The following is a 144,179-nucleotide window of genomic DNA, read 5'->3' on the forward strand; positions in this document are numbered from 1 at the left end:
TTAATTAACAAAATATACTTCATTTTTGTGTTTTAATTGCTATTTGCATTGATTTGTTGCTATTTAAAAAAAAAAAATTCAAAATAAGCCATGCAATTTTTTTTATCACGATTCCAAGATTCCTATTAAAATAAAGAGTTAAAACCTACAAAAGACAAAAATATATCTCATACCCTACCATCATTATATATAAATGTAAAGCAAAGTTGCATAATAAATATAGGGTACTTAGTGAACTATTTTTGATCAAAAAAAGTACACAAGCCGTCCCACCAGCGGGAAGGTGACCCTAAATTGGGACGGTACCTATACTGTCTATATTAAAAACCTTACTGTATATCAAAGTTGAAGTAATGCATATAAAAGGGTAGACAAATAGGACCGGGTCCCAACTCCAGACCACCTAGGCCCGTGGTAAGCTACATATATACTAATCAGCTCAACAAAGGGGATGCCACACCCTTAAATTGCACAGAATGCAAACAAGACAAAAAACCAAGCAATGTGAACTGAGGTCTAAGATGGTAGACATGCAAGAAATAGGAGCATGTTCACACTAGCAAAAAGAAGCAAAACCTACAAAAGACAAAAATATATCTCATACCCTACCATCATTATATATAAATGTAAAGCAAAGTTGCATAATAAATATAGGGTACTTAGTGAACTATTTTTGATCAAAAAAATAAAGAGTTGCATTATCAGAAAACAGTACAAAAAATTGAATTCACATTAACAAATGTATTTCTTTCGCATAGAAAGGGAAACAATGGAACATGCTGCATTTTTCAAAAAAGCCACAGTCACAAAAAATTACAAGATAACTGAAGATACCATCCCAAAAAAAATACAGTGCTTGTTTTGCATTTCATGTTTTCCTATTGTCCCATTATCTGTCTGCAGTAACAATGAAACAAATATATATAAGCAAAATTCTAGCCTTTAAAAAGATAGGATATGAAGCACCCTTGTAGGGCTTAATTTCTCTTTTTATGTATATGAGATTATTTTTATTGTCAAATCCCTATCTTTTACAATAGCTCATGAGATGAAATAGGTAGAGAAGCTTAGGCAACAACCAGTTGAGTTGCACTTGTGAATGCGGCATAAGTTGAAACATACATTTATAGTTAAACATATTTATTCATGTATGGATAAAATAAGATTTTATAAGAGATAAAACATTAGGTTCACGAGTGTCAGTTTCCAGCTTGTAGCATGAATAAAACATTATGAGCATCTGTTACATTTGGCATTGTGTTTTGTAAATTCATTAACATCGTTACTAGGTCATACGCAAAAACTGTGTCACATTAAATTCTTAGAAATAAAATATAATCCCAAGAGCCCAAGTTCTCCAAACGACGCGTTTCAGACCTTACATCTGTTCCTATTCATGTCATACTAATGTAACGTCCAAAACATGTCGGCTTTGTGGAGTTTTAATCATTTTAGAGTAAAGCTGAATTTTTATTGACAACTCCCAAGATACTGGACTTTTGTGTAACTACAGCAATATAATATGAAAACTAATGTAAGTAGAAAAGTTTCTAAGTGTAAAGTTGCAAACCAGTGGGAAGTCCATTAGTCTCCGCTAAATTTATCGCAGTCAGGTCAATGTATCACATGACCATGAACGGCAAAGAAAATTCTCAGCATCTTATTTAATGCAAAACCCAATGGAGAACACTCTGTGTGAGGCAAATTACCAGACACAATTTGTTGATTCTTTTATCTTTCGTCATCACTAAGTATAAATTAACAAATCACTATAGGACTGCAACATTGCTGCGGTGGATAATGAAAAATGGAGCTAATTGCAGACTGCTCTTCATTTGTGCTTGATGAAAGGTTTTAATTTACATCTAAGCCTATACATATAATTGGTTAATGATCTTTTTTTATAAGCTACAGACATGTTTATTTATTAGCAATCCAAAATGTAGGGCTCGACTGAACCATAAGCAACATATTAGTGTCATTGAAGAGGAGAACATAGCAAAGTCATAATTACCTTAATGTGCACTTGTTCCTGTCTTCATTAGATGTAAATTAAATAGTGAATTCCAACTGAAGTGTGATATATTGTTTCATTTTTGAAGATGAAGTGAGGTGTGCCATTGTATTAGATGAAACATCAAACATCATTTTCAGGCAAGATGAAGCTTACTGAATACAACAGACCTTTAGAAAGTTTTATTTATGCCAGCTCATATGACATCATCAATTTAAGTATAAAAAAAATTGTCTCACATCAAGATGTCACATCCGTGTAAAATTATGTGGACTGCAAAGTTCCAGACACAAAAAAAACAGAAGGTAAGTGTTTGATTTCTTAATGGATCACTAAAGAGCAGGACTTCATATTAGAAGATCCCAGTCTTGCGATCACATTGTTATGGAAAATGTGAGGGGATTATGGTAGACTTTGTTAAAGCTTTCATGCACAATTTTTAAATTACCATCAATATACAAACAAGTAGGATAATTTTTAATATAAATTGGGATAGGAGAAGAATTTACTAATATGCCATATACAGTATTTTTCGGACTATAAGACGCACCGGACCATAAGAAGCACCCCAAATTTTGGGGTGGAAAATAGGAAAAAAATATTTTTTATAAGATGGGGGTCCATCTTATAGTCTGAATAGGTACGGTATCTTACCCTGGGGACAGTGGAGAGAGGGTAACAGATGGCAGGGTCCTTCAGCGGGGAGTTGCAGTGGAGCAGGATTGCAGGGCCCTCCGTTCCCTCCCTCAGGAACCCAGCGGTTGTAGCAGAAAACGTGAGATGCTGTGGAGCTTATGCCTGGCTGGGGCACTTAGCCTGGCTGGGGCTGGGGCCTGTGTCGGGGCCCTTAGCCTGGCTGGTACCTGTGTCGGGCTGGGGTCTGGCCGGGTTCCTGTGCAGGGTTGAGGGCCGTTGCCGTTAGCCTGGCTGGTTCCTGTGCCGGGCCGGGAGGCCTGTGCAGGGCCCGAGGGCCTGTGCAAGGCTGGGGGGCCTGTGCTGGGCCTATGCAGGGCTGGGGGGCCTGTGCTGGGCCTGTGCAGAGCCTGTGCAGGGCTGGGGGGCCTGTGCATGGCTAAGGGGCCTTTGCAGGGCTAAGGTGCCTGTGCAGGGCTGGGGGCCTGTGAAGGGCCTGTGCAGGGCTGGGGGGTCTGTTCCAAGCAGGGCTAAGGACCTGTGCCGGGCCTATGCAGGACTAAGGGGTCTGTGCCGGGCCCGTGCAGGGCTAGGGGGTCTGTTCCGGGCCTGTGCAGGGCTGGGGGGCTGTGCCGGGCCTGTTCAGAGCTGGGGGGCATATGCCGGGCCAGTACAGGGCTAAGGGATCTGTGCCGGACCTGTGCAGGACTGAGGGACCTGTGCCGGGTCTGTGCAGGGCTGGGGGACCTGTGCCGGGTCTGTGCAGGGCTGGGGGACCTGTGCCGGGTCTGTGCAGGACTGGGGGACCTGTGCCGGGCCGTCAGCGTCATAGGGCGGTGAAGCAGAGTGGCCTGCACGGCTTTCCGGTGTCCGTGGCCATCTTCCTAAAGCTGTGATCTACAGTAAAAAGGCCGCCGGAGCTACGGGTCTGCGCATGCGCCGGCTCGGGCGGCCATTTTCTTGTAGATCGCGGCCTCAGTAAGACACCGGCACACTGGAAACTCTGCTTCACCGCCCGACGCAGCCGACAGCCCGACACCGGCCCCAGCCGCATTGCCTCACTGCCGCTGCCGCCGGCACCTCGTTCCCAAAGGAGGGAGGGCACCCCGGCTCCACCACCACCGCAAGTATCCATAACGTTCGGACCATAAGACGCGCCCCCCATTCCCCCCCCCAATTTTGGGGGAAGAAAAATGCGCCTTATGGTCCAAAAAATACGGTACATAGCAACATTTGAAAACCAAATTGTGGGGCATTTTAAGCTCTTAAACCATTTTATATAAAAACATTGTTTTTTTTAAAGCAAATTAGCATAAATTATGAAAATTCTGCAGTTTAGTTTATGGGACAGCCCAGAAGTCAGGACTGCATGGCACTATGTATAGTCTTAGATAACATAACATCATTATGGCAGGATTTATTCGACATGACATGAATCTTGTCACTCCTTCTTCTTCTCTTGCCAAATCCTAGGGAAGCTCTGTGTCTATAAATAGTCATTAACATGATTAATATGCAGCCCTCCACTTTTTTTTAGGGTATTTTCACAAGTTTCGAATTGATAATTGATGAGGAAAATTTTTGCAGCAATGTCACGAATATGGGCAGGGAAATCCACAGCAGCAAATCCACACCAAATTTTGGTGCAGATTTTGGCATAGATTTAGCTGTTGATTTTCCTTCTAGTGTTGCTCCTTTGCTTTGACGTCTGCTGATCTCTTACAACCTGCAACTCAGGTTTCTCATCAATCGTAGCATGAGTGGTGAAATAAGTGATTGGCTGCAGTGGTCACATATTGTAGATAGTATGTCACACTTGCAGCCCTGCCAACAAGGAACTCTGAGGGCAGAGGGGGACAATGGAGAGCCACTACTAGAGCAGCAGGGGCTTCAAAGGGTAAAAATGTTTATTTTGCTATTTTTAAGCATTACCTGCCTGTGGTCAACCTGTTTAAACTTTCTTTATGAAGCTGTAATGCAGCATCTTTTGTAATTCTCTCATATACTGTAATTGATTCCATGTTACTAATAAATAGCATGCTTTCTTGTTGAATTTTGGATGTCTACTTCAAGTTTGTGGGTCATGCTTGTGATATCTTCTCTCAGTTGCTGCCATTCAGATGTCACCGTTAGTTAGAAACCTGGAAATGTCCTACAAGCAGAAGAAAGCCAGGGTCAAACAATTCTACCTTGAGATAAATTGGATTGCAACTTACCAATGTTTCTGCTCTGTATAATTCAGAGCTTGTAATGAAAAGTAACATTTGATGCACATATAGCTTTCTCATAAATCTGGCAATCTGCATACATTGAAATCTTGAAGTTTAAAAGCTGAAGGTGGATTGTCTAAGAACATGACAAAAGAAGAAAATATAACATACATAAAACTATAGCTTTCGTGATGACATGACTTTTTGAACTTTTTGAAAAGTTACAGAATAAAATATATAATAAATCTGTGAGCTCTAGACAGTGAAATATCTCCAGCAGCTTATTATAAAAAAAAATGTTGCGGCTTAGGTCTTACTGTGAAAACAAAGATAAAATGACATTTTTCAGTAGAAATATGTAATGAGAAAAGTTTTTGAAAATTGAAGGTTATACGATGTGGCTTACATAAAAAATGACACCATGCTAATATGAACATTTTTATGTTTATTGTATTTTCTCAGGTATATTCTTCTGTTCTTTTAGTCACATATTCACTGCATCTTTAGTTTAAAATGCACATTAATTACAGTAATTCTAATGAGGGCCATCTAGGAGACCGTTGGACGTGTGCATAAACATTATATTTTAAAAATAAAAGTATATACACTTTCACAGTCCTGACAATACATTCTTAGTATATCTTCAATCTCCTTTCGTTTTTCATTTAAAAGGTAACATAGATCCATTAGTAAATATGTGACAGGGAACCTGTCACCTCCATAAATGTTTTTTTCCTGTAGATAAAGGGGTAATCTGCAGATAAGTTGTGTTTAATTCCTGCTAGCCACCTTACTGGAGAAAAAGCGACAGAAATTAAAATTAAGTTATATTCTCCTTGCAACTACTCGCTTCCTGTCATTGGGGCAGTGCAGGGAGTGATACCGTCACCACTCACTATACTGTGATGAACAGTCAGCTCTGCAGTATATGTGTGCAATGTGTGTGCAATCAAAGTGCCAGGGGTGATTACTGTATAGTGAGTGCTGACTGCAAGAAGTAGCTGCAGGGAGAAAAAAACATTTTATCCCTGTAGCTGCTGGAGCAGTAACCAGCTAGACAGGACTTAAATACCACTATACCTTACCACTATATCTGTAGGTGAATTACCACTATATCTGATTACCACTATATCTGCAGGTGATTAGAGATTGGAGATTAGATTATCAGATTCGATTAGAGATTAGATTAGAGCTTAGATTGCTACAATATCTGCAGGTGAATAGTGTTTCTGGAGGTGACAGATTTAAGATTGAAATTAAATTCCAATTAATAATTCAGCCTTTGCAAGAATTTTCGTATACCAGTGCATTGCACTTATAGTACTTTTACCTTGTAAAAAGACATACTAAGGCGAGGTTCACATCATATTTAGCCACATTAAGAACATACACTTGGATAACATCCTGACTTATAAGTCAGGTCCATCGCCCATCTGTTTATGGCATCCATTAGTATGTCATTACCTTTGTATTGAAAAGCGCTTTTGACCACAATTTTTAACGGGACAGTTTGTAACTTTTTTATATTCAGAAATAGGTTTTAAAAGGTAATTTACATTCAGTATAAGGGTACAACACTTTTCAAACATGTGCAATATATATTAAACTACAGTGTATACATTAAACAGTCAGCATTGGATATATGCTTAGAAAAATCCACTGTAAGACATAGAACAGATATTAAAATTACATTTCTTGCTTATATGCAATAAAGAGAACCTTAACAAAAATAAAACTTTAGCATTATAGGGTCATGTGTGGTTTTAATACTGTCACTTGAGTAAATTACCGTAATACCTTGTATAAATCAGTTAGTGTGGTCTGCATTTCTTGGTAAAATTGAAGGGATTGTTCAGGCTGAAATAAAAATTGTGCAGTCACTCTATGATTGCAGACTTTCAAATTGTGATAGTCTGTGATACGCACACTGTTTTTTTCCCCCAGTATTTCCCATGAAGGTGGGCGGTCACTTATGCAATATGCAGACTTGCGATCAAGTGCCAACTAGTCTCATCCAGCTTCTCTCAAGAGAAGAGAATTGAGAGAAGTGCAGAAATTGTGCAGCATGTGACCTCAAGTAAGCAAATTACAGGTATGCCTTGTCATGGCCGATGGGCTCTCATGAATTGGCCAATTTATACGCTAAGTACCTTCATTTTATAAATATATTCTATAGAAGTAATGCAGTTTCTAGTATTCAATTTTTGCATACAGTACAGACCAAAAGTTTGGACACACCTTCTCATTTAAAGATTTTTCTGTATTTTCATAACTATGAAAATTGTACATTCACACTGAAGGCATCAAAAGTATGAATTAACACATGTGGAATCATATACTTAACAAAAAAGTGTGAAACAACTGAAAATATGTCTTATATTCTAGGTTCTTCAAAGTAGCAACCTTTTGCTTTGATGACTGCTTTGCACACTCTTGGCATTCTCTTGATGACCCCTGTTACATACACACACAGCTATGCTAGATACTCACGTACAGCTCTGCTACATACCCAGACTCAATTATGTTACATGTACACAATTCTCTACTATACACAAACACAACAACTACAAAGACTCACACAGCTCAGCTTTGCATTCACCTTCAGCTCAGCTACATTATCAAAATACATACACAGATCAACTACAACACAAAACTCTACTACAACACACACACAGCTCAACCACAACATACTCACAAACACACACTATACTGTATACAACTGTATATTACCATGGTTTGAAGTTCCTTCCAGGTATGTAAAAAGTCCATCAGCATCTCAGAATGAGCAACATTCCTTCTTGCTAAAAGGTACTCCTTATAGTCCGAAAATTATGGCATATTATTTAGAGTATGTATAGACTGTCATGGCTAAAAATGTGTTGACACCCTTGAAATTGTTCCAGAAAATGAAGTATTTCTCCCAGAAAATTATTGCAATTACACATGGTTTTGTTATACACATTTATTTCCTTTGTGTGTATTGGAACAACACAAAAAAACTGAGAAAAAAAGGCAAATTGGACATAATTTCACATAAAACCCCAATAATGGGACAGACAAAATTGTTGGCACCCTTCCAAAAATGTGGGTAAACAACTTTGTTTCAAACATCTGATGCTCGTTCAAACTCACCTTTGGCAAGTAACAGATGAGGGCCATATGAAAATCACAACTGAAACCAGATAAAAAGGGGAGAAGTTGACTCAATCTTTGCATTGTGTGTCTGTGTGTGCCACACTAAGCATAGAGAACAGAAAGAGAAGAAGAGAACTGTCTGAGGACTTAAGAACCAAAAATGTTGAAAAATATCAACAATCTCAAGGTTCCAAGTCCGTCTCCAGAGATCTTGATGTTTCTTAATCCACAGTGCGCAACATAATCAATAAGTTTACATCCCATGGCACTGTAGATAATATTTATGGACTTAGACAGTAGAGAAGAATTGATTAAAGGTTGCAATGCAGGATAGTCTGGATGGTGGATAAGCAGCCCCAATCAAGTTCCAAAGAAATTCAAGCTGTCCTGCAGGCTCAGGGTGCATTAGTGTCATTGCAAACTATTCATCGACATTTGAATGAAATGAAACGCTATGGCAGTAGACATAGGAGAAGGGATGGGAGGACCAGTGGATGTTTGGGTCCATCGGGTTGGGACGACCTTCAGTTCAGGTACCAGAACGGCACCTGAACTCAATCCTGAATCCGGAGCCCATTCAAATGAATGAATGAGGGGCCCGAACATCTGGCGCTTCCCACACTATCATCGGTGTGACAGAGTGGGAAACACTGGCTCTGATCAGCGGTAACCTAACTAACGTTACGCCAGTCACAGCGCAGCGGGTCCCACGCTGTTGCACAGAGGACAGCGTGTGAGCCAGCAGCTGTGACTGGTGGTGAAAAGGTTATCGCCTGTCAGGCATCGGCTGATGAGTATGTAGCGCCCCGAGGGTTCGGTCGCTACAGAGGTATTGCACCTCACCCAGAGGTGTGATATCCCACTCCCGGGTAAGGATGGTGTGTGGACCAGGACTCAGGTAGCTGCACACATTTCACTCCTCATTCAGTAGGGGGACAGCTTGATGGTGCTCCCATTAATATAAATGCAGTCAAAAGTGACCTTGTTCCCTATCTGGAGTGGGGAGGGGTGGAACCTAGTGATGTGGGAACAGATAGGGGCTGGTTTCTGGGCATAGGTAGGAGCCCATTGGTTGCAGGTCACCTGGGCTCATACACAGAGAGGGAGGTATAAAAGGTGGCACCATCTTAGAACAGTGTTCAGTCGTTCAGAGAAGAAGTGCAGTCTGTGAGGAGAGGTGACGGGGGACAGAGGCTCTGCAGGAGCTCTGCTCCAGGGCCAGGCCTAGAGTAGAGGCCGGGGCCCAAGAGAAGAGAGAACAGAAAGGAAAGTAAGAAGGAACAGAACACCAAGAGAGGCCCAGAGACACGAAGGCAGAAGGAACCCTAAGGACCCAGGAGATTGCGGGTGACGGGTTGGCAGAACAGGGTACCGGATCCCAAGTTGGTGGAGGTGACTAATCCTTAACCAAGAACCGGTGGTCATGATCATTTACTGGTGCGACCCCTCACTACACCTACTAGGAAGGCACACCACATAGGGTCAGGGAAGTGGGCACCCAGCCCTCCCAGGAGAAGACCCGAGGCAGCTGGACAGGAGTAGTGTCACTGGTGGGGCACAGCTGATGAAAGGATAGAAGGGAGTCCTGTGCCACACTCCGGAATACCTGGGGGTTGATCGAGCCCCCTGCCTGGTGGACGCAGCACGGCTCAAGCGGTCCTACCTGTGCACAAGTGACCTGGATGAGAACTGTGAGTAAAGAACCTGAACTTCAACACCTTGTCTCTGTGATTTCTCACCGCGTCAGCACTACTAGTACTGGGACGCCCCGCACCACAACCACCATCATCACTCTACACTGCCCTGAGGCTAAACTCCTCCCGTGGAGAGTTATACTACACTCTGCTGCCCTCACAGCATCAGCCTCAGAGGTCTGCTCAGCAGCGGCGGGTCTTATTGACCGCAATCCACGGGTGGCGTAGTCGGACTTTGCATTATACTGATACAGAGACTGCCACAACTTTGGTCTGACCACCCTGAGCCACGGGACCGGGTCGCCACTACTACTCCCAGCATTGCCCTGAAGTCCGGTCCCGGGTGCCCCACGGCCCAGAGGGCACGTCAGCTTTTTGGCGTAGTCGGCAGGATTGTGACCAACCCGCCACAAACGGGTATTGCGCGCCTGAAGAGAAAGAGACTGTTTTATTGAAAATTTGATTGTGTTGAAAGTGGCGCCTGCCCCAGCAGAACGGACGCCATTATGTGCGCGCCAAAAGACAACAGGAAGCCACCTCCCATCGTGGGCCAGGTCCCAGAATGGCGCCAAAGAAGGAGCACGCCCCCACCAGCCATGAGTGCGGCTGTGGAGATGTCAATCAAAGTGGGGGGGCTGCCCCTGAAGGTGATTGTCAGCAGATGGCCCCGAGACCACCCCCAATGGGGGCGGACAGAGAAGAAAACTGTGGGGCAGGGTGCGGTCTGAATCAGTCTGGACAGACCGCACCCAGGAATGGAAGGAGCACTGAACACTACTAGCACCTTGGCCCGTAGCCTGTTGCAGGCTGAACTGCCATGCAGCTTAACAGAATTGCTGGCACAGCTCCCCAGGGACCCGGAGTGTGCGCGAGCTGCGCTGGAGGATTTGGACCGGAGGATGGTCCGGGCGCAGTGGGATGTGTGTTGCCGGGTGGAAGTAGGAGTTGGCCCGGCAGCCTGTAACCCACCAGCAGGAGGCGTCACCAGGGCCGAGCAGCACGCCTGCCTCTGAGGGCGGTGAAGGTGGACCGGTGGCCGAGGACAACGCCGCGGAGGAGGCCACAAAGACCGAGGCAGGTAACGGGGACATCTTCATCCCAAGCCCTGAGGCCGCAAGCCTGCCCCCACCTCCCGTTGCGGGACCCGAAGCCCCGGGAACCGTACCTGCCACCGCGCCTCCGCTACTCCCAGCTAGGCCTCAGGCGGCAAGAGCCGCGGCTACGCCCCGCCCCGCGCCGTGCCCTTTAACCTCGGGCGCGGTCGAAAGACAGACGTCACAGGCCTGGTCGCAAGGCCTAGTGCACCCGGGCGCCACTGCCTCACCTGCGCCCCCTTCCTTGACTGCACCACTCTGGGGCACGATTGGAAGACCACCGGCCTGGTCGCGAGGCCGAGTGCCCCCGGGCGCTGCTCCCCAACCGGGGCCCCCTGCCATACTACCCCTTGGCGCGGATCTGTTCGCCCAGCACACCGGCCCGGATGGACTGCCCCTGGTATAGCCGGCCGACCTGATCAGCAGCCGCCCATGGAGAGACCAGCCCCCGCGTGAACCCCTGATAACGGCTCCGGAGCCCAGAAAAATAACCCATCCCCCACTGGAGGACGCCTAGTTCGAGTGGGACCCCACTGGAGAAAACCTGATGGGGTTCACCCAGGAAACCCGGGTGGACGCAGCCCGTCGACTGGAGTCCTGCCGCCAGCAGTTGGCGACATTTGAGAGGGAGCGGCGGGAGCGGCGTATCAGGGAGGAGCAGCTCCAAGCACGGAGTGCGGAGAAAAAGAGGAGAGCCCGACAGGACCCCCAAGCCGCCCGCGGTCCCCGAGCCACCGGGACCATGGTGAAATTTCAGATGGAGCACGGCTGGGGCTTCATCAGAGATCCTGAGACCACAGACGACGTCTTTGTGACCCGAAGGGACGTTGAGAGCCACCTGCCAGAGGGACATCGAGGACGAGATCTGTACCCTGGTGACGTGGTCACCTACACCCGGCACAAGGGCGCAAAGGGATTGCACGCCCTCCGCGTCCACCGGCTCACAGAGGAGGAGCTGCAATGCCACTACGGAGAGAGACAAGAGGGTCCGGGCGGGCCTGAAGATTACCCAGAGGAACAAGGCGCATACGGAGGACACCGTCAGTAGTAAGGAGGAGAAAATGTGCCTATGTAAATAGTTACCCGTCAGGGTATAAGAACTGTTTAAGGGACTCTTCGCGCATAGAGTGTGGACCCCGTTGGGACTGATAGAGAACTGGTGTTGACTGTTTGAAAGTTGCCCCCTATATCCCTTATCTGGCTGGGGACTGAGAACAGCCATCCCCCTCCCCAACTGGCCGAGGACTGAGAGCGGCCGCACCTGTATATAGTTGCGCTTTTTAAAGCGCCCCCTACTGGTTTTATAAAAGAACTGCAACGTCTACCTCAAAAGAAGTTGTTGCACCCTTCAGAAGAAAAAGGAACACCTGGTCGCAAGTTGCACTGCGGCCAGTACACAAGAATATGTTTTACTTGAAAATGTTTGAAAAGTTTTATATGCTGATAGATAATAATGTAAAAGTTTTGTATAGTGTTTTATAAAAGAGTTCCGGAGGCATTGGCCAAATGTTTTGTGAAGGTGTAACCAGGGAGGAAAGTGTTTTCCCATAAAGGGACTTTACCTGACAACAGTGGTAAAAATGTTTTTGCATGTCTGGTACAATTAATTGTTTTTACTCTGTTCCAGCCCGAGGACGTGCTGTGCTATACCAGGGGGGAATGTAGCGCCCCGAGGGTTCGGTCGCTACAGAGGTATTGCACCTCACCCAGAGGTGTGATATCCCACTCCCGGGTAAGGATGGTGTGTGGACCAGGACTCAGGTAGCTGCACACATTTCACTCCTCATTCAGGGGGGGGACAGCTCGATGGTGCTCCCATTAATATAAATGCAGGCACGAGTGACCTTGTTCCCTGCCTGGAGTGGGGAGGGGGGGAACCTAGTGATGTGGGAGCAGATAGGGGCTGGTTTCTGGGCATAGGTAGGAGCCCATTGGTTGCAGGTCACCTGGGCTCATACACAGAGAGGGAGGTATAAAAGGTGGCACCATCTTAGAACAGTGTTCAGTCGTTCAGAGAAGAAGTGCAGTCTGTGAGGAGAGGTGACGGGGGGCAGAGGCTCTGCAGGAGCTCTGCTCCAGGGCCAGGCCTAGAGTAGAGGCCAGGGCTCGAGAGAAGAGAGGAGAACAGAAAGGAAAGTAAGAAGGAACAGAACACCAAGAGAGGCCCAGAGACACGAAGGCAGAAGGAACCCTAAGGACCCAGTAGATTGCGGGTGACGGGTTGGCAGAACAGGGTACCGGATCCCAAGTTGGTGGAGGTGACTAATCCTTAACCAAGAACCGGTGGTCATGATCATTTACTGGTGCGACCCCTCACTACACCTACTAGGAAGGCACACCACATAGGGTCAGGGAAGTGGGCACCCAGCCCTCCCAGGAGAAGACCCGAGGCTGCTGGACAAGAGTAGTGTCACTGGTGGGGCACGGCTGACGAAAGGATAGAAGTGAGTCCTGTGCCACACTCCGGAATTACCTGGGGGTTGATCGAGCCCCCTGCCTGGTGGACGCAGCACGGCTCAGGCGGTCCTACCTGTGCACAAGTGACCTGGATGAGAACTGTGAGTAAAGAACCTGAACTTCAACACCTTGTCTCTGTGCTTTCTCACCGCGTCAGCACTACTAGTACTGGGACGCCCCGCATCATCACTCTACACTGCCCTGAGGCTAAACTCCTCCCGTGGGGAGTTATACTACACTCTGCTGCCCTCACAACATCAGCCTCAGAGGTCTGCTCAGCAGCGGCGGTTCTTATTGACCGCAATCCACGGGTGGCGTAGTCGGACTTTGCATTATACTGATAAAGAGACTGCCACAACCTTAGTCTGACCACCCTGAGCTACGGGACCGGGTCACCACTACTACTCCCAGCATTGCCCTGAAGTCCGGTCCCGGGTGCCCCACGGCCCAGGGGGCGCGTCAAGTACTACTCTCATCAACTCATCAACATACAACTGGTCTCGCTGATAGCAGAGAGTATTCACCAGCCGGCAGTTGCGCATAGTAATAAAGATGTCAGTGAGATATATAATTAGTGAAGTGCATGTGTAGCTTACTGTACATATATTTAGCTAATAAATAAAAGACAAAAATGGCTTGGGATCCTCCTTATTTTTAATACCCAGCTGAGGGAAAGCAGACAGCTTGGGACTGGTGTTATTATTCTGGGAAGGGGGCAATAAACATGGAGCTTCTCAGGCTATTAATATTTGCTCACAGCTGTCTGTGTAGCCATTACTGGTAATTAAAAGGGGGGACCCCCCCAAAAAATGCAATGGGGTCCCGCTATTTTTAATACCCAGCAAAGGCTAAACAAACAGCTGTGCACTGATCTTGATAGGCTGAGAAGGGGCCATGGATATTGGTCCCCTCCCAGACTAATAACATCACCCCTCAGCCACCCTAGAAATGGTGCATCCATTAGATGTGCCAATTCTGGCACTTAGCCTTGGCACTTCCCACTTGCCCTGGTGCATTGGCAAGTGGGGTAATGGTTTTGAGGTTGATCTCATCTATTTTATGCCTGCTGACATCAAGCCCAGGGTTTAGTAATGAAGAGGCGTCTATAAAACACCCCCATTACTAACCCCGTAGTCAAAAGTAAAAAAGAAACACAAATAAAAAGGTTCTTTAATTGAACAAAACGCTCCATAACAAATCCCCTCTTTTTTCCCATTTATTAACATAAAAATAAAAAATCTAAGTAATCCTCACCTGTCCGCTGTTAATCATCTATGCTGATGTCCCACGATGAACACCAACTCTGCTACATATTGTTGCATTGCTGAGCAGTGACATCAGTAGTGTGATGGCTCAACAAGACAGCCAGATGACACTGAGCTGAGCGTGAGAACGTAGCTTTGTGTGACTGGCGGTAACCTTAATGAGGTCACCGCCGGTCACATGCAGCCACGTTCTCACGCTCCGCTCAGTGTCATCTGGTTTCCAGGCTGAGCAGTAACATTACTTATGTCACTGCTCAGCAATGCAACCAGATGTAGCAGAGTTGGGGATCCTTGTGGGACATCAGTATTATGGAATAATGGCGGACAGGTGACAATTATTTAGATTTTTTATTTTAATGTTAATAAATGGGAAAAAGAGGGGATTTGTAGTGGAGTGTTTTATTAAATTAAATTACTTTTTTTCTTTGCATGTCTTTATTAATTTTCACTATGGAGTTAGTAATGGGGGTGTCTGATAGACACCTATCCATTACTAACCCCTGGGCTTGATGTCAGCTGACATTTAAAAACAGGTGTCAACCGCAAAATATTACCCCACTTGCCAACACAACAGGGAAAGTGGGAAGAGCCAGGCAAAGAGCTAGAATTGGCCTATCTTATGGATGCACCTTTTCTGGGGTGGCTGCGGGCTGCTTTTGTTAGGCTGGTGACAGCAAAATTTCTATGGGCCTTCCCAGCCTGAGAATACCAGCCCCTAGCTATCTGCTTTAGCTTGGCTGGTAATCAAAATTGGGGGGCGGGCCACGCCATATTTGTAAATTATTTATATTTAAATAATATAAAAAAACGGCTTGGGGACCCCTCTATTTTCGATAACCAGCCGCAGCTGTCGGCTTTACCTCTGCTTGTTATCAAAAATAGAGGAGACCCTACATATTTTTTTTTATTTAGTTTTATTTGTTACAAAGTGCCCAGCCAATCACAGCCATGCCAATACTGGACATGGCTGTGAAGGGGTCGAAAGTGCCCACACAGGAAAAGCTTGTTGATTGGCTATGCTGCAGTGTTTCATCAAGCTTCATTTGAGCTGCTGAACCCGAACAGTAACACGGACTTCCGGGAGAAATCCATGTTCGGGGTCCATGTACGGACACTATCTATAGTCCCATCCCCTGATAATGCCGTATCTGCGGTGAAACATGTGGGGGGGGGACGTGTGCTTCATTAATACTACCCTATTTGCATAACGGAGTTGACACCCCGAGGTGCCACCAAATAATATTTAGGCTATCGCCATATACTATAATATAATTATTCAGGCATTATAGGGACAGTATGTTTTATGGTTAAGGTTCATTACCCTGCTATTTTAATTAATAATAAAAGTTTATTTTTAGGGTTTGTTAGTGAGTGTTTCTGTTGGGGCAACCCAAATTGGAATGTATTTGTATATATATATCCCTCCCAAGCCCTCACAAGGTCCCCACAATTTGCACTTTAATACTGTTGATCACAGATCAATAAATTCACAGTCACACTGAGTGACTATGTAGGTACAGCACCTCACTATCAATCGAATCTTTGGATTATTATTCACAAACTGAGACTTCCACTCTTATTTTCAATGTGCTTCAACGCTGCAATAGTACACCACAATCAGATTAGGCCTCTTTCTATATCTATTTGTAATTAGCTGTGCATTCTGATTTCCTAGCCCTGGGCTGTTAAATTCTAGAATGGCGCTCCTTGGCTAGCTCTCATCTTTTATAGTCTCCGATGATTGACTGCACTAGACCATGTAATGTAATAGCTGCAAAATATTATGGGGAAGCCATGGCCATGCCTAACTTTATTAGACTGCTGTCGTCTGCAGTGTTTGAAATGGTGGCGGACAATTTTTTATTGCAAGCCTCACAAATTGAATTTCAAAGTGTTAGAATTCATGGGAACAACATTGAGAAAAGTTGACTTGAATGTCGATGCTCTTTCAGTTCATCTGCTCATCTCTGTCTCCTATGTTTATTTACTATTGATCTCTTCTGTACCTTCTATATTTCCCATATAATAATCTTTATTTTTATATATACATTACAGGTGCTGTCCCCTCGGGGCTCACAATCTAGATTCCCTATCAGTATGTCTTCGGAGTGTGGGAGGAAACCGGAGAACCCAGAGGAAACCCACGCAAACACAGGGAGAACATACAAACTCCTTGCAGATGTTGTCCTTGGTGGGATTTCAACCCAGGACCCCAGCGCTGCAAGGCTGCAGTGCTAACCACTGCGCCACCGTGCCACCCATTAGTTGTATTTGTGCTTCTAGGATCTACTTTTTTTCATATAAGATAGTATTTGGCTATATGTTGTACTTATTTTTGTGGGTAGTTAAAATCTACCTTTATATTTTCTTTGTCTATTTAAGCCATTTTTTTTGTTGCAGAGGGGAGGGGGGATATTTGTCTGATGTTGTGACCACCTCATCCTACTGAGTAACCCGAGATCTCAGTGTTATTTGCATAGCAGCGTACTGGCTAGAGCTTTCACGATGGAGAGACTACATTACTCAATGCAGGCTCTGAATAAAATTCATACAAGATCATGTGACCACATTGGAATGCTCTTAAACAGGGCATATTTATTATATAAAGTACCACTGGTGAATTAAGTATTGAACACTGTCATTCTTCTGGATTCGATCCCTTGAGTTTGTGTTCTGCGGACTGCTTCTTTTTCTGCTGCACCATGGGAGACATGTCTTTTTTTGGAGTTTTGGGTTCTATTATTCTGGCTGCAGTCTGTCTAGCTTAACACACATGTTTTCATTACTCTGCCTATCACCTGTTGGGTGCAGCTTTATTCTGTTCCCCTGCTGGTGTTTCCTGCTGGTGATAGATTCTTTTAGATGATCTGACATTCTATTGATATTTGCAGCGAGAATGTGTATTTCCAGCTAAGGGTTTTTGCCTTGCTGTTTCTTTGCTATACCATGCACCTATCTTTTGTTTATCTTTAGGAAGTAAGCAGTATATTTGTTGAGAGCACTTTCTTTATTCTTTGTTTGGTATTTCGTTATTTATTTTATTCACTCTGAGATCTTTCCTTTGTTCAGCACACTTCTCTTGTAGGTAATTCACACTCTGCTCTGCCCTCTGGTTCTTTAGGTGAAACATGAAGCAACTCGCTGGCCTTTTAGGCAGTTAGGTCCGAGTTGCCATCTCCTAGTCTGTGGTTAGGATTATCTCTGCACCCGCAAGCACCACTAGGGACTGTGAGTTCCGGATACGTAGTCTGTACAGGAATCGGCATGGTCAGTTGCAGTTTTATGTGTATAACCTATTTTACCAAGTGAGTTTCTACACAGTCATACCAAACACGTCACCAATTTTCTACGTTAATATATTTCTAAAGGTACTATTGACATGAAATTCACAGCAGATGTCGGTAACAACCCATCCAATCCACACAAAGAAATGAAAGCATAGATGTCCATAAATTAAGTTATGTGTAATAATGAGAAATGACACAGGGAAAAAGTATTGAACACGCTAACTGAAATTTATTTAATAGTTCGCACAAAAAGCCTTTGTTGGTGATGACTAGTGTTGAGCGAATTTGTTCGGCATTTCAAATTCGGGTTCGTGTTCGGGATTCCGGCTTGTTCGCGCAAAAAAATCGGCTCCGCCCATGAACATCCCTGATTTTCCACACTGTCACGCAGATGTTATCTGCGTTACAGCGTGACAAATCCGGGATGTTTGTGGGCGGAGATGATTTTTGTCGCGAACAAGCCGGAACCCCGAACACGTACCCGAACCCGAATTTGAAATGCCAAACAAATTCGCTCAACACTAGTGATGACAGCTTCAAGATGCCTCCTGTATGGAGAAACTAGTGACATGCATTGCTCAGGTGTGATTTTGGCCCATTCTTCCACACACTCTTCAAATCCTATAGGTTCCGTGGGCTCCTTCTATGAACTCTAAGCTTTAGTTTATTCCATACATTTTCTATTGGATTCAGGTCAGGTGATTAGCTAGGCCATTCTAGCAGCTTTATTTTCTTTCTCTGAAACCAATTGAGAGTTTCCTCGGCTGTGTGTTGGGGATAACTGTCTTGCTGAAATGTCCTCCCTCGTTTCATCTTTATCATCTTCATCATCCTGGTAAATGGCAGCAGATTTTATCAAGAATGTTACGGTAGATTTGTCCACTCATCCTTCCTTAAATTAAATGAAGTTTGCCAGTGCCGTATGCTGAAAAACAGCCCCACACCTTGATGTTACCACCTCCAAACTTTACTATTGTAAGGCTATGTGCCCACGATGCAGAAATGCTCCAGATTTTTCCTGAACGTTTCTGCATCTCCCCTGGCAGAAAAAACGCATGCGGATTGTACATGCAGATTGTACATGCATTTTTCCTGCCAGGGACATGCGGAAGTGAAGCGTTCTTCACATGCATTTCCGCATGCGGGTTGACAAGCTCTTTCCAAGCGATTTTAGCATCACTTGGAAAGTGCTTGACAACTTGGTCACACTATATAAATCCATGCAAACGGCATGGATTTATATAGTGTGACCGAAAGAATGATAAAAAAATAAATATATACTTACCTTCCGATGGCCCCCGCAGTCTTGCTTCCCTCCGTCCTGGCTGCCGGCAGATCGCGGTACACTGAAGGACCTGCCGACGTCAGCATCACGTGACCCGTCACATGACTATGACGTCAGCGCAGGTCCTTCAGTCCATCGCGATCTGCCGGCATGGGAGGACGAGCGCACCGGGGGCCGCCAGAAGGTAAATATAACATATATTTTTTATTTTATTCTTTTTTTTACAGGTACTATGGTACCCGGGTCTGGATGAGAATCTCCTCTCCTCCACACCCGGGTACCATCCGCACATTGGAACGCATGGAATGCGCATCTACATATACAGCGATGCGGAATCCATGCGTTCCAATGCAAGTCAATGGCGGCGAAAACGCAACGCTTCCGCAAATTAATTGGTAGTGCTGTGTTTTTTTCTGCAATGATAATCCGCAGCGGAAATTTCCGCAGCATGTGCACAGTACATGCGGATTATCATTGTGGAACATGGCAGACCTTCTAGCATGTGTTTTTTAAGCATTTCTGCAGCGTTTTTGCCCCTATGGAAACGCTTAAAAAACGCATCATGGGCACACAGCCTTGTAGTGCAGAGTGATATGCAATGACTTTTGGCCTCCAAACATAGTGTGTATTTTGGCATGCAAAGAGTTAAATTTTGGTCTCATCTGGCCAGACTATATTCTTCCAGTATTTCACAGGCTTGTCTATATGTTGTTGAGCAAACTTTAAACGCGCTTGAACATGCTTTGTTCAGTAATGGAGTCTTGTGTGGTGAGCGCACATATAGGCCATGGAGGTTGATTGAATTTCTCATAGTTTTCTTTAAAACAATTGTACCTGTAGCTCTCCACTGGTGATCCTTAGCTCTTGGACAACTTTTCTGAAAATTATTTTCACTACTCTGTCTGAAATTTTGCGTGGAGCACCTGGTCATGGCTGGTTTATGATGAAATTATGTTCTTTCCACTTCCAAATTATGGCCCCAACATTGCTCACTGGAACTTTCAGTAGTTTAGAAATTCTTCTTTAACCAATCAGTATGTTTTGTAACAATAAGGTTGCAAAGGTCTTGAGATAGCTTACTCGTTTTATCGATCATGAGATGTTTCTTTTGTAGCACCTTGGTAATCAGACAACTTTTTATAGGCCAACAGTTGAACCATATGACATTTATTTTCACTAAATTGCAGGATTGCTTTCTAATTACTAATAGATTTCAGCTGGTGATATTACTTTATGTGGCTTCTTGAACCTCTCTTTCTTCATGTGTTTGTTCAAAATTTTTTCCCTGTATCATTTCTCATAATTACACATAACTTAATTTATGGACATGTATGGTTTGATTTATTTGTCTATTTGGATTGGATGGGTTGTTACTAACATTTGGTGAGAATTTCATGTCAATAGCACCTGTATATGTATATACAGTATGTATATATATATAGATATATAATATCCCTTTGAGTACATTTAATTTAAATATGTTCCCTAGGACTGAGCAACCATAGGTTAATACACAGAGGCTAAGAAGTGGAGTGGTAAGTTACTAATATACTGTACAGCGGGTGAAATAAGTATTGAACACATCACCAATTTTCTAAGTAAATATTTTCTTGAACCTCTCTTTCTTCATGTGTTCAATATTTTTTCCCTGTATCATTTCTCATAATTACACATAACTTAATTTATGGACATGTATGGTTTGATTTATTTGTCTATTTGGATTGGATGGGTTGTTACTAACATTTGGTGAGAATTTCAAGTCAATAGCACCTTTCAAAATATATTTACTTAGAAAATTGGTAACGTGTTCAATACTTATTTCACCCGCTGTACAGTATATTAGTAACTTACCACTCCATTAAATTAAATGTACTCAAAGGGATATTATATATATAAATATATATATACATATATACATATACAGTACAGACCAAAAGTTTGAACACACCTTCTCATTTAAAGATTTTTCTGTATTTTCATGACTATGAAAATTGTACATTCACACTGAAGGCATCAAAACTATGAATTAACACATGTGGAATTATATACTTAACAAAAAAGTGTGAAACAACTGAAAATATGTCTTATATTGTAGGTTCTTCAAAGTAGCCACCTTTTGCTTTGATGACTGCTTTGCACAGTCTTGGCATTCTCTTGATGCGCTTCAAGAGGTAGTCACCGGAAATGGTTTTCACTTCACAGGTGTGCCCTGTCAGGTTTAGTAAGTGGGATTTCTTGCCTTATAAATGGGGTTGGGACCATCAGTTGTGTTGTGCAGAAGTCAGGTGATTACACAGCTGATAGTCCTACTGAATAGACTGTTAGAATATGTATTATGGCAAGAAAAAAGCAGTTAAGTAAAGAAAAATGAGTGGCCATCATTACTTTAAGAAATGAAGGTCAGTCAGTCCGAAAAATTGGGCAAACTTTTAAAGTGCCCCCAAGTGCAGTTGCAAAAACCATCAAGTGCTACAAAGAAACTGGCTCACATGACGACCGCCCCAGGAAAGGAAGACCAAGAGTCACCTCTGCTTCTGAGGATAAGTTTATCCGAGTCACCAGCCTCAGAAATCGCAGGTTAACAGCAGCTCAGATTAGAGACCAGGTCAATGCCACACAGAGTTCTAGAAGCAGACACATCTCTACAACAACTGTTAAGAGGAGACTTTGTGCAGCAGGCCTTCATGGTAAAATAGCTGCTAGGAAACCACTGCTAAGGACAGGCAACAAGCAGAAGAGACTTGTTTGGGCTAAAGAACACAAGGAATGGACATTATACAAGTGGAAATCTGTGCTTTGGTCTGATGAGTCCAAATTTGAGATCTTTGGTTCCAACCACCGTGTCTTTGTGCGACACAGAAAAGGTGAACGGATGGACTCTACATGCCTGGTTCCCACCGTGAAGCATGGAGGAGGAGGTGTGATGGTGTGGGGGTGCTTTGCTGGTGACACTGTTGGGGATTTATTCAAAACTGAAGGCATACTGAACCAACATGGCTACCACAGCATCTTGCAGCGGCATGCTATTCCATTCGGTTTGCATTTAGTTGGACCATCATTTATTTTTCAACAGGACAATGACCCCAAACACACCTCCAGGCTGTGTTCGGGCTATTTGACCAAAAAGGAGAGTGATGGGGTGCTACGCCAGATGACCTGGCCTCCACAATCACCAGATCTGAACCCAATCGAGATGGTTTGGGGTGAGCTGGACTGCAGAGTGAAGGCAAAAGGGCCAACAAGTGCTAAGCATCTCTGGGAACTCCTTCAAAATTGTTGGAAGACCATTTCCGGTGACTACCTCTTGAAGCTCATCAAGAGAATGCTAAGAGTGTGCAAAGCAGTCATCAAAGCAAAAGGTGGCTACTTTGAAGAACCTAGAATATAAGACATATTTTCAGTTGTTTCACACTTTTTTGTTAAGTATATAATTCCACATGTGTTAATTCATAGTTTTGATGCCTTCAGTGTGAATGTACAATTTTTATAGTCATGAAAATACAGAAAAATCTATAAATGAGAAGGTGTGTCCAAACTTTTGGTCTGTACTGTGTGTGTATATATATATATATATATATATATATATATATATATATATATATATATATATATATATTACACCCCCAAAATTGGTGATAGAAAGGAATGAATGAACTCAAGGGGACCAAATAGTTGACATTGTATTGGAAATTAACCAAGTATTGGCACCTAACAAGTAAATTTTCATTAAGTTCAAATGGCTTTTATCAGATAGCAACTCATACAAAGAGGAGAAGAGCATCCCCCAGTGAAAACACCTACATGGACTTAACTAAAGTTCTCATTAGCTGCCAAATACTTTGTTAATGTTTCCGCAACAGAGAGGAGATCTAGAACAATATAAAATGTTTTATTCTGCTTTGCAGCCATTATTGTATCATGTGTTTAGTTCAACTTGTAACATTTAGTGAAAGGTCCTCTTTAAATAAATACTATCAGACATTGACCCTAAAAACCTGATTTAAAGAATAGTTTTTTTATGAAGGCACATTCTCTTTAGCAAACAAATTATACTGTACTGTATTTCCATTTAGTTTCACAGCAGTATTTCAATTCTCAGTAATCCACTTTACCAAGGTCTCAGCCAACTAAAATGCTGTACAGAATTCTGCAAAATCCAAGGATTTAGAAGAAAATCTTGGAATACCGTGCAGAAGCGATTTGTCACATCAAAGGGAAATGTAAAATATGCCATTGTTGTTTTTAAGAAAATAATGCGTTTGAAGCTTTCTTTTTGTTAATGGTATAAGCAAGAGAATAAAGAAAAGATGAAACATAGAGTATAATATTAAAAGGCATTTTGTTTTACCACTAACAATCTTTTTCATGTAAGGGAGGGCAAATTTATTGTTTTTATCCAGCTATATTATGAGTAAATATAATATAATTCACTTTGACTATACCCTGGAGCTTGCAAAATAATTCAACCCTTCTTTGGCATTTTTCGTGTTTTGCTGCTTCACAACCTGGTATTTTTTGACGATTTGCATCAGTTTATGTAAACAACTGTGAACATTTGGTTTTCTTTTTATTGTGAAGCAAACTACAAATAGGACAAAATTACTGAAAACTTCAGTGTGCAGAACTATTGACCCCCCCCTAAAGTCAGTAATTTGTAGAGCCTCTATTTGCGTCAATTACAGCTGCAAGTCACTTTGTATAAGTCTCTATGAGCTTTCCACATCTTGCCTCTGGGATTTTGCCCATTCCTCAAGGCAAAACTGCTCCAGCTCCTTCAAGCTGGATGGCTTCCTCTGGTGAACAGCAATCTTCAAGTCTGACCACAGATTTTCAAGTGGATTAAGGTCTGGGCTTTGACCAGGCTACTCCAAAACATTTACATGTTTCCTTTTAAACCTCTCGAGTGTTACATTAGCAGTATGCTTTGGGTCATTGTCTTGTTGGATGGTGAACCTCCATCCCAGTTTCAAATCACTGACAGACTGAAACAAGCTTTGCTCAGGAATATCCCTGTATTTCGCACCATCCATCTTCCCCTCGACTCAGATCATTTTTCCTGTCCCTGCTGCTGAAAAACATCCCCACAGCCTGTTGCTGCCATCACTATGTTGTAATATGGGGATGATGTTCTTGAGGTGATGAGCTGTGTTGGTTTGGCGCCAGACATAGCGTTTACCTTGGTGGCCAAAAAGTTAAATTTTGGTCTCATCTGACCACAGCACCATCCTCCATAGATTTGGGGAGTCTCCAACATGTCTTTTGCCAAACTCAAAATGAGCCTTACAATTTTTGTGTGTAAGTGAAGGCTTTTTTCTGTCCACTCTTACATAAAGGCTACCTTTATGGAGTGTACAGCTTATTGTGGTTGTATGTACAGATACTTGTCTCTGCTTGAGAACTCTGCAGCTCCTTAAGGGTTACCTTTGGTCTCTATGCTGCCTCTCTGATTAATGCCCTCTGTGAATGGGCTGATAGTTTTGGTGGGTGGCCCTCTCTTGGCAAGTTTGTTGTGGTACCATGTTCTTTCCATTGGATGATAATGGATTTGATGGTGCTCCGGGGATCATCTGAGATTGGGATATTTTTTTGTAACCCAACCTTGACTTGTACTTCTCAACAACTTTTTCCCTGACTTGCTTGGAGATCTCTTGTCAGGTGTAATAAGCAGTTGGTCTGGATCTGGCTGTAGAAGGTCACTGTGCTTTGCATTACAGACGCCTTCTTAATCCTTCTTCCTTTTGGACCCCTATGGCGACCTCACTCCTGCTGCTGATTGACACACCCTTGCCTGGGAGTTAAAAACACTCAGTTTGCTTCAGGGAATCGCTGGTGATACTTCTTTCTACATTTGTGCAGACTTGGATCACTAGCAGTCGGCTAACTTCTTCTCTGGTGCCCTTGGAGGACAGTTGGCATTTCTCCTCTGGTGTCTGCTCAAGCTAAGTTTATTCCCTTTGTTTATCTACCTTGTTGTCTTTAGTTTGTAGTGGGGCCTGACCAGTGCTCACTCCTCCCCCTCCCTATCTAGGGCCAAGCTCTAGGGACATGCAGGGCTTAGGTTCCTACTTGGTGATAGGTGTGGAACCTATATAGGGACGGTAGGGTAGGCAGGGTGATATTAGATCTGCCTAGAGGTCTCCACTTCCCCTTTCCCTAGTATATGGGCTTCCTCCTCCTCTTCGCTTCATGTTGCACTTAATCTTTCCCACACCTTGTGTGACATTATTGTAGCACCCTGAGGATTCGGCTGCTACAGGGGTATTGCACCTCAACCCAGAGGTGTGATATTCCACTCCCGGGTAAGGATGGAGTGTGGAACTGAGCTCAGAAAGCTGCATGCACTACACACATCCCATTTCCGAGGAGCAGACCAACGGTACTCCCACTTAGAAATGTGCAGGTACGACCGAGTCTGTTCCTGGCTGGAGTGGGAGGGGGGTGGTACATCCCAGTAGTGTAGGGGCAGATAGGGGGAGCAGCCTGGGTAAAGATAGGAGCTCATTGGGTGCTGGTCACCTGAGCTCACACATAGAGGGAGTATTTAAGGTGGGCACCATCTAAGATCAGGGTCAGTCAGTCAGCCAGTCTTTGCAGAGAAGTCAGAGGAAGAGGAGCAGAGCAGCCCCAGAGCAAGAGTGAGAGAGGAGAGAAAGAAAGACCCAGAGGGGGAGACAGAAGGAACTCTGAGAACCCAAGTACAACCCTAGGGTGAAGAGTTGGCAATAGGGTACCGGATCCCAAACTGGTGGGGGCTAAAGCATACCTCAGCCAGAGACCGGAGGCCGTGGGCAGGATCTGCCACGGCCACCCACCACATCCACCCTGAAGGCAAACCACGTGTAGGGTCAGGGAACCCAAGGCCAAGGGTCTCCTAACAGAAGGCCCGAGGGAGCTAGACCTAGGTGGATCCCTGGTGGGGACGGCCAGAAGAAAGGACAAGAAGGAGGGCTCAGGGACACGCTCCGGACTTGCTTGGGGGTTGGCTGAATCCAGGACCTGGTGGACGCAGCACGGCTCGGGTGGTCACTCAAGGCCGGAGTGACCGGAATATCTGCAGTAAGTAAACACCCTGAACTGCACAACCCGACTCTGTCTTTAATTATCATCTACGCTGCACCACCACAACCCCCATCCTCTGCACCTGACCCCCTGAGGCCATACCCCTCCCGTTGGGGGTTATACTATCTAAAGCTGCACCAACACCATCAGCCTCAGCGGACCCTGCTGCAGCGGCGGCCGTAGTGACCGCAATCCAACGGGTGGCGTAGTCGACATAACGAACTTTGTAACATCTGTAGGACTGCCACATACTCTGAGCTTGACACCCTGGGCACGGACCGGGTCACAGCCACTCGGAGACTACAACCCCCATCTGATCCGGCTCCGGGTATTCCCCTAAAGAATATGGCCCAGGGGGCGCGTCAACTTTGGCGTAGTCGGCAGGATTACGTGCCCACAACAACCGGGTACTGCGTGCCTGAAGAAAAGAACGAGTTTACCTCAAAAAGAAGTCTCCTGCCGGTTCCGGAGGGTCCCCACCATCGGACTCCATCACAGGTTGATTCCCGCCGGTTGTCCGCCATTAACAGCTTTTTCCCGCCATCTGCAGAGTTTCCCGCCACTGGGAGACGATTCCCGCCATTTCCAAAGGTTTCCCGCCTTGTCAGAGCGGACGCCATTATGGGCGTGCCAGAGGGTGGCAAGAGGCCACCTCCCATCGTGGGCCAGGATCGAAAATGGCGCCAAAAGTGGAAACCGCCCCCACCAACAGAGACTGTGATGCTAGAGGTGTCTGTCAGCATGAAAGAACTGCCCCTGGAGCTGACAATCACCAAGTGGCCCCGGGACCGCCCTCGAAGGGGGAGGACTGAGAAGAAGAGAGCAAAGATGGGTGTCGCCTGGAGCAGTCTGGAGAGAGCGCACCCGGAGACAAGAAGCCTGGAGCAGAGTCCAGAAAGAGCCTACCCGGAGATGGAGGGAGAGCCAGGCAGCACCGACCCAGTGGTCAGGAGCCTGATGCGGGCCGCCACTCCAGGCAGCACCGACCCAGCGGTCAGGAGCCTGTTGCCGGTCGCCATTCCAGAAGGCCTGCTGGAGACAACGGAAGGAGAGCAGAGCAGCACCGACCCGTTGGTCAGGAGCCTGCTAGAAGCAACGACCCCACTAGGCTTAGTGGAGGTCCTGGCACAGCTCCCCCGAGATCGGGAGTGTGCACAGACTGCGCTGGAGGGCCTCGCACGGAGGATGGCCCGGGTGCAGCGAGAGACGTTGGCGGAGTGGAGCCGTGAGATGGCCCAGCAGACAAGAACCCGTCAGCGGAGCACGCCACCCGAGACGAGGAGACAGACCGCCTCTGAGGATGGCGCAGGAGGACTGAAGGCCGGAGACGGCGCCGAGAAGGGAGCCGAACGAAAGGAGGCAGGTAAAGGGGACGTCTCTACCCCAAACCGGGAAACCGCGTACCTGCCCCAGCTCCCCGTCGCAGAGCCCGAAGTATCCCCTGCCGTGCCCGTCGCTGCAACGTCACCGCCGCAGACTAGGCCTCAAACGGGAGCCGCGACCCCTGTGACGTCATACGCCTCGACCCCGAGCGTGACCAAGCAGGAAGTACCACCAGCCTGGTCGCAAGGCCTAGTACCCCCGGGCGCCGCAATACCAACAGCGCCCCCTACCTCCGCGGAGCCACCGGCCTGGTCGCAGGGCCAAGTAGCCCAGGGCGCCGCCGTCCTTACGGTGCCCTTCACTTTCCAGGTGCCCCAGGCCTGGCCGCAAGGCCTGGGCAACCCGGGCGCCACCACCACCGCGCCCATAAAACCAAGAGTGCCGCATCTAGGAGAAGATCTGTTCGCCCAACATACGTGCCCGGATGGGCAGCCCTTTATATGGCCACCGGAGTTTCACCATCCCCGACTCCGGAAAGAGAGACCCCTAGACGAACCCCTGATCCCGGCTCCAAAGCCCATAAAGAGGATCTCGCCCCCGCTAGAAGAGACCCAGTTTGAGTGGGACCCCACCGGAGAAGATCTCATGGGGTTCACTCAGGAGACTCGGGCAGCTGCAGCGGAGCGTGCAGAGTGCTGCCGGCAACAGCTCGAGGTCTTCGAGAGGGAGCGGAGAGAGAGGCGGGTCCGGGAACAACAAGCCCAAATAAAGAGCGCGGAGGAGAAGAGCCGGGCCAGGAGGAGTCCCCGTGCAGCTCATGGTCCCCCTTCCACCGGGACTGTGATAAAGTTTAATATGCAGCACGGGTGGGGCTTCATCCGAGATCACCGCACCCCAGGCGACGTCTTCGTGACAAGAAGAGACGTTGAGTCCCACCTACCGGAGGGACACAGAGGACGTGACCTGTATATAGGGGACGAGGTCACCTTCACCCGGCACAAGTGTGCCAAAGGACCCTACGCCCTCAATGTGCATCGCCTGACGGAGGAGGAGCTGCGGTGTGAAGAGGAGCAAGAGGACCCGGACGGGTCTGAAGCTAAAGTGAATCACAAAGAAAGAGCAGGAGGACGTCGTCGTTGAGTACAGCAGAGTAGAAGCTGTATATAGTTGCCCGTCGGGGCACAGTGAACTGTTGCTATTATAGTCCCCGTTGGGACCAGCGAACTGAACTGTTAACCCGTGTGTCCCTTAACCCCACTGACCGAGGACTGAGAGCGGTCATCCCTTTCCTAATACCTGGCCGAGGACTGAGAGCGGCCATATCCCTTTGTATATAGTTGCGCTTCCTAAAGCGCCCCCTACCGGTTTTATAGGAAAGCATTTTCTTTAAGAGACTGTAGCACTTTACCCGGTCACAAGCTGCACCGTGACCGGAGGTACCAGAAACAAGAAAGTTTTTATGAAAAGTTTTATATGATGTTTTATTATGTTGTTTATGGAAAAAAATTGTATGTTTTGGATGTTGTTTATATCTTACAGCCCGAGGACGTGCTGTGATTTACCAGGGGGGAATGAGCACCCTGAGGATTCGGCTGCTACAGGGGTATTGCACCTCAACCCAGAGGTGTGATATTCCACTCCCGGGTAAGGATGGAGTGTGGAACTGAGCTCCGAAAGCTGCATGCACTACACACATCCCATTTCCGAGGAGCAGACCAACGGTACTCCCACTTAGAAATGTGCAGGTACGACCGAGTCTGTTCCTGGCTGGAGTGGGAGGGGGGTGGTACATCCCAGTAGTGTAGGGGCAGATAGGGGGAGCAGCCTGGGTAAAGATAGGAGCTCATTGGGTGCTGGTCACCTGAGCTCACACATAGAGGGAGTATTTAAGGTGGGCACCATCTAAGATCAGGGTCAGTCAGTCAGCCAGTCTTTGCAGAGAAGTCAGAGGAAGAGGAGCAGAGCAGCCCCAGAGCAAGAGTGAGAGAGGAGAGAAAGAAAGACCCAGAGGGGGAGACAGAAGGAACTCTGAGAACCCAAGTACAACCCTAGGGTGAAGAGTTGGCAATAGGGTACCGGATCCCAAACTGGTGGGGGCTAAAGCATACCTCAGCCAGAGACCGGAGGCCGTGGGCAGGATCTGCCACGGCCACCCACCACATCCACCCTGAAGGCAAACCACGTGTAGGGTCAGGGAACCCAAGGCCAAGGGTCTCCTAACAGAAGGCCCGAGGGAGCTGGACCTAGGTGGATCCCTGGTGGGGACGGCCAGAAGAAAGGACAAGAAGGAGGGCTCAGGGACACGCTCCGGACTTGCTTGGGGGTTGGCTGAATCCAGGACCTGGTGGACGCAGCACGGCTCGGGTGGTCACTCAAGGCCGGAGTGACCGGAATATCTGCAGTAAGTAAACACCCTGAACTGCACAACCCGACTCTGTCTTTAATTATCATCTACGCTGCACCACCACAACCCCCATCCTCTGCACCTGACCCCCTGAGGCCATACCCCTCCCGTTGGGGGTTATACTATCTAAAGCTGCACCAACACCATCAGCCTCAGCGGACCCTGCTGCAGCGGCGGCCGTAGTGACCGCAATCCAACGGGTGGCGTAGTCGACATAACGAACTTTGTAACATCTGTAGGACTGCCACATACTCTGAGCTTGACACCCTGGGCACGGACCGGGTCACAGCCACTCGGAGACTACAACCCCCATCTGATCCGGCTCCGGGTATTCCCCTAAAGAATATGGCCCAGGGGGCGCGTCATTATCACCGGCCGTGCATAAATAGGATAAAAAAAACCTGACACATGGTTTTATTTGTGTGTGGGTTTTTTTCGGGTGTGGTTTTCTTTTTCTTTTCTCCTTTGGTTCATGGATCCTTTTGCAGAGCAGGCAGAGCAGCTGCGCAGGCTGTCTCTGGAGGTGACTGACCTCTGCTATGAGGTTCAGCAGCAGCAACAGCAGCTGCAGGTCCCTAATTTTGGGGTCTCTGCGGGTAGGCCGGTCCAACTTGAACCCAAGGTTGCCCTCGCAGACAGATTTTCAGGAGGTAGGGACAAGTTTTTTTGTTCAAGGAAGCTTGCAAACTGTATTTTTAACTTCGTCCTTTCTCCTCTGGAAATGAGGAGCAGCGAGTGGGGATTGTGATCTCACTACTGCAAGGAGATCCTCAATCCTGGGCTTTCTCTTTGACACAGGGTTCGATTTGTCTCCAGTCTGTGGAGGGTTTTTTCGGGGCTCTAGCCCTCATCTATGATGATCCTGACCAAATCTCTTTGGCTGAGTCCAGGATGCATTGCCTTCAGCAGGGGATTCGGTCAGAAGAGACATATAGCTCCGAATTCAGCAGATGGGCAACTGATACAAAATAGAATGACCCGGATCTCAGAGGCCAATTTTGTCAGAGCCTTACTGAAAGGTTGAAAGATGCTTTGGCAGTGCATGAAACCCCAGACTCCTTGGAGGCTGCCATGTCTTTAGCCATACGTGTTGATAGATACCTTTGGGATAGGTGGGTGAGACCACCTTCTCCAGAGCCCTCTTTCAGGGTAATGCCCCTTTCTGTGTTTGTTGACAGTGGAGCTGGAGTCAGCATGGTTGATGCTGAGTTTGTGAGAACTCATGGTCTTACTTGCATTACTTTAGCTAAGCCCATTTCCATCTTCGCCATTGGCTCAGCAACACTTGCACAGAAAGATCTAACTCAGATTGTACATAATGTAAGACTGAGGGTGGGGTCGGTTCATTGTGAGATAATCCTTTGCTATATCCTGGACGGTCTTCCTACTCCAATTGTGCTGGGTCTGCCCTGCTAGATAAAACATAATCCTATAGTGGATTAGCAATCCATAGAAATCATTGAGTGGGGAGATTACTGCCATGAGATCTGTTTAAATATTTCCCTTGCTACTGTCTCTACACAGACCTTACCTGCATTTTTGTGTCTGGTTTTGAGGATGTTTTTTCTGAGATGGGGTATCAGGATTTGCCTCCTCATCATGGATATGACTGTCCTATTAACCTGACCCCCGGAGCTAAACTACCAAAGCCCAGACTGTATAATCTTTCTGGCCATGAGAGACAATCCATGAAGGATTTCATTGCGGAAAGTCTGGAGAAAGGATATATCAGACCCTCATCTTTGCTCGTGGTGGCAGGATTGTTCTTCGTGAAGAAAAAAGATGGCAGTCTACGTCCCTGTTTAGATTTCTGGGAATTAAATCAAATTACCATCCGAGATCCATACCCTCTTCCTCTGATTCCAGATTTGTTTAGCCAGGTTGTAGGAGCTAAGGTGTTTTCCAAGTTGGATTTAAGGGGAGCCTACAATCTGGTTAGAATCAGAGAGGGGGATGAATAGAAAAAAGCGTTCAATACCCCTGAAGGGTATTTAGAGACCCTGGTTATGCCTTTCGGTTTTACCAATGCACCTGCGGTGTTCCAATATTTCATTTATGATGTTTTCCGTCATTTGGTGGGCTGGTTTGTGGTGGTCTATCTGGATAATATTTTGGTTACTCACCTGATTTTGAGACACATCGGGGGCATGTTAAACAGGTGCTTCAGATATTAAAGGATAACAAACTATATACCAAACTAGAAAAGTGAGTTTTCGCAGTCCAGGAAGTACAGTTTTTGGGGTACCTGTTGTCATCTTCGGGTTTTCGGATGGATCCGGAGAAGATCTGTGCTATCCTTGATTGGGACCATCCCGGGAACCTGAAGGCTCTACAGTGTTTTCTGGGCTTTACTATTTTTTACCGGAGATTCATCCAAAATTATTCTGCAATTGTGAAACCCCTCACTGACATGACAAGGAAGGGGTCTGATCTTTCTAAATGGACAGATGCCGCCCTGCGGGCTTTTTCCTCCCTAAAGAGCTGTTTTGCCACTGCATCTATACTCAGTCAACCCGATGTTTCCCAATCCTTTATTGTGGAAGTTGATGCATCGGAGGTGTGGGTGTCCTTTCTCCCTTGGTATGGGTTCAGGTGCACAGCTTGCAGAGCAGTTCCACTGTCTGTCTCTGGAGGTGAATAACCTCCGCTGTGAGGTTCAGCAGTAGCAGCATCAGTGGTTACAGGTCGCCAATGTGGGGGTCTCTGCAGGTAGGCCTGTCCAGCCTGAACCCAAGGTTGCCCTCCCACACCGATTTTCAAGAGGTAGGGATAAGTTTTTTTGTATTTAAGGAGGCATGCAAACTGTATTTAAAACTTCGTCCTTACTCCTCTGGAAATGAGGAGCAACTGGTTGGTATTGTGATCTCTCTATTGCAGGGAGATCCTCAGTCGTGGGCGTTTTCCTTACCACAGGACTCAGTTTGTCTCTAATCTGTGGAAGGGTTTTTTGGGGCCCTGGCCCTCATCAATGATGACCCTGATAGAGTCGCCTTGGGACATCTTGTTGGGACCTGTCCTTCAATTCCTAAACAAACGGAGACTCGATTAACTCTTTGTAGTCTGGAGTTGGATAAACAAGTGTTTCATTTTTTACCAACCTGCAGTTTCTGCTTTGTCCTGTCAGCAGAGGTGGTGCTAGAGAGCAAAACTGAGAAAATTTCTGTGTTTGTTGACAGCGGAGCCGGAGTCAGCATGGTTGATGCTAAGTTTGTGAAGACTCATGGTCTTGGTTGCTGTGCTTTAGCTGAACCTATTTCCATCTTTGCCATCAACTTGGCGCCACTTGCACAGAAAGCATTTACTCAAATTTTACATAATGTAAAACTGAGGGTTGGGTCAGTTCATTGTGAAATAATCCTTTGCTATGTCCTGGACAATCTTCCCACACCTAATGTTTTTGGTATACATTGGCTTGTTAAACATAATCCGTTGGTGGACTGGCAAGCCGGAGAGATTATTGAATGGGGAGATTACTGCCATGAGAACTGTTTAAATATTTCCCTTGCTACTGTCTCTATGGAAATATTACCTGCTTTTCTGTCTGGTTTTGAGGACGTGTTTTCTGAGAGGGGTGTCAGGATTTGCCTCCTCATCGTGCATATGACTGTCCTATTAACCTGACCCCCGGAGCTAAACTACCAAAGTCCAGATTGTATAATCTTTCAGGCCATGAGAGACAAGCCATGAAGGATTTCATTGCGGAAAGTCTGGAGAAAGGATATATCAGACCCTCATCTTCGCTCGTCACATCAGGGTTGTTCTTCGTGAAGAAAAAAGATGTCAGTCTACGTCCCTGTTTAGATTTCTGGGAATTAAATCAAATTACCATCCGAGATCCATACCCTCTTCCTCTGATTCCAGATTTGTTCAGCCAGGTTGTAGGAGCTAAGGTGATCTCCAAGTTGGATTTAAGGGGAGTCTACAATCTGGTTAGAATCAAAGATGGGGATGAATGGAAAAAGAGTTCAATACCCCTGAAGGGCATTTAGAGAGTCTTTCGGTTTGACCAATGCACCTGCAGTGTTCCAACATTTCAATAATGATGTTTTCCATCACTTGGTGGGTAGGTGTGTGGTGGTCTATTTGGATAATATTTTGGTTTACTCACCTGATTTTGAGACACATCAGGGGCATGTTAAGCAGGTGCTCTAGATATTAAAGGATAAAAAACTATATGCCGAACTAGAAAAGTGTGTTTTCGCAGTCCAGGAGGTACAGTTTTTGGGGTACCTGTTTTCATCTTCGGGTTTTCAGATGAATCCGGAGAAGATCCGTGCTGTCCTTGATCAGGACCGTCTCGGGAACCTGAAGACTCTACAGCATTTTCTGGGCTTTACTAATTTTTACCAGAAATTCATCCAAAATTATTCTGTAATTGTGATACCCCTCACTGACATGACAATGAAGGGGTCTGATCTTTCTAAATGATCGGATGCTGCCTTGCAGGCTTTTTCCTCCCTAAAGAGCTGTTTTGCCATTGCAACTATGCTCAGTCAACCCGATGTTTCCCAATCCTTTATTGTGGAAGTTGATGCGTCGGAAGTGTGGGTGTCAGAAGTGACAGACAGTTGCCCTGCAGTGGGTCTCAGGAGATCTCTATGTTTGGCATTACAGACATCTTAGAGGCTGTCTCTAGGACCAAGTTGCTACCTTCCTCTGGCTAATTAACACCCTGGCCTGGGTGTATAAATAGCTGCTGTGTTCCAGAGGGATGTGCCGGCGATATTCATTACTCATTGTGAAGGCTTTAGCAAGAGCAGTACTTCTATCTCTCTGGAGCTTGAGGATGTGTGTGCATTTTTCTGGAGTCATCTAAAGCTAAGCAATAGCTTAGTCCTCCCTTGTTGTCTTTAGTGTTCAGTGGGGATCGACTAGTGCTCATCTCCTCCCTTCCCGTAGCCATACGCCAGGGAAAGGCAGGTTGAGGCACGCGTGCGGCGATTAGTGAATAGCCAAAATAGGTTGTTAGGGGAGACAGGGTGACAATAAACCAGCCTAGGAGGTCTCCACTCCCCCCCTTCCCTTGATTCTGGGCTCCCTTTCCCCTCTTCCCTTTGTGTTTCTCTAAGTCTTACCCACACCTTGCATGACAGTGGGTTGGTGCTGTGTTGTCTCAGTGTCCGTCCATGCGCTTTCTTTTCTAAGATATTATCTTCGGCTGAGAGAAATCATAACGTGAGTAATACGGAACTTTTGGCGATTAAATTGGTGTTTGAAGAATGACGACATTGGTTGGAGGGGGCTGTCCATCCTATTACTGTTATCACAGACCATGACAACCTGTCATATCTTAAATTGGCTAAACATCTCAATCCTAGGCAAGCTAGATGGTCCTTGTTTTTTACAAGGTTCAATTTTGCTGTCACTTTCCGTCCAGGGGTCAAAAACGTCAAGGCTGATGCTTTGTCCCGGAGCTTCCCTGGTGGTGGTGACCATGAGAATCCTGCCACAATTTTTCAGAAGGGGGTAGTCATTTCTGCATTGTACCCTGAACTGGCGGGTGAGGTGTTGGAGGCTCAGGGGGATGCCCCTACCTCCTGCCTTTCAGGAAGGTTATTTGTACCATCTAATCTGTGCCATAAAGTAATTAGGGAACACCACAACTCTGTGTTTGCTGGTATTTCAGGTGTAAAGCAACTGCGGACCTCCTTTCTCATCGTTTTTGGTGGCCAGGTTTGCATTGGAATGTGATTGAATACGTATCTGTTTGTAGCATTTGCACGCGTTCTAAAGTATTGCATACCCGTCCGTCTGGTACTCTTCTTCCACTAGCTATTCCTAGCAGGACATGGATACACTTGTTCATGGATTTTATTACTGACCTACCGGTATATGCAGGCAAAACTGTGGTTTTGGTGGTTGTAGATAGGTTAAGTAAAATAGTTCACTTTGTCGCATTTCTGGCACTTCCGAATGCCAAGACTCTTTCTCAGGTGTTTATAAGTGAGATTGTGAAGCTTCACGGGGTTCCCTCCGATGTGGTGTCAGATCGGGGGACCAGTTTGTTTCCAAGTTCTGGAAAGCGTTCTTTTCTCGACTGGGGGCGCAACTGTGATTTTCCTCTGCCATCCATCCTCAGTTGAATGGGCAGACCGAGCGCATTAACCATTCTTTGGTGCATACTGTTTCCATCCACAGTTTGGTACTTTTAGTAGGGGAGGGACTTCGGGAGTTCCTGAGGAGAAACGTTTGTCTTCGTCGCTCTCCTTGGTGTGGCGGGGGGTTCTGAGTAATTTGAAGATCATGGCAGACAGGTACAAATGTATGGCTGACAGGAGACGCTTGCCAAGTCGGGACCTGAGTGTGAATGACTTTGTGTGGTTGTCTACCAGGAATATCAAGTTGAAGGTTCCTTCCTGGAAGCTGGGACCTAGATTTATTGGTCCCTATAAAATAACTGCCGTCATTAACCCAGCAGCGTTTTGTCTTGAGCTACCTCAGGCTCTTAAGATCTACAATGTCTTTAACAGGTCTCTGCTCAACAAATATGTAGAACCTCTTGAGTCCTCTCCCCTACCACCGCCCCCAATCGTGGTTGATGGTAATTTGGAGTTTCAGATTTTGAGGATTGTAGATTAACGTCTCCAGCGTCGTTCCCTACAGTACTTGGTGCACTGGAAGAGTTATGGTCCAGAGGAGAGGATGTGGGTTTCAGCATCAGAGGGGAATGCCCCTAGGTTGGTTCATGCATTCCACACCTCTTATCCTGGGAAACCTGGTCTTGAGTGTCCATAGGCCATTCGTAGAAAGGGGGTACTGTCACGGGTGTGTCAGGTGTAATACACAGTCGCTCTGGATCTGGCTGTAGAAGGTCACTGCGCTTGGTATTACAGACGCCTTCTTAATCCTTCTTCCTTTTGGACCCAGCAGCGACCTCACTCCTGCTGCTGATTGACACACCCTTGCCTGGGAGTTAAAAACACTCAGTTTGCTCCAGGGAGTCGCCAGTGATGCTTCTTTCTACATTTGTGCAGACTTGGATCACTAGCAGTCGGCTAGCCTCTTCTCTGGTGCCCTTGGAGGGCAGTTGGCATTTCTCCTCTGGTGTATGCTCAAGCTAAGTTTATCCCCTTTGTTTGTCTACCTTGTTGTCTTTAGTTTGTAGTGTGGCCTGACCAGTGCTCACCCCTCCCCCTCCCTATCTAGGGTCAAGCTCTAGGAACATCCAGGGATTATTGTCCCGCTCGGCGATAGGTGTGGAACCTATATAGGGACGGTAGGGTAGGCAGAGTGATATTAGATCTGCCTGAGGGTCTCCACTCACTCTTTCCCTAGTGTTTGGGCTTCCTCCCCCTTTTCCCTTCATGTTGCACTTAGTCTTTCCCACACCTTGCGTGACACCTCCTTTGTCTTCGTGATGTTGTTTAGTTAGGGGTGCCTCTTGCATAATGGTGTTGCAGTCTCTGTGACCTTTCATAAAAGGTGTGTAGATACTGATAGAGCATGTGACACTGAGATTGCACACAGGGGGACTTCCATTTACTAAGCATGTGACTTATACTGATGAGCAAAAGGGTAACAATGTTTTAAACTCGTGACTTTCAGGCTCCATATCTCAGCATCCACTACTGCTTTGAACATCATCATTTTATAGACGATCATCTTGGCTATCTCATACATAAATTTGTCTTGTAATTATTTAGCATATGATTAGTTATGCCAATTCTTGTGATGTTACTGCATTGTTACTGTTTTACGCCTATACTGTAAATCCAAATTTTAGTTTTTATAATTTTGCTAGTATTTTTTAAATCCACCTTTAGCTTTCAACACTGCCTGAAACCTTCTGGGCATGCTCTCAGATTCAAGTATGTCTCAACCGAAATCTGATTCCAGGTTTTTTCTATAGGTTCCCAAAGTTGGTGCATACTGGTCGACTCACTTGGGTATGTATACAGCTTTTTCTTCAACTCTACCCACAAGTGTTCAATTGTGTTGAGGACTGGGGACTGTGGGGGTCAATCCAGCACCTCTACTTCATTGTCACTGAACCATTTCTTTGCCAATCTTGATGTATACTTCAGGTTGTTGTCCTGATAGAACATAATGTCGTCCTTTCCATACCCATAGTACTTGAGTGTACAAAGTAACTCATCCTGTAGGATGCTCACATCTGACTCACCAATGAAACCACCATCGATCCTTTGGCTGTCAAACAACTCCACATCATCAGGCTTCCTCCACCGAACTTGACAGTTCCTTCAATTTCTCAATCCATTAGCCCCTTTTTCCCCTTGTTTCTTCCAGACCCATATGCACCCAACAGAGCATAGCCTATTGACTTTCGTCTCATCGCTCCTAATCACTTGTTTCCAATCTTCCACTATCAACTTTTCATACTTTTTTTTGCAAACTAGAGCTGACGCTTCTTATGACTATATTGAAGTTAAGGCTTCGTTTTTTCAGGCCACCATTCCAGACTTGTGCAACACAAGTGCTTGCATGGACATCGGCAATCTCAGTATTACGAAGCATATGAGCCACCTCCACTGCCTTGTTTGTCGCGCCAGAACTGATAGACCTTGTAATGAGCCGGCTTGTGGACTCCAATATTTTGCCTGGATGTTCACCTCTTGGCTTTTGAATCGATTGACAGACTTAATTTTGTACTCTTCCAACTGTCATGGCACTTACATGATGCAGTTTGGCAATTTTCTTGGCCGAGAGTTCACTATTTATGAGCTGGAAGATGCTGATTCTCTTTTCTTAGGAAATCCTCTTTATGGCTGTTCCTCAATTCAAATCAGTGACCTTAAGCTTGGAAATCTACCTACTAATACACTGAGCTATTAGGGAGTATGAGAACTGGTTGAAATTTGTAATGTTCAGGAAAAAAAAGATTTTTTCACCACTTGGAGCAAAACAGTAATAATACAGTGATATGACTAGAATCTGTAGAACTAATCTTATGCAAAATAGTTGCAAGTCAAATTTATATATGAGATAGCCAAGATGATTGTCTATAAAATGATGGTGGTTCATGGTCGAAGCAGAAGTGGATGGTGAGATATGGAGCCTGAAAGTCACAGGTTCAAAACATTGTTACCCTTTTGCTCATCAGTATAAATATCAGGTGAAAAAAATCACAATACTTAAACATAGCTCAGCTGACTCACCCTATAGGTCACAGGAATATCTATATAACAAAACCGCCTCATTCAAAGTCCTAATTAGCCACATGTCAGAACAAAAGGCAAGTGTGCAATGTGATTTCGCACATGTACTGTGAAGACTGAATTCACCGGCGCCATCTTGGAAAAGGCAGCAATCCCGTTCCCATACTGGATAAGTGGAAAGAAAAAGTAATGTGTATTGATCGTACCATCTTATTAGACTGTAAACCTCATAAAAAAGAATTGTGACGTATTACTTTTATCTCAACTTATGGTGAAGAAAGCAATGAAATTGCCAAAATTATAAGATGGCATTGGCCAATGCTAGGCAGTTGTTTGCTTGATTTGTTGAGTTTAAACCCCCACTCCTCTTATGTCATATAGAAAAACTAAAAATCATTGTAATAGATTAGTTCATTCTGATATTGGCTCTTTAAAGGCACAAACTCAATCTACTCTTACAGGCAAACCACATAAGGTTTTCCCTGTTTGAGCTGTGTCAATTGTAGTAATATGATTAAAGGTAATAATGAGTTTAAACATCCAGTTACTCAAGACACTTTTTTATAAATTATTTTTTGATCTGCGATTCTGAGTACGTCAGCTACTTATTACAGCGCCTATGTAAATTTTGGTATGTAGGTGAGACCACCGGGGATTTTAAGATCAGGATAAGTCATCACCGTTATTTTATTCATAAAAACCGCCTTGATATGCCTGTTTCTAAACATTTTTTTGAACATACTGAAAGACAGTTGAGGTTTCGTATAATTGACCATATACCTCCCCTTAGAAGAGGTAGTGATAGAGTTAAAATGCTCAAAAAGAGAGAATTGATGTGGATTTCGAAATTGAATACTTTGAGACCTAATAGCCTCAATGTGGAATATAAAATTCATTGTATCCTATAATGAGGTGTTTGCTTGCCCCTATCCCTCTAGTGTTCCTTCTTGGGAGTGCTGCTGTGTATTTTAAGTGGTTATTAATTCTCTTTTCTAGAAATATTTATTGTACATTAGACATCACATATTACTCTGATGACTCACCTTAACAAGGAACTTTATTCTTTGAAGATTTACAGCCTGCTCAGTAAAATATTCTATGCAATATGTTTTACCTATGGCCGCATCACCCTGAACATGCCTAATCTTGGAAGCTAAGCAGGGCTGGGCCTGGTTAATATTTGGATGGGAGACTGCTGTTGAATACCAGGTGCTTTTTTATTTGGATGTCTATTACTATTTCCACTTTTGGATGTTAGAATTGAACCCTTTATGCTCAGTTTGTCTAGGTAATTTATTTATTATTTATTCATTTTAGTCGCTTGTATAGGGCCATTAATTCCACATCGCTTTACATACATTATCACCACTGTCCCCATTGGGGCTCATAATCTAGATACCCTATCAGTATATCTTTGGAGTGTGGCAGGAAACTGGAGAACCCAGAGGAAACCCACGCAAACACAGGGAGAACATACAAATTCCTTGCAGATGTTGTCCTTGGTTGAAGTTGACCCCAGTGCTGCAAGGCTGTAGTGCAATTTGTACCCTTTATAGATTGTGAGTGGAGTGCTGTGTCTTTAATTAGATCCAGCCCTCCTCACATATACTTTTATCTCAGTTGTACCAATCCCAGCTACTGGGAGTTTCCCTGGAATTCTCTTGGGTTATTCCTATATTTGCATTGCAGCTTGGGATCTTTCCTACCTATCTATAAAGTGGTACTGTTCTTGCCAGTACATTTGCCCTTTAGCAAGATGACATTTTCAACATCATCTAATGTGCAGCAGTGCATCTGGCTTCCTTCACACACTGTGACGTCATTTCACATCCTTTTCATGCTATTGAATGAGTGTGGACATGTGCACAGTGCTCACTAACCTTTTACAAGATGGTGCTGGTGACTTCAATCATCACTGTGCTTGTGCGAAATCACATTGTACACCTGCCTTTTGTTCTGACATGTGCAGTGGGCTAATTAGGATGTAGAATACAGCGTTTTTATTGTATAGATGTTCCTGTGACCTATAGGGTGAGTCATCTGAGCTATATTTAGTTATTGTGATTTTTTTCACCTGGTATTTACCTGCATAATTAAGCACTATTCCACTTTTTCTGTACACTGTGATACTGCAAAACCTTCACTTACAGGTATTTTTAATTACTGTATATGCACATGGTCATATATTTGAATATGGTATATTCACCTTGTATATGTATTTTTATGTACTTTTTATAACATTGTATAATCATCTTCCTAATCACTTTGCCTTTAAATATATGGCATTTGTATCCTATCACTGTTTGAGAAAGGTTCATACCTCAGAACCGAAACGTTGCCACTGCCACTATGAGATAATAAACCACCATTGTTGTTTTTTTGCTATATTGCTTGGTGTGCTTCCTCCATTCGTTACTTCTTATCTAGATAGATAGTAGTGATGAGCGAGCACTAAAATGCTTGGGTACTCGTTGCTCAGGTCGAGCAAATCGTAATGCTTGGGTGCTCGACCCCAGCAACAAGCCCAATGTAAATCAATGGGAAACTTGAGTATTTCTCCGGCGGCCCCTCCCGGAGGTCACCAGGAAAAAAGACAATAAACAAAATCAGGAAGCGTAGACACATGTCTGGGTGTGAAGACAGAGGTGCTTGGGAATAGACCTCCCAAAAAAAGCCACTGAATTTGAGTTTGCTTGCTCTAATCTGTTGGTGTTGAGAAGTCTGGCCCAATCCAGCCATTGTTCATTTTAATAAGAGTTATCCTGTCAGCATTTTCAGTTGACAGGCGGATGCGCCTATCAGTTATAATGCCCCTGGCCTCACTAAAAACCCACTCTGACAAAACGCTAGCAGCAGGGCAGGCCAGGACCTCTAAGGCGTAGAGAGCCAGTTCATGCCACATGTCCAGCTTGCATACCCAATAGTTATAAGGTACAGAGGAATCACGGAGGACATTGGTACGGTCGGTCGGCAAGGTACTTCTTCAGTATATTCTAAAACTTTTTCCTCCTTGTTAGAGTACCCCACACATCAGGGCCTGTGCGCTGGGAGGGTCTGAGAAAGCTGTCCCACACCTTTGACAGTGTTCCCCTGCCTCTGCTGCATTGTATTTGTGTCTCCCTCGCCTGTACTCCTTGGTTGCCCAACGAACTGTGACCTCTGCCGCCAGCGTTTTCAGATGGGAATTTTTTTAATAATTTTGCAACAAGGGTCTTTTGGTACTGTAACATTTTAGTAGACCTCTCCTCCGAGGGAAGGAAAGATAGAAAGTTCTCCTTGTAGCATGCATCTAAAAGTGTCACCAACCAGTAATGACTGTCACCCAAAATTTGGTAAACACGAGGGTCACGAGAAAGGCAGCGTAACATAAACTCAGCCATGTGTGCCAGACTGCTAACAGGCAAGACTTCCATGTCATCATCAAGAGGGCGACTGACCATCCTCTCCTACTCATCCTCCTCCACCTCGCTCTTCCTCTCCTCAGACCATCCACGCTGAACAGACGGTATGACAGTTGTGTGGGTAGTACCATCTTCCTCATTGTCACCCAATCCACATTATGATGAGATGAGGCTGGGCTGTGTGGAATCACCCAGTATGGTTCCTTGCTCCATCTCATCATGCTCCGCCTACAATGCCTTCTCTTTAATTGTGAGCAGCGAGGGTTTCAGTACACAGAGAAGCGGGATGGTGAAGCTAATTATGGCATCATTGCCACTCACCATCTTGGTGAAGTCCTCAAAGTTTTGAAGGACAGCATAGATGTCTGACATCCATGCCCACTCCTGAGCTCTAATGTGCGGAGGCTGACCTGAATATCGATGGGCGTTTTGAAGCTGGTACTCAACAACTGCCCTGTGCTGCTCACAAATCCTACCCAACATCTGCAAGGTTGAGTTCCAACGCGTGGGGACATCGCAGATCAGTTGGTGAGCTGGAAGCTGAAAAGCATGGCAAGGGCGGCAGAAGCTGTAGCTGACTTTTTAAAATGGGCACACGATGTACTTTGACAAGCAGATCAGGCAGATCCGGGTAGGTTCTGAGAAACCGCTGAACCACTAGGTTGAGCAAATGGGTCAGGCATGGTATATGTGTGAGATCACCTCGCTTCAGAGTCACCACCAGGTTCCGGCCATTGTAACACACAACCATGCCTGGCTGTAGGCTCAGCAGTGACAGCCACAGATCTGACTGCTCTTTTAGAGCTCTGAACAACTCTTCAGCGATGTTCGGTTTGTCACCTAAGCATATTAGCTTCAGCACATCCTGTTGCCGCTTGGCCAAGGCAATGCTTTAGTGCTTCCAGCTTCTGACTGATGTGGTCATTTCGGAGATGGAGGCTGAAGAGGAGGAGAAGGTGCAGGAGCTGTGGATTATGGGAGCAACCCTGATTGACCCAGTGTCCACAATCCTCGGCATTGGGAGGACCTGCTCTGCCCCAGGGTCCAACTGGGTCCTGGCTTTCACTATATTAACCCAGTGTACCATCAGTGAGATGTACCGTCCCTGCCCACAAGCACTTGTCCACATGTCTGTGGTTAGGTGGACGCTCCCAGTAACTGCATTGTTGAGGGCATGCCTAATGTTCTGGTACACCTGCTTGTGTAATGCGGGGACGGCACACCGGGAGAAATAGTGGCGGCTGGGGACCGAGTACCGAGGGATGGCCGCCACCATCAGGTTGCGTAAAGATTCCATCTCCACAAGCCTAAAAGGCAACATTTAAAGTGCAAGCATTCTTGAAATGTGGGATTTTAGTAGTGTGGCCTGTGGGTAATTGGCTGCGTATTTGTGCTTGCGTTTAAAGGACTGGGGTAGGGACAACTGAAAGCTGCGCTTGGACAAGGACGTGGACGTGGTTGATGATGGTGGTGGTTGCAAGTGTGCAACGACAGGTGCACGGTGGGAGGCATCTTTGCCTGCGCTATGGACGGGTGATTAGCGTGCACGCACAACTGCGGGACAGGCAGTAGTGGCAACCGCAGATACTGTTTCTGGACCCTGGCGTTCGGCCCATCTAGTCGGGTGCTTTGCTGTCATGTGCCTGAGCATGATGGTGGTGGTCAGGCTGGTAGTTTTGCTTCCCCTGCTGATGCTAGCCTGGCAGATGTTGCAAATGGCCTTTTTGGGGTTATCTGGACAGTCTTTAAAAAAGAGCCAGACTCTGGAAGACCTAACAGTTGGACTGGCAACTTCCGTAGTGTTGGTGTTCCGGGGAATAGTTGCCCGCCTTGTCTCTGTGGCCACCCCACTGCTTTTTCCTGCCTGTTGTGATGCAATGCCTCCCTCCCCCTCTGTGCTGCTGTCCTTGCTATGCTTGTCACCTTGCCAGGTTGGGTCAGTGACGTCTTCATCCACCACCTCGTCTTCCATTTCGCTCCCTGGTCCTCCTCCTGACTTTCTGGCAATTGTATCTCATCATCATCTTCCATCTTGTTAAGCTCATGCCTGGATCTTCTGGCGTGAGCGTGGTTAGTGGTCCCACTGGGCCACGAACCAAGGAGTGCCTGGAGAGGCTTGACTAGGGGCCTCGCCAGATCCGACCATGCTTCATACGGCGGCTTAGTCGACTCCATGAACCAAAGAGGGACGAGGGAGGTGATCCAGGTGCTACTCCAGGGCTGACCCCGGTCTCACAGCTGTTGATCCACACCGGGGTATGCAGGCAGGTATTGGCGGACACGACTGGTATACAGGCAGACAGGCTGGATAGGGACCAGTACTGACTGGGATACAGGAGCAGAGCCGCAGGTGCGGACGGGAAGCGGAGCAGAGCAGGGCAGGGCAGAGCCACAGGTGCGGATGGGAAGCGGAGCAGAGCGGAGCCGCAGGTGCGGCAAGGAGCAGAGCAGAGCCGCAGATGGGGGCAGGAAGAGGAGCAGAGCACGACTACTGAGTCTTGACCGTGTGGAAGACAGGGTGGTAGTGGTGATGGCAAAGTGACTGGAAGCATTATCTGCTATCCAACCAACAACCTTTTGACACTGCTCTGGATTCAATAGTGGTGTTCTGTGGTCCCCTAGTAATTTGGACAGGAAGGCAGGGCGACATGATGTAGGTGCTTATGGTGGCACAATATCAGCTTGCCCACGGCCTCGGCCTCTGCATGCACCATCACCATCACGTCCACTACCCCGTCCCTTGCCACGCGCCTTGCCCATTTTAAATGGAGTAAAATATTTTACCCCAACAAATTGCTGGATTTGTATCGCAATAATATCTGATACGTCTAACGGAACGCCCACGGTTTTAAGCACCAGTCTTGTAGTTTATTATTATTGCTCAGTGACCACGTGTGAATAGGTTCACTGCCACACTTTTGTTAAACTGTAAATGGAGTATAATATCTTGCACGTCGTCTGCAAATTGCTGGATTTGTATTGCAGTAATATCTGATATGTCCGACGGGATGCACACGGTTTTAAGCACTGGCCTTGTAGTTCATTATTATTGCTTAGCGACAAGGTGTGAATAGGTTCATCAACACACTTTTGCTAAACTTTAAATGGAGTAGAATATTTTACACGTCTCCTACAAATTGCTGGATTTGTGTCGCAGTAATACCTGACACGTCTGACGGACGCCCACGGTTTTAAGCATCGGCTTTGTAGTTTATTATTATTGCTCAGCGACCACATGTGAATAGGTTCATCACCACACTGCTGCCAAACTGTAAATGGAGTATAATATCTTGCACGTCCCCTACAAATTGCTGGATTTGTATCGCAGTAATATCTGATACATCTGACGGGACGCCCACGGTTTTAAGCACCATCCTTGTAGTATATTATTATTGCTCAGCAACCACGTGTGAATAGGTTCATCACCACACTGCTGCCAAACTGTAAATGGAGTATAATATCTTGCATATCCCCTACAAATTGCTGGATTTGTACCGCAGTAATATCTGATACATCTGATGGGACGCCCACGGTTTTAAGCACCTTCCTTGTGGTTTATTATTATTGCTCAGCGACCATGTGTGAATAGGTTCACCAACACACTTTTGCAAAACTGTAAATGGAGTATAATATCTTGCATGTCCCCTAAAAATTGCTGAATTTGTATCGCAGTAATATCTGATACGTCTGATGGACGCCCACGGTTTTAAGCACTGGCCTTGTGGTTTATTATTGCTCAGCAACCACATGACTTTAAGGCTACCCCTACCAATATTTCTCCTATCTGGCACCGACCGGCTCTAGGACCTAGGGGAACCACCGTGCTACAAACTTCCCTGACAAGGTATACCTAGTAGGATTCTCATACCTTGGTTGGTTGACATCCTGCCTCACCTGACCCATGTGACTTACCTCACCACAGGTACAATTATCACACCACCAGGACGTACAGGGTCACCACTGTAATAGACCCACTGGACTTCCCTGGACTGCTACAGGTGACCTATTGGAACACACCTGCATCATCAGGTAATTATCCACTACTTATTTATAGCCCCCACTAGGGCAAAGATCGTTTTTTACCCACCCTCTACCTTCGCACTGCAGGTAGACTAAAAAGACAACCTAGGACACCAGGTTTTCAGGAAACCTAGGCCCCTGGACCTCTTCTTACCCGAAACTAATATCTGCCCGGATTACAGTAGGTACAGAGAATTTACTTACTTTGCAGCATCTCTCTACCTGAATTAATCCTTCATACCTATCATTTAGTCCTGTAGATTCTCCCACCATGGAATAAGAGCACCTACCTTACAGATAGTCCCTGATACTTATTCACCAATAAGAACAAGGACCCTACTACAGGTACATTGGTCACCATCTATCTCATCTTGACCTTATCCAATGATCCCACTAAACTAACCTCCCTTACCCTTTTTCCACAGGTTCTTACACCTCTGGACCACACTAAGGACCATCTTCTATCAAAATATAATACGTTACTCCTATTCTCTAGATATACTGGCCTCTGGTCAGAGACTTTATCACTTTTAACTGGTTCTAAACACCTTTTATTTATTTCAAATAAAGCTTAATTAATTTTATCCAATCTACGACTAGTCCTTAGTTACACCCCCACGTTGGTATCTCCCCAATTTCCCTCTACCCACTACCCAAGCGCGAATTATACCCCTATTTGTATTGACTTTAAATGGAGTAGAATATTTTACACATCCCCTACAAATTGTTGGATTTGTACCACAGTAATATATGATGCGTCTGACGGACGCCCACGGTTTTAAGCACCGACCTTGTATTTTACTATTATTGGTCAGCGACCACGTGTGAATAGCTTCACTACCACACTGCTGACAAACTGTAAATGGAGTATAATATCTTGCACGTCCCCTACAAATTGCTGCATTTGTATCACAGTAATATCGTACGGATGCCCACGGTTTTCAGCACTGCCCTTCTAATTTAGTATTGCTCAGCCACCACGTGTGAATAAGTTCACCAACGCACTTTTGCTAAACTGTAAATGGAGTATAAAATCTGGCACGTCCCCTACAAATTGCTGGATTTGTATAACAGTAATATGGGATCCCATCTGATGATGAAAAAGATCTGGCTGTATTATGCAGTGCTAACAAGCAAATGGAGCAGTAAAATATTGGACTGTATTGCTTTTTAGGGAAATAATCAGGAATAAGAGCAAAAAAAACAAATTAGCCCTGATATCTAATCCAATGGATATCTGTAACAGGCAGCAGCGGCAGACAGAACGTGCAATGGACCTACTGTGCTGTATACACTGTTCACAAACCCTGCCTATCTCCTGCTGTCACCAGAAATACAGAAATATATATTTGGACAGAGACAACATGTTTCTAATTTTGGTTCTAGACATTACCACAATGAATTTTAAACAAAACAATTCAGATGCAGTTGAAGTTCAGACTTTCAGCTTTCATTTGAGGGTATCCACATTAAACTTGGATGAAGGGTTTAGGAGTTTCACTTCCTTAACATGTGCCACCCTGTTTTTAAAGGGACCAAAAGTAATTGGACAATTGACTCCAAGGCTATTTCATGGACAGGTGTGGGCAATCCCTTCGTTATGTCATTCTCAATTAAGCAGATAAAAGGCCTGGAGTTGATTTTAGGTGTGGTGCTTGCATTTGGAAGGTTTTGCTGTGAAGTAAACACGCGGTCAAAGGAGCTCTCCATGCAGGTGAAGCAAGCCATCCTTAAGCTGCAAAAACAGAAAAAACCCATCCGAGAAATTGCTACAATATTAGGAGTGGCAAAATCTACAGTTTGGTACATCCTGAGAAAGAAAAAAAGCACTGGTGAACTCATCAATGCAAAAAGACCTCGGTGCCCACGGAAGACAACAGTGGTGGATGATCGCAGAATAATCTCCATGGTGAAGAGAAACCCCTTCACAACAGCCAACCTAGTGAACAACACTCTCCAGGAGGTAGGCGTATTAATATCCAAATCTATGATAAAGAGAAGACTGCATGAAAGTAAATACAGAGGGTTCACTGCACGGTGCAAGCCACTCATAAGCATCAAGAATAAAAAGGCTAGACTGGGCTTTGCTAAAAAACATCTAAAAAAGCCAGCACAGTTCTGGAAGAACATTCTTTGGACAGATGAAACCAAGATCAACCTCTACCAGAATGATGGAAAGAGAAAAGTATGGCGAAGGCGTGGTACAGCTCATGATCCAAAGCATACCACATCATTTGTAAAACACGGCGGAGGCAGTGTGATGGCTTTGGCATGCATGGCTGCCAGTGGCACTGGGTCACTAGTGTTTATTGATGATGTGACACAGGACAGAAGCAGCCGAATGAATTCTGATGTATTCAGAGCCATACTGTGTGCTCAGATCCAGTCAAATGCAGCCAAACTGATTGGTCGTCGTTTCATACTACAGATGGACAATGACCCAAAACATAAAGCCAAAGCAACCCAGGAGTTTATTAAAGCAAAGAAGTGGATTATTCTTGAATGGCCAAGTCAGTCACCTGATCTCAACCCAACTGAGCATGCATTTCACTTGTTAAAGACTAAACTTCAGACAGAAAGGCCCACAAACAAACAGCAACTGAAAACCACCGCAGTGAAGGCCTGGCAGAGCATCAAAAAAGAGGAAACACAGCGTCTGGTGATGTCCATGAGTTCAAGACTTCAGGCAGTCATTGCCAACAAAGGGTTTTCAACCAAGTACGAGAAATGAACATTTTATTTACAATTATTTAATCTGTCCAATTACTTTTGGTCCCTTTAAAAACAGGGTGGCACATGTTAAGGAGCTGAAACTCCTAAACCCTTCATCCAGTTTTAATGTGGATACCCTCAAATGAAAGCTGAAATTCATTGTGGTAATGTATAGAACCAAAATTAGAAAAATGTTGTCTCTGTCCAAATATATATGGACCTAACTGTATATGCAGCTGGATTAATCCTCAGAAGGATGTTAGTTCAGATGGATATATATATATGTTGTGGAATACCTATACTAACTAATAACCAAGCAAATCTTTGCCTCACTCAGCAGCAGCTCTACCTCCTCTGCCTATTTCCGGGGTAAAAAAACCAAGCAATGTGAACTGAGGTCTAAGATGGTAGACATGCAAGAAATAGGAGCATGTTCACACTAGCAAAAAGAAGCAAAACCTACAAAAGACAAAAATATATCTCATACCCTACCATCATTATATATAAATGTAAAGCAAAGTTGCATAATAAATATAGGGTACTTAGTGAACTATTTTTGATCAAAAAAAGTATACAAGCCGTCCCACCAGCGGCAAGGTGACCCTGAGGTTCACATTGCTTGGTTTTTTGTCTTGTTTGCATTCTGTGCAATTTAAGGGTTTGGTATCCCCTTTGTTGAGCTGATTAGTATATATGTAGCTTACCACGGGCCTAGGTGGTCTGGAGTTGGGACCCGGTCCTATTTGTCTACCCTTTTATATGCATTACTTCAACTTTGATATACAGTAAGGTTTTTAATATAGACAGTATAGGTACCGTCCCAATTTAGGGTCACCTTCCCGCTGGTGGGACGGCTTGTATACTTTTTTTGATCAAAAATAGTTCACTAAGTACCCTATATTTATTATGCAACTTTGCTTTACATTTATATATAATGATGGTAGGGTATGAGATATATTTTTGTCTTTTGTAGGTTTTGCTTCTATTTCCGGGGTACACTGTGACGAGCATAGGATCACTAGGTCTGATATAGACCCGATGATGCTATGCGGCCAGCACTGTAATACCACAACCAAGATGGTTATGGCATTACAGTGAGTGGCAGGCAATCCCATGCAGGGTGGGGACCCGAGCTCCCGCCTGAGCATCCCGGAAATACTCGAGGAACGCCAAGCATTTCGAGCAGTGAGACGCTCGGGCGAGTACTGAGCAGTGGCGAGCAAGCTCTCCCATCACTAATAGACAGTGAATCATAAAATTTGTTTTGATGAACAGTTTATCTCCAAACCTTTAGACATTGCTGGCATGCAGCCTTTTTCAATCTATTGGAGTTATAGCAAATTACATGCCTATTCAATGAAAAACACTTGGATTTCGGACAGATGCTCATTATGTAATTGATGGTATTTAAAGAGATTACTAAATATTTAAAAATATCTGCTTTTAGTTTCTGTTTTCTTTTTCCCATAGACTTCTTTATAGGACTGGAAATACACAAGTAAATTTAAAAAAATTGCTAAGAAAAAAAGCCTTTAAAATTGTAAATAATCCTGTAAAATCATGGATTTTTTTTACAAAAGCTTAAAAACACAGGGGAGAAAGTGTATATAACTGTAATAGATAATATTTAGTCAATATTTCACCAACTTTTTTTATTTTTTAACCAGAAATTTTAAAACTCAATTGTCCAGACTTTTGGAAACTGTTGGATACTTCCGCTGCCAGCTGTGAAACACAGATATTTATAAAGAAACTTTTATAAAGAAAATCTCATGCCAAGACACCTTCTTCAAATATTTTCTAGGTGTATAAAATGAGAAAAAGCCGAAAAATCTCAACTTGATTGAATTGAAACATAGCATTGATAACACAACTTTAGACTTATTTCTTCCACAAAACTGTATGTTAATGTGAACAACTAAGTTTTTAAAACATGGAAGTTTTTGTGCAGTTTTTGCATGTGATTTGTGTAGCCAAACCCATGAGTGGATCCTAAAAGAATTTTATATAGGAAAAACTTCTCAATATTGTAACAAGTTCTAGTTTTGTAAAAAATGTAAAGAGGGCACCACTGCATAAAAAGAAGGGATCTACCTAAGGCAGGCCAAACCAACCTCTATATACCTTTGCCTGTATACATTTTCAGCTTTACCAAATCTGCGGTACTATGATTTATGGTATTGTGCCAGTAGTATATCATCATACCTCATTTCTTGTATATGTAGCCGCTTTTGTCAGCTAGAAACAGTGCTTTTTCATGATGGGAGTTTCTTTGCTTTCTTATAGTGTGCTACTAAGCTTAGTCATCTTTTTATTCATATGTCGCACATTTCAGTGGTGTAATATTATTGCATAATTTTGCATGTTGATTCATATACTAGGTTTATTTATTATTACACCTTGATGTGTTGCTCTGTTTTTTCCCGCTGTTTTATACCTTACATATTCTTTCCATTTGATGATAATGGATTTGATGGTGCTCTGGTGGATCATCAGAGATTGGGATATTTTTTATAACCCAACCGTAACTTGTACTTCTCAACAACTTTGTCCTTGACTTGTTTGGAGATCTCCTTGGTCTTCACGGTGTTGTTTGGTTAGGGGTGCCTCTTGCTTAATGGTGCTGCAGCCTCTGTGGCCTTTCAAAAACGGTGTGTATATACTGGCAGACCATGAGACCCTCAGATTGCACACAGGTGGACTCTCTTTCAGTAACAATGTGACTTATGTTTGTGCCAGAAATCTTTAGGAACTTCATAGCAAAAGGGAATACATAGGCACATTCCAATTTTTAGTTATTTGATCCCATACATTTAATTTATGCCTATTTTTTTCTCACTTCACTTCACTAACTTAGACTGTTTAGTGCTGATGCATTACACACAAATCAGATTACAAAAATGTTTAAAACAGGTTGTAATGTAACAAAATAAGTAAAAAACCAAGGGAGTGAATACTTTCGCAAGCCACTGTATGTTCTACAAATTGAATGTTACTTATTATGCTCTAGGGTTCCTCCAGGCCCCAGAGTATAATAAACTTAGGATTTTGAAAAAATAATACTAATCACCTCACTGCTCACCTATCAAGCCATCCCCACATCCTGTCATCTTCATTTGCACATGGATTCTCTTCAGACTCTTCACTCTGGGCTAGGACTTCCAGCGTGATCAGACCCCAAAAGTCATGGCGTGCAGTGCCCCTATTTGGGCGACATGCTTTATAACATTGTGATGTTACGACATGTACTTTGCGGAGACATCAGAAACCTAGTCATGCCATAAGTCTTTGGGCTGGAGTGAAGAGGACAAAAAGAATCCATGCAAAAGTGGTAGGGGGAAAGAAGAGATGTGGCGGACCGGACGGCGAGCTGTGGGAGTGGTAGGACAGGAGAACGGTGAGGTGAGTATTGTTTTTTTTATCCATTTGTCTGGCCCTCTACGGTTCCGTAAAATGGCATCTTGCAGCTGGCTGCCATTTTGCTGAATTCACTTGAAGCAGATGTTTAAAAAAATCCATACTCTGGAAAATACAATTTTTTGCAAAATTCGACAATAATTAATTTCACTTGAATAAATTTTCTCATCTCTAGTAGACAGTTATGACATAAAATATTAGGTTCTGTGAGTTTTTTTATTAACACAAATATAAGCCCCTTCATTGTAAAATGGCTATAGTTTTTCTGATTTTTCATTGTAAACATACTGAGATCAAATTCCGCTCGCTGGCTTTTCAGATTGATTTTTGAAGATTATAGAACATAACCAGCAAATACTTTACAGTTGCTTTTACTGCAGCTCTAGGGCAGCAGATCCCTCTCATGCTGAAGCCTGGAGACTGGGTTTAATAGATTTATTAGAAAACTGTTGGTATAAACATAGCTTTACTTGCAGAAATAACAGCTAAACATTTTTGCTAAAGTCGAGAAGCTAATCTTTATCTGCTGTGTACAAAAATAGGATTTTGCCATGCTGACAGCATGCCATTTAATAGTTAGACCACAGGAAATCTATTTCTCTGAAGGCTAGCAACAAGTACAAACACGTACATAATCCAAAAGTACAAATATACTGTAGATACCATCTTGTCAAGGTAAGCTGGGAACTGGGAATTGATTTAGGAAGATTGCACTACAATTACTTTATAAAATTGTGCGTCTGTATATAACACTGTCAGAGATGATGAGCAAATTGATTCGATGGAAATCAAATGTGTGTCAAATTTTTAGAAATTTGCTGAACTCAGAGAATTTGAACAATGTACAACTTCTTACAAGTGAATCCCCTAAAATGCTTATCATTTTACACATTGCAGAGAAGGATTGTATGATCTTGTATCAGATATCACATCAATACATCAATATTGTATTCAGTCAGGAAGGACTATCATATGCTGTATAAAGCAGACAAGAAGCAGGGAATGCAGAAGCTATTTTGCAATGGTCATGGAGGGCAAGAGGATGTCACAGCTATCAGCCATAGAGAAAGGGAAATATAATTTTAAAACACCGAAAATACTATACACGTAGTGTATGACAGCACAACAATGAAAAAGATAAGTGCGGGAGAAAAATATAATAATAATTGTTCTGCCCATTAGGGCAACAGACGAGGTTACTGTAGTCACAAGTGGTTACAAGCTGTAATACCCTGTTAGTGACGTCTAATGTGATAATAGCACCATCTGTTGACATTTAATTGTATTACATGTTGTTTTTCTGTAAAGCTGTCAATTGCATTGAGGAAGAAACCAATGCATTTTGGGTAAGAAGTTCCTGGTGAAGCAGTCATTTTGTATAAAGCAGTCTAGCAGAACAGTTGTGTAAAACTTTCTCCTGAATTATATTACTAAAACTACATTATCCTGGATAAAATATATCTGGTAAAAAAAACAATCTCTGTTCTGTGGTATTGTCTATTCAGAAGTGCTGTTAAATCAGAGGGTGATTTTACTAAGTCATGTGTTCACATGCACAAACTCCATCTTGCTGTGTGCTTTCACTGTAAATGTCATAGTTATGTGATATTCTAAGCTCAATACTTATTCCTGTTATTTGTATTCTTGCAGTTTTACCACAAATACATTTCGGTTCTATACAACCAACTGTTGACAAATAAATAAATTAGACTACAGAGAACGGTGTACTTATTTTTGAAGACAGAAGAGGTTTATGCTGTAGGTCAGATTGCACACCGTATGACCGTGTAAGAAGACAGAACAATAGTAGATTAAGAGAATCAGAGGAGACTCACTGAGCAACACAAATCTCTTAGGTAAATTAGGGGCTTTGAATTACTTTTGATTTAAAGAGAATTGATTCACTGCAATTCGAATTTCCTAGCAAAATTCAGCAGTCAGGACAAGACAGCCCACTTTAGGGGGTCGAGAGAAGGAGATTCCCTGTAAAAAAAAAAAATCTGCCCCCTGTGGGAGGTGTGCACCAGAAGAGGATGCGATGGAATGACAAGGCCTGCCCACCAGGAGGTGAAGAAAATGCACAGGGGGAGTGACTAAGGATTGTGACACTGGAGGAAGATGGAGCTCCAGTTGGAGAAGGGGAAGTAAAGCTCACAGAGGGGTAGAGCTGAAGTTAAAGATAGTGAGGTGAACAGGAGACAGGCGCCATTATACTGCTTACCAGAAGGCAATGTCGCTGTAACATCCAAGGCGGCGTGCTGGCATGGCTTACCACCTCCCACCATGCAAGACCGCCATCTTACCTATCAGTCCAGGCTGCACACTTTGCTCCAGTACCTGCTGTGTGCATGTCTCTTGTCTGATTGCTTAGGGCAGTGGTGCGGTTACTGCCTGATTCTTATAGTTACTGTGTGCGCACTCCTAATGCGTCCCCAGCCTATTGCTGTGAGTCACTGGATACTTAAACCCCCTCCACCCAGTAGGAGGTGCCTGAGAAGCACTTTCTTTCAGTGTGTTCTGTGCAACTGAGTTGCCAGGTCCTGTCCTGTATTTTGTCTGTTTCCGCCACCCTGGGGGCTGAATACCCAGGCCTGTTACCTGTATCTGTGACTTCTAGTCTGCTCCGCCACCCTGGGGGCTGTATACCCAGGCCCGTTATCTGTAACTGTGACTTCTAGTCTGTTCCGCCACCCTGGGGGCTGTATACCCAGGCCTGTTCCAGTATCTTGTTCCTGGTTCAGTTCCTGTCTGAACTGTGTCCTAGCCTGTTACCTGTTTTGTCTCTATATCCGAACCTTCCCTTTTCCTGCAGTGTCTAAACCTGCACCTAACTCCAACTCGTTGTCTCTGTACTTCTGTTTGTGAGTTTTGTGTCCACTCGCTACTTCATTGCAAGTACCTTGTGTGTATCTGCTCTGCTTGCTCACCGCACCTGCGGTTTTGCTCTGCTCTGCTTGTCCACCGCACCTGCGGTTTCACTATGCTCTGCCTGTCCACCGCACCTGCGGTTTCGCTCTGCTCTGCTTGTCCACCGCACCTGCGGTTTCGCTCTGCTCTGCTTGTCCACCGCACCTGCGGTTTCACTCTGCTCTGCTTGTCCACCGCACCTGCGGTTTCACTCTGCTCTGCTTGTCCACCGCACCTGCGGTTTCGCTCTGCTCTGCTTGTCCACTGCACCTGCAGTTTCGCTCCACTCTGCTTGTTCACCGCACCTGCAGTTTCACTCCGCTCTGCTTGTCCACTGCACCTGCGGTTTCGCTCTGCTTGTTCACCGCACCTGCGGTTTCACTCTGCTCTGCTTGTCCACCGCACATGCGGTTTCGCTCTGCTCTGTTTGTCCACCACACCTGCGGTTTCGCTCTGCTCTGCTTGTCCTCCGCGCCTGTGGTTTCACTCTGCTCTGCTTGTCCACCGCACCTGCGGTTTCGCTCTGCTCTGCTTGTCCACCGCACCTGCAGTTTCGCTCCGCTCTGCTTGTCCACCGCACCTGCGGTTTCGCTCTGCTTGTTCACCGGACCTGCGGTTTCACTCTGCTCTGCTTGTCCACCGCACATGCGGTTTCGCTCTGCTCTGCTTGTCCACTGCACCTGCGGTTTCGCTCTGCTCTGCTTGTCCACCGCACCTGCGGTTTCACTCTGCTCTGCTTGTCCACCGCACCTGCAGTTTCGCTCCACTCTGCTTGTTCACCGCACCTGCAGTTTCACTCCGCTCTGCTTGTCCACTGCACCTGCGGTTTCGCTCTGCTTGTTCACCGCACCTGCGGTTTCACTCTGCTCTGCTTGTCCACCGCACATGCGGTTTCGCTCTGCTCTGTTTGTCCACCACACCTGCGGTTTCGCTCTGCTCTGCTTGTCCTCTGCGCCTGCGGTTCTGCTCTGCTCAGCTTGTCCGTCATACCTGCGGTTCTGCTCTGCTAGTCCACCGCACCCACGGCTTTGTTCCTGTATCCCAGTCTGTACTGGTCCCTATCCAGCCTGCGTTCCTACCTGCCAGTATCTGCCAGTCTGCATACCAGCCGTGCCTGCCAGCACCCGCCTGTCTGCATACCAGCCGTGCCTGCCAGTACCTGCCTGTCTGCATACCAGCTGTGCCTGCCAGTATCCTCCTGTCTGCATACCAGCTGTGCCTGCCCGTTCCTGCATTCCCCGGTGTGGGTCAACAGCTGTGACCGGGGTCTGACCTGGAGTAGCACCTGGTCCCTCTGCTCGGTTCCTCCCTGGTTCACAGAGTCGACTGAGCCGCCGTGCGACCTTGGTCGGACCGAGTTGATACTTAGTCACGCCCCTCCAGGCACTCCTCGGTTCATGGTCCAGTGGGATCACTAACCACACTCACGCCAGTCAGTCCGGGCGTGTGCGTAACAGTCACCAGCGCGCAGTCTTTGGGTGGTCTCAACCAAGAGAGGCTCAGACGAGGAAGAGCGACCATAGGACAGTGATGACATTCCACTCTCCTCCAGAAGATGACACAATCAACTTTGATGGATCGTGGATTGGTCGTGGATTGGTGGTAACAGGAGCAACAAGAGAAGTGGACTTTTAACTCCATCTCCACCTCAGGCCCCTACCAATATCCTGATGGCACAAAGAGCCCAGGTCCCAATGCTGCAAGAAGGAGGAAGGCGAATTAGGGAAGGGGTGGCTTGGCTGTCCAACAAGAAAAGAAGACCCCTAAAGCTCCGGAGAAGTGAAGCCACTATTGGGCCATGGCTTAGTTTAAAAGGGTACAAATTCTGAAGATTCCCTTTCAGTGGCTGTCTTGTGGACCAGTCGGGTTCTAGAAGAGTTCCTGCAGTTGTAGGCCAGACAAGATCTTTTGTTATGTGAACAGGGTGAAAAGTTCCTGTTGTAAACCCGCAGGTGTCCAAAGAAAAGCCTAAAGAAGCCAGAAAGGCTGAACTTTTAGTTTTTCTTTGAAATTTTTGTTGCTCCTGTTACACTTCTTTTTTGCTGGATCAATGGCACTTATGCAGCAGGAGGCTCCTACACCCTCAGTTATGGACTGAGCCACATCGATGAAGGATTGCGTTTTTTCTAAAAGGACTGTTCTTTGTCCTTGTCCAAGCAGGACAGTGTGCCTAATACAAGAACTGTTATCCTAAAAGGGACTATATCTCCTTCATTCCTTACTATCCAAGGACTGTACAAAGCAGTACTCTAGTGTGTACATGATTTTGTGCATACACTCAAAAAGAAGAAAAGATGACAAGAACATTATAAAAATGATTGCTATGTGTGCTGTTTTTATATTTTTCAGGTTTGGGTTGCCAAGGACAGCAACAGAAAAGGATTTTCCTCTGTGTAAGAGTGAGGAGAAAGAAAAAACATCCTTCATGTAGAGATTCATGTGTATTGTATAGGTGTAACTCTACTGTAATGTGATGTTGTTACAGGATTCTCTGCAATATCTCACGTTGGCTGTAGCTGGCAAAGGTTAGCAACCAGTCAGCCTAGCCAGTGAGAGCAGTTATGGAGCTATGAATTTAGGTAGTTCCTGATTAGAGTGTGTGGTTAGTTAGTGATTTGCTTTGGAAGAAAATGGAAGTGAGTTGCATGCTAGTGTGTGAAGAACGAAGCAGAACAGCGGAAGGAAGATTCTGTAACTGGATCCAGTGGCAGAGTAATATGCTGGAACAACCTGGACCCTGTGTGGTGAAGTGGAAAAGACACAGAAAGAGAGCCAGCTGTAATGAGTATGGCCCAAAGCCAGAAATATAGCTGTGAGTTTTGAACCCAAGGCATCTAGGAGTTGTGCTTAAGAGGAAATTTTTAGGCCAGATATGGCAGTTATAGTGAATAAATACTGGACTTGCAAACTGGGGCCAGGGTATCATTAGAGAGGGCTGTGGCCAATGAAGGACAGAAAAAAATGTCATTAGAAGTGAAGTGCAGCCACATGTAATTGATACGTCTGTGCTTCTGTAAAACAGATGAAGATGAGAATTATACGTTTTGTGCCTGCTCCCTCTTGTGAAACGGTTGAATTAGTAAAGACTGTTTTATTTCTATAAAATGGACAACTTCCATCCTTGTGACAGTAATACACTGGAGGTTCCTTCACCATCTTAGGGAATGTGGTCTAAATGGAGAACATCTGAATGGGTCTCTCTTTTTTCACTATGGTAATTCTTTCACACCTCTTACCATGGTGCCTTAGCAGTCCCCCTCACCTCTCTTTTCATATATTTCTTTTGTTTTCTGTATTTATATAATGATGAATAAAATTTATTACATTTTTATAAAACTGATCCCTCATTTTTTTTTATTTTCTGTTTGCCCTAAATTAAATGCTATGATTTTATAATATACCATCATATATACTTATTGGCTGGGGTATACTCAACAGTAAATCTTTCTTCTTTTTTCAGACATTTCTGATAGTATATTAGGTGAATGTTGTTATTTAAAATTGACAGTCTTTCCTCTGTGCAGAATTTAAGTACAGACAATGTTATATACTATACAGGAGAACCTATAGATGTGAATCATGGTCAATATAAAATAAACATTTATTGAAAAATTCATAAAAACACATAGGGAATAATCATACAATAGAGGAAAAATGTAATCAGAAAAAATGGGCAACTGAGGGTAGGTAAGCACGTAAACGGACATATAAAATCATGTACAAAGGGCACACAATGACCAGGGCCAGCCTAAGTAAATATTAAGACAGTCGTAAAGGTAAAGTGCAAAAAGTGCAATAATATTATCCCAAATGGGTAAGTGTAAAGACTGCTTAAAAAGAAGGTAAGTAAGTCAATAAGAAAGAAGGCAGCTGTAAAGGTCAGGGGTACTGGAGGCATAACATGAAAAGTGTCCAATAGACTACCTGAACGTCCCTCAGAGTCCACACAGGTCCGACGCGCGTTTCGCCGTAGGCTTCTACCGGGATGAAGTAGAGAGGATGAGGGAGAGGTATATAAAGGGCAGATGACCAATGAGGAGACAGCTCTAAAAATAAGCATAGCGCTATGCAGGAAAAAACGCCAAGCAGCGATCTGTTGGAAGGCCGCGTCTCATACGAGCGCAGGCTATCCACAGCATCGGTGGTGGCGTGCGTGTCACGCTGGAACGCAAAGGCGCCCGGAAGTGACGAAAGCAGAACATCCGGAGTGCATAATGGAACGCAAAACCGGAAGTGGGATAATGAGACACTCCGAGATGGTAATGACAGAAAGGGGAGGAGGAAATAACTACAGAAGACTCATGCGTGCCACCATGGAACGCAAGGAAACAATGGAACAAGTAAGTAAAGAAAAAAAGGAGTGTGTATAAAAAGAAGAAAAGAATAATGATAATAAAAATAAAGAAATAATAAATGAGAAAGAAAAATAAAAATAAAAATAAAAAATAAAAATAAAAAATAAAAAATAATAAATAATAAAAAATAAATAATAATGAGTGAAGGAGAAAGGAATATATAAATGTGCACATAAATACATATAAAAATATTATAGAAAAATGTAAATACATTAATAATAGACAAAAAAACATATGGTGACATATACACATCCAAAATGAAAATGTAATGATACTCAAGTCTGTGAAAATAATCTCAGAGATAAGACAAAAAAGGTACAGTGAGGAAAAGATATATATATATATATATATATTGGTAAAAAATGTCCATAGCCGATGCTATATATCCATATCGTGGCGCATATTCAGTCCGTCCCAAAGCATGTCTTAGGGAACAACATCATGGTCTATTATCCTCTCGTCAACTCATGGTCAGAAGACAACGCCTCAAAAAATACATAGATGGGCGAAAGAACTGAGAAGCAGAAGAAAAAGAACAATAAATAAATAACAAGTAAAAACATCATAAAAACACTAAAAATATATATTGTATGACCAATAAATAGGTGATAAGCAGAAAAAATGCAGAAAAAATGCACAGAGAGACGTCCATAGAAAGGCGGAAAAAAGGGGGGGGGGGGGAGAAGGGGAAGAGGAGGGAGGGAAGGAAAAGGGGGGGGGGGGAGGGGGAGGGAATGGGAAAGGAAAGGGGGGGAGGGAAAAAGAGAGAGGAGGGGAAAGGGGGGGGGAACAGGAGAAGGGAGAAGGGGGAAAGATAGGAGAGAAAGAAAAAGAGGAAGAAGGGTCTAGAGGAAAGGGACAAAGCTGTAAGATTCGTTAAGGCCTAGGGGTACCATGGTGTTAAGGGTGAAAATCCATTTCACTTCTTTTTGGGCCAAGATCTTTTTCCAATTCCCACCTCGAATCCCCACGTGCACCCGATCTATTCCACTAACCTTAAGGAGGGAGGCATCACACCCATGATATTTTTTAAAATGGCGAGGTAAAGTTTTCAATTCATCTAGATTAGTAGATTCATTGGCTGCTATAATGTCCAAAACATGTTCCCTTATTCGTCGCCGAAGCTCCCTGGTAGTCATGCCAATGTACATCTTGTCACAGGGGCATCTGGCACTATAGATAACCCCTATTGTTGTACACGTGATGGTATGCGTGATGGTATACTCCCTAGATTTGTCCGCGTTAGTAAATGTCTTCCTTGAACAGATGTTTGGACAGGCCACACATGACCCACAAGGTCTGCATCCCCAAGAAGGGCCTTTAGATCCAAAGATATACATTTTTTTCTTATTATTAAGATGACTATGGACAAGTTTATCCCGTAAATTCTGAGCCCGTCTATAAGTAACCATAGGATTACGGGGGATATATGAGGAGAGAGTTTTATCCAAAAGAAGAACCTGCCAATGTTTATTCAAAGCATTCCAAATCTCATTACTTCGAGAATTGAATGTTGAGATGAATCTCACAATATCTTTGTCTCCGATTTTTTGTTGCTGTTGGTATAGCAGGTTCTTCCTATCTGAGAATTTAGCTCTCCGATAACTTCTTTGTATAATTTTCTCATTGTAACCTCTCCTTCTGAATCTGTCTTTGAGATCCAACGCCTGTTTTTCAAAACTCTCATCATTGGAGCAGATTCGACGGATTCTCAAGAATTGGCCCGTAGGGATGCCATTAATCAGTTTCTTGGGGTGAGAAGAGTTAGCGTGCAAAAAGGTATTAGTCGCCGTGGATTTGCGAAAAACATCTGTTTGTATGAATCCATCCTGGTCAATATTCAGCTTAACGTCCAGGAACTCCATATTGTGTCTCCCAGTCTTAAATGTTAATTTAATGTTGAGGTTATTGAGATTAAGAGTGGAAATGAGATGTTGCACTTCCGTGACAGAGCCCTGCCATAGAAAGAAAACATCATCAATGTATCGACCCCAGTACAGGATCTTATCAATACCCTGCACTGGGTCGGTCATGAAGATCTCCCTCTCCCACAGCCCCAGGAACAGATTAGCATATGAGGGGGCACAGGCCGCTCCCATTGCTGTCCCCTGGAGCTGTAGGTAGAAGGAGTCTCCATGCAAAAAGAAGTTGTGACTTAAGGTAAACTGTAAGAGCCTGACTACAAGTTCGCGCATCCCAATCTCCACATCTGACATCTCAAGAAAAACCTCAGTGGCCCTGATGCCGTCCTCATGGCGGATGGACGTATAGAGAGATTCAACGTCACATACCACCATGAGGACATCCTCATCCACATGTACCCCGTCCATCTTTTTAAGAAAATCAGTGGTGTCCCTGAGATGGGACGGTAAAATCTCTACCAGAGGATGAAGAATGTGGTCAATAAACCGGCAGGCGGGTTCACAGAAATTTTGTACACCGGACACTATGGGTCTACCTGGTGGATTAATCATATTTTTGTGAATCTTCGGGAGAAGATAAAAAGTGGCAATACGTGGGTTCCTATCAAAGAGGCAGTCAGATTCCTGTTTCGATAGTATTCCTGATGAGACTGCCTTTTTCTTTCTATGGCAGGGCTCTGTCACGGAAGTGCAACATCTCATTTCCACTCTTAATCTCAATAACCTCAACATTAAATTAACATTTAAGACTGGGAGACACAATATGGAGTTCCTGGACGTTAAGCTGAATATTGACCAGGATGGATTCATACAAACAGATGTTTTTCGCAAATCCACGGCGACTAATACCTTTTTGCACGCTAACTCTTCTCACCCCAAGAAACTGATTAATGGCATCCCTACGGGCCAATTCTTGAGAATCCGTCGAATCTGCTCCAATGATGAGTTTTGAAAAACAGGCGTTGGATCTCAAAGACAGATTCAGAAGGAGAGGTTACAATGAGAAAATTATACAAAGAAGTTATCGGAGAGCTAAATTCTCAGATAGGAAGAACCTGCTATACCAACAGCAACAAAAAATCGGAGACAAAGATATTGTGAGATTCATCTCAACATTCAATTCTCGAAGTAATGAGATTTGGAATGCTTTGAATAAACATTGGCAGGTTCTTCTTTTGGATAAAACTCTCTCCTCATATATCCCCCGTAATCCTATGGTTACTTATAGACGGGCTCAGAATTTACGGGATAAACTTGTCCATAGTCATCTTAATAATAAGAAAAAAATGTATATCTTTGGATCTAAAGGCCCTTCTTGGGGATGCAGACCTTGTGGGTCATGTGTGGCCTGTCCAAACATCTGTTCAAGGAAGACATTTACTAACGCGGACAAATCTAGGGAGTATACCATCACGCATACCATCACGTGTACAACAATAGGGGTTATCTATAGTGCCAGATGCCCCTGTGACAAGATGTACATTGGCATGACTACCAGGGAGCTTTGGCGACGAATAAGGGAACATGTTTTGGACATTATAGCAGCCAATGAATCTACTAATCTAGATGAATTGAAAACTTTACCTCGCCATTTTAAAAAAATATCATGGGTGTGATGCCTCCCTCCTTAAGGTTAGTGGAATAGATCGGGTGCACGTGGGGATTCGAGGTGGTTATTGGAAAAAGATCTTGGCCCAAAAAGAAGTGAAATGGATTTTCACCCTTAACACCATGGTACCCCTAGGCCTTAACGAATCTTACAGCTTTGTCCCTTTCCTCTAGACCCTTCTTCCTCTTTTTCTTTCTCTCCTATCTTTCCCCCTTCTCCCTTCTCCTGTTCCCCCCCCCCTTTCCCCTCCTCTCTCTTTTCCCCTCCCCCCCTTTCCTTTCCCATTCCCTCCCCCTCCCCCCCCCCCTTTTCCTTCCCTCCCTCCTCTTCCCCTTCCCCCCCCCCCCTTTTTTCCGCCTTTCTATGGACGTCTCTCTGTGCATTTTTTCTGCATTTTTTCTGCTTATCACCTATTTATTGGTCATACAATATATATTTTTAGTGTTTTTATGATGTTTTTACTTGTTATTTATTTATTGTTCTTTTTCTTCTGCTTCTCAGTTCTTTCGCCCATCTATGTATTTTTTGAGGCGTTGTCTTCTGACCATGAGTTGACGAGAGGATAATAGACCATGATGTTGTTCCCTAAGACATGCTTTGGGACGGACTGAATATGCGCCACGATATGGATATATAGCATCGGCTATGGACATTTTTTACCAATATATATATATATATATATATATCTTTTCCTCACTGTACCTTTTTTGTCTTATCTCTGAGATTATTTTCACAGACTTGAGTATCATTACATTTTCATTTTGGATGTGTATATGTCACCATATGTTTTTTTGTCTATTATTAATGTATTTACATTTTTCTATAATATTTTTATATGTATTTATGTGCACATTTGTATATTCCTTTCTCCTTCACTCATTATTATTTATTTTTTATTATTTATTATTTTTTATTTTTTATTTTTATTTTTTATTTTTATTTTTATTTTTCTTTCTCATTTATTATTTCTTTATTTTTATTATCATTATTCTTTTCTTCTTCTTTTTATACACACTCCTTTTTTTCTTTACTTACTTGTTCCATTGTTTCCTTGCGTTCCATGGTGGCACGCATGAGTCTTCTGTAGTTATTTCCTCCTCCCCTTTCTGTCATTACCATCTCGGAGTGTCTCATTATCCCACTTCCGGTTTTGCGTTCCATTATGCACTCCGGATGTTCTGCTTTCGTCACTTCCGGGCGTCTTTGCGTTCCAGCGTGACACGCACGCCACCACCGATGCTGTGGATAGCCTGCGCTCGTATGAGACGCGGCCTTCCAACAGATCGCTGCTTGGCGTTTTTTCCTGCATAGCGCTATGCTTATTTTTAGAGCTGTCTCCTCATTGGTCATCTGCCCTTTATATACCTCTCCCTCATCCTCTCTACTTCATCCCGGTAGAAGCCTACGGCGAAACGCGCGTCGGACCTGTGTGGACTCTGAGGGACGTTCAGGTAGTCTATTGGACACTTTTCATGTTATGCCTCCAGTACCCCTGACCTTTACAGCTGCCTTCTTTCTTATTGACTTACTTACCTTCTTTTTAAGCAGTCTTTACACTTACCCATTTGGGATAATATTATTGCACTTTTTGCACTTTACCTTTACGACTGTCTTAATATTTACTTAGGCTGGCCCTGGTCATTGTGTGCCCTTCGTACATGATTTTATATGTCCGTTTACGTGCTTACCTACCCTCAGTTGCCCATTTTTTCTGATTACATTTTTCCTCTATTGTATGATTATTCCCTATGTGTTTTTATGAATTTTTCAATAAATGTTTATTTTATATTGACCATGATTCACATCTATAGGTTCTTTAATTAGGTATATCTGGTCACCTATTATTTTTGTTCTTTTGGATTTATTTACTTTCCTGTATCTTTACAGAGGTTTGCCCAATATGGATTTTCGTGCCAAAGAGGCGACATGGCATGATTTAGCCCTGTCTGTTTTTAGAGGAAAAAGTTCTCAGATTGATATTAATGACCAAAAAAATATTCGTGATTTTAAGCAGAAATTAAAACTTCTTTATCACCGCCGGATCAAGGTCTGGTGGAATAAATTCACTTTAGAGAGATATGTAGAGGAGAATCTTATACCCAGGGGACTTAGAGTCCAAGTGTTTCCATCATATGGAAAAGAGGACATTGAATTCACTTCACAATGGGAAGCGATTTGTAATGATTGCTCAGGAAAGTTCCTTCAATTAATTATTAAGAAAAACGGGACGACTCTGACCGAGACGGATAAAGAAATCGATTCTCTTCTGGACCAGCTTAAAGCAGCTGTACCCCAGAATGATCTCGATAAATTTAATGGTGAAATTGATGGTCTCTTCACATCCTGGGAAAAACAAATTAAGACTACCAAAGCAACAAAATATCAGCGTGATTTACTAGATAAGGAGAATGATAAGATTTACAAATGGAAATTCAGAACTACCCAGAACGATCGAAAACCATCAGTGTCTTCTGCTACCTCCACCGATAATGAATCCAATGAATCCTCCTGTTCAAGATACAATTACAATACCAGATGGGGACACAATAAACAAGATCCACGGAGAAATAACTCTCGCGGTGGACTTGTCAATGACAAAGAATCATCTGATACTAGTCTTAAGGTAATTAACCTTTCTGATCATATTCTGAGCCAATCTCAGATTGATATTCTGGGAAAGGGTCTTTCTTTCTCACCTTCGGGTAATTTTGACCCTTTTGTGGCAATAAAAGATCTTCATTTGTTCGCTCGCAAATTGATTTTTAAAAAAATGTTTCACAAACCTATCGACCCTTACATGTTTCCCACTCTAGAAGAACAGGAAGCTGTAGAGACGTTACAGGACCTCATGGAAGAACAAACAATACCCAATATATGTAAGTTACCTGACTCTATTAAACCCAAATCTCAAAAATTTCCTCCTCTTTCACTGTACCCTCATATTGATTTGTTTGTTCAATTGGTCACTAATGAATTCAAAAATATACCTACCAGACGCCTCTATGATAATTGTAGTAGAGAAGAGAGGCGGGCAATTGATGAACTGAGTGACCTTCGTGATCTAGTTATAAAACCCTCAGATAAGGGTGGCAATATTGTCTTATGGCCCATTTCTAAATATGAAAATGAGATAAAGAGACATCTGGGGGATTCTACCACCTATAAAAAACTTACCTTTAATCCCCTTCTGAAATATCAGGATCTACTTAGGTCCATTTTGGGTGAGGCAGTCTCATCAGGAATACTATCGAAACAGGAATCTGACTGCCTCTTTGATAGGAACCCACGTATTGCCACTTTTTATCTTCTCCCGAAGATTCACAAAAATATGATTAATCCACCAGGTAGACCCATAGTGTCCGGTGTACAAAATTTCTGTGAACCCGCCTGCCGGTTTATTGACCACATTCTTCATCCTCTGGTAGAGATTTTACCGTCCCATCTCAGGGACACCACTGATTTTCTTAAAAAGATGGACGGGGTACATGTGGATGAGGATGTCCTCATGGTGGTATGTGACGTTGAATCTCTCTATACGTCCATCCGCCATGAGGACGGCATCAGGGCCACTGAGGTTTTTCTTGAGATGTCAGATGTGGAGATTGGGATGCGCGAACTTGTAGTCAGGCTCTTACAGTTTACCTTAAGTCACAACTTCTTTTTGCATGGAGACTCCTTCTACCTACAGCTCCAGGGGACAGCAATGGGAGCGGCCTGTGCCCCCTCATATGCTAATCTGTTCCTGGGGCTGTGGGAGAGGGAGATCTTCATGACCGACCCAGTGCAGGGTATTGATAAGATCCTGTACTGGGGTCGATACATTGATGATGTTTTCTTTCTATGGCAGGGCTCTGTCACGGAAGTGCAACATCTCATTTCCACTCTTAATCTCAATAACCTCAACATTAAATTAACATTTAAGACTGGGAGACACAATATGGAGTTCCTGGACGTTAAGCTGAATATTGACCAGGATGGATTCATACAAACAGATGTTTTTCGCAAATCCACGGCGACTAATACCTTTTTGCACGCTAACTCTTCTCACCCCAAGAAACTGATTAATGGCATCCCTACGGGCCAATTCTTGAGAATCCGTCGAATCTGCTCCAATGATGAGAGTTTTGAAAAACAGGCGTTGGATCTCAAAGACAGATTCAGAAGGAGAGGTTACAATGAGAAAATTATACAAAGAAGTTATCGGAGAGCTAAATTCTCAGATAGGAAGAACCTGCTATACCAACAGCAACAAAAAATCGGAGACAAAGATATTGTGAGATTCATCTCAACATTCAATTCTCGAAGTAATGAGATTTGGAATGCTTTGAATAAACATTGGCAGGTTCTTCTTTTGGATAAAACTCTCTCCTCATATATCCCCCGTAATCCTATGGTTACTTATAGACGGGCTCAGAATTTACGGGATAAACTTGTCCATAGTCATCTTAATAATAAGAAAAAAATGTATATCTTTGGATCTAAAGGCCCTTCTTGGGGATGCAGACCTTGTGGGTCATGTGTGGCCTGTCCAAACATCTGTTCAAGGAAGACATTTACTAACGCGGACAAATCTAGGGAGTATACCATCACGCATACCATCACGTGTACAACAATAGGGGTTATCTATAGTGCCAGATGCCCCTGTGACAAGATGTACATTGGCATGACTACCAGGGAGCTTCGGCGACGAATAAGGGAACATGTTTTGGACATTATAGCAGCCAATGAATCTACTAATCTAGATGAATTGAAAACTTTACCTCGCCATTTTAAAAAATATCATGGGTGTGATGCCTCCCTCCTTAAGGTTAGTGGAATAGATCGGGTGCACGTGGGGATTCGAGGTGGGAATTGGAAAAAGATCTTGGCCCAAAAAGAAGTGAAATGGATTTTCACCCTTAACACCATGGTACCCCTAGGCCTTAACGAATCTTACAGCTTTGTCCCTTTCCTCTAGACCCTTCTTCCTCTTTTTCTTTCTCTCCTATCTTTCCCCCTTCTCCCTTCTCCTGTTCCCCCCCCCCTTTCCCCTCCTCTCTCTTTTCCCCTCCCCCCCTTTCCTTTCCCATTCCCTCCCCCTCCCCCCCCCCCTTTTCCTTCCCTCCCTCCTCTTCCCCTTCTCCCCCCTCCCCCCCCCCTTTTTCCGCCTTTCTATGGACGTCTCTCTGTGCATTTTTTCTGCATTTTTTCTGCTTATCACCTATTTATTGGTCATACAATATATATTTTTAGTGTTTTTATGATGTTTTTACTTGTTATTTATTTATTGTTCTTTTTCTTCTGCTTCTCAGTTCTTTCGCCCATCTATGTATTTTTTGAGGCGTTGTCTTCTGACCATGAGTTGACGAGAGGATAATAGACCATGATGTTGTTCCCTAAGACATGCTTTGGGACGGACTGAATATGCGCCACGATATGGATATATAGCATCGGCTATGGACATTTTTTACCAATATATATATATATATATATATATCTTTTCCTCACTGTACCTTTTTTGTCTTATCTCTGAGATTATTTTCACAGACTTGAGTATCATTACATTTTCATTTTGGATGTGTATATGTCACCATATGTTTTTTTGTCTATTATTAATGTATTTACATTTTTCTATAATATTTTTATATGTATTTATGTGCACATTTGTATATTCCTTTCTCCTTCACTCATTATTATTTATTTTTTATTATTTATTATTTTTTATTTTTATTTTTATTTTTCTTTCTCATTTATTATTTCTTTATTTTTATTATCATTATTCTTTTCTTCTTCTTTTTATACACACTCCTTTTTTTCTTTACTTACTTGTTCCATTGTTTCCTTGCGTTCCATGGTGGCACGCATGAGTCTTCTGTAGTTATTTCCTCCTCCCCTTTCTGTTATTACCATCTCGGAGTGTCTCATTATCCCACTTCCGGTTTTGCGTTCCATTATGCACTCCGGATGTTCTGCTTTCGTCACTTCCGGGCGCCTTTGCGTTCCAGCGTGACACGCACGCCACCACCGATGCTGTGGATAGCCTGCGCTCGTATGAGACGCGGCCTTCCAACAGATCGCTGCTTGGCGTTTTTTCCTGCATAGCGCTATGCTTATTTTTAGAGCTGTCTCCTCATTGGTCATCTGCCCTTTATATACCTCTCCCTCATCCTCTCTACTTCATCCCGGTAGAAGCCTACGGCGAAACGCGCGTCGGACCTGTGTGGACTCTGAGGGACGTTCAGGTAGTCTATTGGACACTTTTCATGTTATGCCTCCAGTACCCCTGACCTTTACAGCTGCCTTCTTTCTTATTGACTTACTTACCTTCTTTTTAAGCAGTCTTTACACTTACCCATTTGGGATAATATTATTGCACTTTTTGCACTTTACCTTTACGACTGTCTTAATATTTACTTAGGCTGTCCCTGGTCATTGTGTGCCCTTTGTACATGATTTTATATGTCCGTTTACGTGCTTACCTACCCTCAGTTGCCCATTTTTTCTGATTACATTTTTCCTCTATTGTATGATTATTCCCTATGTGTTTTTATGAATTTTTCAATAAATGTTTATTTTATATTGACCATGATTCACATCTATAGGTTCTTTAATTAGGTATATCTGGTCACCTATTATTTTTGTTCTTTTGGATTTATATACTATACAGGAGGACACAGTACAACGTTTTATAATATGCACAGGACTTCATGCACAATCATGCAAGATACATGAAGTTAAAGCAGTGCATCACTCCAGTGTTTTTTTTTTATTGGAACATTGCAGTGGTTCCCTTTCCCAAGTCTTACACTTACCAACTGCCATCTTCAGCTGTTCCCGGGATGGCTCCTGTCAGTCTCCAACAGTTTGTGACCTGCCGGATCACTCCAGTGTTTCCTGGAGTGAGCTGAAAGTCATAATTCAATGCAAGTTTATGAAAGGCAGAACAAGGCTTTCATAGACTTACATTGAGAGCTTGTGACCGTTCCCTCTGACTTCCGATCAGTCAGAAGTTGCGGTCACAAGAAGGCGGAGCAGGACTGGATCAGTGCTGGGAACAGCTGAAGATGGAGGCTGATAAGTATAATATTAGGTTAGGGAATTTAGATTAGTAGCACCACTCCAGCTCTGAAATTAAAAATAAAAATTGCTGGAGTGGTGCTTTAAAAGAGTTGCTGAAGAGATTTTTTGCTTTCTGGCTATTTGCAACACTAAAAGGGTTGTCAAAAGTTTTTTAAAAATTTCAGAACTCACCTTTTAAATCCTTCACCACTGCAGCACTGCTACTGTCTGACCTGCACTGATAATGTGTCATCAAAGTATGTGAATGCTCCAACCAGTCACTTGTGTCATAAATGCAGGCGTCACTTTTAATGTCATTTATTGGCTGTAGTAATCACATGCGCATGAACTGCACATTAATGCTGTAGGGAAGTAAAAACAGACATTCCAAAGCTGCAGCACTACAACAGGGATTTAAAAATGATCTGTCACTTTATTTCAAAATACAGACCTCATACATTCTAAAATAGATCTCTCAGGTCTTATGAGGCTTGTGCACTTTGAAAATCCAGGTCAGAATGACTTTATAAACCTGATATGAAAAAGAGCATTTTATGAGACAAGTTAGAGATCACGTTTGGATTATACAGTGTCAGACGTTTTGATTTGGATTTATGGATTTTCAAACTAAGTACACCAATCTCATTAGGTCCTAAAGATATACCATAATTAATAATGTAAGCAGTTTGTATTGTGGTATCTGATGACAGATTCACTTTAAATGGTGAGTTTGGGATATTTTTTATTATTGCATTGGCTACTTTTAAGAAAACTTTTATAACTTTTGGATACCTGATTTGACCAAATACATATGAACACTTCATGAAATTGATTTCTTGTACAGTGCCAAAAATATTTCTATTAACAACAATGTGGCCAATGTATGAATCAATGTAATGTCTGAAATTAGTGAAAAGATCTAAGTCTTCAAAGAGTAAGGAATCTTGTCAATGATAACAGCAGGGGGAGTTGCGCAGATCCCACCGCTGCCACCAGTTGTCACAGATAACACTGGGGAGATCACACAAATCTTATCACCATTACCGGTTTGTCAGGTGAAGCAACTCTGCTGCCTCCAATCGTCAGGATAATTACGCAATTAACTGACGAGTAATGGACGAGGCCATGGCTGCTGCCATTACTAGAGCAGTGATTGGGGAACTCACAGTGAGAGTATGGTATATACACCTCCAATTCCAATGCATGGAATATATATACCCCGGAAAGGTCACTGCCAACTCCACAATAAGTGGACACCACCAATCCTTTATACAGGCCGATTGGTCTTCCAGAATGAAAAATGACAGACACCAAAACTCTCATTTTTAATAGATCAAGGTTATGCCCACATACCTCCCCTTGGTGAGCTCATATTGAGATTTGTTGTTGGATGTGCTAGGTCTGTTATAATTTTATGAGAACCCTAACTTTCAGAATATCTTAACCTCTGGAGGTCCCAGGCGGTAGATATTGTCGTCGTGTTTCTTATTGCGATTTTACCTTTCTAGAGTTGAAACATGACATGAATAACATATTCCATCGGACCAATATTAAGTTGCATGGGTTAGAATGGCCTTACGGTGATGTGAGTGAATGTGTTATGTTCGTCCCTTCACTAAAATGCTGAAAATATATCTCCCATAAATATCGGATTGATGCATACCCCAATATTCATCACAGATCACTGGCTCCAAGAAGTCTCAGAACAGTGCCTTGATCAGAGGAAGCTCTAGCCTGGGAAGTGTACTTTCGAGCTCTGAGTAAACGAATCCCCGTCCTGGTGGCTGCTTCGCCAAGCCGATCTCCTTTGGTAATTACCTGATCACTGCAGGTGGTTCCTACTTAAATGCAGGTTCCCCAATTATAATTAGTTTTTCTTTTCCCCGGTTATAATTAATCTCATATGTTCAGTGTGAAGTCCTACTTCAATGGAGGTTGAAGTGTCAGTTCTTTCTCACTTCCCCAGTTATATTTAATTCCATATGTTTAATGTGAGGGTGATATGTCCACTCTCTGGAGATGTCTGTATGGTTTTTAATTTTTCTCTATAACAAGTCTCAATGAAAATGTCACTATACATAAAAATGGTTGCTAGTGTGGAGGCAGAGTAAGAGCACATCAAACAGAATTGTCTAACCAGATTTGCTCAGGTTCTTTTGGCATGAATGAAATATACTTGTCTGCACAGAGCCCATGTGTCAAATCCAGTGAATACCTGTGAGCTAAATTAGATTGTTAGCTTATGGGTAGAGTCCAATGTAGCTGTACCTGGGACCCCATCAATATTAACTACCATCAAATGTCTTCTCACAACTTTTTTTTAAAAATCTAGTGGAAGGACTTTCCAGAAGAGCAGAGGTTAATAAATGTCTGGTATTTTTGACAGTTTGTTGATTTTACTTATGTAATTATCATTTAAATCTCCCAAAGTAGTCCAAGGCAAAGACATTCCAAAGGGCTTAGCTCAGGACCTTTGCAGACTGACAAGCCAAGATCATTGTTTAGACACAGGGCAAAGACTATCAATAGTAAATAGTATCATCAGAAAGGTATACAAGATTTTGGCACACAGAGAAGAGATAATGAAATGAAGGAATATGCAGGATAAAGTCTGCTCTCTCTGAAATCTGCAATCTTGTGATACAATAGGGGTTACCCCAGATTAAATCATGGTTCCTAATCACAATTCATGTTTATTATTTCATATTTTGTTGACATATTTCACTGTCCTGTATGCATCTTTTCCTATTGATATATCAATAATATTGATAATAATTGATATTATATTATCTTTCTACCTATCATATACTTTTTGTGTTTATCAATTTATTTTGTAATATCATTTTTGTATAAATAAACTGTATTTCAGTTAGCCATTGTGTGAATTTGTTTATTTGTGCATCTTTGAATTGGTTGTGAAACAATAGTGCAATAATCTAATAATCAAGCATCTCAGACCCTTGTAGAATCTCAAAAGTAAGCATAAATACAGTCTTTCCAGCTTGTAAGGGGGTGAATCAAAGGTTTCCCAAACTTCCCCCACTAAACAGTGCACTGAGCAAGCACCTTTCAGAGGGAATCGGTGAGTGAGGCCGGATACAGTCTAATAAGGATGTGGCTGGAAGTAATAAAATCTGCATACTTGCCGTCCCAAGACCACTCGCTGTAGAATCCTCAGTGCACGTGTGACGCCCAGCTGCGCTTGGTATCACAGATCCTGGAAGAGTGCATTGATGGATTCCTCCACAAGAGGCCCCCATAACCATTCACACTGCTCCACCTTCCACCTCAGACCAGCAGAGGGAGCCCGTTAGGGATAGATAAATAGGAAAAGTGGAGCCAGGCAGCAGTCAGTCAGAGTCTAGTTCAGTCTGGTTCAGCAGTGAGTCCAGTACAGTCAGAGAAGAGTTACCTCAGAGGACAAAAGCCTGTTCCAGCTCCTGCAATTGCTATCCTGCAGTGGAGCTTATCCAGACCGAGACTCAGTGTAACTCAGAGGAGTGAGCTTTAGGTGTGCCGGCGCCATAAGATCGGTGAAGCGCGGCAAGCTGCCGTTAGTGTGAGTAGCCTAGTGAGGGCCCGAGTAGGCCGAAGGCGAGTGGAGAGTTAGTACATAGGGGGCAGAGGAGCTTAACTTGCTCACCCCGAAGCATTTACCGGACACCGGGTCCGAAGCTTACCGGGATCTCTATGACCCAGTAAGACATAACCGGAATCCCTGGAGAACTACAAGTCCCAGGATCGCTAAAGTGCTGATACGTAACAGAGCCGGGAGACACATAGGCCCCGCAAGCTGAGGAGCGTGTACTCCAAGAAAAGGCCCTACCACAAAGTCAGCCAGCGCAGGACAGAAACAAAGTTAGGCCTAGCTCCAGGCAGGTCAGAAACTTACTACGCAGAGGCAAGAAACAGGAGGCCCTAAACCCGCTCATTGGGGAGGATCCTGACATGCACCCTTCACTCTACAGTGCTCCGGGACGTGCCTGAATTTCCATCAGTAAAAGGTACTGAAGTGACTATCGTGTTTGTCCCTGTTCTTGCTCTGACCCGGCTGGGTCTAACCTGTCCTGCATTCCCCTTTCCATACGCTGCCCTGAGGCCTAGCTCCACCTGTGGGGAGCTATACCATCCAGCTGCCTTATCATCGGCCTCAGTGGACTGCGCAGCGCTGGTGGTTCTCACCAGAAGCCACAGGTGTTGTCACAAACTTTTATAAAATAAACAAACCATCAACCCTTTTAAACAGTAACCCCAAGGTACGGGCCCGGGATCCGACCACCGCGACATCCCCAAGGCCAGGCATAGGCCCGGGTACCGAGTCATCCCCATCCTCTGGGCTAGTCACACGCGCAATGTGAGGATTTACAAATCTGCAGTCACATCCAGTGACTGCAGACTTGTCGTTTAAGATCGGACAACCCCTTTAATCTCCAGCCCAGCCTGCAGGACAGGATCATGAGTTTGCCAAGTGGCGGTTTAGTAGCCAGGAAAGCAAGTAGAAAGTGTGCATTTGGTGAATGTCAAAACAACACTGGTGTCAGAGTGAGAGCACAGCAAGCAGAGTTGGAAAACAAGCCCCACTGCAGAACAGCACAGCAAGGATCGACAATGGGTTGTGGAGATCTTGCTAGTGTCATGGGAGCAAAGATTTTTTTTTTAATTGAAAAAGACGCCAGTACGGCTTTGAAACACTTTGTGAATAAAAAGCCTTTTCCTCAACATCCTCTCTGAAGAATTGATTTACTCCAGCAGCGCAGCCCACCTCCTTGTTCATCCAAGTAGATGCAAGATTTTATACTAAGCATATTTTATTGGACAACTTTGTGGTGATATTACAATAGTTCATCTCAAGGACATTGTGTCATCTGTTATTGTATAAATCACAGACTTTGTTTTTAATGCTTATTAAGGTTTTAAGTTCTAGTAGGCTTGGGGACCATTACTTGTATGTTAGTGGTTAAAACCTAGCAAGTGACGACAGGGTTGCAGCCTTTGCAGGAATGGAACAGAGAAGGAAATCGAAGTACAGGCGATGTGCATGGAGAAATTTCAAGGACAAGAAAAATCTAGTGAAGACAGATTCCCAATTTTCAGTACCAGGCTATATGATAGCTAATAATATCAGGGATTGCAGTATGGTTAATTGAGAACAACTTTACAGTATGCACTATGTACCCCAAAATGGTGCTATTAAATTATATGATTGCTTTAAGCAGTGAACTTGTCAAAAGTTTTTTGTTCTTCAACTCAGTATCATTATCTGACAGTCAATTACGCTTGTGCACTTTCTTATTGTGGTCTTAATTAGCCTGGCAGTAGTGGTCTCTTTTAGCAGGGAAAAGCCCTCTGACACACCACGAAAAATGTTTAAAAATGGTGAATATGAAGGTGTTAACTTGGTCTTCAACTTCGGTAGATCTCAGTCACAGGTCTTGTAGAGTCAATGCTTTGAGAGGTCAGAATTTTTTTGTTGGGCTACACAATAAATATTTGGCAGATAATTTCAATGTTTTGGCCAATTGCTGTGAATATATACATTACTATCAAGTTTTAGGCAGTTTTGGAGAAAATGCTGCAAAGTAAAAATGCCTTCAAAACATATGCGCATCAATTCTTCTAAGCATACCTGCACATAATTGTTGAAGGCAATTGGCAGGAATGTTGTTCCAAACATCTTGGAGAATGAACCACAGATCTTTTATGCTTGTAGGCTTGCGCAAATCCTGTCTCTTCATGGAATTCCACATAGACTAGATGATTTGGAGATCAGGGCTCTGTTGGGGGCCACTTCATCAATTTCAGTACTTATTCTTCTTTACACTGTAAATAGTTCCTAATTACATTGGTTGTACAATCTGTGCAATTCTACTGTTGCAGAATATATTTGCAGCCTCCCTGATGGAATTGCATGATGGATAATCTGCTTTATTTTATCAGCATTGAGAACACCAAAAAATGGACATCAGCCAAGGAAACTTAGATGAAAACCTATTGTAAAGACTCGGGGTCTTTTGTGGGCGTAACACTACTCAGATAACACAAGGTGAGGGCAAAATGGCGTGGCAATACTTTATTGAACCACAAAGCAAACAATAAACATATATAACAGTCCCAGCAAATGCCCAAGATGGTACAACATTACACAGTCTCACCCTTCCGCTGGCCGGCCTGGGATAGAACAGCTGCGACTTTGGGACTTCCAGGGCCAACTACCTCAATCAGTGGCCCCCCGCTTCTGGTGGGCCCCCACAGAGAGGAGGTAGTGGCAAGCTTAGTAAGCTAGCAGTCCAACAAGGTACAAGGCCAGGAGACCCAAGGACCCCACCCTGGCCTCTCCATGAGTATCCATGGGGCCAGATGACCATTTGGTCCCAATCTGGCCTCTCTGAATGTCTCCATGGGTTCCAGTTGACCAGAGAGTCCCATCTGATAACCCCAAACAACATATCCATGGGGCCAGGTGACTTCATCGTCCCAACCTGATCTCCCCAAATGTATCCATGTGCACTCTGATGGTCAAAGGAGCAGATCCGTATCTTTGCAGTAAGAGCCATATACCCTTAGGCTGGAATCATGTAGAATCCAAATCTGTGTCTCATTGGTTAAAGCCATGCTTCCAAGCTGGTGGTCTGAGAGAGTCTGATCTTTGATTCTCCTTGTAAAGTCTCTTTCAATTCTCCTTGTAGCAGGATAGAAAAATCCTTTTTTTTATATTTAAATATGTGGCAAAGGTCATCAGTCACAGGTCAGAGGTAAAGGTGCTGGGTTCACTCAGGTCTCATTGTTTGAGCTAAACAATTTACATAGTTGGTATAGCAGGGGGCACTTTAAATCAACATTCAGCTGACTTTAGTATAATATGTAATTAGCATAATGACAAACATCATTGTTTCACAACCAAGAGGAGACAACAATCAGGGTTATACAAATACTGGTCTGTCCTTCTTGACCCACCACAGAAATACACATTAATTCACAAGTCAACACAAAGATAATAGTGTATTTCTACTGGATCAACAAAACTAAATGTCTGGCTGATTAAGATTATAAGCTGTATCGTCACACCCATCAATTTCACTTCCTTTTTAAATTGAAAGATTTTCTGTTTCTTCATGCTAGTCTGGGACTTCCGGCTCTGATGAAGCCTGGGATGGTTCTGCACATGCTCGTACAAGGTCATGTCACACGTGGTAATGTCGTGTCTAATGATGAGCGAGCAATAAAAAGGCTCGGGTACTCCTCAGTACTCGGGTTGAGCAAACCGTAATGCTCAGGTGCTCAACCCGAGTACTGAGTACAATGTAAGTCAATGGGAAACTCGAGCATTTTTCTGATGGTCTGGAGGGGGTCTAAAAAATGGTCAAATCAATGAAAATACAGTGCTGAAATAACATGGGTACAGCATGGGCAAGACCCATGAAAGCATCTCTGAATCCCAGATCACTGTTGTGAACAATGTTGTCAGAGTATTATGCCACTTTTATGGACTGACAATAAAACATACAGAAACAAAGCTAAAATGGATTTTCCTGGAAAAAAATGTTAAGAAACATTCTTTCCAGGGTAATGACTGGTATATAAGGCAAAATAACAGAAAAAAAATGCTCCTTCTCACATTGGGCTATGTTCACACGTAGTGTTTTTATTGCGTTTTTGCAAGTTCGAATTGCATTCAACTGGGAAAAATATATTCACCAGTAAATGTAATTTTAACATTTTACTATCTTACCTGGTGTGTGAGACATGATCAGACACATCATGTTTCATTTATGAAGGAGGGACTCTGAAAGTCACAAAGCCTATTTTTACAGGGCCATCAAGTTGCCCTTACAATTGTTAGAGGGCCATCAGCCGGCTATGCTCTGCATAGTCGTTTATTGCTACTGCAATATAATGTATCCATCTGAGGTGGTCAAGTTTTTTTTTCGTATATATTCTGTAAAGTCTGAAATTTGGATGTCTAGCAGGCAGCTCTCACAATGTATAGTGCCTAAAAGCCAACATTTCTAGTGCAAGCAGTCTGTAAATGTGGCTGTTTAGTATTGTGGCCTGTGGGTGGGTGGTTGCATATTTGCACTTGCGTTCCATGGACTGGTGTAGGGACAACCGAACGCTGCGCTAGGACAAGGACGTGGACGTGGTTGCTGACGGTGGTGGTTGCAAGTGTGCAACAACAGGTGCAGGGTGGGAGGTATTTTTTCCTGCATCATTTACAGGGTATTGGCGTACATGCACAACAGCAGAACAGGCAGTGGTGTCATCCGCAAATGCTGTTTCTGGATCCTGGCATTCGGCCCAACTAGTTGGGTGCTTTGCTGTCATGTGCCTGAGCATGCTGGTAGTTTTGCTGATACTGGCATGGCAGATGTTGCAAATGCCCTTTTTTGGGTTAACTAGACAGTCTTTAAAAAAGAGCCATACTCGGGAAGACCTATCAGTTGGACTGGCAACTTCCCTCATGTTAGTGTTCTGGGAAACAGTTACCCTTGTGTCTGTGGCCACCCCACTGCTTCTTCCTGCCTGTTGTAGTGCTACGGCTCCCTCCCCCTCTGCGCAGCTGTCCTCACTATGCATATTACCTTCCCAGGTTGGGTCAGTGACTTCATCATCCACCACCTCGTCTTCCACGTACGCACTCTGGTCCTCCTCCTGACTTTCTGGCAATTGTGTCTCATCATCATCCACCTCTTGCAACAGTAATTGCACTTTCCCACTGTCGCCTTCTTGTGACTGTGGCTACTCAAATATTTTGGCATAAAACATGTGATCATCTCATGCCCCGCTTGAAGCGGACAGAGCGAGAGGCCAGAATCTGTAAACAGAAATGTGAACAGCTCTTTGGAGTGTCCAAGTATGGGATCACTTGTGTCCGTGAACTCGGCATGGTGGGAGGAAGGACGATCAGAGTGAGGAATATGTGGTCCAGACTCACAGCTACTGAGACTGTGTGGAAGACAGGGTGGTGGTAGCAAACTGACTGGAAGCATTATCTGCTATCCAAACAACAACCTTTTCACACTGGTCTGGCTTCAAGAGTGGTTTTCCGTGGCCCCCTAGAAAGTGGGACAGAAAGCTAGGTTGAACTGATGTGGGTGCTTGTTGTGCTCCTGCAGTAGGCACAGTTTCCCCTTGCCCATGGCCTCGGCCTCGGCGTGCATCATCAGCATCACGTCCACTTCCCCTTCCCTTACCACGTGCCTTGCCCATTTTAAATGGAGTATAATATTTTGCAGCTTGCAAAAAATTTCAGGATTATTACCGCAGTGATATTTGATCACCTCTGATGACCAGGTTTTTACGCTGTGGAAGTATAGTGATGCTATTGATCAGCAGCCAAGTCTGGATATGTTTTCAACACACAACTGGCACACTTTAAATGGAGTATAATATTTTGCGGTTTGTAAAAAATTTCAGGATCATTACCGCAGTAATATTTGATCACGTTTGATGACCAAATTTTTATGCAGTGGTGGCATAGCTATGCTATTGTTCAGTGGCCTAGTCTGGATATGTTTTGAAGGCACAACTGGCACACTTTAAATGAACTATAATATTTGGCAGCTTCCAAAAAATTCAGGATCATTACCGCAGTAATATTTGACCACCTAAGATGATAAACAAGTTTCCCTGCTTGCACAATACAGCAATGCTATTCAAATCAACCAGAACTGGCTGTATGCTGTTAACAAGGAAATGGATCAGTATAAATGGTGTATTATCAAGATTAAGTGCAAAAACAATATTATTAGCTCTGATATATAGGGCTATTGATATGAGCTCCAGCAGCAGAAAGAACGTGCAATGAACCCTATTTTGTACTATACTGGCTCTCCACAAACTTTGCCTAACTAATGCTATCAGCAATATTAATATTCATCAGAATGAGCCCTTGCAAGGACTGTTAGTGCAGATTAAATAAATAATAGTGGTGTGGAATCCCTGTCTAAAATAAGGGCCAATTCTCTCCCTCGCTATGCAGCACCTATCCCTACTCTGCTGGTTTGACAGGTAGACTGTGACGAACATAAGGCCCTGGGTCTTATATAGACCCGATGATGCTATGCGACCAGCCAATCACTGTAATGCCAACAACCAACATGGCTACGGCATTACAGTGACTGTCAGGCAATCCCTGCATGTTAATTGGCTGCCTAATTAGCGCTAAACATGCGGGGCGGGGACTTGAGCTCACGCCCAAACATTCAAAAACTACTCGCCGAGTAACGAGCATCTCAAGCACTGTGAAGCTCGGGCGAGTTACGAGTAGTGACGAACATGATCGCTCATCACTAGTCATGACTAGTGTTGAGCATTCCGATACGGAAATATCGGGTATCGGCCGATATTCGCGGTATCGGAATTCCGATACTTAATTCCGATACTTTTGCAATATCGTATACCGGAATCGGAAGTTCCCATAATGCAATGAGACATTTTCATTTTATTCAGCCAATGAGGATCCTAAGAAGTGTGGGCACATCCTGTTAGGCATGTAGGCATCTTAACTTATGGCATGGCTGTGATTGGCTGCTGAAATGATGTCATGATGCACTATAAAAGCCGCCGCCGCCATTTTGAGCTCACTCTGCTGTGAATTCAGTTAGGGATAGGATGCTGTTGTTCTGAGGGACAGTTTTAGCTACCTATTTGGTCTATTCTGCTTTACCCAAGCTACTTTATAAATCGCTGTGCCTTGCAGTGCTAGTGCACAGTTCTCTGTGCTGTTCACCGCTTTCTGCAAGGTCTCTGTGTGTGAGTGCAGCTCACCCTGTAGTGTGTGCTTCAGCCACGTCTGGTTATAGTGCACTCAGTGTGTGTCACTGCCTCATACATTGTCCTTTTTTGCCAATTCATAATTTTTCCTGATTTCTCCTATTAGTGTGGTGGTTCCATCCGTATTCAGCTAAATTGGTTCCAAACACACTATATAGGAGTAGTTAGAGGAGCCTTTCTGCAGCATTGGGCCCTGCAGCCCCAGCCAGATTAGTATTAGCCTATTTTTTGCAGCCTCATCTATTGCATTGTAGGTTACCTTCTTACATTGTAATAGCTACAAAAAGTTTGTGATACTATCGTTAATACATCTTTAGGCACATCCAGTGTCTTTTTGTGACAAAAAAAACCTAAATAAAGTTCACCAAACACTCCACTTTACAGTTGTGTAGGCCACATTAGCTCATATTAAAGTCTAGTCCACACTTTATAAAATTAGTGTTTCTTATACCTGTTAGCAGCTGTTCAGGAATAAGCACACTAAGCCCTTAGTACTTTTCTGCCTATCTTTATCAGTCTACCAAGATGAAGAAGGCAGGGAGTAAGGCATGTGGTCGTGGGCGTGGGCGTGGAGTTTCTGCAGGGAGAGGACGTGTGGATTCTGTGCCTGCAGGGAGAGGACGTGGGGATTCTGTGCCTGCTGCGGGCACCAGTGACTCAGCATCCCCCAGTTTTACCAGGGAACAGTCCTTTATGCGCAGCTTTGTAGGAGCTAGCCGTACCCCACTGCTGCGGGAGGACCAAATTGAAGCCGTTGTCGGATGGATGGCAGCTAACGCATCGACTTCAATTAGTTCCAGATCCTCTCAGATCCTGAGCACTGAAGAGCACCCATCTGTCTCTTCACCACCTGCCAAATTGCCCAGGCAGTCAGAGAGCCCTGGACAGGAGCCATTTCTACTTCTGTTCTCTGAATCTCTTGGCTTGGAAAGAGGGGGCCAGCCAAGCAGAATTCGAGAATTTGAAGAAGAGGTAGTATGCAGTGATGCGCAACCGTTTTGTCTCTCTGAATCTGAAGAGGCGGGTGGGCCAGTGCCTATGGTCAGCAGCACACCTCAGTACGCATCTGATGATGAGACTCAGGTGCCACTTTCTGGTGCGTACTGTGCTGTCGAGACTACCCAGGAGAAGCAGTTGTTTGAAGAGGGTGGTGTAGATGATGAGGTCCTTGACCCATCATGGCGTGAGGGACAGGAAGGTGGTGGGAGCAGCTCTGAGGAAGAGATTCCCCGAACAGCCCAAAAAGGAGGGAGAGGGAGGGGGCAGACTTGGTTGCCTGTAGCCTCCACTTCGGCACCCATTAGGAGCATGGCTCTTCCAAAATCCAAAGCGGGCGCTCCCAAGACTTGCAGTGCCTGGTCCTTTTTTGACACAGTTGCAGATGACATTTGCTTTGTCAAATGCAAGCTGTGTAATCAGAAGGTGAAAAGAGGGAAAAGTGTCAGCAACCTCAATACCACAAATATGTGGAAACATGTGCGGACCAAGCACGTGGTGGAGTTACAAAAAACACACTGAAGACCTAGGCCAACCTACAGCGCCACCTACCACCTCTTCAGCTCGTGTTGTAGCCTCTTCCTCCAGCTCACACACAGCTGGTTCGGCTTCCTCACAGGATCGCCATGGAAGAATCTCTGGCACTGTTGTACAGAGACACAGTGTAATTCCACCCACAGCACCACTTTCCCAGTCATCCTCACAGTCCCAGGCCAGTCTACAGCCATCGTTAGCACAGGCATGGGAGAAAAGGCGCCCATACTCAGCAAACCACCCCCGAGCACAGGCTCTGAATGCTGGCATTGCTAAACTACTGGCCCTTGAAATGCTATCATTCAGGCTGGTGGAGACTGACACATTCCGTAACTTTATGGCATTGGCAGTCCCACAATACAACGTGCCCAGCCGATTTTATTTCAGCAGGCAAGCCGTCCCTGCCCTGCAACATCATGTGGAGTGAAAAATTAAACATGCGCTACAAAACGCTGTCAGTAGCAAGGTCCACCTGACCACCGATGCGTGGACCAGTAAGCATGGACAGGGACGATAGTAACATAGTTTGTAAAGCCGAATAAAGACTTGCGTCCATCAAGTTCGACCTGTTAGTTCTGTAATTGCTAAAGTTGATCCAGAGGAGGGCAAAAACCCCAAATGATTTAGCCAATCTTCACCTGAGGAAAAATTCCCTCCCGACTCTGAAACCAGCAGTCAGAATAAATCCCTGTATCAACCTACTATTTTATTTTATTTTTAAGTATATGCTGAAATCTGCCTGGTATCTAGAAATGCATCCAGTCCCCGCTTGAACTGGTGTAGTGAATCCGACATTACCGTCTCCTCACTCAGTGAATTCCATATTCTCACTGCTCTTACCGTAAAGAACCCCTTCCTATGCTGGTGCTGAAACCTTTTCTCTTCCAGTCTTAGTGAATGCCCTCTTGTTACCGTAATATCCCGCCTTTTGAACAAATCCCGGGCAAGATCTCTATACTGTCCCCTAACATATTTGTACACATTTATTATGTCCCCCCTCAACCTTCTCTTTTCCAGGCTGAATAGTCCTAGTTTTGCCAACCTCTCTTGGTATTGCAGTCCCTCCATTCCCTTTATTAATTTTGTTGCCCTCCTTTGTACCTTTTCAAGCTCATTTATATCCTTTCTATATATTGGGGCCCATAACTGAGCACAGTATTCCAAGTGTGGTCTGACCAGTGCTTTGTACAGTGGAAGAACAATGTTCTCATCCTTTGCAGCTATACCTCTTCTGATACATCCCATTACCCTGTTTGCCCTTACAGCAGCGGCCTGACTTTGGGCACTCCAATTTAGTTTGCTATCAAACAAGATGCCCAAGTCCTTCTCCTTCTCTGAATTCCCCAATGATTTCCCATTCAGTGAGTACTGGTGACTTCCATTTTTCCTTCCCATATGTATGACCTTACATTTCTCCTCGTTAAACCTCATTTGCCATTTAATGCTCCACCTACCCAGCTTATCCAAATCCCTCTGTAGGTCTGCACTGTCCTCTTTTGTATTAATTGTTTTACATAACTTTGTGTCATCTGCAAATATTGATATTTTACTATTTATCCCGTTGACTATGTCGTTAATAAAGATATTAAATAACATTGGGCCTAGTACAGACCCCTGTGGTACCCCACTAGTGACGCTTACCCAATCTGAGTATATTCCATTTATAACCACCCTCTGCCTTCTATCCTTTAGCCAGTTAGCTACCCACTTGCAGACATTTTCCCCCAGCCCCATCATTCTCATTTTGTATACCAACCTATTATGTGGCACGCTATCGAACGCTTTTGAGAAGTCGAGATACACGACATCCACTGGTTCCCCCTGATCTACTCGAGAGCTAACCTCCTCATAGAAGTCAATCAGGTTTGTTTGGCAGGAGCGATTCCTCATGAATCCATGTTGGTTCGGGATTAAAAGATTATTAGCATCAAGATGCTCCGTAATTGCCTCTTTAATGAAGCTTTCAAAAATTTTGCCCACAACGGACGTCAGACTCACCGGCCGATAGTTTCCGGCGTCACTTTTCGCTCCCTTTTTGAATATTGGCACTGCATTCGCCTGTCGCCAATCAAGTGGCACAGACCCAGTCTCAACAGAGTCCTTAAATATAAGATATAACGGTCTGTCTATCACATTACTTAGTTCCCTTAGTACCCGTGGGTGTATGCCATCAGGTCCTGGTGATTTGTTTATTTTAATGTTACTGAGGCGTTTCTGTACCCCAGCTTGGGTTAGATTTGTCATACTTAGTGGAGGATTAAGTTTGTCACTTCTCATTTCTCCTGTTAGTTCGATTTCCTTTGTGAAAGTTGTCGAAAAAAAATTATTTAATAGATTAGCTTTATCCTCATCTTTCTCTATGATTTTGCCTTCCTCACTTTTTATCGGTCCAATATTATCCGATTTAATCCTTTTACTATTTATATACGTAAAGAACAGTTTGGAATTTGATCTACTTTCCCTAGCAATACGTCTTTCTGTTTCCTCCTTCGCTATTTTTATTTGTTTTTTACAGGTTCTCGTTTTTTCTTGTAACACATTAGTGCCTCCTTACTGTTTTCCTGTTTTAATCTCTTGAATGCCTCTTTTTTGCTATTTAACGCCCCTTTTACGTTCTTGTTCAACCATATTGGTTTCCTCTTATTTCTGGCCCTTTTATTCCCATACGGTATATATCTCTCGCACTGAGTATTCAGAATTCTTTTGAAGGTTTCCCATTTACTATTCGTATTCCTTTGATTAAGAACTTTGTCCCAGTCAATAAGTTGAAGGCTTTCTTTCAGCTGATCAAACTTCGCCCTCCTAAAGTTTAATGTTTTTGTTGTTCCCTTATTGATAACCCTACTGAAGGGCATTTTGAAGTCGATAATATTATGGTCGCTATTACCTAGGTGCCCCCCTATCTGTACCTCAGTTATTCTATCAGGCCTATTAGTCAATATTAAGTCCAACACGGCCTTCCCTCTCGTTGGTTCCTGCACTAGTTGGGAGAGATAATTATCCTTAATATTTGTCAAGAACCTTTTTCCTTTCTGAGATCTACAGGTTTCTGTTTCCCAGTCAATATCCGGGTAGTTGAAATCCCCCATTACAATCACTTCATTATGTTTTGCTACTTTGTCTATTTGTCCTAATAGCAGATTCTCATTCTCCTCTGTTATATTGGGTGGCTTATAGCAGACCCCCAGTAATATTTTATTATTATTTTTAGTTCCCTCTATCTCTACCCACATGGACTCGACCCCCTCTTCTCCCTCTCCTATATCTTCCCTTAGTCTGGGTTTTAGACATGACTTTACATATAAGCAGACTCCTCCGCCTTTCCCCTGTTTCCGGTCCCTTCTAAATAAACTATAATCTAATAAATTTACCGCCCAGTCGTAGCTATCGTCTAGCCAAGTCTCTGTTATACCTACGATGTCATACCTCTCCTCCGATATAAGCGCCTGCAGCTCATCCGCCTTATTGGTCAGGCTTCTTGCGTTGGTCAGCATGCAAGATAAAACTTTGGGGTTATTTAGCATCCTATTCTTCTCTAACGATCTAACTGTACTATCCCCACCCCCCTCTCCACCCTCATTATATTCACTTCTCCCCTTCCCCCTTGCTTGCCTCACATCCCACCTATTTCCTTGGTTCCCCCCCCCCGTCTCTAGTTTTCCCTCACTGCCCATTGGGTAAATGTTGTGGAGCCGGGTACAGATCTTGAGAGTGGCGCTGTACGTGTTCTGCCAACTCCAAGGATTGCAGGAATCCAGTCTGTACACATTGACTCCTCCTCATACTCCAGTTCCTCTGAATCAGCGCTGCAGGAGCCGTCACGGTCTACCTCCACATCGACCCGTGAACGGTTGGTTACCTTTATGGTGACCAATATGAGCACAGCCGTGGCCAAACGTCAACAGGCCGTATTAAAATTAATTTCTTTGGGGAATCGAAGCCACACAGCGCAGGAGCTCTGGAATGCCATCAAGCAGCAGAGCGACGTGTGGTTTGTGCCAGCGAATCTCCAGCCAGGCATGGTAGTGTGTGACAATGGCCGAAATCTGGTGGCAGCTCTGGGCCTAGGCAACCTCACTCACATCCCATGTGTGGCACATGTGCTCAACTTGGTCGTGCAGAGTTTTTTGAGGGACTATCCGGATCTTGATGCACTGCTTCACAAGGTCCGCATAGAGTGCGCTCACTTGCGGCGTTCCAGCAATGCAAGATCACGCATTGCAGCTCTGCAGCGCCGATTACGTCTTCCGGAACATCGCATCATATGTGACCTACCCACCAGGTGGAATTCAACGTTACATATGTTGGAGAGGTTGTGTGAGCAGCAGGCAGCAGTAATGGAGTACCAGCTGCAGCAGGCGCAAACAAGTCGCAGTGCGCGCCATTCACACTCCACCACCACTGAGTGGGCCTCTATGAAGGACATTTGCCACGTTTTGCGTGCCTTCGATTATTCCACGCGGATGGCGAGTGCAGATGATGCACTAGTCAGCATGACTATCCCCCTTATCTGCCTGCTTGAAAAAGCACTGCAAGCACTAAGGGACGAGGTTTTGGAAGAGGTGGAGGATGAGGAGTCACAAATGCCATCTGCTTCTCTACAGTCTGCGCAATGTGGTTCCTCACAAAGGCCTAGGCAGGGGACACTTTGTGAGGAGGATGAGGAGGAGTCAATGGATGAGGAAGACATCTGTCCAGAGGAGGGAGGTACACAATGCTCTAGTAGTCAGTATCTAGAGCGAGGGTGGGGTGATGCAGAGCAGGCAGAGATCACGCCTCAAGCAGGGGACAGCGTTTCTTGGCCAGTTGGCAGTCTGCAGCACATGGTTGATTTCATGCTGCAGTGCCTGAGAAACGACCGCCGCATCACCCACATTCTCAACACGGCTGATTATTGGGTGTCCACCCTCCTAGATCCTCGCTACCGGGACAACTTACAAAGCCTCATAACACCGTTGAACCGGGAGCGTAAAATGCGGGAGTACCAAGACGCACTGGTGCATTCCATCATGTTCTCCATTCCAACCGAGAGCAGTGCTGCTAGTGCTTTACAAAGCAGCTCAGTGCGTCGAGGCAGTGGAGGAAGCTCTGCACAAAGAGGGAGCAGAAGCACCGCCTCAGCACAAGGCAAGACCAGTATGGCCGAAATGTGGCAAAGTTTTGTGTCCCTGCCGCCACAAATGTCTACACCATCACAGACGGCTCCAGTCAGCAGGAGGTAACGTTTCCGTCAGATGGTGACAGACTACATGTCTTGCCCTCTTAGTGTACTCCCAGACGACTCTTCTCCCTTCAAGTTTTGGGTCTGTAAGCTAGATACATGGCCAGAGCTAAGTCAGTATGCATTGGAGGTGCTAGCTTGCCCTGCTGCTAGTGTATTATCGGAACGCGTCTTTAGTGCCGCAGGTGGTGTACTAACAGACCGTCGCATGCGACTATCCTCCGATAACGTTGACCGGCTTACTTTTCTCAAAATGAACAAGGCCTGGATCTCTCATGAATTTGCCAGTCCTCTTCCAGAATAAATAATTGTTGGCAAAAGTATCCAGGTCTCCTGTTCTGTTCATGTTTCTACCATCTGAACTGTAATCCCTGAGCTCCAACACCGCCAGTTGGCGCTCGGAAGTGCCGTCTGCACAGTCAACACTTGCTGCCATGTCATTGGGGTTCAGTAACGTCAGCTGTTCCCCTGCTGTGCGGATGGCAATTTCTCCTGCTCTGTCCACATTCTCACTACTACAGATTTTAAAGTTGCTCCAATTACACCTCTGGCTCCTCTGTTTTCAGTATTATCCCTGAGCTCCAACACCGCCAGTTGGTGCTCGGAAGTGCCGTCTGCACAGTCAACACTTGCTGCCGTGTTATTGGGGTTCAGTAACGTCAGCTGTTCCCCTGCTGTGCGGACGGCAATTTCTCCTGCTCTGTCCACATTCTCACTACTACTGATTTTAAAGTTGCTCCAATTACACCTCTGGCTCCTCTGTTTTCAGTATTATCCCTGAGCTCCAACACCGCCAGTTGGCGCTCGGAAGTGCCGTCTGCACAGTCAACACTTGCTGCCGTGTTATTGGGGTTCAGTAACGTCAGCTGTTCCCCTGCTGTGCGGATGGCACTTTCTCCTGCTCTGTCCACATCCACTGTACTACTGATTTAAAACCTCCTCCAAATACACCTCTGGCTCCTCTGTTTTCAGTATTATCCCTGAGCTCCAACACCACCAGTTGGCGCTCGGAAGTGCCGTCTGCACAGTCAACACTTGCTGCCATGTTATTGGGGTTAAGTAACATCAGCTGTTCCCCTGCTGTGCGGACGGCAATTTCTCCTGCTCTGTCCACATTCTCACTACTACAGATTTTAAAGTTGCTCCAATTACACCTCTGGCTCCTCTGTTTTCAGTATTATCCCTGAGCTCCAGCACCGCCAGTTGGCGCTCGGAAGTGCCGTCTGCACAGTCAACACTTGCTGCCATGTTATTGGGGTTCAGTAACGTCAGCTGTTCCCCTGCTGTGCGGACGGCAATTTCTCCTGCTCTGTCCACATCCACTGTACTACTGATTTAAAACCTCCTCCAAATACACCTCTGGCTCCTCTGTTTTCAGTATTATCCCTGAGCTCCAACACCGCCAGTTGGCGCTCGGAAGTGCCGTCTGCACAGTCAACACTTGCTGCCGTGTCATTGGGGTTCAGTAACGTCAGCTGTTCCCCTGCTGTGCGGACGGCAATTTCTCCTGCTCTGTCCACATTCTCACTACTACAGATTTTAAAGTTGCTCCAATTACACCTCTGGCTCCTCTGTTTTCAGTATTATCCCTGAGCTCCAACACCGCCAGTTGGCGCTCGGAAGTGCCGTCTGCACAGTCAACACTTGCTGCCATGTTATTGGGGTTCAGTAACGTCAGCTGTTCCCCTGCTGTGCGGACGGCAATTTCTCCTGCTCTGTCCACATTCTCACTACTACAGATTTTAAAGTTGCTCCAATTACACCTCTGGCTCCTCTGTTTTCAGTATTATCCCTGAGCTCCAACACCGCCAGTTGGCGCTCGGAAGTGCCGTCTGCATACTTGCCGTCCCAAGACCACTCGCTGTAGAATCCTCAGTGCACGTGTGACGCCCAGCTGCGCTTGGTATCACAGATCCTGGAAGAGTGCATTGATGGATTCCTCCACAAGAGGCCCCCATAACCATTCACACTGCTCCACCTTCCACCTCAGACCAGCAGAGGGAGCCCGTTAGGGATAGATAAATAGGAAAGGTGGAGCCAGGCAGCAGTCAGTCAGAGTCTAGTTCAGTCTGGTTCAGCAGTGAGTCCAGTACAGTCAGAGAAGAGTTACCTCAGAGGACAAAAGCCTGTTCCAGCTCCTGCAATTGCTATCCTGCAGTGGAGCTTATCCAGACCGAGACTCAGTGTAACTCAGAGGAGTGAGCTTTAGGTGTGCCGGCGTCATAAGATCGGTGAAGCGCGGCAAGCTGCCGTTAGTGTGAGTAGCCTAGTGAGGGCCCGAGTAGGCCGAAGGCGAGTGGAGAGTTAGTACATAGGGGGCAGAGGAGCTTAACTTGCTCACCCCGAAGCATTTACCGGACACCGGGTCCGAAGCTTACCGGGATCTCTATGACCCAGTAAGACATAACCGGAATCCCTGGAGAACTACAAGTCCCAGGATCGCTAAAGTGCTGATACGTAACAGAGCCGGGAGACACATAGGCCCCGCAAGCTGAGGAGCGTGTACTCCAAGAAAAGGCCCTACCACAAAGTCAGCCAGCGCAGGACAGAAACAAAGTTAGGCCTAGCTTCAGGCAGGTCAGAAACTTACTACGCAGAGGCAAGAAACAGGAGGCCCTAAACCCGCTCATTGGGGAGGATCCTGACATGCACCCTTCACCCTACAGTGCTCCGGGACGTGCCTGAATTTCCATCAGTAAAAGGTACTGAAGTGACTATCGTGTTTGTCCCTGTTCTTGCTCTGACCCGGCTGGGTCTAACCTGTCCTGCATTCCCCTTTCCATACGCTGCCCTGAGGCCTAGCTCCACCTGTGGGGAGCTATACCATCCAGCTGCCTTATCATCGGCCTCAGTGGACTGCGCAGCGCTGGTGGTTCTCACCAGAAGCCACAGGTGTTGTCACAAACTTTTATAAAATAAACAAACCATCAACCCTTTTAAACAGTAACCCCAAGGTACGGGCCCGGGATCCGACCACCGCGACATCCCCAAGGTGCAGGTGGTGTACTAACAGACCGTCGCATGCGACTATCCTCCGATAACGTTGACCGGCTTACTTTTCTCAAAATGAACAAGGCCTGGATCTCTCATGAATTTGCCAGTCCTCTTCCAGAATAAATAATTGTTGGCAAAAGTATCCAGGTCTCCTGTTCTGTTCATGTTTCTACCATCTGAACTGTAATCCCTGAGCTCCAACACCGCCAGTTGGCGCTCGGAAGTGCCGTCTGCACAGTCAACACTTGCTGCCATGTCATTGGGGTTCAGTAACGTCAGCTGTTCCCCTGCTGTGCGGACGGCAATTTCTCCTGCTCTGTCCACATTCTCACTACTACAGATTTTAAAGTTGCTCCAATTACACCTCTGGCTCCTCTGTTTTCAGTATTATCCCTGAGCTCCAACACCGCCAGTTGGCGCTCGGAAGTGCCGTCTGCACAGTCAACACTTGCTGCCGTGTCATTGGGGTTCAGTAACGTCAGCTGTTCCCCTGCTGTGCGGACGGCAATTTCTCCTGCTCTGTCCACATTCTCACTACTACAGATTTTAAAGTTGCTCCAATTACACCTCTGGCTCCTCTGTTTTCAGTATTATCCCTGAGCTCTAACACCGCCAGTTGGCGCTCGGAAGTGCCGTCTGCACAGTCAACACTTGCTGCCATGTTATTGGGGTTCGGTAACGTCAGCTGTTCCCCTGCTGTGCGGACGGCAATTTCTCCTGCTCTGTCCACATTCTCACTACTACAGATTTTAAAGTTGCTCCAATTACACCTCTGGCTCCTCTGTTTTCAGTATTATCCCTGAGCTCCAACACCGCCAGTTGGCGCAGGAAGTGCCGTCTGCACAGTCAACACTTGCTGCCGTGTTATTGGGGTTCAGTAACGTCAGCTGTTCCCCTGCTGTGCGGACGGCAATTTCTCCTGCTTTGTCCACATCCACTGTACTACTGATTTAAAACCTCCTCCAAATACACCTCTGGCTCCTCTGTTTTTAGTATTTACCCTGGGCTCCAATACCGCTAGTTGCTGCTCAGAAGTGCCGTCTGCACAGTCAACGCTTGCTCCAGTGTTATTGGGGTTCAGTAACGTCAGCTGTTCCCCTGCTGTGTGTCCGGCAAATTCTCCTGCTTTGTCCACATCCACTGTACTACTGATTTAAAACTTGCTCCAATTACACCTCTGGCTCCACTCTGTTTTTAGTATTTACCCTGGATTCCAGCACCGCCAGCTGGTTCTCGGTAGTTCCATTTGCTCTTGTACCTTCTACTACCCATCCGGGTTCCAGTACCGTCAGCTGGTTCTCGGCAGTGCCTTTGGATTAGGTGCCTCCTTCTCGGTATCCAAGTTCCACCAACGTCTGCTGGTTCTTGGTAGTGCTTTCTGGCACAGGTACCTCCTGCTTACTAACCGAGTTCCAGTACCGTCAGCTGGTCTTCGGCAGTGTCTTTGGCACGGGTACTCCCTCCTGCCCAGCCTGGTTCCAGCACGCCAGCTGTTTCCGGGTAGTGTCAATGTCACTTTGCCTCCAATGCGTTGTCCTGTCGGGTTAGCCGACTCTATGGTGCCTGCAGTTTAGGTGACTAGTATGTGGGCTGCGGGATCTGGCAATGAAGGCTGGTTCCATAGTGCCTATAGGACAAGCACCCCCTGTAGGACTGTGGGTTTTGGTAACTGCGGCCGGCTCGTGGCCTTGAACTTTTTTTTACATGGGTACCTTCTGCTACCCATCCGGGTTCCAGTACCGTCAGCTGGTTCTCGGCAGTGCCTTTGGATTAGGTGCCTCCTTCTCGGTATCCAAGTTCAACCAACGTCTGCTGGTCCTTGGTAGTGCTTTCTGGCACAGGTACCTCCTGCTTAGTAACCGAGTTCCAGTACCGTCAGCTGGTCTTCGGCAGTTCCATTGGCTCTTGTACCTTCTGCTACCCATCCGGGTTCCAGTACCGTCAGCTGGTCCTCGGTAGTTCCATTTGCTCTTGTACCTTCTACTACCCATCCGGGTTCCAGTACCGTCAGCTGGTTCTCGGCAGTGACTTTCGCACGGGTACTCCCTCCTGCCCAGCCTGGTTCCAGCACGCCAGCTGTTTCCGGGTAGTGTCAACGTCACTTTGCCTCCAATGCGTTGTCCTGTCGTGTTGCGGTCGGGTTAGCCGACTCTATGGTGCCTGCAGTTTAGGTGACTCATATGTGGGCTGCGGGATCAGGCAATGAAGGCTGGTTCCATAGTGCCAATAGGACAAGCACCCCCTGTAGGACTGTGGGTTTTGGTAACTGCGGCCGTCTCGCGGCCTTGAACTTTTTTTTACACGGGTACCTTCTGCTACCCATCCGGGTTCCAGTACCGTCAGCTGGTTCTCGGCAGTGCCTTTGGATTAGGTGCCTCCTTCTCGGTATCCAAGTTCCACCAACGTCTGCTGGTCCTTGGTAGTGCTTTCTGGCACAGGTACCTCCTGCTTAGTAACCGAGTTCCAGTACCGTCAGCTGGTCTTCGGCAGTTCCATTGGCTCTTGTACCTTCTGCTACCCATCCGGGTTCCAGTACCGTCAGCTGGTTCTCGGTAGTTCCTCAGCTTTCTTGTACCTTCTGCTACATTTCCAAGTTCAAGCTTTTTGAAATGGTTCTTGGTAATCACTCTGGATCTCTCTGACGAGGACCCTGAAGACGAGGACCCTGAAGACCAACCCTAAGAAGACGAGGACCCCGAAGACAACGACCTTGAAGACGAGGACCCTGAAGACCACCCTGAAGAAGACGAGGACCCTGAAGACCACCCCGAAGAAGACGAGGACCCTGAAGACCACCCCGAAGAAGACGAGGACCCTGAAGACCACCCCGAAGAAGACGAGGACCCCGAAGACGAGAACCCAGAAGACCAACCCGAAGAAGACGAGGACCCCGAAGACGAGGACCCCCGAAGACGACGACCCTGAAGACCACCCCGAAGAAGACCAAGAAGATGACCCTGAAGAAGTTGACCAAGAGGACAAAGAAGAGAAGACAAGCACCAAGATACAGAAGAACAAGAGACAGAAAACCAAGAAGCAGAAATACAAGAAGCTGCAGAACAAAAAGCGGAAGAACATTAAGCATAAGACTAAAAATCAGAGCAAAAGATAATATCTAAATTATAAGCAGAAGATGACTAAGCAGTGTATGGGGGTGAGTCCGTTCCTCCTCGTGGTGCCCCTGGAAAAGACCTGCTGCTGCAGGCCAAACTGAACGCGGACAAATCCTGTTGTAAATCTTTTGTGACGGGCAGAACGAAAGGTGTAATGTCCAACCTTTTATAGATAACAACTACAGGAATGCCTGTCACAAATAAGAATATGATGAAGAAGAAGAATATGAAGAAGATGAAGAAGTAGAATATGAAGAATGTAAAAAAAAAGAATAATACGAAGAAGGTGAAGAAGAAGAAGATGAAGAAGGTGAAGAAGAAGAGGATGAAAAAGATGCTGAGGATGATGAAGGAGAAAGTGTGGGAGAAGTAAAAAAGAAGGTGAAGAGCATGGAAGTAGTGAAACATAAATATCTGACAAAATATAAAAATACTTAACATAGTCAATATTTCCGTAACTCAGAACGTCTTAAAAAAATATTAATTCCTGCTATTCCATTTGATTGGGCTAAACCTCTATGCCTTTATTGTCTCCCCCACCTCCCCCAATACATTCTACATTATTCTTAGTTGTTTTCCTTCATGTAGAATTAACCTACAAGGAAAGAAAGGGTTTATTTTCATTCCGATATTTCTGTTCCATTGACTTGCACTGGTTTCCGGTATCGGAATCGGCGATATCCGATACTTTTTCGGTATCGGTCCGATCCAATCCGATCCGATATTTCCCGATATCGGAAGGTATCGCTCAACACTAGTCATGACCTTTCCCACACTTCTGCAGAATCTTCTCTAGCCTCATCAGAGCTGGAAGTCCCAGCCTAGCATGAAGATGTCCAGGGATGTCAGCGCTCGTCTCAGTGATATGAAGATGCAATGAGGTCCAGACAGGCGATGGTGTGGAGCGGAGAGACAGAGAGGTGAGTGTAACTATTTTTTACATCTAACATTTATTATGCTCTGGGGTCTGTTGAATCCCCAGGGCATAATAATGGACATTAAATTCACAGAGAATAACTGCTCTACAAATTGAATTTCCCATGAAAAGCCGCGCAAACAGGAGAATTTGAATTTTAAGCGATCCACTCATCGGATATAATCATATATATCAGATATATATATATAAATATCTAAAAATATACATATATTATACACATGTATAATATATAGATAGAAAGTTAGATAGATGTATTAATTTTAAACATCATAAGAATGCTTCTCAATAAGCTTTGCAGTTTTGTTTTATGTAACATTGGTTTATTGAAAATTGCTATATATTTTAAAACTAACCATTTAGTTCTAAATTTTAGTTTCTCTTTCAGTGCAAGTAAAGTGGATGATTCACTTACTTTTCCACATACTACTGCAACTATTTCTGAAATATAATAATTATATTGGAATTATTTGAATTTGTATTTTTATGTTGCTCTGCTGTTCTTAAGACTCTTTCAGTTCATAAATCCCCATTTAAACTAGGCCACTTAGCTACAGTGGTGGCCAAAAGTATTGGCACCCCTGCAAAGAATTTGTGATTGCAATAATTTTCAGGAAGAAACTGAGTATTATCTGACAGAATTGCAGGGGTGCCAATACTTTTGGCCACCACTGTACACACGCACACACACACTTGTTTATGCATATACATACACATGTATACACACACACGTAAATGCGTACATAAGCATGTACAGTGGTGGCCAAAAGTATTGGCACCCCTGCAATTCTGTCAGATAATACTCAGTTTCTTCCTGAAAATTATTGCAAGCACAAATTCTTTGGTATTATTATCTTCATTTAATTTGCTTGCAAGGAAAAAACAGAAAAGAGAATGAAGCAAAAATCAAATCATTGATCATTTCACACAAAACTCCAAAAATGGGCCAGACAAAAGTATTGGCACCCTCAGCCTAATACTTGGTTGCACAACCTTTAGCCAAAATAACTGCGAACAACCGCTTCCGGTAACCATCAATGAGTTTCTTACAATGCTCTGCTGGAATTGTAGACCATTCTTCTTTTGCAAACTGCTCCAGGTCCCTGATATTTGAAGGGTGCCTTCTCCAAACTGCCATTTTGAGATCTCTCCACAGGTGTTCTATGGGATTCAGGTCTGGACTCATTGCTGGCCACCTTAGAAGTCTCCAGTGCTTTCTCTCAAACCATTTTATAGTGCCTTTGGAAGTGTGTTTTGGGTCATTGTCCTGCTGGAAGACCCATGACCTCTGAGGGAGACCCAGCTTTCTCATACTGGGCCCTACATTATGCTGCAAAATTTGTTGGTAGTCTTCAGACTTCATAATGCCATGCACACGGTCAAGCAGTCCAGTGCCAGAGGCAGCAAAGCAACCCCAAAACATCAGGGAACGTCCACCATGTTTGACTGTAGGGACCGTGTTCTTTTTTTTGAATGCCTCTTTTTTTTTCCTGCACACTCTATGTTGATGCTTTTTCCCAAAAAGCTCTACTTTTGTCTCATCTGACCAGAGAACATTCTTCCAAAATGTTTTAGGCTCTCTCAGGTAAGTTTTGGCAAACTCCAGCCTGGCTTTTTTATGTTTCGGGGTAAGAAGTGGGGTCTTCCTGGGTATCCTACCATACAGTCCCTTTTCATTCAGACGCCGACGGATAGTACGGGTTGACACTGTTGTACCCTCGGACTGCAGGGCAGCTTGAACTTGTTTGGATGTTATTCGAGGTTCTTTATCCACCATCCGCACAATCTTGCGTTGAACTCTCTCGTCAATTTTTCTTTTCCGTCCACATCTAGGGAGGTTAGCCACAGTGCCATGGGCTTTAAACTTCTTGATGACACTGCGCACGGAAGACACAGGAACATTCAGGTCTTTGGAGATGGACTTGTAGCCTTGAGATTACTCATGCTTCCTTACAATTTGGTTTCTCAAGTCCTCAGACAGTTCTTTGGTCTTCTTTCTTTTCTCATTGCTCAATGTGGTACACACAAGGACACAGGACAGAGGTTGAGTCAACTTTAATCCATGTTAACTGGCTGCAAGTGTGATTTAATTATTGCCAACACCTGTTAGGTGAAACAGGTAAGTTACAGGTGCTGTTAATTACACGAATTAGAGAAGCATCACATGATTTTTCAAGCAGTGCCAATACTTTTGTCCACCCCCTTTTTTAGGTTTGGTGTGGAATTATATCCAATTTGGCTTTAGGACAATTCTTTTTGTGTTTTTTCATTGAAGACAAATTAAATGAAGATAATAATACCAAAGAATTTGTGATTGCAATAATTTTCAGGAAGAAACTGAGTATTATCTGACAGAATTGCAGGGGTACCAATACTTTTGGCCACCACTGTATATACACACACAGCACACACACCACATACATATGTATATATACACTCACACTACATATACATACAGCACACATACACAGCATGCACTCATAGCACATGCTAGGTTATTGAGAGGTTTAATTTGACTGGATTTTGCATCCGGGATTTAGGAGCAACCAAAAGAGTCTGGGTTGATCCCATTATCCAGTCAAAGGTTTACAGACCTAATAACAGGCAACTGGGTTAGCTCAGCAGAGTGGAGCTGTGCTGGAGCTGAATAGAGGTGTGTTTGTTTTGTGAACATGTTTAATACTATTTGGGCTCTTACTGCCTGTAATTCCAAGATTGGTGATGCTGCTATATCTTATTTTGTTTTATTGTGCCTGAAGGAAGGACTGTTTATGTTATTTACTTGTACTGCAGAAAGGCTGTTTTAATTTTGGAGCTGTAAAGTAAATGCTGGACAATAAACTTTATGCTGCTTTTATATAAAACCTTGTGTCATTGTGTATCTAAGTGGCTACGAGAAAGCTGAAACCCTACAATGAATATACACACGTAGCACACACACATATATACACACATATCACACACAGCACATACATACACACGTATATACACACCCTGCAAATACCTACACACATATGTACACACTGCACATACAGTACAGACCAAAAGTTTGGACACACCTTCTCATTTAAAGATTTTTCTGTATTTTCATGACTATGAAAATTGTACATTCACACTGAAGGCATCAAAACTATGAATTAACACATGTGGAATTATATACTTAAAAAAGTGTGAAACAACTGAAAATATGTCTTATATTCTAGGTTCTTCAAAGTAGCCACCTTTTGCTTTGATGACTGCTTTGCATACTCTTGGCATTCTCTTGATGAGCTTCAAGAGGTAGTCACCGGAAATGGTCTTCCAACAATATTGAAGGTGTTCCCAGAGATGCTTATCACTTGTTGGCCCTTTTGCCTTCATTCTGCGGTCCAGCTCACCCCAAACCATCTCGATTGGGTTCAGGTCTGGTGACTGTGGAGGCCAGGTCATCTGGCATAGCACCCCATCACTCTCCTTCTTGGCCAAATAGCCCTTACACAGCCTGGAGGTGTATTTGGGGTCATTGTCCTGTTGAAAAATAAATGATGGTTCAACTAAACGCAAACCGGATGGAATAGCATGCCGCTGCAAGATGCTATGGTAGCCATGTTGGTTCAGTATTGTAACATACCTGGCGGCATCCTTGCATAGTGGTCCATCTCCCACTGTGCAAGAGCGCGCACTTGATCTCCAGTCCAGGGTGTCTCTCTGGCTTCCCTCCATGCTGTCTGTTTGCTTCTGTGTCTGCTGCTTATGGGCGGCGCCCGATCACTTCCTGCTTTTTGTACCTGCTGCAGGCACACCCTTTGTGCGTCCTCAGCCTATTGCTGTCTGTCACCTGGTATTTAAACCAGCTGCCCCATTAACCCATGCCTGAGCATCTTGCCCTGTCAGTTGGCTTTTGGCTCTGACATGCCAGGTCCTGTCTATGTTACCTGTCTTGCAGTATCTGTTCCCATGTCTGTACTGTGTCCTATCTGTGTACCTTAACCTGCAGTCTGTACTCGTTCCTTGCCTGTTCGTTCTGCCTTCCTGGAGGCTGTATTTCCAGGCCAGTCTGAACACGCTCCTTGCCTGTTCGTCCCGCCTCTCTGGGGGCCGTATTCCCAGACCCGCTCCTGTATCCCGCTGCAGTGTCGGTCTCCTCCGTACACTCAGTTCCAGTCTGAACTCTCTCCTATCTTTTACCTGTTTTTTCTCTATGTCCATTCCTTTCCTTTTTCTGCAGAGTCTGAACTCGTACCTACTCCTGCTCGTTGTCACTGTACTTCCGTTTGTGAGTTTGTGGTCCACTCGCTACTTCTCTGCAAGTACCCTGTGGGTATCTGGTTCTGCCTTTCCCTTCTAGTCTGTTCCGTGTGAACAGAGCCCTGTTCCTTCCGCGTCTGCGGTTTTCGCTTTGCTCTGCTCTGTCCACCGCGTCTGCGGTTTTCGCTTTGCTCTGCTCTGTCCGCCGCGTCTGCGGTTTTCGCTTTTCTCAGCTCTGTCCGCCGCGTCTGCGGTTTTCGCTTTGCTCAGCTCTGTCCGCCGCGTCTGCGGTTTTCGCTTTGCTCAGCTCTGTCCGCCGCGTCTGCGGTTTTCGCTTTGTTCAGCTCTGTCCGCCGCGTCTGCGGTTTTCGCTTTGCTCAGCTCTGTCCGCCGCGTCTGCGGTTTTCGCTTTGCTCAGCTCTGTCCGCCGCGTCTGCGGTTTTCGCTTTGCTCAGCTCTGTCCGCCGCGTCTGCGGTTTTCGCTTTGCTCAGCTCTGTCCACCGCGTCTGCGGTTTTCGCTTTGCTCAGCTCTGTCCACCGCGTCTGCGGTTTTCGCTTTGCTCAGCTCTGTCCACCGCGTCTGCGGTTTTCGCTTTGCTCAGCTCTGTCCACCGCGTCTGCGGTTTTCGCTTTGCTCAGCTCTGTCCACCGCGTCTGCGGTTTTCGCTTTGCTCAGCTCTGTCCACCGCGTCTGCGGTTTTCGCTTTGCTCAGCTCTGTCCACCGCGTCTGCGGTTTTCGCTTTGCTCAGCTCTGTCCACCGCGTCTGCGGTTTTCGCTTTGCTCAGCTCTGTCCACCGCGTCTGCGGTTTTCGCTTTGCTCAGCTCTGTCCACCGCGTCTGCGGTTTTCGCTTTGCTCAGCTCTGTCCACCGCGTCTGCGGTTTTCGCTTTGCTCAGCTCTGTCCACCGCGTCTGCGGTTTTCGCTTTGCTCAGCTCTGTCTACCGCGTCTGCGGTTTCGAATTTGTCTCCCAGTCTGTACTGGACCCTACCCAGCTTGTGCTCTAGTCTGCCTGTTCCTGTATTCCCCGGTGTGGGTCAACAGCCGTGTCCGGAGTCTGACCTGGAGTAGACCCTGGTTCCTCTGCTTGGTTCCTCCCTGGTGCACTGGCGTCGTATGCCGTCGTGCGACCTTGGTCGGATCGGGCAGATACTTAGTTACGCCCCTCCAGGCACTCTCCGGTTCATGGCACAGTGGAATCACTACATAAACACGCACACGCCAGTCAGTCCAGGCGTGTGCATAACAAGTATGCCTTCAATTTTGAATAAATCCCCAACAGTGTCACCAGCAAAGCACCCCCACAGCATCACACCTCCTCCTCCATGCTTCATGGTGGGAACCAGGCATGTAGAGTCCATCCGTTCACCTTTTCTGCATCGTACAAAGACACGGTGGTAGGAACCAAAGATCTCAAATTTGGACTCATCAGACCAAAGCCCAGATTTCCACTGGTCTAATGTCCATTCCTTGTGTTCTTTAGCCCAAACAAGTCTCTTCTGCTTGTTGCCTGTCCTTAGCAGTGGTTTCCTAGCAGCTATTTTACCATGAAGGCCTGCTGCACAAAGTCTCCTCATAACAGTTGTTGTAGAGATGTGTCTGCTGCTAGAACTCTGTGTGGCATTGACCTGGTCTCTAATCTGAGCTGCTGTTAACCTACGATTTCTGAGGCTGGTGACTCGAATAAACTTATCCTCAGAAGCAGAGGTGACTCTTGGTCTTCCTTTCCTGGGGCGGTCCTCATGTGTGCCAGTTTCTTTGTAGCCCTTGATGGTTTTTGCAACTGCACTTGGGGACACTTTCAAAGTTTTCCCAATTTTTCGGACAGACTGACCTTCATTTCTTAAAGTAATGATGGCCACTCGTTTTTCTTTACTTAGCTGCTTTTTTCTTGTCATAATACAAATTCTAACTGTCTATTCAGTAGGACTATCAGCTGTGTATCCACCTGACTTCTGCACAACACAACTGATGGTCCCAACCCCATTTATAGGGCAAGAAATCCCGCTTATTAAACCTGACAGGGCACACCTGTGAAGTGAAAACCATTTCCGGTGACTACCTCTTGAAGCTCATCAAGAGAATGCCAAGAGTGTGCAAAGCAGTCATCAAATCAAAAGGTGGCTACTTTGAAGAACCTAGAATATAAGACATATTTTCGGTTGTTTCACACTTTTTTGTTAAGTATATAATTCCACATGTGTTAATTCATAGTTTTGATGCCTTCAGTGAGAATGTACAATTTTCAAAGTCATGAAAATACAGACAAATCTTTAAATGAGAAGGTGTGTCCAAACGTTTGGTCTGTACTGTACATATGCATGTACATACACGCACTGCATATATATATATATACACACACTGCACATACATACACATGTATATACACACACTGCACATACATACACATGTATATACACACACTGCACATACATACACATGTATATACACACTTCACATACACACACATGGATATACACACACAGTACATACATACACATGTATATACCTTTCTTCTAGGCTTCGGCAGTTATAGGACCTTTGGTCACATGACTGTGATGTCACCAAAGGTCCTTAACCAGTTCTAAAAGGACAAACGTGTTGCCCCCTCCATTATCTAGTAATGTCCCCCATCCTGTTCTAAAATCTCCCATCCTGGGCCCCTTCCAGGTATATACTGTATGTCCCCCATCCAGGGGCCCTTCCTGGTATATATGTCCTTCATCCTGGTATATACTGTATGCCAACCATCCTGCATTCCTTCCTGGAATATGTATGTCCCCGATGCTGGTATATATGCCACCCATCCTGGTATATATGGCCTCCATCCTAGGCCCCTTCTTGGTATATATGTCCTCCAACCTGGTATATATGTGTCTCGCACAGTGTGGGAAAAACTAACTGTAACACGAAGGGATGAGGGGAAGGAAGCCAAGACACTAGGGAAAGGGGGAGTGGAGACCCCTAGGCAGATCAAATAACACCCTGCCTACCCTTCTGTCCCTATATTGGTTCAACACCAACTGCCAAGCAGGAAACCTAAGCACTGTATATCTCTAGAGTTAGGCCCTTGATAGGGAGGAGGGCTGAGCACTGGTCATTCCCCACTATAAACTAAAGGTAACAAGGGAGACTAACAAAGGGGGGAAAACTTAGCTTGAGCAGACACCAGAGAGATAACACAAAACGTCCTCCAAGGGCACCAGAGAGGAAGCTAGCCGACTGCTAAAGCTCCAAGCCTTCACAAGGGAAAATGAGAATATCACCAGCGACTCATTGAAGCAGACTGAGAGTTTATAAACACTCAGACAAGGGTGTGTCAATCAGAGCAGGAGGGAGATTGCCGCTGGGTCCAAAAGTGAGAAGGATTAAGAAGGCTTCTGTAATGCCAAACGTAGTGACCTTCTGCAGCCAGGTGCAGAGCGACTGTCTGTTACATCTGACACACCCGTGACAACATGTCCTCTTTTTGCCACTGTTCTCGAACGCATAAAAAAAAACATTCTACTCACCTTTCCTCGCTCCCATGTTGAGTGGCATCCTCTTCTGTAGCCAGTAGCTGACATTTGCGTGCCTGCCATGAGCGACTTATGATGTCACTGCCATGGGCCACTTGCCGACGTCAGCTGCCGGCCTCTGATTGGCCAGCGGAGTGTATTGCAGTACAGGAACCCAGTGGGTCTCGGCACCGCAACACATTATAGCTGAATGTGCTTGCTTGGACGCACATCCAGCTGAAGTAAGTTCTGTCGGGTCGGCAGGCCCCCTTCCTCCACATACCCGATCGCAGTCACACCCTCTGCGACCGTGATCATTATGCCCCTGGCTTGAAGTAGGGTTCCCTGGGAAATTGCTCTCTGCGACTGCGATCATTACACCCCTGGATAAAAGAATGGGGTTCCCTGGAAAATTGCCTCATTCCACTACCCCTAATGCTGGCCCTGTATATTAGAGATCACCACCTTAGCACATGGGCTGCATCTCACAGAATGAGAATAATAGTCTCTAAAAAGTACAGTGCATGGAATAAGTATTGAACACATCACCAATTTTCTAAGTAAATGTATTTCTAAAGGTGCTATTGACATGAAATTCTCACCAGATATCGGTAACATAACTTAATTTATGGACATATATAGTTTTATTTCTATGCCTGCGTGGACTGGATGGGTTGTTAACAACATCAGTTGAGAATTCACCAGCTGAATGTAGCATTTAGCTGTACTTTAACCCCACCACCCCCGGGTGATTTTTCGTTTTCGTTTTTCCTTCACTTCATCCAAGAGTCATAACTTTTTTATTTTTCTGACAATATGGCCGTATGAGGGCTTGTTTTTTGTGGGACGAGTTGGTCTTTTGAATCACATCATTGGTTTTTCTATATAGTGTACCGAAAAATGGAAAACAAATTCCAACTGCAGAGAAATTGAAAAACAAGTGCAATTCCTCAATTGTTTTTTGCTTTTTTTTTATTTACCATTTTCACTATATGGTAAAATTGACTGGGTAATATGATTCCCCAGGTCAGTATCAGTATGCAAATGTCAAACATGTATAGTTTATTTTTACTAAAGTGGTGAAAAAAAAATCAGAAATTTGTATTGTAAGGATTAATCACAGTTTACTGTATTGTTGGAGATTTGTGATGTAATATATGATCTGGCCAGCATCTTGGATATATCAAAGAAAGGGTTAATCGCATGCATTTTTCCTTCCATATAACTGTTAATTCTATTAACTGTACCTGTGAATACTCTCAGTTGGTATTATTTAGAGCAGGGGTCTCAAACACGCGGCCCGCGGGCCGCATGCGGCCCCTGAGGCTGCTTTATGCGGCCCGCAGGCACAGACCCCTTGACGATCCCGACCTGGTCCAGGAGGAGCCGCCGACAGCAGCGCTGAATTGCCACACAGAGACTGTTTCCCAGCACTGCATTTCCAATGCCAGCCGCTGGCCAATCAGAGGCCAGCAGCTGATATCTGCGTGTCGGCGCAGCGAGTATGACGTCATTGCCATATGCAGATGTCAGCTGCTGGCCTCTGATTGGCCGGCGGCTGACATTGAAAATGCTGTGCTGGGAGACAGTCTCTGTGCGGCAATGCAGCGCTGCTGTCGGCGGCTCCTCCTGGACCAGGTCGGGATCGTCAAGGGGTCGGACTCTGTGGTGCCTGCGGGCCACATCTGCAGGAAGGCCGCCGAGGGAACGGAGGACAGGTGAGAATCATCTTTTTTTTTTTCTATTTTATGTGTGTGAAGAACAGCACAGGGGGCTCATAGCCACAACATGGGGACCGGGATGGGGCACAGAGCCACAAGAGGGGACCTGGATGGGGCACATAGCCACAAGAGGGGACCTGGATGGGGCACAGAGCCTCAAGATGTGGACCTGGATGGGGCACATAGCCTCAAGATGTGGACCTGGATGGGGCACATAGCCACAAGATGGGGACCAGAGCCACAAGATGGGGACCTGGATGGGGAACATTGCCACAGGATGGGGACCTGGATGAGGCACATTAGTACAAGATGGGCGCCAGGATGGGGAACGTTGCCACAGGATGGGGACCTGGATGGGGAACATTGCCACAGGATGGGGACCTGGATGAGGCACATTAGTACAAGATGGGCGCCAGGATGGGGAACGTTGCCACAGGATGGGGACCTGGATGGGGCACATAGCCTCAAGATGTGGACCTGGATGGGGCACATAGCCTCAAGATGTGGACCTGGATGGGGCACATAGCCTCAAGATGTGGACCTGGATGGGGCACATAGCCTCAAGATGTGGACCTGGATGGGGCACAGAGCCACAAGATGGGGACCTGGATGGGGCACATAGCCTCAAGATGTGGACCTGGATGGGGCACATAGCCTCAAGATGTGGACCTGGATGGGGCACATAGCCTCAAGATGTGGACCTGGATGGGGCACATAGCCTCAAGATGTGGACCTGGATGGGGCACATAGCCTCAAGATGTGGACCTGGATGGGGCACAGAGCCACAAGATGGGGACCAGAGCCACAAGATGGGGACCTGGATGGGGAACATTGCCACAGGATGGGGACCTGGATGGGGCACATAGCCCCAAGATGGGGACCTGGATGAGGCACATTAGTACAAGATGGGCGCCAGGATGGGGAACGTTGCCACAGGATGGGGACCTGGATGGGGACCTGGATGGGGCACATAGCCACAGGATGGGGACCTGGATGGGGCACATTAGTACAAGATGGGGACTTGGATGGGGAACATTACTACAAGATGTTTTCCATTATTACTATATGATGCTAATTGTAAGACAATATTACTGTATGTGGCCAATTGGGGGAAATAAAATTGTAAAAAAAATAAAAAATAAAATAAAGCATGAAAAAATATTGGGCACTAAAAATGCTGTTTTATATGTAAACTAAAGTAAACACAAAAAAGTGCACGTTTATTATCGCCACATCCATAACGACCCAAGCCATAAAAAAATAAACACGGCAAAAATGTTCAAAAGGTGTATACAAAAAAAATGGTATCACTAAAAATGTCACATTGAACAAAGAATGCGGCCCCCCAAATTCAAATTTTTTTCCATGTGCGGCCCATATACCCAGCCGAGTTTGAGACCCCTGATTTAGAGTAACTGCTGTCATTGTATTTGTTATATATTCGCTGTGGACCTGCCATCCTTTCCTTTGTTTTACAAACTAGTTAGTAAATATTTAAATTATATTATCTAATCTTTGTGCGTGTCTGCTGATTTCTGCTGTACCCCTCGTCCTGTGGCTGTCCCTCATCCACGTTTCATTATGCGTTTGTCACCATTTTCCAAGACCCGTAACCAGTGCCGTAACTATAAACTTCGGGGCCCCGGGGCAAAACTTCATAGTGGGGCCCCTCAACATTTCAATCACTAGAGGTTGTGCAGAACGTGGTGAAGCCTGCTACGCATTGTTGTATACAGCACACAGGCTTCACCACGTTCCAAGACCTTTAATAGATTTTGTTGTTTATGATGCAAGTTTTAGAAGTTAAATATTCAGTGAATATGTTTGGCAAATTAATAAGGTGAATAATTTCAAATATTGCACAATTTTCAAATAACTGTATATGTTTATTAAATAGCAGGGCTTCTCACAGTTTGTCACAGAGATATTTGTGTCTGCTGAGACTGTCTCCTCTCATTGATGCTGAGAGTTTGTTACAGTCAGTGTGCACTGTGCCTGCCTTGCCAACTCTCTGTGATCTCCAGACTAACATATTGTTACAAATCTTGTGCTATGAGACTCTCCAGGCCAGTGCAGGTTTCCATTCATTGACAGCTGGCAGAGCTCCTGGAAATTATTGAAATGATAGTCTCTCCTGTCCTCCGGGTGACATTGTATGACAGGAATATAGGAGCTGGGTATTTTATGAGAAATTAAAGTAATAAAATACAATTTTTTACCATCAGTTTGGGGCACCTTGGGTGGTTGGGGCCCCGGGACAGTTCAGTTGTAGTTACGGCCCTGCCCGTAACATTCAGATATTTCGTGATCTGGGGCTCGGTGATGGCTTATTTTTTGCGTCCCGAGCTGATATTTTTATTGATACCATTTTTTCACATTTTACTTTATTCAATAGTCCCCTTAGGAGACTTGAAGCAGCATTCGTCCGATTTCTTGTGCTATACATAGCAGGGCTTCAGCATTCTGCTTCAGCCATGCTATGTATATCAAAAATCACGATCTTCTATGACCACCGGCCACGAGACAATGTTCACAGGAGTATCATAATGACAGGCATGTGGGTCTTCTGCAGACACCCCGCTGTTATTACAACCCATCAGCACCCCCCGATCACTCGACAGGGGCACCAACAGGTGGGACTTGTGACGCGCTTCTTGCCGGTATGTGTTAAATGCAGCTGTCAGTGATTGACAGCGGCATTTAACTTGTTAACACCCACGGATGGATCATGGATCCTCCCACGGCTGTTAGAAGCATTTGATGTCTGATTAAATCAGCCATCAAGTGTGGGGAAAGATGCCCGCATCAAAGGCAGGGGCACATCTGATGATGTAAATATAAATCATCGATCGTGAAGGGTTAAAGGTTATGTCCACCTTGGATAATTATTATTTTTCTTTTGCTGTTGTACATATCTTTTGCAAAACAGCATATTTCCAATAGCTTTTATTACTTCTGTACTTTACTTTTGCTTGTCATTCCATACATTGCAAGCTGCTCTTTCCTCTTTTGAGGGGAAAGGAAGTTGAGGAAACAGCCAGTAGTATTGTTTCGCACTTAAGATGGTTGTTAAATTGGACTAGTAAACCAGTTAAAAAACTTAACTTTTTTGTATTCTATTTATTTATTTTTTTAAATTGTCACCCCCTTAACCATAATACACATTTAAATATTAAACATTTTTAAAATACCTTAAGAAAAAGGCATGCTTTATCTACTGCACCCTGTCAGGTTTCCCAGATGGCAACTGCCATCAATCACAACCCTTCCTAGATTTCAGAGGACACCAGTAGAAGTTGGATGGGCTGCATGAAGCACAAGACAGAGGTCACATTAGAGAAGCGTCTGGTCAGGCATAGTGAACATGCACTATTAAGCCAGCCTGACAGGACGCAGAGTGGACTTGGACTAAAGGAGAAGATAAACATCTTTCTTTAGCTGACTGAGAATGAACATTCATCTCAGTCAGCCTGACCATTTTACTACGTCTATCTCGTGCTTCACACAGTCCGTCCTACTGCATGTCCTAGCAGTTGCCATGTTTAAAATCTTGAGTGCTGTACGTGAATCTTACTTTTTTTCTAAATGAAGGTATTTAGAAAATGTTTAATATTTAAATGTGTATTATTTATTGTAAAAAAAAAAAAGAAAAAAAGTCAAGTGCATTTTTTAGTGTAAGGCTGCGTTCACACATTGCGTATTTCCCTGTGTTTTTTTACGCTGCGTATTTTCCTACTTTTTTTACCTGCGTTTTTTTAAGCAGGTAAAAAAAGCACCTCCATTCACACACTGCGTAAAAAAGCGCAGCAAAAAGCGCAGTGTGAAAATGAAGGGTGACATGTGTAATGTCTGTGTCTGTGTGTACTGTCTGTGTCTATGTGTCGTGTGTGTCCCTAGCAGTGTATGTACAGACTATGGATACTCACCTACAAGATGGATGAGAGACGCGTCTGCTCCGGTCCCGTGCTTGCAGCATCTACCGTGAAGCGATCAGCAGACTGTCAGCTGACCAGCTTGTAATCAGCTGACCGGAAGCCGGTTACAAGCCGGTTAGCTAACAGCTGATCGGCTCACCGGCAGATGCTGGAAGCGCGGGATTGGAGCAGACCGGACCGGACGCCTCTCCCCTGACATCGGGTAGGTGAGTATCCATCCTGCGCCCCCGTAAAAAAGCGATGGAATTACGCAGTGTGTGAACACCGCTGCGTAATTCCATCGCTTATAATGGCCACAATAGAGAGAAAGCGCAGGACGCAGCTGAGTAAAGAATTGACATGCCAATTCTTTACGCAGCTGCGCTTTCCCGCTGCGTAAAATCACACAGTGTCTGAATGGCAAAGTGAATTTCCCATTCACTTTGCTGGCAGACACAAAGCACATTGCGTATTTTCAAAAAGCGCGTGCAAAAAAGCGTACGCAATGTGTGAACGCAGCCTAAGACCGTAGTAAGATATGTGTTTATTGATTATCCAAGGACAAATATGTCCATAGCCATTAAGCAATCACACCTTCCATACTCACTCTCAGGAAATTACCACCCCAGAGGAAAAGTATCCTGCTGCAAAGAAATGTATCACTATTTCGTCATAACATTATGGTATTTTTCCTTCATTACAAATTAAAATATTACTCATTTCCAAGAAACAGCCACATATATAAATAGCAAGTCCTCCATTGACTCATTAATGGATTATGATGATGTCGTTTGGTTTTTTGTTTTTGAATGGGTATACTTTGAAGATTTAGCAAAGTGTAAAACAATGAAGGGAAGTTTTTCACCCCACCTAGAATACTGAAAAAATTAAAAGATCACCCTATCGCATATAGATAAACAAGTTTTTAATATAGAGCAAACATGAAACTCGAACAGCACTAAGATGGAGCTAAGATGACAACCAAGAGCTGTCTGAATTTTTCAAAGACTGATGGAATTATATTGAGGGATTTCACCCTAGAATGGTCCTAGACTAAAAATCTCCATATGAAGAGCCACATAAATTATAATGGGTTCTATCAAACTCGTATGAGAATCATGCAGGTCTGAACAAGCCCTAACTCTGGAAAACCAGCAATTCGCAGACTAATATGTCATCTAAAAAATATATATATTTTTAAACAATATCAGACATTGCAAAGTAACATATAATTCAACAATGCAAACCAAAGTGAGGGCCCTGCTCACAAGCTTATCAGCTATGATGAAATATGGGTGACACAAAAGGTAAAAAGTGTTTGCAATGTATTTTTTATAATAGCCAGCTTTTATAATGAATAAGGATATTCATGCAAAGCTGCAGGAACCAGTCCCCAGACATTTTCAGATGTCAAATATAAAGTGCTACTGAGTGCATAGAGTCTGGGGGAAGCAGATTAAAGAAGAGCGAAATTAAATCAGTGAGATGATGTGATAAGCCTGTTAAAAAGATGTGCTTTTAGTTTACTATGGAAACTGGATATTAACCTGGTTGTCTGGGGTAGTGCATTCCAAAAACCTGGTGCAACACAAGAAATGTCTCGGAGATGGGAGGGGAGGTCAGACTATGGGGCATGTTAGTTTTCGATCACGAGCAGAAAAGCATAGGTAGGGTTGTAGACAGAGAATAAAGGAGGAGGTGAAGGGCGGTGCAACACTGCTGAAAGCATTGTGAGTGAGTTTAATAAGTTTATGTTGTTCTCTGAAAAAGATGGCCTGCAAGTGCAATGACTGCCCTTGTGTGGATTAATGTAGCAGCTGGATGGAATTATGATCCTGGCTGCTCCATTTAGGATAGATAGGAGAGGGGAGAGTGTAACACAAAATTAATCCTCTCTAAAAGGTGCACTTAGGTGGCATTATTTGCTTTAAGGTTACACTGAGGGAGGCGTTATTTGCTTTAAGAGGAACTCGGCATTGTTACTGGGTTATGGCGCAGGATACTTGACTTTCTCTGGACACTGACATCCCACGCCACTGTAAGGGTGTGACAGAGACTGTCATGTTCCTGCCCTTAAAGACAACAATTGTGTAGTGTGAATACTATCATGCATTTTCATTGCGTGTTATGGTGACATGTGAAATGTAAAATGTACAGAGTGTAATGTAACTAATGTACAGTGTGATGCTGCTGTGTGGGTACTGCAAATATGGTACCCACTCGGGTATACTCGGGTATACTCAGCTCAGGTATAGAGAAAGTATAGGATATAGTTTAGTGCTTAGGATAGAGATAGATAGCTACTGTAGGTAAAGTAAGGCAAGATACAGTTAATGTTTTGGGAATAGCACAGTTTTGGGAAGGTCTAGGGCAAGTAGAAAAAGTAACTATTGCCTGGTTTAGTCAGATAGTGAAAGTGATAGAGTGTGTATGAGAGACAAGGCCACGTTCAAGTGGCAGTGGGCTGGAGGCACCTGAAGTACTTATTGGTCTGGCAGTATGAGGCCTTCCTGCATTGTCCAGGGCCTACGGCTTGAACTAGGCACTGAGGAAAGAGCCTTAATTCCTTCCATTTAGAGGAAGCTGGACTGGGAACCGCATGAGGGAAATGTAGCAGATCTCGTGAATACTGTGGTGCCGGACAGGGAATTCCTAGGGCTATCAGGAGTCACACCTGTTAAAATGGGGATAGTCCTAGCTGAACATAAGCAGTATGTGTAGTACAGATAATGGCACACTACATATCGGACATATCGGACAGATAGATAACAGTACACATGTAGATAATAGTAAAGTACATGTAGTACAGGTAGAAAGCAGATCTTTGAAATTCTAATTTGCAAGCTTTGTCAAATATTCTTACAAAATTAGAATTTCAATACTGCAATGCCTATCATAACTGGTAAATATGTATAATACTTTTAGGTTTCCTAGAACTGTATTGAATCCCTTTTGAGTTCTTTAATGCAAACACAGCCATTGTAATGTCCAAGTGTCCAAGTGACCTCAACCTAAATGGCTAGAGGAAAACGGTGGTAACCAACAAACTTTTTAGGCTACTTAAATTGTAAAACAAAAGGTCCAAAAATCATTCCTTTTGGTGACTGATGCCTGCCTTACTGGTGCCAAGTATGGGTATAAGATTGGACAATTATAACAATTTAATTTTTTTAAACAACACACACATTTTGTGAGGTAGACAGTTGGGTTTTCATTTCTGTAATGTGGAGATTTTTCTTTCTAAAAATAAAATATATGGTTTGCCCATCTTAATATTAAGCAGAATTTCTCTGAAACATAAGCCTTGGTTTCAGGATTTTTGGTCATGTGCAAAATTAGGATAGGGTATTAACCTACCCTTCTTGTTTGCAGTGTGTAAAGAATATAAAAAATGCTGTTATTAAGGCGCTGTTACTTTAGTATATCTCAGATCAATCTATTCAGAGTCACTCTGAGTAACTATGCAGGTACAGCACCTCCCTAAGTCTTGAATCTTTAGATTATTAGTCATAGACTGAAACTACTATTCAAATTTTTATTGTCTTTCTGCACTCATCTTTTACAGACACTGTGATAGTCTGATTCGCTGCGCTAGACCAAGAGAAGTTAAAGCTGCAAGGCATTATAGAGATGCCCATGCAGCGACACCTGAAATCTTTAGCCTACTCTCTGGCTTCTGCAGTCTTCATCAGTGTGTAAAATGGTGCCAGGCATTTATTTTCAGTGGTTCCTGCAAATCAAATCACAAATTTTCACATATGCAGAGACCAGAAAATTTTAGGAAATTCAACTCGAAGTCAATATGCCTCATATCAATTCGCTCATCTCTAGTAGAAAGCTCCACGGTACATATAGTTCAAACAGCGTGTAAGGGATGAGCCTGGCCGGTGGTTACTTCTGTGTCCTTAACACCCTGCTATGGTACCCCAGAGTGAGCGGGTGCCTTGTAGATACTTGTTGTTTACCCCTCTTTGGGTCAAAAGTGTTATGATGAAATGGGGACCTTAAATTCATGCGACGAATCAGGGAGGCTAACAACCATTTTTAAAAGTTAAATACAGCTTTACTTGAATTCTTCAAAATATTCTCCAATATATGATAAATTGCATGCACTTCTTGTAACATTTCCTCCCTCCGCAAAAGGCAGAAGCTCATATCTTAGTTTATTTACAAATGGCATCAAATGATGTTCAGTATAGTTGCAGAGAAACAGAGTATTTATTCTTCTATTACCACTGTCAATGTCCCACATTATGGCGCAAAAACCTGTGCTTCTTCCATGTCAAATAAATATTCAACTTAGTCCTCCAGCAATGCTTTGACACGTCTTCAGTAGCCCACTCCTTACTAGCTCTCTATGGGGATCATACCTCCCTCAGCTCTATTTATGCCACTGCAGGTACTCAAAGAAAGTGAAGACTCTTCCTTGTCTATTATTCACAAGTGTCAATATGTGTATCCGCGACTTCCTTTTTACCTCTGAACTCCTGCTGCTAGATTGTAATCTGGTTTCTGTAACACCACCTCTGAACTCCTGATACTAGATTGTAATCTGGTTTCTGTAACACCACCTCTGAACTCCTGATACTAGATTGTAATCTGGTTTCTGTAACACCACCTCTGAACTACTGCTGCTAGATGGTAATCTGGTTTCTGTAACACCACCTCTGAACTCCTGATACTAGATTGTAATCTGGTTTCTGTAACACCACCTCTAAACTCCTGATACTAGATTGTAATCTGGTTTCTGTAACACCACCTCTGAACTCCTGATACTAGATTGTAATCTGGTTTCTGTAACACCACCTCTGAACTACTGCTGCTAGATGGTAATCTGGTTTCTGTAACACCACCTCTGAACTCCTGCTGCTAGATGGTAATCTGGTTTCTGTAACACCACCTCTGAACTCCTGCTGCTAGATGGTAATCCGGTTTCTGTAACACCACCTCTGAACTCCTGCTGCTAGATGGTAATCTGGTTTCTGTAACACCACCTCTGAACTACTGCTGCTAGATGGTAAACTGGTTTCTGTAACACCACCTCTGAACTCCTGCTGCTAGATGGTAATCTGGTTTCTGTAACACCACCTCTGAACTCCTGCTGCTAGATGGTAATCTGGTTTCTGTAACACCACCTCTGAACTCCTGCTGCTAGATGGTAATCTGGTTTCTGTAACACCACCTCTGAACTCCTGCTGCTAGATGGTAATCTGGTTTCTGTAACACCACCTCTGAACTCCTGCTGCTAGATGGTAATCTGGTTTCTGTAACACCACCTCTGAACTCCTGCTGCTAGATGGTAATCTGGTTTCTGTAACACCACCTCTGAACTCCTGCTGCTAGATGGTAATCTGGTTTCTGTAACACCACCTCTGAACTCCTGCTGCTAGATGGTAATCTGGTTTCTGTAACACCACCTCTGAACTCCTGCTGCTAGATGGTAATCTGGTTTCTGTAACACCACCTCTGAACTCCTGCTGCTAGATGGTAATCTGGTTTCTGTAACACCACCTCTGAACTCCTGCTGCTAGATGGTAATCTGGTTTCTGTAACACCACCTCTGAACTCCTGCTGCTAGATGGTAATCTGGTTTCTGTAACACCACCTCTGAACTCCTGCTGCTAGATGGTAATCTGGTTTCTGTAACACCACCTCTGAACTCCTGCTGCTAGATGGTAATCTGGTTTCTGTAACACCACCTCTGAACTCCTGCTGTTAGATGGTAATCTGGTTTCTGTAACACCACCTCTGAACTCCTGCTGCTAGATGGTAATCTGGTTTCAGTAACACCATGCTGCACTTTAACCCTCGATTCTCAATCGATGCACATTTTCCACTTGTGGACTGTAACTATAATGCTTCCTGCTACTCCAATAGCTCAACCATAACTGACTAAGGCTGAGTTCACACGATGCGTATTTAATGCGTTTCCGCGGCGTTTTTGCAGTTGCGTCAACGCCACGGAAACGCATTAAAAACGCATGGTAGAAGGGCAGCAATGTTCCCCAATTGAAATCCGCATGTGCTGTGCCCATGATGCGGATTTTTCCGCAGCGTAAACGCTGTGCTCAAAAATCCGCAGCATGTCCATTAATTTTGCATAAACGCGGCGTTTTCACCGCCTTTGACTTGCATTAGAACGCGCCAATTCCGCAAGACTGCATTTGTACTTGCGTTATTGGTGCGTTCTAATGTGCGGATGGTACCCGGGTCTGGATGAGAGGAGAGTCTCCTCCACACCCAGGTACCATTTAAAAAGCTGTAAAACAAGAATAAAATAAAATATATATATATACTTACCATCTGTCGGCCCGCGCTGCGCTCCTGCTTGGTTCCCGGCATTTGCAGTGAGTTGTAGGACCTGCGCTGACGTCAGAGTCATGTGACGGGTCACGTGACGCTGACGTCGGCAGGTCTTTCAATTCAAAGTTGCCGGGAGAACGGAGTGAGCAGGACAGCGCGGGCCATCGGAGGTAAGTATATACACTCTCTCGGGTCACACTATATAAATCCATGCTGTTTGCATGGATTTATATAGTGTGACCTAGTTGTCAAGCACTTTCCAGGTGATGCTAAAATCGCCTGGAAAGCGCTTGTCAATCCACATGCGGAAACGCATGTGGAATCCGCATGCACAATCTGCATGCATTTTTTCTGCCAGGGAGATGCAGAAATGATGCAGAAATTTTCTGCTTCATTTCTGCATCGTGTGCACATACCCTAACACAGGAACTAGGGTTTTGTACAAATGCCCCAGTAACTCCTCCCCACCTGGGCTGACATTAGCTTTTAACCCTGTCACAGCCTGCTGCAGAGCACAGTACACATATCAAATCACATTTAAAACTGCAAAGTGCATAACACACAAATACATGTTTTATAGCAAGTCTTCAGAATGAGTGTCGACATTTCTTCTACACCGTTACAAGCGGTATAGTGCAGATAGTACAGACAGTATTTATAGCACAGGAAGATCACAGTACAATACATGTAACACATGCAGTCTCAAGTAAAGTACATGTAGAACAGCTAGATGACAGTATCACATAATAACAAAGTTATAAGAGTTTAGTAGTATCTTCACATGAAGATCGAAGTACAGGAGATCAAAATGTAATTTTAATTTGATAGCGAATCTGCCACCAGATTCCACTATACAAATGGTATAATTACTAAATAGGCCATATGAGGCTGGTATACTTACTTTGAAAATTCATGTCAGAATAGCTGTATACTGCTTTGTGAAAGCTTAAAGGCAGTATCTGCCCACAAGCTCAATTGTGTCCTTTATCCCTTCTGCAGCTGAAATCTTACACTGCCCTCGACAAGCAACAGCTGGGTAGGCAGAGAGTGAGTACACTTGGACTCATGAGCTTTCTAACTCTTTAGTAGCGAATTTTTATATCAGGATTGCACTGCCAATCTGACATGGATTTGTAAGAAAAGTACAACAGGTTCATCAGGACTAAGATATCTGTTCAATAATGTATGCAGTTTATATTGAGAAATCTGTGGACAGATCTACTTTATAGGATATTGTAAAGCTGTTTTAGGGGATTGTGATTCAACAGCTACTAAATAGTACCTGTCAGCAAGTTAATATTTATTTTCTTTTTCTTGCACAAAGTCCTGTTCTCCTAAGAAAATCGAGAGTGGCTGCTTTGGATCAGGTATATTGTAACCAATGTTTGAACTGCTAATTTGACAATAGACACGTAATTCTTTTCTTGGGCAACAGGACATCTTATAGCACAAGGTCCCTTCTTCATGCATATCTCTGCATTTGGAGACGTTTTCTAATTGAAATCCACTGTGTAGAAAAAAGAGATCAGAGAGAAAATTGTCTGGAAGGTCCTTATTAAGATGCACATGTTGATATTTTCATTACACCTAAATAGTTATGATGATGTTGATTTTTCTGCTGTAAAACAGATATTAACAACTATATAATAACACTATTCAGCTAAAATTAATCTTCCAAAATGTATTTTTGTCACATACTCGTAGGTGCCTCTATTGGTTAGTATTTTAGAATATTTGTGTGGTCTTGTTAATATTGATGTAAGCTGTTCCCAAGACATTTTTCATCATATAAATGTGAATTTTAAGTAATGTGTTAAATCATTAACCAAATTGAATTGATGTTTTAAATTACATTTCCACTCATCCACAAAGAGCATTGCAGTTCTGAAAATGGCTTTACTTCAGATAATAAGCGTTCTCCTCCCTTGTTTCTCATTGACTGGAACGAGTCCTTAAATGTGATTCAACACTCAAGAAATTTACATCCATTTAGTAAGATATTTAATGATGTTTACAGGAGACAGATTTTATACTTCACTTTTACTTTATAAGGGATTGCCTGCTGCGGTGTCACAATGAAGAGCCAAAGAACATTATTACTGGGGGCCTTCCCATAGAGGTCACTGAGTTGGATAGGAGACAAGTCTGGTTATTGCCAGCTCTTGAACAGGTCTGTGAAGTCTCATTATACCATATGACTTACATACAGAACATTGTGTATCTCTTTTGAAGATTAGTACAATACAAGTTTCATTATCATAGAAAAATGGTAAAGTTTATTTAGACAATCTATTTCTTTGTGAAATTCTCAAGTCTAATGATACATTGAAGATGGCTGGTTCTCTACAAAAGGATCATAATTGGGGGATGAGGAGGTAATCGAGCAGATGGAATAAAAATGTCATAAAACTGATCACTTTGCTCCAGAGCCATGTATCTAATCCCATCATGAGCAATATGCTCCAGTCCATGTACCTAATCCCATCATACGCGATTCACCCCTGAGTCATGAGCAATACGCCACAGAGGCATGTATCTAATCCGATCAAGCGTGATGCGCCCCAGAGCCGTGTATCATATAAGGCACAATAATCTCAGAGCCATGTATCAAAAGACCATAATGCTCGATACGTCCCAGAGCTGTGTATCAAAAGACCATCATGTGTGATATGCCCCAGAGCCGTGTGTCTAATGCCCTTCACATTACACCACTGCACCCATAGAGGTGGACGGAGAGGTGTCATACATTGCACCACTGCATCCATAAAAATGGATGGAGCGGTGTCATACATTACCCCACTACTTTCATAAAAGTGGATTGAGGGTGTCACATATTACATACATTATCCCATCCTGTGTGATGTAGTCTGCTGAGCCCTATATCTAATCTCGTCATGTGATAAACTACACTGAGCTCTGTATCTAATCCCTGCTCCATGTAATCTAAGCATATGGTACAGCAAGTAGCACCAACTAACAGAATCTGAGCTGCCAGCCATCATCGGTGACACCGTTAAAGTCTCAGTATCACTTTGCAGTCACCAATAAGATGGTTCCGCACTATGATCATAAAACGATATCCTTCCTTATCCTTTTGCAAACACCAAGAAGGGGAGGAGAGGAGTGATGTCACACACATGTGAGCAAATCTGGCCTACATTTACTGCAGTCGTAATATGAGCTATCAGTACATTAGGTTTTCATGGCAAATAGCAGCAGCTGCTCCCCCCAGTGTTTGAAAAAAAATATCAAAACTTTTAGAAAAAAAAAAATCGTATTTTACTACATTAAAAACGAATGATAATATTTTTTTAAAAAAGTGTAAACATTCACACTTTACATTTTTTCAATTGTTGAATTTTTTTTATGGCATCTTCCCTGTAAATATATTCACAATAGTCCCTGCCCCCACTTACCCCACTTTCCAGAGCCTCTTCTCCTCTTTACTTGTATTTCCTTAGATATCAGTTTCAGTGAAGCTTTCTATTTCCTCCAGAACTCAGATACCCTGCAGTCACAGCAGACCTCAATCCTCTTTCATGGAAATATCCCAGACATTCTAGGGATGCATCCTCCACCTTTTTAAGGGACATATCACTTCCTGGCTGCTTCTTGTAGCCCCCTGCATTGTTTTATTCTAACAATGGTCAATGCAGAAGGTGCATAATATTGCTGTTATCATATGTCAGGACAGGTGAGGTGGGATGGTGTAGTGACAGCTATGATATTTTCGCTCAGCTGAAGGTGAAATAAGTGTGGATTTGTGTGATAGGGAAGAGTATTTTATCTGGATCCACACAAAAATGCTTTGAAAAAAACAAACAAGTATTGTGACTAGTGATGAGCGAGCATACTCGCAAGTACTCGGTGCTCGCCCGAGCATCTCAGTACTCGAGATGCTCGGAGCTCGTCAAGTACTTGCAAGATGCTCGGGTGGATGCTCGGGTCCCCTCCCTGCATGTTTGACGCTCTTTAGAGTGCCAATCAACATGCAGGGATTGCCTGCCACTCACTGTAATGCCGCAGCCATGTTGGTTGTAGCGTTACAGTGATTGGCTGGCCGCACAGCGTCATCAGGTCTATATCAGACCTGGCGCCACTGTGCTCGTCAGTCTACTCCGCAATCAGGCAGTGTAAGGAGAGGTGCTGCTGAGCTAGGGAGAGATTTTGTTGTGTATTAGGTAGTGTAGGGAAAAAACAAGCACATTACACTTATCCATCTCAACAAACAGTCATTCTGAGGACTAATCCATCTGCAGAGTTATCAGGCAGGTAGTGTATATAGGCAGGCAGGAAGGGTATATAGCAGACTGCAGTGCTCATAGCACAAGAGGCTCCATTCCAGTTTTGTCTGCTGCTGCTGCTGTTAGATATTTCTAGAAATAGGCCCAGGTCTCAGTGACCAGGAATAATTTTTGGGGGGATCTTAATCCTCATTATTGAAAAGCCATCCAGAGAACACCGTTTTTCTGCGCCATTTGCTTGTTGGCACTGCAGAATACAGCCAGGTCCTTTCCATATTACAGTGCTAAAAATCCTGCTATTTAAAACTGTGGTTTGTCCGTCACACGGATCACAAATAATTTCGCTGAAAATACTGCCACTTTTGGCCTCCATTCAAATTTTTTTTTCAGTGTGTCAGCAAACTTTTAGACACTGGTTTGCTGTTCAAAATAGTTACCTACAGGCCAAATATTTAAAACTGTGGTTTCTCCATCACACGAATCACATATAATTGCACTGAAAATACTGCCATTTTTGGCCTCCATTCTAATTTTTTTCAGTGTGTCAGCAAAGTTTTTGACACCAGTTTGCTGTTCAAAATAGTTATCTACAGGCCAGATATTTAAAACTGTGGTTTGACCGTCACACGGATTACATATACGTTTTCTGAAAATTCTGCCATTTCTGGCCTCCATTCTAATTTTTTTTCAGTGTGTCAGCAAAGTTTTTGACACCGGTTTGCTGTTCAAAATAGTTACCTACAGGACAGGTATTTAAAACTGTGGTTTCTCCATCACACAGATTACATAGAACTTCACTCCAAATACAGCCATTTGTAGTGAGAGTAGAAGATATTGTCCTCCATTTAAAATGGGCAAGGCGCGTGGCAAGGGACAGGGAACTGGACGTGATGGTGATGGTGCATGCAGAGGCCGAGGCCGTGGGCAAGCTGAAATTGTGCCACAACTAACACCCACATCTTCTCGCCCAACCTTCCTGTCCCAATTCCTAGTGGACCGCAGCACACCACTATTGAACCCACAGCAGCGTCAAAAAGTTGTTGGTTGGATAGTGGATAATCCTTCCAGTCACTTAGCCACCACTACCAACAACCTGTCTTCCACACGGTCAATTCTCAGTAGCCGTGAGTCTGCACTGCATATTCCTCACCCTGATCCTCCTTCCTCCCACCATGCCGAGTGCCCGGAGACAACTGATCCCACACTTGGACACTCCGAAGAGCAGTTCACTTTTCCATTTATAGATTCGGGTCTCTCGCCTGGTCCACTTGAAGCGGGGCAAGAGGAGATCGCATGTAGCGATGCCCAAATATTTGAGCAGCCACGGTCACACAAAGGCGACCGTGGGAAAAGTGTCACAAGAGGTGGACGATGATGAGACACAATTGCCAGAAAGTCAGGAGGAGGACCAGGGTGCGGAAGTGGAAGACGAGGTGGTGGATGATATAGTAACTGACCCAACCTGGCAGGAGGACATGCAGAGCGAGGACAGCAGCACACAGGGGGAGGGAGGCAGAGCACCCCAACAGGCAGGAGGAAGCAGTGTGTTGGCCGCAGACAGAAGGCTGGCAAACGTTCCCCGTAACACCAACATGACGGAAGTTGCAAGTACAACTGTTAGGTCTTCCTGAGTCTGGTTGTTTTTTAAAGACTCTGCCGATAACCCCAAAAAGGCCATTTGCACCAACTTCCAGGCCAGCATCAGCAGGGGTGGCAAAACGACCAGCCTGACCATCACCAGCATGATCAGGCACATGGTAGCAAAGCACCCGACTTTGTGGGCCGAACCCCAGGGTCCAGGAACAGTGTCTGCGGGTGGCACCATTGCTTCTTCCGCTGTTGTGCATGCAAGCAAATCCTCTGTCCATGCGAAGATGCCTTCTGCCCTGCACCTGTTGTTGCACACTCTCAAGTAGCAGCATAAGGAAGCACGTCCACGTCCTTGTCCCAGCACAGTGTTCAGTTGTCCATATCCCAGTCCTTGGAACCCAAGTGCAGATACGCAGGCTTGTGGAGACGGAAGCATTCCGTAACCTGATGGTGGCGGCCGTCCCTCGGTACTCGGTCCCCAGCCACCACTATTTATCCCGGTGTGCCGTCCCCGCATTATACAAGCACGTGTCCCAAAACATTAGGCATGCCCTCAACAATGCAGTTACCGGGAAAGTCAACCTAACCACGGACACAAGGACAAGTGCTTGTGGACAGGGACGGTACATCTCGCTGACGGCACACTGGGTTAACATAGTGGAAGCCGGGACCTAGTCGGACCTTGGGACGGAACACGTCCTCCCAACGCCAAGGATTGCAGGCCCTAGGTCAATCAGGGTTGCCCCTACAGTCTACAGCTCCTGCACCTCATCCTCCTCAGCCTCCTCCCCCTCTTCAGCCTCCATCTCCGAAATGACCACATCAGTCACAAGCTGGAAGCACTGCAGCACTGCCTCGGCCAAGCGGCAACAGGCTGTGCTGAAGCTAATATGCTTAGGTGGCAAACCGCACAATGCTGAAGAGTTGTGGACAGCTCTGAAAGAGCAGGCAGATCTGTGGCTCACACCGCTGAACCTACAGCCAGGCATGGTCGTGTGTGCAATGGCCGGAACCTGGTGGCAGTTCTGAGGCGAGGCGAGCTCACACACGTACAATGCCTGGCCCATGTGCTTAACCTCGTGGTTCAGCGGTTTCTCAAATCCTACCCAGAGCTGCCGGATATGCTTGTTAAAGTACGCCACATGTGTGCCCATTTTAGAAAGTTACCTACAGCTTCCGCTGCCCTTGCCATGTTTCAGCAGCGTTTGCAGCTTCCGGCTAACAGACTGGTGTGTGATGGCCCCACGCGTTGGAACTCTACACTGCAAATGTTGGGAAGGATTTGTGAGCAGAAGAGGGCAGTTGCTGAGTACCGGTGTGTCACCCTGGCCTGGATGCCACAAATATAATAAAGCTGTGTCTGAGAGCAAGGGGTAGGTTCTCTGGTCAGGGGAACATTAGCATGCAATACCTCCTGTCTCAGGCCAATAGGGGGAGCAGGCTGCCCCTATAAAAGCTGGAACTGGGGGCAGGGTTAGAGAGAACTGGACGACCTGTCTCTGGATTGAGAGGTGCCCAGAGCAGTGAGGGACAGTTGTATTGCACCCTAAGAGGACGTGTGGCAGTAGGAGAGCCACAAGCCAGGGACAAGAGGTGAAGTGCGCCTGTCCTGGCAGACAAAGAACCCAATTTACCAGACTTTGGCGTCTGAGGCTGTGAGGATTCCACGTCCTACAGCAGATAACCAGTCCGCAGGGGACTGTATGTTCCTTTGCCTAAGAAGCCCGGAGGTTCCGCCACACCAGAAGGGACCAGCAAAGCCGTACCAGGCCGGGAATAGAAAGGGACCCAAGTTGCAGGCCATACGGGCGAGAAGACACGGTGAGCTCGGGAACGTGGGCTGTTATCCTATAAGAAGGAAATAGCCAGAAGGAGCGCAGAGAACACGGTAGGCCTACACCCTCACCCTGACCAGGGCCAATTTCGCGTTTGCTCTCAGACGTCCAGGCCCCCCCCCCCTCCTAGCCGGGCCTGTTTGTGGGTCAGTTCACCTGTTCTAGTAAAGACCCTGGACTTCAACCTGTTGTCTGTGTGCTCGTTGCTCCTCCAGCACTAACGGCGCTGGGACGCCCTACACCATCACCCCCACCTTCTACTATACTGCCCTGGGGCCGCACTCTTCCCGTGGGGAGTCACACTAGCCCAGCTGCATACACCATCAGCCCCAGCAGTCTGCCTCGCAGCGGCGGTTCGCACTGACCGCAATCCACGGGTGGCGTAGTCGGACATAACCAACAGCGCATGGCAGACTACCAATGGTCTGACCACCCTGAGCCACGGAACCGGGTTGCCACTACTACCCCCATCGTTTCCCGATTGCCCGGCTCCGAGTGACCCACGGCACAGGGGGCGAGTCAGCTTTGGCGTAGTCGGCAGGATCTTAACCAACCCGCCATAAACGGGTATTGCGTGCCTGAAAAAGACTGTACACGTACCTGAAGAAGAGGTTTCCCGCCATCCGGAGCCGTTTCCCGCCATTTTCAGCTGTCTCCCGCCATCTTCTGTCGGTTCCCGCCATCTTCAGCCGTTTTCCCACCATCGGACGCCATCTTCAGGACGCCGCGCGGGAATAAGAGGGGCATGGACGTCCAAACCGCGCGAGACCCGAAGCTCTGCCCCACGCACCGACGCTGCGCAAGGTCCTGGAAGGGAGAGAGAGCGACGCTGACGTCACCAGGACGCGACGCAAGGTCCTCGTCCGGAGCAGCACCAGCGGAGCCGCGGCCTACAGAAGAGGATCGTCGGAAGGTAGGCCACGCTTAACTAGGGGGGAGGAAGATGTCGGACACAGAGGCGCCCACTACCACCAGCGCAGCTGCAGCAGCGGTGATTCCATTTTCCCTGCCCTACATCCCTGGAGCGGCCTGGCTGCCTAAGTATTCAGGGGAGCCCCATGCCCTAACTGACTTTAAGGAAAGGCTGTACAGTTTATTCCAAGTTTACCCCCTGACAGAGGAACAGAAGGTTAGCATACTGACAGGGCAGTTAACTGGCGCAGCCCAGCGGGAGGTAAAGTCAAGGCCCGCTGAGGAGAAAAGAACTGTGAAGGGTATTCTGGCCCGGGGTACCTTTGACACACGTACCTCCGCTGAAATTAAAAAATGAGGTTCTATGGATGTAAGCAGCGGGCACAGGACAGCATCAGAGACTATGCCCTAAATTTGCAGGAAGCCTTGAGGGCCATCCAACAAACTGACCCTGGCAGCGTGCAAGATACGGATAAGCTACTAACGGAACAGTTTATAGAAGGCCTGCTGTCTAGCGCCCACAGGACCCAGCTGCACCTCATGTCCTTTCAGAACCCTGGTCTGACCATTGCCCAATTCAAGCACAGGGCCATAAGGGTGCTCCGTGAACCCGCAACAAGTGGCGCTATAAACCCCCGGCGCCCTGCTCTCACCTACCACCAGGGGGCGGCGCCCTCCTCTATGGACTCCGTGGTGGCTGATGCACAGGCCCTGAACCAAGCCCCATCGAAAGATCTGCATCACCAAGTCCAGGAGCTGACCAGAAGCGTTGCGGCGTTGACCAGGACCGTCCAGGCATTACAAGTGGACCCGTCAAGACCCATCGAGTTGGCTTCAAGTCCGGAGGATGTCCCGTGGCGTCGACAGAGGAGGATCCCGTCGTTCCGAGGTAGGCCCACAGACCGCTACGCAGAGGATGGACAGCCCATTTGCCGTCGATGCAACCAGCCCGGACACATTTCCAGGTACTGAAATTTAAACGGGTCCAACCTGGGGCAGAGGGCCAACCCCCAGGCATAAGGTCACCAGGCTCTTATAATTGGCGTGATAAGTACGTTGGGGGGCGCCCGGTTTTACCCGTGGTGCTGGACGGTATCCCCATGAGTGCCTTACTGGATACTGGGTCGCAAGTAACCACTATCCCTTATGTACTTTTTAAGCAGTATTGGACTGATGCTGATATAATGCGGTATCCAGACAGTAACTTGAGCATCATCGCCAGTAATGGCTTTCCCGTGCCGCAGATGGGTTTCAAGGAGATGACCATTAAAATTGGTAAAGTTGAACTACCGGCACAGGGAGTGATTATTGTGGACATTGACCGTCGTGAAAGTCACCCTAAAATATCTGTGGGTACTAACGTGATTGAAAATTGTCTTTCAGAGGTAATTGTAATTCTACAACAGGTGGCGGTGAATGCTAGTTCCAGCCAACAGAGAGTCCTCAACAAGGAGATAAAAGCCCTGATGAGACGGCAGCAGGTAGAACTGTCCGGTGGTGAGATCGGTAGCGTAAGACTGAGTGACCCATTCCCCATTTCCATGCCTCCCAAAAGTGAAATGATGATCTGGTGTCGGACTGCAATCGGGTTGAGAGGTAGAGACTACCAAGCCATGGTAGAACCCGTGTACTCAGACAGCAGGCCCACCATTTTGACAGCCCGGGGGGTGGTTGATGTCCGTCATGGGAGGGTGCCCGTTCGCATTCTCAACATTGGGGAGAGGGAGGTACACTTACCCAGGTACGCTACACTTGCCAAACTGTTTGCTGTCGAACACAAAGCTATCAGGGCCGTGGAGCCTTTGCCTCCATCTCCACAGGCGGAGGGTAATGGCTCCCAGAAACAAAAGGACTGGTGCCAGAAACTCCATGTGGGTGCTGACTCCACTCCCCTGCACCAAAAAAAGGAGTCTACCGGGTGGTACAGGAGTACGAGAGAGTCTTTAGTAAGCACCCGCTAGACTTCGGCAGAGTAAAAGGGATAGAACACCACATCCCCACAGGGAGCCACCCGCCAATAAAAGAGAGACACAGACCTGTACCCCCTGCACATTATCAGAACGCAAAGGGGATGCTAAGAGAAATGAAAGATGCTGGGGTCATTAGAGATAGCTGTAGCCCCTGGGCAGCCCCCCTGGTTCTGGTAAAAAAGAAAGACGGCACCATGAGAATGTGCGTGGACTATAGACAAATCAACCGTATCACCCACAAAGACGCATACCCGCTGCCTAGAATAGAAGAGTCTTTAGCCGCACTAAAATCAGCTAACTTCTTTTCTACTTTGGACCTTACTGGCAGGTTCCTGTGGCAGAGGCTGACAAGGAGAAGGCCGCCTTCACCACCCCGATGGGACTGAGCAAGTTCAACTGTATGCCCTTCGGGCTCTGCAATGCACCAGGGACCTTCCAGAGGCTGATGGAATGCTGTCTAGGGCACCGAAACTTCGAGACGGTCCTCCTTTACCTGGATGACGTGATCGTCTATTCGGAGACTAACGAGAACTATCTAAAGCACCTGGCCGAGGTGTTCGAAGCCCTGGCAGGCTACGGCCTGAAGGTGAAACCATCAAAGTGTCACCTGTTGAAACCGAAGGTCCAGTACCTAGGGCACGTGGTAAGTGCGGAAGGAGTAGCCCCCGACCCTGACAAGGTCACGGCAATCAAGAGCTGGCCAAGCCCCTCGAACATCAAAGAAGTGAGGCAGTTCCTTGGGGTGGTAGGCTACTACCGAAGGTTCATCCCCGGGTTCACTAAGATGGCAGCTCCTATGCAGGACCTCCTGATAGGACAGTCAAAGTCCAGAAGCCAAAAGCCACCCTTCAAGTGGGATAAACCGGAAGAGGAGTCCTTCCGCCAGTTGAAGATGGCCCTCACAGGGGATGTGATCCTGGCCTACCCTGATTATGACCAGCCTTTTATTCTCCACACAGACGCCAGTAATGTGGGACTGGGAGCCGTACTGTCACAAAACCAACAGGGCAGAGAAAGAGTGATCGCGTACGCCAGCCAGAAGCTGAGGCCCACCGAGTGAAACCCGGAGAATTACTCCTTCAAGCTAGAATTCTTGGCGGTGGTGTGGGCCGTAACGGAACGCTTCAAGCATTACCTGGCCTCCGCAAAGTTCACTGTGTATACGGATAACAACCCGTTAACACACCTAGACAGTGCAAGACTTGGTGCCCTGGAACAGCGGTGGATGGCCCGTCTCTCCAATTATGACTTCGTGATCAAGTACCAGGCAGGCAAAACCAATGCCAACGTTGACGCCCTATCGAGAATGCCTCACTTACCTGAAGGTGACGAAGACCCGGAAGAGCTGGAGGAGGTAGAACTCCCCGTGTTTCACCGGTATGGAGCCGCTCAATACTCCTACCGTGTGAAGGAGGAGGATTTAACAACCGTTATGATCAATCCCCTACCTCACCACAGCTGGGCCGAGACCCAAGATAGTGACCCTGCAATCCGCCTGGTGAAAGATCTGCTGACCCAGGAAGACGCCGGCTTAGATCCGGATGCTCCAGAGGAAGCCAAGCAGCTATGGAAAGAGAAGAGCAAGCTGTTCCTCTATGAAGGCAAGCTGTGCAGACGACTTGTCAACAACCGGACACACGAGCTGACCTGGCAAGTCGAGGTCCCAAGGCGGGATGCAGCTATGGTCCTGGGGGCTTACCATGACAGAGCGGGGCACTTTGGTTGGAAGAAACTGGAGTTCCTGCTAAGAGGACGGTTCTTTTGGGTCGACATGAGAGGGGCTGTAGAGAAGTGGTGCAGGGACTGTGGCCCTTGTAATTTAAGGAGAAAAGACTGCACCAGCCAGAAGACATCCTTGAAGTCCATTGTCACCCAGCAGCCTCTTGAGCTGGTAGCTCTGGACCACGTCAAATTGGCTCCAAGCCGGTCAGGATACATCTACGCCCTGACAATCGTAGACCACTATTCCCATTTTCTAGTGGTGGTCCCGGTGAAAGACTTGACAGCCCAAACGGCGGCCAGAGCCTTCCAGCAATACTTCTGCCGTCCACACGGGTATCCGGAACAGGTCCTGACGGACTAGGGTCCAGCGTTCGAAGCTGAAATCTTCCAAGAATTCTGTAACCTCTATGGCTGTAAGAAGATTCGTACAACGCCTTACCACCCACAAACCAACGGGATGTGTGAGAAAATGAACAATATAGTCATTGATCTCCTGAAGACGTTGCCCCTGGAGGAACACAACCTGTGGCCAGAAAAACTGCCGGACCTGATAGACTTATACAACCATATCCCGGTGAATGCTACAAACTGCACCCCGGCTTACCTGATGCGAGCCAGACCAGGTGAGCTGCCCATGGACCTGGAGATGGAAGTCCTAACACCTGAGGACACCTCCCCGGATGCGGACTGGGATACGGAAAGGCGACTGCAGTACAAGAAGGTACAAGAGAGTGTGGAGAAGAGCCTGGCCCAGGTGAGAGAAAGGCAAGAAAGACTCTTCAACCAACACGCCCCTGCTGGTCCCCTAGAACCTGGTGAGCAGGTCCTGAAGCGAAAGAGAAGGCTACATAAGTTGGACGACCAGTGGGAAAGGGCACCGTACTGCAGTCTGATCACGACAACCCGAAGGTGTGCATGATCACCAAGGATGGAGGAGAAACCACAAGTACCGTCTCCAGAGACCACCTAAAAAGATGCCCCGAGCAATTCCATAGTGCAGAAGAGGATCAAAGTGACCTTGAACCCGCAGAGGACAAGGAAGAAATGATCAGCACCGTTCTTGGAGAGTTTCCTCAGTCCTGGACTCGAATAAACGATGCCATAGTGGTACCCGTCCTGCATTTCCTGCAACCAGCTCAGCAACAACCTACACCAGAGCCGGAAGGTGAAGAAGAGCAAGCAGTTCCAGAGGCAGAAAAGCCTGTACCAGCAGCCCAGGAGAGTCAACCCTCTGCTGACAGTGAGCCTGCCATGCCTGCGGTAAGCCAAAGGACCCGCAGACAGCAGCCTGCCCTGCCTGTAAGTCCAGCTGGTAGCTGTACCCCTAATGCTAGTAGAGAAAGCCAGGTCGGTCCACCACCAGACAGTGGATTAAGGAGGTCAACCAGGAGCACAAATGGGCAGATACCCGCTCGCTGGAGAATATAGGGTGCACTAAAATTGTAAATAACCCTGTTGCCAAGTGTTGAAATGTTTGCAAAGTTACATGCATGATTGGTAATTCTGTGTTTCAGTTTCTTACAGTTACCGTACGGACTCAAAGGTTATGGACTTTTAATAACCGGGACTTTGTATGGACTGTGTTCGGAGCCTGACCAAGGAATGAACTAAGACTGTAAAGGACTTGGGGTAGGACAGACCCCCCGCCTGGTTAAGGCTCCCCGTTGTGTTGGTGATATGGACACCCGGTCACAGACCTTAAGAACTCAATCTGTGCGTTGTTTGTCTACTAATGTTTTATAGTCATGTATATTATCTTTGTTTACTGTTTAGTCCTGGAGTACTAAATTCTACTAGGGGGGAATGTGTCACCCTGGCCTGGATGCCACAAATATAAAGCTGTGTCTGAGAGCAAGGGGGAGGTTCTCTGGTCAGGGGAACATTAGCATGCAATACCTCCTGTCTCAGGCCAGTAGGGGGAGCAGGCTGCCCCTATAAAAGCTGGAACTGGGGGCAGGGTAAGAGAGAACAGAACGACCTGTCTCTGGATTGAGAGGTGTCCCAGAGCAGTGAGGGACAGTTGTATTGCACCCTAAGAGGACGTGTGGCAGTAGGAGAGCCACAAGCCAGGGACAAGAGGTGAAGTGCGCCTGTCCTGGCAGACAAAGAACCCAATTTATCAGACTTTGGCGTCTGAGGCTGTGAGGATTCCACGTCCTACAGCAGATAACCAGTCCGCAGGGGACTGTATGTTCCTTGGCCTAAGAAGCCCGGAGGTTCCGCCACACCAGAAGGGACCAGCAAAGCCGTACCAGGCCGGGAATAGAAAGGGACCCAAGTTGCAGGCCATACGGGCGAGAAGACACGGTGAGCTCGGGAACGTGGGCTGTTATCCTATAAGAAGGAAATAGCCAGAAGGAGCGCAGAGAACACGGTAGGCCTACACCCTCACCCTGACCAGGGCCAATTTCTCGTTTGCTCTCAGACGTCCAGGCCCCCCCCTCCTAGCCTGGCCTGTTTGTGGTTCAGTTCACCTGTTCTAGTAAAGACCCTGGACTTCAACCTGTTGTCGGTGTGCTCCTTGCTCCTCCAGCACTAACGGCGCTGGGACGCCCTACACCATCACCCCCATCTTCTACTATACTGCCCTGGGGCCGCACTCTTCCCGTGGGGAGTCACACTACCCCAGCTGCATACGCCATCAGCCCCAGCAGTCTGCCTCGCAGCGGCGGTTCGCACTGACCGCAATCCATGGGTGGCGTAGTCGGACATAACCAACAGCGCATGGCAGACTACCAATGGTCTGACCACCCTGAGCCACGGAACCGGGTTGCCACTACTACCCCCATCGTTTCCTGATTGCCCGGCTCCGAGTGCCCCACGGCACAGGGGGCGAGTCACCAGCATCAACAAGGCCGTCGGTATTCAATTCAGACTCCAGACATAAGACCTCAGGAATGGACATGGATGTCAGACATCTGTACCATCCTCCAAAACTTTGAGGACTCCACCAAGATGGTGAGCGGCGATGACGCCATAATTAGCGTCACCATCCCACTTCTCTGTCTTCTAAAATGCTCTCTGCTTACAACCAAAGAGGATGCATTACAGACGGCGCATGATGAGATGGAGCAAGGAATCATACAGGGTGATTACACACAGCCCAGCCTAATTTCATCCCAACGTGGATTGGGTGACAATGAGGAGGAGGAGGAGGAGGAAGAACAGGAGCTAGTTTCATGCGCTATAGACGGTACTACCTGCACAACTATCATACCATCTGTTCAGCGTGGATGGCCTGAGGACAGAGAGGAGGAGGAGTAGAGCATGGTCAGTCATCCACTTGGTGAGGACACGGAAGTCTTGCCTGTTACCAGTCTGGCATGCATGGCTAAGTTTATGTTATGTTGCCTTTCCCATGACCCTCGCGTTCTCAAAATTTTGGTTGACAGTCATTACTGGTTGGTGACACTTCTAGACCCACGCTACAAGGAGAACATTATATCTCTTATTCCTGAGGCGGACAGATCTACAAAAATGGGGCAGTACCAGAAGGCCCTTGTTGCGGAACTATTAAAAAAATTCCCATCTGAAAACGCTGGCGGCAGAGGTCACAGTTCGTTGGACAACCAAGGAGTACAGGCGAGAGAGACACAACTCCAATCCAGCAGAGTCAGGGGAACACTGTCAAAGTTCTGGGAGAATTTTCTCAGCCCCTCCCATCGCACAGGCCCTGAGGCGCAGGGTACTCTCACAAGGAGTGCAAAGTTTGGGATGATGCTGAGGGAGTACCTTGCCGACCATACCAACGTCCTCCGTGATTCCTCTGTGCCTTATAATTATTGGGTATCCAAGATGGATACATGGAATGAACTGGCTCTCTATGCCTTGGAGGTCCCCGCCTGACCTGCTGCCAGCGTTTTATCAGAGCGGGTTTTTAGTGCCGCTGGTGGAATTATAACTGATAAGTGCATCCACCTGTCAACTGAAAATGCTGACAGGCTGACTCTTATAAAAATGAACAAGGGCTGGATTGGGCCAGACTTCTCAACATCACCGAATGATAGCAGCGTAACATAAACTGAAATCCAGTGCCTTTTTTTGGAAGGTGTATTCCCATGCACCTTTTCACACCCACACATGGGTATACGCTTCCTGATTTTGGCTATTTCCTCTTGTCCTCCTCCTTCTCCTCATCCTCATCCTCCACCACCATATCACCAGGGTGACTTTGGTCTGTGATGCAACACCCACATAATTTTTTCAAAGGGTGTTTATGATGCCCGTAAAAAAAAAATGTATACAGTGTGTTCATGTATACCCCCCAGGGGTAAATGTTTGTCAGCCCATACACTTAGTGCATGGGTATTACAAGTATAGGAGACACGCTCTTTTTTAATGGGAACATTTTTTATGAGGCCCTCCTCCACGTCTCTTCTAAGGGGCATTGGAGTGCCTCCCAATTTTTGGCAGCCCTTGCATTCACTGCATAGGCCAACACTATGGGAGACCTACTTCCTAATAATGGGAACCTTTTTTTTTTAAGGAGGCCCTCCTCTTCGTCTCTTAGAAGGGGCATTGGAGTGCCTCCAAATTTTTGGCAACCTTGCATTCACTGCATAGGCAAACGCAATGGGAGACCCACTTCCTAATAATGGAAACATTGTTTTCAGGAGGCCCTCCTCCACGTCTCTTTCAAGGGGCATTGAAGTGCCTCCAAATTTTTGGCAACCCTTGCATTCACTGCATAGGCAAACACAATGGAAGACCCACTTCCTAATAAAGGGAACATTGTTTTCAAGAGGCCCTCTGACCTCCAAGTCTCTTCCAAGGGGCAAAATTTTTGGCAACCCTTGCATTCACTGCATAGGCAAACACAATGGGAGACCTACTTCCTAATAATGGGAACATTGTTTTCAGGAGGCCCTCCTCTAAGTCTCTTCAAATGGTATTGGGGTGCGTCCAAATTTCCAAAGTGGTATTGGGGCGCGTCCAAATTTTGGGCAGCCCTGACACTCACTGCATACGCAATAACAGTATAGGAGACCCACTCTTTAGTAATGGGAACAATAAAACATAGCCGGCTGATGGCTCTCTAAAAATAGTGAGGGCCGACTGCTGGCCCTTTAAGAATAGTAAAGGCTGCCAAAATAGGCTTTGTGACTTTCATAGTCCCTCCTTCATAAATGAAACACGATGTGTGTGATATCTCACACACCACATGGCCAGATAAGGTTGTAAAATGTTAAAATGATATTTCCTGGTGAATGCATTTGTCACGGTTGAAAGCAATGGAAAAGTGCAAAAATGCATCAAAAACGCTAAGTGTGAACATAGCCCAAGGTGTGGAGTAGTATTTTTGTTTTTGATTATTTATTTTGCTTTATATACAAGTCATTACCCTGGAAAGGATGTTCCTTAACATATTTCCCAAGAAAATCCATTTTGGTTTCATTTTTGTATGTTTTATTGTGAGTCTGTAAAAGTGGCGTAATACCTCTGACAACGTTGTTGACAGACGTGACCTGGGAGTCAGAAATGCTTCCAGGAGTCTTCCCCATGCTGTTTCCATGTCATTTGAGCACTGTTCCCATCGATTTGGGCAATTTCTAGGCCCTCTGTAGACTGCCGGGGTGGAGCCGCCTGAAAAATGCTCGAGTTTCCCATAGACTTATATTGGGCTCGTTGCTCGGGTCGAGCACCCGAGTATTCCAATGTGCTCGACCCGAGCAACGAGCACCCAAGTATTTTAGTGCTCGCCCATCACTAATTGTGACGTATTTCTTGCCAATTTTTTTTGCGGGGGTGGGGCAGAGGTGGGTTTTTATTTGTTATTTCATAGAATCATAGAATGTTAGAGTTGGAAGGGACCTCCAGGGTCATCATATCCAACCCCCTGCTCAATGCAGGATTCACTAAACCATCTCAGACAGATGTCTGTACAACCTCTGTTTCAAGACTTCCATTGAAGGAGAACTCACCACCTCTCGTGGCAGCTTGTTCCACATAGAATCATATTTAACCACATGGAAAAACTATTGGTATGTTTTCCTATTGAAAACAATAAGAATCATATTCAAAGAGTATTTACAAAATATTTTCATGTAGAGTTTGAAGCAGAATCCATTCCAGATGCATGTAAAAAAACTCTGTATGATATCAGCCACAGAGCAATCCTAAATAAGGATAAGTATATACAATATTATATTAGAATTTACTGGAAACTATTGGATTTCACTACACAGGAATATTCTAACTCAAATATATATTGAGGATAGAAAGATCAAATGCAGACTAACAAGATTGAATAAGCTGAACTTTACATTAATTAGTGTAACAGAGTTACCAGTCATGTTCTGAGGCACACAACATCAAGAACATTTCACATGCATAATTAATTCCATCATTAGTGGTATATAGGAAATGTCATACCAAATATCAACATCATGGGCATCAACTGTAAAGGGAAGAACATACACAAGAATGGAAGAATATATAATGTGCAATATCAAACCTTATTATGCAAATTATTTGATTTGAGACACTTTATTAAGCATTCATCATACATGATAGAAGTATACTTTAATGGCAGATGTAGTTCTATTTTAAAAGCGTTCCTCGGCAGTTTGGACTCTGCAAAACTGCTGATAGTGCTAGATAGAAGAGATGTAGAGGTGTTTGAACAAATCTTACTTTACTCTTTTAGCAGCATCATGAATGCAAAACACAAGTTTTATTCTGGTGGTGTTCCCGCAAGTATTCCGAAGGCTCTTGAGTGGCAACTGTATCATCCAACAAGGAGTCTGCTACAGCTGTCACTTAGGGGAAAAGGTTTGGCTGTGAAGCCCCTAATACACAGACCCTAACGGTCTCCCTCTAACCATCTTTCTCTTGTGCACTCCGTCCTGAATGTGGCAGCCAGGGTCGTATTTCTGTCCAGCCACTACACCGATGCCTCCACCTTGTACCAGTAGTTGCACTGGTTGCCCATTCGCTACAGAATTCAATACAAACTTATCTCTCACGCACAAAGCTCTCCACAGTTCTGCACCACCATACATCTCCTCCCTCATCTCTGTCTACCTATCACCCTACCTGAGTTGGCTGTTCTGCAACAGATCTAAGATGAACATCCTCCATAATCCGATCCTTGCAACCCCGTCTCCAAGACTTCATTGCTGCACCAGTTTTATGGAATGTACTACCCCAGATGAACCGACTTATATCTAGCGCCCACATTTTTAAATGTGCTTTACAAACACATTTCTTTAGACAGGTCTATTACCTTACTTTACTAATCTAACTGTTCCCAGTTCCCTCTTTCTAACTTTTCCTCAGAATCTGGTCTCTCCTATTCATCAGTTTCCACATCCTCCATGCACCCAATAGCACTTGCTAACTGTACTTAGACAGATACTGTGACCAGATCATGCAGCTTTATATGAAAACCCTATTTATTATAATGATGTCTGAACCATACATAACAGCACATTCTACCTATTGTGTCCCCCCTATCTTCTTATAGATTGTAAACTTGTGAGCAAGACCATCACTCCTCCTGTAACTGTTGAACTATGCGTTACTTTGTATTGTCTTTATTGTCTATATGTCAGAATGTCCCTAGTTAATTGTAAAGTGCTGCAGATTTTATTGGCGCTATATAAATAAAATTATTATTACTAAAGACCCTAGGGCAGGAGGGGACACAGACAGAAGAGGGACCTTATGCAAGAACAGTATATGGGACCTCTGCAGTCCAATAGCTCATCATAATGTACAATTTCACCTACTTTGGAAATGGTAGTGGGCCCCTTTACCTCATGGGCCCCTGAGCGGCTGCACCAATGGTATGTCCTCTCCTGCCTTAGTGCACTTAAGCATTAAAGGGAACCTGACATCTTCAAAAACGTTATTTACCTGCAAATGTATTGTCAATCTGCAGGTAAATAGCGTTTAACTGATGTATGAATGGCTTACTGGATTTGGTGAGCCTTTTATTCAGGTGCAAGAATTTTTCAAATGTGGCCTTTAACCCCTTCATGACATATAACATACAGTTACGTCATATATCGCGCCTCAACTTTTGATATGGGTTTGCAAGCTGCACCCGCATCATTCCCAGCAGATGAAGGCTGATTTATTCAGCCATCATCTGCCTCTAACATCTGCGTGTTAAATGGAGCTGTCAGAGATTGGCAAGAAATTTCATGCGCCCATCGGCACATCCATGACGTGATCACTGGGCGCCAAAAGTTTTCCATGACAGCCGTAGCTTTGGTGAAGACCCACGTGCCTGTCATCACGATACTCCTGTGAAAGCCAGTTGGCATTCATAGGTGATTGTGATTTTAGCTATACCTATAGCTCAAGTGATCGTGAATGAGTCTGTGGAAAAAATCAGACAGTATCCAGATGACTTCCCAGTGCAGTCCAATTTTTGCGGACTGACAAAATGGAGAAGATGGAGAATTTTTTTTCCATTTTCTCCTTCTCCGAGTAAATGGGATCAAACTATGATCACACTCTGGTCAAACTCTGATCAGTGTGATTTGCATAATCGATCTGATTCGCTTGAATGAGAGAAAATACTGTCATGTGACCCTAGCCTTATGCAAAGCATTATATAAAGCACAGCTGTAATGTATAAGCCAATTCTGTAAAAGAAAAAAAAAATATACCGTATTTTTCGGACCATAAGACGCACTTTTTTCCCAAAAATTTGGGAGAAAAATGGGGGGTACGTCTTATGGTCCGAACGTTGCGTACCTGCGGTGGTGGTGGTGCGGGATCGCAGGGCCTCCCTCCTTCAGGAACCCGGCGGTGGTGGCGGTGGAGGCAGCAAAGGAGGAGGAGGTGAGATGCTGCGGGTGTCTGGCTGAGGGCCGGCGCGGGTTTCCGGTGTGCGCGGCCATCTTCCTGAAGCTGTGATCCACAGGAAAATGGCCGCCCGAGCCAGCGCATGTGACGCGCCCCCTGGGCCGTGAGGTAATCGGTCGCCGGGCCGGTCGGTGCTGGGGGATGCCATGGTGGCGGTGACCCGGTCCGTGACCCAGGGCGGTCAATTAAAGGGAAAGTAAAAGGTGAATAAAGTTTTTAGAGATAATGTTCATGACGCCACCTGTGGTATGCGGCTAGATGGGGCCGACGCTGCGGTGAAGATCCACTGGAGCTGATAGTGGCACAGCAGAGTTGGTTCAGCTCTCCGCAGGCAGAGCTAAGCTCCAGGGCAGGATATAGTGATGCTATGAGGTAGATGTTGTCGGTGCGGTGTAGTGCAGGGCTGGTGGCACAGTAATGAGTCAAGGAAACAGTGGGGTGTAGTCTTCAGGCTTTACTCACAGTTCAAGGCAGTTCCAGGTCACCGCTGCAGCCGGTAATGACCGCCCACGTAGTCCTGTGTCCACCGGGGTAGGGATCCAGCAATCTCCCAGGTACCTCAGGAGCACTTAGACGGGACCCCGTTCTATGTATCTTTCCCGGTCACCTTTTGCTTTGATGACTGCTTTGCACACTCTTTGCATTCTCTTGATGAGCATCAAGGGGTAGTCACTGGAAATGGTTTTCACTTCACAGGTGTGCCATGTCAGGTTTAATAAGTGGGATTTCTTGCCTTATAAATGGGGTTGGGACCATCAGTTGTGTTGTGCAGAAGTCTGGTGGATACACAGCTGATAGTCCTACTGAATAGACTGTTAGAATTTGTATTATGGCAAGAAAAAAGCAGCTAAGTAAAGAAAAACTAGTGGCCATCATTACTTTAAGAAATGAAGGTCAGTCAGTGCGAAAAATTGGGAAAACTTTGAAAGTGTCCCCAAGTGCAGTTGCAAAAACCATCAAGCGCTACAAAGAAACTGGCTCACATGAGTACCTCCCCAGGAAAGGAAGACCAAGAGTCACCTCTGCTTTTGAGGATAAGTTTATCCGAGTCACCAGCCTGAGAAATCGCAGGTTAACAGCAGCTCAGATTAGAGACCAGGTCAATGCCACACAGAGTTCTAGCAGCAGACACATCTCTTCAACAACTGTTAAGAGGAGACTTTCTGCAGCAGGTCTTCATGGTAAAATAGCTGCTAGGAAACCACTACTAAGGACAGGCAACAAGCAGAAGAAACTTGTTTGGGCTAAAGAACACAAGGAATGGACATTAGACCAGTGGAAATCTGTGCTTTGGTCTGATGAGTCCAAATTTGAGATTTGGTTCCAACCACCGTGTCTTTGTGCGACGCAGAAAAGGTGAACTGATGGACTCTACATGCCTGGTTCCCACCGTGAAGCATGGAGGAGGAGGTGTGATGGTATGGGGGTGTTTGCTGGTGACACTGTTGGGGATTTATTCAAAATTGAAGGCATACTGAACCAGCAGGGCTACCACAGCATCTTGCAGCGGCATGCTATTCCATCCGGTTTGCGTTTAGTTGGACTATCATTTATTTTTCAACAGGACAATGACCCCAAACACACCTCCAGGCTGTGTAAGGGCTATTTGACCAAGAAGGAGAGTGATGGGGTGCTATGCCAGATGACCTGGCCTCCACAGTCACCAGACCTGAACCCAATCGAGATGGTTTGGGGTGAGCTAGACCGCAGAGTTAAGGCAAAAGGGCCAACAACTGCTAAGCAGCTCTGGGAACTCCTTCCAGATTGTTGGAAGACCATTTCCGGTGACTACCTCTTGAAGCTCATCAAGAGAATACCAAGAGTGTGCAAAGCAGTCATCAAAGCAAAAGGTGGCTACTTTGAAGAAACTAGAATATAAGACATATTTTCTGCTGTTTCACACTTTTTTGTTAAGTATATAATTCCACATGTGTTAATTCATAGTTTTGATGCCTTCAGTGTGAATGTACAATTTTCATAGTCATGAAAATACAGAAAAATCTTTAAATGAGAAGGTGTGTCCAAACTTTTGGTCTGTACTGTATACAGTATATATATATACAGCTCTGGCAAAAATTAAGAGACCACTGCAAAATTTTCATTTTCTCATTTTCATTTTATTTCATTTTCCTCTTTATAGGTATATTTTTGAGTAAAATGTACATTGTTGTTTTATTCTATAAACTACTGACAACGTCTCCGAAATTCAAAGCTAAGACTTTTGTATTTATTTACAGCAAATGAGAATGAGAAATTGTCAAAATAATAAAAAAGAAATAGTGCTTTCAGATCTCAAATAATGCAAAGAAAACAAGTTCTTATTCATTTAGGAAAAACAATACTCATGTTTTAACTCAGAAAGAGTTCAGAAATCAATATTTGGTGGAATAACCATGATTTTTAATCACAGCTTTCATAGCTCTTGGCATGCTTTCCACCAGTCTTTCACACTGCATTTTTGTGACCACTCCTGGCACAAAAATTTAAGCAGTTCTTCTTTGATTGATGGCTTGTGACTATCCATCTTCCTCTTGATTACATTCCAGAGGTTTTTAATGGGTTTCAGGTCTGGAGATTGGGCTGGCCATGACAGGGTCTTGATGTGGTGCTCCTTCATCCACACATTGATTGACCTAGCTGTTTGGCATGGGGCATTGTCCTGCTGAAAAAAACAGTCCTCAGAGTTGGGGAACATTGCCTGAGCAGAAGGAAGCAAGTATTTTTCAAGGATAATGTAGCATCGGCATCTCTGCCTCCTGCCGGGCAGAGACGCCGTTCCCCTCACCTCCGCGGTCCAGGTCCAGCGTCTTCCCGCTCCCCAGCTGCTGTGGCGTGCACCGCGCGCAGCTTCCCGGCACTGTGCTTAGGGCAAGCACGGTCGCGCGCTCCCTCCCTCTTAAAGGGGCCACGCGCGCCTTCCTATAGAGTCCCTGGCCAATGGCCGGAGGACTTCCCCTATATAAGGCACCTCCTCCAAAATGGAGGTGCCTGTGCAAGGTTGTTGTTCTGTGTGCTAACACTTGCTCCAGCCCTCAGGTCCCGCTGCCTGTCAGTCCTGCCTGCCAGTCTGTCTGTCAGTCCAGCCCACCAGCCTAACAGTTCTGTTCTCCAGTCTGTCTACAGTTGTGCCCACCAGCCTGCGTACCTGGAGCACCTGTCTGTAACCTGTCGTGCCCGCCAGTCTGCCTACCTGGAGCACCTGTCTGTAACCTGTCGTGCCCGCCAGTCTACCTGGAGCACCAGCCAGTTATCTGCCGTGCCTGCCTGCTCGCCTACCCGGAGCACCCGTCTGGCCCCCAGGCTCCTTCGCTCTCTGATCTGTATCAGGAGGTCTCACGTCAGAGATCTCAACAGGAAACTATCCTGTCCTATCTGCGGACTGTCAACTCCTGCCTGGATACGCTGTCCATCACGTCTGTGTCCGTCACCCGCTCCGGCGGCACCTCATCCCACTGGCGCTATGGCACCCGGCTCTGGACCCCAGCTCTCTGCACCTCCACGTTTTGGTGGTGACCCCGTCTTATGTTGGGGCTTCTTGAATCAGTGCACGCTGCACTTTGAACTCCTGGCACATCAGTTCCCCTCCGACCGGGCCAAGGTGACGTTCATCATGTCTCACCTCACCGGGGAGGCATTGGCATAGCTAAACCCTCTGTGGGAAAGAGGGGATCCCCTGGTGTCCGATCTTCTGGCTTTCCTCGCTGATTTCCTGAAGCTCTTCGATGAGCCCGGACGAAAATCTTCTACTGCCTCCTCACTTCTCTGTCTCCGCCAAGGGAGTCTCTCTGTGGACCAGTATGCCATACGTTTCCGAACCCTCGCATCTGAGCTTGCCTGGAACAACGAGGCCCTGGTGTCCATCTTCTGGACGGGTCTTTCCGGATGGATCAAGGATGAGCTAGCCGGTCGTGACATCCCTTCCACCCTGGACGACCTGGTGTCATTAGCTACCCGGATTGACATCCGTTTTCTGGAACGTGCTAAGGAGACTACCCGGGAGAGAAGATTTCCGCGTCTCGCTCCTGTATTCCAAAAGCCAGCCTCACAACCAGCAATTCCCCGGGCATGTTCGCCTGAGCCCATGCAAATTGACCAAACCAAGATGGTCAAGTCGCGCCAGGAGACGCACCGAGCCGAGGGGAGTTGCTTCTACTGTGGCAGTAATGAGCATCTGATCCGTTCCTTCCCGATGAGGCCGGGAAACTCCAGTGTCTAGGACCGCTCAAAGAGGTCATCCTAGGCAAGAGTAGATCTTCTCCGTCCTTGACTCTGTCTGTTTCTATTTTCAGTGGTGAGACCCGCTTCTTCGAGATTGCCCATCTGGATTCTGGAGCCACTGGGAATCTCATTCAACAGGCTGTTGTGGAGCAGTATCAGATTCTTACTGTACGTCTGGCTGAACCGTTGGCGGTTGCCTCCGTGGATGGGAGGCTTCTTCCGGTGACCATCTTGCTCGTCACAGAGCCTGTAACCCTTCAGGTGGGAATGTTGCACTTGGAGAAGATCTCCTTTCATTTGCTGTCCGGTCTCTCTCATCCCCTCTTGCTTGGTCTACCCTGGTTACAAAGACATGAGCCAGTCCTGAATTGGAGATCTGGTGAAGTGCTCCCTTGGGATCAGTAATGCCATGAGTCCTGTCTGGTTGCGGTTCGTCTTGCTCGACCCCCATCTACTTCGGCTAATCTACCTGGTCTGCCGGCACCCTACTGGTCCTATGCGGATGTCTTCGACAAAAAGGAAGCAGAGACACTACCACCTCATAGGCCGTATGATTGCCCCATCGACCTGGTACCTGGTGCTTCTCCTCCCCGCGGGCGTATCTAACCCTTGTCGCTGGGTGAGACCCGGGCCATGTCTGTGTACATAGAGGAGAATCTTACTAGGGGATTTATCCAGAAATCCACCTCTCCGGTTGGAGCAGGATTCTTCTTCATCAAGAAGAAAGACAGCTCTCTATGTCCCTGTATTGATTACAGGGCTCATAACCAGATTACCATCAAAAATAAGTACTCCCTGCCTCTCATCTCGGAGCTGTTCGATTGCCTTAAAGGCACGAAGATCTTCACCAAGCTCAATCTTCGGGGGGCGTACAATTTGGTCCGGATCCGCCAGGGAGACGAGTGGAAGACAGCATTCAACACCCGGGACGGTTACTACGAATACCGCGTAATGCCATTTGGTCTCTGTAATGCTCCAGCCGTCTTCCAGGAGCTGGTTAACGACATCTTCCATGATCTCCTGTATTCTTGCAGCGTGGTGTACCAGGACGATATCTTGGTCTTCTCTCCGGATATGCTCTCTCACCGGTGGGATGTTCGTCAGGTTCTTCTAAGGCTCCGGCAGAATCGCCTATATGCTAAATTCGAGAAGTGCCTCTTTGAGCAGACCTCTCTACCGTTGCTGGGCTATATTATCTCCGAGACTGGTCTGCGGATGGATCCCGAGAAGTCTCTGCCATCTTAAAGTGGCCCTGACTGGAGGGGTTGAAGGCTATTCAGCGATTCCTGGGCTTCGCAAATTATTACCGCCTCTTCATTCCTCATTTCTCCTCCCCGACTGCTCCCATCTCCGCGCTCACCCGTAAAGGAGCAAATCCCAGGGAATGGACTTCCGAAGTGGAGGAGGCCTTCGTCTCCCTAAAACAAGCCTCCTCCTCTGCTCCTGTGCTACACCATCCGGACTGCAACAAGCAGTTCTTCCTGGAGGTTGATGCATCCTCTTTTGGAGCCAGAGCAGTGCTCACCCAGAAATCCTTGTCCGGGAGAATGGTAACCTGCTGCTTCTTCTCCAAGCTCTTCTCCTCGTCTGAGCGCAACTACTCCATAGGATATCGTGAGCTGCTGGTCATCAAATTAGCACAGGAGGAGTGGCGTTACTTGCTGGAGGGGGCTCTGCACCTGGTGGTCATCTACACTGACCACAAAAACCTCGTTTATTTGCAGAACGCCCAAAGATTAAATTCGCGTCAGGCCAGGTGGTCTCTATTCTTTGCTTGATTCTGCTTCACCCTGCATTACCGCCCGGCAGACAAGAACATTAAAGCTGATGCTCTATCCCGCTCATTCCTGTCTTCCGACCAAGAGGAGGAGCCTCTACATATCATTGACCCCTCCAAAGTAATGACTGTGGCTCCGTTTGACCTGTCTCATCTTCCAACCGGTAAGCGGTAAGACCTTTGTAGAGGTTCCTGATCGTAAGAAGGTTCGACTCTGGGGCCATTCATCCAAACTAGCCGGTCATGCTGGTCAGAGGAAGACCTTTCTGCTCACCGCCCGACATTAGTGGTGGCCTTCCCTGCGCAAGGATGTTGCGGACTTCATCGCGGCTTGTTCCTCCTGTGCCCGTAACAAGGTTCCCAGGCACCTTCCATCCGGCCATCTCCTTCCTCTCCCCATGCCTTCCTCTCCGTGGCAACACATTGCAATGGACTTCATTACTCATCTCCCTATTTCTGCCGGTTGTACTGTCATTTTGGTGGTCGCTGACCGCTTTTCTAGAATGGCCCACTTCATCCCTCTGCCTGGTCTTCCATCTGCATCTGTGCTGGCTAAGGACTTCATCCATCACATCTTTCGTCTTCACGGCCTACCCCTCCACATTGTGTCTGATCGCGGGGTTCTGTTCACTTCGCGCTTCTGCAGAGCTACGTGTAGGCTGCTGGATGTCTCCTTGGATTTCTCCTCTGCTTATCATCCGCAATCCAATGGTCAAGTGGAACGTATCAACCAAGTCCTTACCAGCTTTCTTCGGCACCTTCTCAACTCTCACCATAACGATTGGGTTGAGCTCCTGCCCAGGGCCGAGTTCTCCTATAACAACCATGAGAGAGAGTCTTCTTCTAAATCCCCGTTCTTTGTGGTCTACGGTCAACACCCCATGATTCCGTTTCCTGTCTCCTCTTCAGTGGACAATCCTGTCACGGAGTCTCTGGTCAGCGAATTTTCGGCTATTTGGGAAGACACTAGATCTGCGCTTCTTCAGTCCTCCGAGCGGATGAAGAAGCATGCTGATAAGAGACATCTGGATCCGCCTCAATTCCGTCCGGGAGACGAGGTCTGGCTTTCCTCTAAATATGTTTGTCTCAAGATACCTTCCTATAAGTTGGGTCCGCGGTTCATCGGTCTGTTCGAGGTTCTGAACCAAATCAATCCCGTGGCTTACAAGCTGAAACTCCCGGTCACCTTACGGATTCCCAACTCCTTTCATGTATCCCTCCTCAAACCTGTTGTCCTTAATTCTTTCTCTGATTATCCAGGTACCGCTCCAGCTCCAGTCTCTGCTGAGGAAGTCTTTGAGGTAGAAAACATTTTGCCCACCAAGAGGGTAAGAGCAAAGACTTTCTTTCTTGTGGATTGGAAGGGGTTTGGCCCTGAGGAGAGGTCTTGGGAACCCAGAGAGAACATTCATGCCCCTCATCTTCTTAAAAAATTTCTTGCGGGCCTAAAGAAGAGGGGGCGTAAAGGGGGGGTAATGCCCAGCAGGAGGCAGAGACGCCGTTCCCCTCACCGCCGCGGTCCAGGTCCCGTGTCTTCCCGCTCCCCTGCTGCTGTGGCGCTCACCGCACGCAGCTTCCCGGGCACTGTTCTTAGGGCGCGTGCGCACTCCATCCCTCTTAAAGGGGCCACGCGCGCCGTCCTATAGAGTCCCTGGCCAATGGCCGTAGGACTTCCCCTATATAAGGCACCTCCTCCAAAATGGAGGTGCCTGTGCAAGGTTGTTGTTCCATGTGCTTAACACTTGCTCCAGCCCTCAGGTCCCGCTGCCTGTCAGTCCTGCCTGCCAGTCTGCCTGTCAGTCCAGCCCGCCAGCCTGTCTAACAGTTCGGCTCTCCAGTCTGTCTACAGTTGTGCCCGCCAGCCTGCTTACCTGGAGCACCTGTCTGTAACCTGCCGTGCCCGCCAGTCTGCCTACCTGGAGCACCTGCCTGTTACCTGTTGTGCCCGCCAGTCAACCCGGAGCACCTGCCAGTTACCTGCCGTGTCCGCCTGCTATCCTACCCGGAGCACCCGTCTGGCTATTTGCCGAACCAGCCTGCTTATCTACCCGGTCCACCCGTCAACCTTCCTGCCGTGCTCATCCGCTGTACCGGTCAGTTCCTGCCATCTGACCCGTGGGAGTCACCTGTTCTCACACAAGGTCCGTCCCAGAGTGGCACCTGGTCCACCTGCCCGGTTCCTCCCTGGTTCACAGAGTCGACTGAGCCGCCGTGTGACCTTGGTCGGGCCGAGTAGGCACATAGTCATGCCCCTCTGGTCCCTCCTTGCACCGAAGCACAGAGGTTCCACCACACGGACTCATAACAGATAACTTTGTATGCGGCTTGATTCATACGTCCTTCACAAAGATTAACCTGCCCAATTCCAGCCTTGCCGAAGCATCCCCAGATCATCACTGATCCTCCACCAAATTTCACAGTGGATGCAAGACACTGTGGCTTGTATGCCTCTCCAGGTCTCCATCTAACCATTAGACGTCTAGGTGTTGGGCAAAGCTGAAAATTAGA

At 45.4% G+C, this 144,179-nt stretch overlaps 1 long non-coding RNA gene across 1 annotated transcript; it reads right to left on the minus strand.

The window, feature by feature from the left end:
- Nucleotides 1-3,761: 3,761 nt before the first annotated feature.
- LOC141258208 (uncharacterized) lies at nucleotides 3,762-115,603 on the minus strand. Its single transcript, XR_012318238.1, has 3 exons — nucleotides 115,488-115,603; nucleotides 6,655-6,714; nucleotides 3,762-4,799 (listed from the first exon to the last, which is right to left on the minus strand). It is a non-coding gene; the product is annotated as an uncharacterized lncRNA (long non-coding RNA).
- Between the last annotated feature and the right edge of the window lie 28,576 nt (nucleotides 115,604-144,179).

Source organism: Phyllobates terribilis, unplaced genomic scaffold (assembly GCF_046119375.1).
Source record: "Phyllobates terribilis strain yellow unplaced genomic scaffold, ASM4611937v1 Scaffold_3__8_contigs__length_932513732, whole genome shotgun sequence".
NCBI lineage: Eukaryota > Metazoa > Chordata > Amphibia > Anura > Dendrobatidae > Phyllobates > Phyllobates terribilis.